This window comes from Homo sapiens, chromosome 18, assembly GCF_000001405.40.
Source record: "Homo sapiens chromosome 18, GRCh38.p14 Primary Assembly".
NCBI classification, from domain to species: Eukaryota; Metazoa; Chordata; class Mammalia; order Primates; family Hominidae; genus Homo; species Homo sapiens.
Genome location: NC_000018.10, coordinates 3,379,271 through 3,490,314, shown reverse-complemented (window position 1 = coordinate 3,490,314; position 111,044 = coordinate 3,379,271). Strand labels below are relative to the sequence as shown.

Here is a 111,044-nt window from a genome sequence, read left to right as displayed (position 1 = left end):
CGTGCAATCTTTTCTATAATTCCCAGAATATAGAACTGAAGGAGGATGTAAGCATAGTCTTCGCCCTATGTGAATGCATCTGGGAATTGGGTCTATTTGCGCACACCTCAGATGCTAGCATAAGAACCCTCTACTGAACAAGGCAGGTGCTCAACATGCGGGACCAGTCAGGAAGCAGACAGAGCAGAAGCACTTGAGTGGTGAGGTTTATGCCACAGGACACCAACTCTTAGGCTTGGCAGTCCGTCTTTCTTTCCTCTTCTTCTTCTTCTTCTTCTTCTTCTTCTTCTTCTTCTTCTTCTTCTTCTTCTTCTTCTTCTTCTTCTTCTTTCTTCTTTCTTCTTCTTCTTCGCAGTCCTTCTTTCTTTCTTCTTCACAGTCCTTTCTTTCTTCTTCTTCTTCAATTCTATTTCTAAAAAGACTTTAAAATGCTTTACAGAATTAAAGCATAAAACACACAGCCACAAAACAGAACAAAACACGTCCTTTTCAGGAACATGGGTGCAGCTGGTGGCCATTGTCCTAAGAGAATTAACACAGAAATAGAAAACCAAATGCTGCATGTTTTCACTTATAAGTGGGAGCTAAATGTTGAGTACATATGAACACAAAGATGGTGACAATAGACAATGGGATTTCAAAAGGAGGAAGTGGGGAATGGGGCAAGGGTTGAAAAACTACCTGTCAGATACCGTGTTCACTACTTGAGTGATGGCATCATTAGAAACCCAAACCTCAGCACCATGCACTATAACCACGTAACAAATCTGCCATGTACCCCTAAAATCTAAAATTTAAAAATAATAATAAGAAATAAGAAATAGGGCCGGGTGCGGTGGCTCACGCCTGTAATCCCGGCACTTTGGGAGGCCGAGGTGGGCGGATCACGAGGTCAGGATTTCAAGAGACGGCCAACATAGTGAAACCCCGTCTCTCCTAAAAATACAAAAAATTAGCCAGGCATAGTGGAGGGTGCCTGTAATCCTAGCTACTCAGGAGGCTGAGGCAGGAGAATCACTTGAACCCAGGAGGTGGAGGTTGCAGTGAGCCGAGATCATGCCACTGCACTCCAGCCTGGGTGACAGTGTGAGATTCTGTCAAAAAAAAAAAAAAAAAAAGAAAGAAAGAAAAAGAAGAAAGAAAAGAAAGAAAGAAAGAAAAAGGAAAGAAAGAAAAGAAAGAAAAAGGAAAAAAGAAAAGAAAGAAAGAAAGAAAGAAAAAGAAAGAAAGGAAGGAAGGAAGGAAGGAAGAAAGAAAGAAGAAAGAAAGAAAGAAAGAAAGAAAGAAAGAAAGAAAGAAAGAAAGAAAGAAAGAAAGAAAGAAAGAGAGAGAGAGGCCGGGCACGGTGACTCACCCCTGTAATCCCAGCAACTTGGGAGGCCAAGTGGGGTGGATCACCTGAGGTCAGGAATTTAAGACCAGCCTGACCAATATGGTGAAACCCCGTCTCTATTAAAAATATAAAAAAACTAGCCAGGCATGGTAGTGGACGCCTGTAATCCCAGTTACTCGGAAGCCTGGGCAGAATTGCTTGAACCCAGGAGGCGGAGGTTGCAGTGAGTCGCGACTGAGCCATTGCACTCCAGCCTGGGCAACAAGAGTGACATTCCATCTCAAAAAAAAAAAAGTAATAAGAAATAAATAAAGCATATGGCCAGGTGCGGTGGCTCACGCCTGTAATCTCAGCACTTTGGGAGGCCGAGGCGGGTGGATCACGAGGTCAGGAATTCGAGAACAGCCTGGCCAACATGGTAAAACTTCATCTCTACTAAAAATACAAAAATTAGCCGGCGTGGTGGCGGGCACCTGTAATCCCAGCTACTTGGGAGGCTGAGGCAGAAGAATAGTTTGAACTCGGGAGGTGGAAGTTGCAGTGAGCTGAGATTGTGCCATTGCACTCCAGCCTGGGTGACAGAGTGAGACTCCGAATCAAAAAAAAAAAGCATAAAAAAACCGAACAACTTTTTAAATGAAAACAAACAGACAAACAAACAAAAAGCACTGAAAGACAGTAAAAGAAATTGGTAAATAACATCTTCAAACTCCCAGGTCCCCAGGGTCCCTGAGTTGTGGCCAATGAAAATGAAATGTCTCTCTAGGCTTCCTGGTAGCCAGGGCAAAGTGGACAGCATTTTAAAAAGTTAGTCTCTGGAGTACAGGCCGTTATTCTAAGTAAAGTAACTCGTATGTTCTCACTTAAATTGGGAGCGAAGCTATGGGTACACAAAGGCATCCAGCTTGGTATAATAGACACAGGAAACACAGAAGGGAGAAATAAAAAAACTATATATCAGGTGTAGTGTACCTATTTGGGTGGCTGGTGCACTAAAACCTCAGACTTCATCACTACGTAATTCATCCATGTAGCCAAAAACAACCTGTACCCCTAAAGCTATCGAAATAAATAAACAGAAAGAAAAAAAAGGTACTTGAAGTGCATTTAGCCCCCAAAATTTTAACCTGATAGAAATGAAACAAGTAAAGAAAATGACCATGCAAAGTCCTCTTCTTTCAACTCTAGAATAAAAACTGAGCAGAAAAATAGATTGTGGCAACTCCTGCCACCTAAATTTTCTGAACATAGAATCAGTTTCACAGTTAATTAACATTCTACAATAATATCGTAGTTAATGGCCATCAATTTATTAACATTTTATAATTATATTAATTATGGGATATAATTATAAATAATATAATTAATATTCTGTAACTAATTAATATTCAAACAGGAAACAGGAAAATATTTCCAAAAGCCTATTATGAATACTTAGAAAATCTCATAGCAGGCAATTGGAAATGCTGTATTTTTTTAATCTTTATAAGAAGAAAAAGATACGTTCACAACTTCTCAGATTTCATTCTATAATTCCTAGCTACGCTAGAAAACAAAGATGATTGACTGATTTTCCTAAAAGCCTTTTATTAGGTAGTGGGCATTATGCATACATTATTACCTTATTTAATAAAATGTCTGTTGTTCTGTTAGAAATTTTCTACTTGTTATGATGTTATGATGTTGATATATGCCATTTGGAAATGTGAATTTATTTTTCTCCAAGAAATAAAAAGACATTTTCATGTTTGGAAATTTTTAAGAAAAGAGTCTCATTCACTTTGCAGACACCAAAACTTTCAACACCTCTTCTCTTTCAGAAAGCTACCAAATGATTTTGCATACATTGCAAACCTAATGTGTGAGCTCACAGGAGCACAACTTGCTAATCACAACACTGATAAATGACCACATAGAATGAAGTACAGCCATGGCATCTTTAAAATCAACTCTCTTTTATTTAACTGGTTTAAGTGACTTTTAGTTCTTAGCAAGCAAGTGGTCCCAGAATATGGTGGGGTTAGTTCTGACATCCTTGTTAAGTTCAACATCCTTTGGGGTTCAATCCAAGAATGTGTCCTTCTCTCTAGGAAGTAAGCAATATTTCAGTCAGTATTTTTTTTTCTTTTCTTTTCTTCTAAAGCAGACCTGACAGATGAGATGTCCTGGTTTTCCTGTTCAGACAAGGCCCATATCAGAGCCCGTGACTTTCGAGACCTGCTCGTCTGTGAGCAGGAACTCTTCATTTCCCAGATGTATCCCTTTGTCACGCTTGAGGGTGCCACCCTTTCCGCCCTGCAGCCTCAGCCACTCCTCACTGGGCAAAAGACTTATCACTGGTGTCTGTGCTGTGACCCTGGACAGTAGTTTCAGCTGCGTTTAAGCCAACAGCTCTGTGCCTTTTAACACACATTAGGACGACTCTTCCTCAGTGTGAAAGAGCTCACAGAGGACTTCACACAGAAGCTGCCATTTTCTAAGGTCTGTTTAATATCTCTGGCCCAGACCTGGAAAGACTATGCTTTGGCACTGAATTTATTCGGCAATTTCTTTTCTTTCTTTCTTTTTTTTTTTTTTTTAAGATGGATTTTTTGCTCTTGTCACCCAAGCTGGAGTGCAATGGTATGATCTTGGCTCACTACAACCTCCACCTCCTGGGTTCAAGCAATTCTCCTGACTCAGCCTGCCAAGTAACTGGGATTACAGGTGCGCGCCACCATGCGCAGCTAATTTTTGTGTTTTTAGTAGACACGGGGTTTCACCATGTCAGTCAGGCTGGTGTGGAGCTCCTGACCTCAGGTGATCCACCCGCCTTGGCCTCCCAAAGTGCTGGGATTACAGGCGTAAGCCACTGTGCCTGGCCGATTTCTTTATTAAATATAAAACAATGGACTAAGCTGTCCCACCCCCTCGTAGCCACATTCTACTGCTTGAAAGGTGAGAAAGAGGGAAAAGGTTGCACACTGCAAATGCAATAGAAGCAAACCCAACAAAAACTGGAAAGTGGCCAAAGCATTCTACCTCTTACAAAATACACTCATGGACACACAAAGTGATGAATTGGAGTGGAGATAGGCAAAGATTTATGGAAGAAGTGGAGTTTGACTTGCAGGCTTTTGACAGCCTTCAGAGCAATGATTCTCAAACATCTGTGTTCCTAAGAATCGCTTGGGGCCCCCAAGCAGATCCTAACTTTGTAAGTCTATTCTGACAATCTGCCTGGATTTCTCACAATTCACCCAGTTGAGGCTAATGCCAGAGTTCATGGGCCAGCCTCCAAGACTCTGCTGTCCAGCAGTGCTTTTCAACCTGGGAAGCTTTGAGAAACCTGCACAGCAAACCAATTATATTAGACAAATGCACCTATGTTTTGCATGTTTTTGTGCCGCTGAGGTTGAGAATCCCTACTGCAGAGGTATTTGAAGCAAAAGAAGTAGGCTGAGCCAAGGCCGTGAGGAAGGTGGGAGCAGTGAGTGTTTGAAAACTCAGTCACAGGGAAGTATCATGGCTAGAATGACCCACTCATCACGGGAGTTGTATTTTAACTCATATTACAGGGCAAAGACAAGTAAGAACTAGTGGACTGTGTACCAGAAAAAAAAAAAATCTATCCTCACCTAAAGCATTACTAGGAAATGTATGACCCACTTACTAGTGGGACACAAACAATTTCTTGATTTGTATCTAAGGGGCATTTGTCTGGGGCATAAATGAGTATATCAGTCCGGTGTGAGGTTTCCCGTTGAGGTTAAACTTCTTGGTCAGCCTGGCTCTTTGGCAGTCATTCTGAGAATTAGAATGCAGCAGGCAGAAAGCTCAACAATGTACAGCACATTCTGATATAGTGACTAGCTTTTATCGGCTTATTTTCCAAAATATACTTTGCAATAATATGTGAATCAATTACTACGAAATGAGACTTTTCTGCATAGATACCTAGCACAGAGAATCAGCATCTTATAAGGAATGACCTAAAATGACAGTTTTCTTTTTTTTTAGAGACAAGTTCTCACTATGTTGCCCAGGCTGGTCTCAAAGTCCTGGCCTCAAGTGATCCTCCTGCCTCAGCCTCCAGGGTGGCTAGGATTACAGGAACAGCCACTGTACCCCGCGACAATTTTCTTATCTACCACTTTCCTGCTTTTATATAACCCCAGAATGGAGACTAATTGGTCACTTGTAGTCCATTTTTAACATAGTAACTAGTACTATTAATTCTCAGTTAGGAGCCCGGTGCAGTTGCTCACACCTGTAATCCCAGCACTTTGGGAGGCCAAGGTGGTCGGATCTCTTGAGGTCAGGAGTTCAAGACTAGCCTGATCAACATGGTGAAACCTTGTCTCTACTAAAAATACAGAAAATTAGCCAGGCGTGGTGGTGCATGCCTGTAATCCCAGCTATTCAGGAGGCTGAGGCAGGAGAATCACTTGAACCCAGGAGGCAGAGGTGGAGGTTGTGGTGAGTCGAGATCGCACTGTTGCACCCCAGCCTGGGCAACAGAGTAAGACTCTGTTAAAAAAAAAAAAAAAAAAAAGCCGGGCACAGTGGCTCATGCCTGTAATCCTAGTACTTTGGGAGGCCAAAGCAGGTGGATCACTTGAGGTCAGAAGTTCAAGACCAGCCTGGCCAACATGGCGAAACCCCTCCTCTACTAAAAATACAAAAATTTGCCAGGCGTGGTGGCACGTACCTGTAATTCCAGCTACTTGGGAGGCTGAGGCAGGAAAATCTCTTGAACCCAAGAGGCGGAGGTTGCAGTGAGCCAAGATTGCGCCACTGCACTCCAGCCTGGGAGACAGAGTGAGATTCTGTCTTAAAAAAAAAAAAATTCTCAGTTATGGTCTTAAAGTCTGAGAGGCCAATTCCTATACAAGAAAAAGATAGTGATAGTCTGTGTCATGAAAAGATCCTCAGGCACACTGGCCCGTGGACAGACACCTTGCTGCAATCAACCTTTACAGCAATGAATTTCCTCTACAACCAAGCTCAAGATTTCTCTCTAGATACTTGATACAAGAATGAGATTTGAACAATAAGGAAGGAAACTGCAGATCCTGAATTTTCCAAGACAATTTAGATGTTAATCAATTTTGTCTATAGGTATCGATATTGGTACACATACAACCCAGAAAAAAAAAAAAGTCCTTTGTCAGACCAAGCGTCCTGGTTTTTAGTTCAGAAGCATCGTGTTCTTCCTTCCCTCAAATCACTGCTGCTTCCTCTTCTCTCACCTGGAAATCTATGTGGATTTTCCTACAGATTATAATTTGCTGATCTAACTAGTCTCCAGATTCATCTCTCCTGCTCCTCCCTGCTTTAAAATAGCTCATAGGACTGCTAATCGTATTTATGTATGTATATGTAGACTTAGGCGTGCATAAATATCAGAGATTACATAGGCTTTCTGTGGCCCAAGAGGTGAAATTATTTTGAGCTACCCACTCCATCTTCCCTTCTCTCCCCACACCAGTTCTCTATCTGTGGAAGCCCAAAGTGATTGCATAGGATTTCTATTAATTCTCCAGCAGAGACTTAAAGCCTGGGGTCTTGTTAGCCTTTGGGTTCCTGCTTCCAGATATGATGCTTCTATTCTGTATCATGTTGATTTGGACCTAAACCCAGTCCCTCCTTCCATGTACACACGCACACACTCACACTCACACATGCACGGAGTCCAAATGACTCCATACATTCAGGATGTGGGGTACAAGGAGAAGAGTAGATGTCAAAAGCACCCAAAAGCAGTCTGCATAAAATGGTTCTTAAACTGGCCGGGCACAGTGACTCACGCCTTTAATCCTAGCACTTTGGGAGACCAAGGCAGGTGGATCACCTGAGGTTGGCAGTCAAAGACCAAACTAGCCAACATGGCAAAACCCCGTCTCTACTAAAAATACAAAAATTAGCCAGGCATGGTAGTGGGCACCTGTAATCCCAGCTATTTGGGAGGCTGAGGAAAGGAGAATTGCTTGAACCTGGGAGGCAGAGGTTGCAGTGAGCAGAGATCGCACTACTGTACTCCAGCCTGGGCGACAAAGCGAGACTCTGTCTCAAAAAAAAAAAAAAAAAAAAAAAAGAATAAGTAAATAGATAAGAAAGAAACTAACTTTACACATTACAATTCTCTCTCTCCATGTGTATATATATGTGTATACATACATCTATACACATATATATGTATAGATATGTATGGTGGTGGGAGGAAAGGAGACATTAACTGCAGAAGATGAGGTGACACTTTGGCAAAACTGAAAATTCGGAGTAGAAGATGTCAATAAGAATGTAAGCTCCTGGATCCCTCCCCTAAAATTCTCAGCAATATTGGTGGTTGGAGGGAAGTACTAAATTCTCCCCATCCGGTAAGATGAGGGCTACAGTACATTTAGACAATTTTTTAAAGAAAGGGTGGTTGAACCAGAGGCTGAAAAACTGGAAATTTGAAACCTCAAATTCCAAAAATACACAAAAAGGAAGACACAACCACAGCGACCCAGAGCTGATGCAATGAGAATTCATGGGATAATAGAAATATCAGAAGCCAGAAAGCCAACTTTTCCGTATCTGAAATGTTACTACATGCTCTCTGGAGCAATTTGCCTCAAGTTGAATTTGGGTGAGAGGTTTATAATCCAGGAAAATCCTACATGTAGTTATATTGCCAATACTTTAGAAATTTTAAAGCACCCCTACATGTTTATCTTATTTGATTCTCCCAACATCTTCCTAAGTACCCCTCACACTGCACATAGCCACTGAGCCATGCCGCCCTAGTTCGGGAGCTGGGGCTTTGCTTCCTCCACCACTGAGCCGCTAGTGTCAGTTATCCTGCCCCGTTTTGGGTGTCCATGTGGGGAAAGTCTGGGGCTTTATCTATAGAATGAACCATGGGCAGTAGGCAGGCAGCTGGAGGAACAGCTGCCTTGACTCAAATAGCACAGAAGGCGATACTCTCTAAAACAGAGCTTGCCACCAGGGGTGCTGTAGGGGAGAAAATATTCTTTTCCTTACCCATTGCTAGGTCCATGGCTGAGGCACCTATAGCAAAAGACAGATTAACAAGAGCATACCAATTTATTTAAATTTCATGTAACACAAGAGCCTTTGGAAACCAAGGCTCAAAGAAACAGGGAAACGTGTTTTTATGTTAAACTTGATGAAGAGGGGACAGTGGAGGAGAAGTGTGATGAGACAAAGGGAGTGTGATGTAATAGTAATAAACTAGAGGGAACTTAGCAAGGCCAGTTTACTCAGATTCTTCTCTGTGTTCCTGGGTGTTCATTGATAAGGACTGTTCAGCCCAGCGTGGTGGCTCACGTCTATAATCCCAGCACTTTGGGAGGCCCAGGTGAGCGGATCCCTGGAGCCTAGGAGTTCGAGATCAGCCTGGGCAACACAGGGAGACCACTGTCTCTACAAAAAAATGTAAAAATTAGCCTGCAGTCTCAGCTACCTGGGAGGCTGAGAGGTGGGAGGATCGCTTGAGCCCAGCAGGTCAAGGCTGCAGTGATTGTGCCACTGCGCTCCAGCCTGGGCGACAAGAGTGAGACAGCGAGGACTTACCTCAAAAAAAAAGAAAAAGAATGCTCCTTTTCTCTGGGTATACAAAGGGCACCTCTCACATGAGGATCTTATGATCCACTCCAGAGGCAGGTCAGAGAATTCTTTTATGGCCTTCTTCAGGGGACAATGGCAGAGAAGATTAGAGAGTGAACTTCTTGCTTCTTCAGTTCTCTCAAATATAAGGTGTCATATTTTGGGGTAGTGAAGTCCCAAGCTCCCAAACTGCACACAGCACCTAGCATGGGCTTGGTTTGGAAGACTTTCATTTGCCTGACTCTTTTGCTGTCTCCCTTTGTATCAGCACCTCTCATCACCAGCCCCGACTATCTCCAAGGCCAGGATGCCCCATCTTTCTCTTCCTCACCCCTGCAGCACTGGTCATCTTTTGTGGTGACCTTGGCCTCATCACCCTCATCCCCTCACCTCACTTCCCTGCTGGGGTGAGTCTGCCAACTCCTCACTTCTCTTTTCATCCTATATTTACAGCATAAACCCTATGGCTTGCTGCTCCATTCCCTCTTTTGATTTCAAAAGTATACTTTGAGGCCAGGTGCAATGGCTCACATCTGTATTCCAAGGACTTTGGGAGGCTGAGGCAGGAGGATCGCTTGAGGTCAGGAGTTTGAGACCTGCCTGGGCAACATGGTGAGACCTCATCTCTATAAAAAACAAAAAAATTCACCAAACATGGTGGTACATACCTGTAGTTCCAGCTACTTAGGAGGCTGGGGCAGGAGGATCCCTTGAGCCAAAGAGTTTGAGGCTGCAGGGAATTATGACCTTCCTGTTGTGCTCCAGCCTGGGCAAGAGCAAGACCTTGTCTCTCAAAAAAAAAAAAAAAAAACCCTACTTTGAAAGCAAAACCAATGAGCAAGATGTATGTCTCTTTCCCTGCCCTTTTGCCATACACTCCTTGTGATCCTCAAGGCCTGTGAGCATCTCTGTCTGAACCTGGAAGAGGATGTACAAAGAGGTGAGGAGGAGGAAAGCACACAGCATCACGGTCTTTCTCCATACAGGTGAGATTTATTACCTGCATTTGCATATGAAGACATTGGGGTGAAGATCTGTAAGTGACTTATGCAAGTTCAGTCAGGCCAGCAGCAGCAGCACCGCTGGAAACAGAACTTCTGACCCATGCAGGCAGGCAGGGAGGGAGGTTTTACTGTATTGGGTGGCTGCTCAGAAGCCCACAGGGATTGGCTAACATATTCTAGACGTATAACCCTAACTTTATCGTCAACTTTATGACATGTCAATAAGATTAAAGCAGCAGGCAGGCTGGGTGCAGTGGCTCATGCCTGTAACCCCAGCACTTTGGGAGGCCAAGGCGGGAGGGTTACTTGAGCTCAGGAGTTTGAGACCAAGCATGGTGGTGCACACCTGTAGTCCCAGATACTTGTGGCTGAGGTAGGAGGATCACTTAAGCCCAGCAGGTGGAAGCTGCAGTGAGCTGTGATCATGCCATGGCACTCCAACCTGGATGACAGAGCAAGACCCTGCCTCAAAAACAAAAAACAAAAAAAAGCTCTACAAATAATTCACCATGTTTGTATAATATTTATGCTTTACCAAGCACATCACCATCCATCACCTCATTTATCCTTATGAAATCTCCATAACACAGATGTTATTCACATTTTATATGTGAAGAAATTAAGGCTCAGACAAGGTCATAATACTGGGAATTTGCATAATCAAGAATTAAAGGCTGTTCTTGTCTTTGAAAGTGGAGGTCATTCTCCTGCACTTGGCTGCTCTGAAATCCTTTTATGTTGTTGTGGACAAAGAGTTTCACTCTGTCACCCAGGCTGGAGTGCAGTGGGGCAATCTCAGCCCACTGTAGCCTCAACCTCTCAGGCTCAAGTGATCCTTCCACCTCGGCCTCTCAATTAGCTGGAACTACAGGCGTGCCCCACCAGGCCTGGCTAATTTTTGTATTTTTTTGTAGAGACGGGTTTTTGTCATGTTGTCCAGGCTGGTCTTGAACTCCTGGGCTCAAGTGATCCTCCCACCTTGGCTTCCTAAAGTGCTAGGATTACCGGCCTGAGCCACCGTGCCTGACCTGCTCTGAAATCCTTCATGACTGACCATCCCTACATCTCTTGGGGTTGTGGGTCATTGTGGCACAAGTAGCTTTAACTCAATTGCTCCATGAGTCTCAACAACTAAACAGTGTTGTAGGTTTGCTTTCTGTACGCCCCAGTTCACTTTATTGCACCTCACAGTCAGAGACCATTTGTCTAACCCAGGCCAAACATCTTTCAAATGGGTGTTTGTTCTTAATGACAATTCTATGTGCGTGAAAAATTGGGATAGATTGTTCCCTAGTGCTACTGGAAAAGCGCTTGCCATGGATGCCTTAGTATTAGACATGGCACGAGAGCCTGTGTCAGTTAGGATATAGACAGTCACAACTAAGAGGAAAGGTAACTAGACCCGGTTGAAACTATAACATGATTTTATTGGTTCTTCTAAGTGCCAAGTTTACAAACCACATAATCCTCAGGTATGGAATTATCTGGACATTTATGGCACAATCAGGGCTCTTGGACTCCATTCATTATCTCTACCCTCTTCCAAGTATTTGGTTTCTTCATTGTTCTGGCCTCTGTCCTAGTGGTGTAATGGACACATCAGTTCCTGTTTCCACATCTGTGCATACCCTGTCAGAAGGAAATGAGATCAGTTTTGTCCCAGAGGTCTAGGCTAAGCCATGAGTTTTATTCTTAATGGACTGGTGGAGTGCCGTGCTGGAACCAGTCATCAAGGCCAAGGCCATGGATGCACCAATTGACTTAGCCCAAGTCCGCATTCACCCTTTGAAGCCAGGGCGAGTATCACCTTTTCCTGTACCATATGGTCCCCCAAATGGAAAACATACACTGTTGGAAAGGAGAAAGGGGGAATGGCTATTGGGGAGGGAACACCAAGTGTCTACGCCTGCAGAGCTTCCCACCCCGCATGCCAGGGCATGTGGAGTGACTAGATTAAGATATGCTGAGATCACAGCAGGCCTTGGAGCTCACATAAGGCTGGAACAGCCAGAGTACCCAGTGAGATCTCCATCCTTGAGCCATTGTATACGCTGTACAAATGTGTCTACTTTCTAAGCTTGCCGTGATAAGAAAGAATTGCCAAGTACTGTGCTACCGAGCCATTTTGATGATTCTTATGCCATGAAAATAATTTCACAGTAATAGCCTCAGGCAATCTTCTCCTGACGGTAGTACTTTTATGAACTATCTTAAATTTCCATTTCTAGAAAAGGTTGTGGAAAAACTAGTTTGGATAGCACCTAATCTCTGAGTCTGAACATAAAGTATAGCTTTGATATCAAGAATCGATTGAGTGCTCTTCCCCAACCTTCCCCATAAGTGGGTTTGGGATTTATCCAGCTAGGTTTGATTGGAGATGATACTAGACTTTAGCCCTCTAGCTCCCCTAGACCAGGGTTTCTTATTTGGGGGCCTCAGAGATAAACACTCTGCCCTCAACCTGGCTTCCATCACAGAGCTTTGGTTCCTAAGGTCTGAAAACAAAATGTAGGGTGAGAAGGAAGGGTATATCCCTCCCCAATGCCTCAAGCTGGTCCAACTCTTAAAGTTACAAAAATAATCTATCCAGAGTTTTTCCAGGGCTGACCTGAAGCTTGGTGGTAGTGAACTCTTGAACTTACACTGAAAATGAGGACATAGGAGGAAAGGGAAAGAAGGGGCTAGCCAGAGTCCTTTCCTTTCCATCCTTTCACCCAGGCCTTTAGCAAGTGATTGGGGCCTGGCTCTTTCTTACTTTCCCCTCACCCTGCCTTCGTTCTAGAGACCCTCAGTGCAAAATATAGAGAATATACCAGTCTGAAGTAAGATGTGTGTTGAGAAATGCTGAGGTGGGGCCAGGGCCACTCATGAGCATGCAACCGCTGGAGTCACAAAGGGCTCCTTGCTCAGAGGGCCCTGCACTCAGACCAGCACTTTGCTATCCCCATCCTAAAGTAAGACGACAATGAAGTTTGCCACATCGATTGACTCTGCCTTTCATGAAAGACTTTTCTGTAGCATGTGATGCTGTTTGGTGGCATTTTACCCACAGTAGGACTACTTTCAAAATTGGAGTCTGATAAGGTTTGGCTTTGTCCTCACCCAAATCTCATTTTTTTTTTTTTTTTTTTGAGATGGAGTCTCGCTCTCTTGCCAGGCTGGAGTGCAGTGGCACAATCTCGGCTCACTGCAACCTTTGCCTCCCGGATTCAAGCAATTCTCCCGCCTCAGCCTGCCGAGTAGCTGGGACTACAGCCACCCGCCAGCACGCCTGGCCAATTTTTGTATTTTTAGTAGAGACGGGGTTTCACCATGTTGGCCAGGATGGTCTCAATCTCCTGACCTCGTAATCCGCCCGCCTCGGCCTCCCAAAGTGCTGGGATTACAGGTGTGAGCCACTGCGCCGGCCTTAACACTTCTTTTTTTTAAAAAAAATCAAGTGGTCTTTGGTATTTTTCTATTGATTGAATGTTTCATAAAATGAGACTATACAGTAGTATATGGATAGAACTTATAAATAAACATATATAGGTAGTACGCCCCCAATTTTTTTTAATTGAGAGTACTTGATCATAAAAGTGCTGGAATTACAGGCACGAGCCGCTGCGCCCGGCCAAATCTCATCTTGAATTGTAGCTCCCATAATTCCCACGTGTTGTGGGAGGGACCCGGAGGGAGATAAGTGAATCATGGGGGTGGTTTCCCCCATACTGTTCTCGTGGTAGTGAATAAGTCTCACGAGATCTGATGGTTTTATAAGAAGTTTCTTTCCCCTTTTTGCTCGGCTCTCATGCTCTCTTGTCTGCTGCCATATAAGACGTGCCTTTCGCCATGATTTTGTGGCCTCCCCAGCCATGTGGAACTGTGAGTCCATTAAACCTCTTTTTATTAGGCTGGGTGCAGTGGCTCATGCCTGTAATCCCAGCACTTTGGGAGGCAGAGGCAGGTGGATCACCTGAGGTCAGGAGGTAGAGACCAGCCTGGCCAACATGGTGAAACCCCATCTCTAATAGAAATATAAAAAGTTAGCCGGGTGTGGTGGCACATGCCTGTAATCCCAGCTACTCGGGAGGCTGAGGCAGGAGAATTGCTTCAATCCGGGATGTGGAGGTTGCAGTGAGCCAAGATCGTGCCATTGCACACAGCCTGAGCAACAAGAGCAAGACTCCATCTCAAACAAACAAACAAACAAAAACCGGCCGGGCGCGGTGGCTCACGCCTGTAATCCCAGCATTTTGGGAGGCCAAGGCGGGCGGATCACCTGAGGTCAGGAGTTCAAGACCAGCCTGGCCAACATGGTGAAACCCCGTTTCTACTAAAAATATAAAAACTAGCCGGGCATGGTGGTGGACGCCTGTTATCCCAGCTACTCGGGTGGCTGAGGCAGGAGAATTGCTTGAACCCAGGAGACAGAGGTTGCAGTGAGCCGACACAGTGCCGCTGCACTCCAGCCTCAGCAACAGACTGAGACTCTGTCTCCAAAAAAAAAAAAAAATTCTTTTTATTTATAAATTACCCAGTCTCGCGTATGTCTTTATCAGCAGTGTGAAATTGACTAATACAGAGTCAATTCTTTCAAACCCTGCCACTGTTTTATCAATCAACTAAGCTTCCAGAATATTCTAAATCCTTTGTTTTTTGGTGTTTTTTTTTTTTGAGACGGAGTTTCACTCTTGTCACCCACGCTGGAGTGCAGTGGTGTGATCTCAGCTCACTGCAACCTCCACCTTCCTGGTTCAAGCGATTCTCCTGCCTCAGCCTTCCGAGTAGCTGGGATTACAAGCGCCTGCCACCACAGCCAGCTAATTTTTGTATTTTTAGTAGAGATGGGGTTTCATAAAATGAGACTATACAGCAGTATATGGATAGAACTTATAAATAAACATATATAGGTAGTACGCCCCCAGTTTGGCCCCATGTTGGCCAGGCTGGTCTCAAACTCCTGACCTCAGGTGATCCACCCGCCTTGGCCTCCCAAAGTGCTGAGATTACTGGAGTGAGCCACCATGCCCAGCCTTTTGTTGTCAACAGCATTCACAGCATCTTCATCAGGAGTAGATTCCATCTCAAGAAACCACTTTCTTTGCTCATCCTTAAGAAACAGCTCCTGATCCATTCACATGTGATCATGAGATTGCAGCAATTCCACCACATGTTCAGGCTCCACTTCGAATTCTAATTATCTTGCTATTTGCAGCACATCTGCAGTGACTTCCTCCATTGAAGTCTTGAGCCCCTCAAAGTTACCCATGAGAATTGGAATCTTCCAAATTCCTGTTAATGTTGATATCTTGACCTCCTCCCATGAATCATAAATGTTCCTAATGGCATCTAGAGTGGTGAATTCTTTCCAGAAGGTTTTCAGTTGACTTTGCCCAGATCCATCAGAGGAATCACTATGGTAGCTCTAACCTTACAAATTGTGTTTCTCAAATAATAAGACTTGCAAGTTGAAATGACTCCTTGACCCATGAGCTGCCAAATGGATATTATGTTTGTAGGCATGAAAACAACATTCATCTTCTTGTACATCTCCATCAGAGCTCTTGGGCGACTAGCTTCATTGCCAATAAGCAGTAATATTTTGGAAGGAATTTTTTTTTCTGAGCAGTAGATCTCAACAGTGGGCTTAAAATATTCAGCTCACGCCTGTAATCCCAGCACTTTGGGAGGCCGAGGCGGGCGGATCACAAGGTCAGGAGATTGAGACCATCCTGGCTAACACAGTGAAATCCCGTCTCCACTAAAAACGCAAAAATTTAGCCAGGCGTGGTGGCAGACACCTGTAGTCCCAGCTGTAGGAGGCTGAGGCAAAAGAATGGCGTGAACCCAGGAGGAGGAGGTTGCAGCGAGCCGAGATTGTGCCACTGCACTCCAGCCTGGGTGACAGAGTGAGACTCCGTCTCAAAAAAAAAAAAAAAATTCAGCAAACCATGATGTAAACAGATATGCTGTCATCCAGGCTGTATTGTTCCATCTGTAGAGCACAGGAAGAGTAGATTCAACATAATTCTTAAGGACTCAAGGATTTTTAGAATAGTAAGTGAGCATTGGTTTCAACTTAAAATCACCTGCTGCAGTAGCCCCTAATAAGAGAGTCAACCTGTCTCTTAAAGCTTAAAGCCAGACATTGACTTCTCTTCTCCAGCTATTAAAGGTCTAGATGGCATCTTCTACTAGTAGAAAGCTGTTTTGTCTACATTGAAAATCTGTTATTGAATGTAGCCACCTTCATCAATTACCTTAGCAAGATCTTCTGGATGACTTGCTGCAGCTTCCCCATCAGCACTTGCTGCTTCACCTTGCACTTTTATGTTATGGAGATGGCTTCTTTCCTTAAACCTCTGGATCAAGCTCTGCTAACTTCCAGGTTTTCTTCTGCAGCTTCCTCACCTCTTTCACCTTTTTCTTCTGCAGCTTCCTTCACAGAACTGAAGAGAATTAAGACCTTGCTCTGGATTAGGCTTTGGCATAAGGGAATGCTGTGGCTGGTTTGATCTTTATCCAAACCATTCAAACTTTCTCCATATCAGCAATAGGGCTGTTTTGCTTTCTTACCACTTGTATGTTCATTGGAGTAGCACTTTTAATTTCTTTCAAGAACATTTGGCCAGGCACAGTGGCTCACGCCTGTAATCCCAGCACTTTGGGAGGCGGAGGCAGGCGGATCGCCTGAGGTCAGGATTTCGAGACCAGCCTGGCCAATGTGGCGAAATCCCATCTCTACTAAAAATAGAAAAAATTAGCTGGGCTTGGTGGCGAGGGCCTGTAATTCCAGCTACTTGGGAGGCTGAGGCAGGGAGAATTGCTTGAACCACGGGAGACAGAGGTTGCAGTGAGCTGAGATCATGCCATTGCACTCCAGCCTGGGCAACAGAGTGAGACTCCGTCTCAAAAACAAACAAACAAACAAAATAAAACCATTTCCTTTGCATTCACAACTTGGCTAACTAGTTGGCACAAGAGACCCAGCTTTTGGTCTGTCTCAGCTTTCAGCATGTCTTCCTCACTAAGCTTAATCATTTCTTGCTTTTGACTGAAAGTGAAAGACCTCTGACTTCCTTTCACTTGAACTCTTCTGGGTGATTATAGTTATAAATTGGCCTAATTCCAATATCATTTTATCCCCCGGAATAGGGAGACCCGAGGAGAGGGACAGAGATGAGGGAACAGCCAGTCAGTGGAGCAATCAGAACACACACGTTTATTGATTAAGTTCATTGTCTTATATGTGTGCGGTTCGTGGTGACCCCAAACAATTACAATAGTAACATGAAAGATACTGGTCAGCCGGGCACGGTGGCTCACGCCTGTAATCGCAGCACTTTGGGAAGACAAGGTGGGTGGATCACGAGGTCAGGAGTTCAAGACCAGCCTGGCCAAGATGGTGAAACCCTGGCTCTACTAAAACTACAAAAATTAGTCAGGCGTGGTGGCAGGTGCCTGTAATCCCAGATACTCAAGAAGCTGAGGCAGGAGAATCGCTTGAATCCTGGGCGGCAGAGGTTGCATTGAGCCGAGATCGCATCCCTGCATTCCAGCCTGGGCGACAGAGTGAGACTCCGTTAAAAAAATAATAATAATAAATAAATAAAATTACTGGTCACAGATTACCCTAACAGGTATAAAAGTCATGAAAAAGTTTGAAATACTGTGACAGTTACCAAAAATGTGACAGAGACCAGAAGTGAGCATATGCTACTGGAAAAACGGTGCCGACAGACTTGCTTGACACAGGGTTGCCACCAACCTTCATTTGTAAAATATGTGGTATCTGGAAAGTGCAGTAACACAAAGCACAATACAAGGCTAGTACAAGGTGCACTTGTATTAGCCAAACACTGATGCTGAAAACAATGACATACAAAGACAGGGAAAGAGAAGGTACCCCTCAGTTCCTTTTCCTTTCAGTCCTTCCTTACTAAGCCAAAGGTAGAGTGATGGTAGGATACGAGCATATTAAGAAGTGAAAAAAAAGCCAGTGCAGTGGCTCACACCTGTAATCCCAGCACCCTGGGAAGCCGAGTTGGGAGGATCACCTGAGCCCAGGAATTTGAGACCAGCCTGGGCAACATAGCGAGACCCCATCTCTACAAAAATTACAAAAAATTAGTGGGGCTTGATGGAGCATGCCTGTGGTCCTAGCTACTCAAGAGGCTGAGGCAGAAGGATCACTTGAGTCCAAGAGTTCAAGGCTGCAGTGAGCTATGATGGCACCACTGCACTAGGCAACAGAGCAAGACCCCATCTCATAAGAGAAGAAGTGAAGAGGCCCTGCACAGTTGCTCACGCTTGTAATCCTAGCAGTTTGGGAGGCCGAGGTGGGCAGATACCTTGAGTTCAGGAGTTCAAGACCAGCCTGGCCAGATGGCGAAACCCCATCTGTACTAAACGTACAAAATTAGCCAGGCTTGGTGGCACACATCAGTAATCCCAGCTACTCAGGAGGTTGAGGCAGGAGAATCACTTGAACCTGGGAGACGGAGGTTGCAGTGAGCCCATATCCCACCACTACACTCCAGCCTGGATGACAGAGCAAGACTCCATCTCAAAAAAAAAAAAAGTAAAGGAAAAAAATCTTAGTTACTTGTATGTAGTGTTTCCCCTGTTCTAGTAAAAATAAAACATATATCTATGCATAAGCAATGAAATAGAAAGTGTGTAACTTAGGTGATTCTAAGTTAAATGCGCTTATCTTTCCCATTGAAAACTGCTACTGCACAATGTAAAGCCAAGTGGTAAAAATTCATGTGAATAATTTTAAATTGTAGTTTATCTCTACTTAAAACAATTTTAAATAGCAAACAGAAAACACCAAGACAAGTTGGCAGAGAGGAAAAAGACATTTGAGTACCTTTAATGATACTGTTTTTTGTGTTTTTGGGAGGGGCTATATATATGTACTTTGCCCTGGGCCCTGTGAATTCCAGAGCTGGCCCAGGGCTGAGCTTAGACACCTGCATTGGAAAACCACTGCCAGAAGATTCAGGTGCACAACCAGAGCTGGGGATCTTGGGTCTATTTCAAAGGCTTCGGAGTCCTCTACTCATACCTGCCCGCTTCACTGCACACCTGGTCCCTCTCCACGTTTGCCTAAGGCAGTCCTGAACTCAAAGTATTCTGCCTTGCATAGCTGCAGCTCTCTCTCAAATAAGACTTACCCTATGTGCTTAATTTTTATTTTTTTATTTTTATTTTTTGAGACAGAATCTTGCTCTGTTGCCTAGGCTGGAATGCAGTGGCACAATCTCAGCTCATTGCAACCTCCGCCTCCCGGGTTCAAGCGATTATCCTGCCTCAGCCTCCCAAGTAGCTGGGATTACAGGCACGCATCACGACATACAGCTAATTTTTGTATTTTTAGTAGAGACGGGCTTTCACCATGTTGGTCAGGCTGGTCTCGAACTCCTGGCCTCAAGTGATCTGCCCACCTCTGCTTCCCAAAGTGCTGGGATTACAGATGTGAGCCACTGTGCCTGGCCAAATGTGCTTAATATTAAAGCCAACACTTGCCCAGCTGCTCTGAAAGGACAGCTCAGTTTTAAAAGCACTATGTCCTGACTGCACGTTACACATTTTTATTCCTTGAAGTAACAAGGCTCTTTTCTCTCAGTTTCCAAATGCTCCTTGACTTCTCAACTAAGTGTACATTGATACAATCACAGTCATTTTCCTAATCAATGCCAGGTTTTCCATCCTTGGAGGTCCTTGAGGCTCCCTGAGGTCTTCTCACCTTCTTCTTCCGATGAAGAACATCACCCTTGGTCTTAGCAGGGCTGGCCTGGCTCCACCCACCAGGCCATGATGCCCCCTCTCTTCCTGCCTCTGTCTCCTCCACCCCTTTCTGTTCACCCTCCCTCTTCTGCCCTGTACCACCCTGGTGTTCTGCTCTCCACCATCTGCCCTGGCATCAGGGGATGCTTCCTCTTCACATCAATTCCTATTACTTCGACTAAAACAAACCCTTAGACCAGACTGTTATTTTCTTTTTCTTTTTTTGGGATGGAGTCTCACTCTGTCTCCCAGGCTGGAGTGCAGTGGTGCGATCTCAGCTTACTGTAACCTCTACCTCCCAGGTTCAAGCGATTCTTCTGCCTCGGCCTCCCGAATAGCTGGTATTACAAGCATAGGCCACCAGGCATAGGCCACCATGCTTGGCTAATTTTTGTATGTTTAGTAGAGATGGGGTTTCATCATGTTGGCAAGGCTGGTCTCAAACTCCTAGCATCAAGTGATCCATCGGTCTTGGCCTCCCAAAGTACTGGGATTGCAGGCATGAGCCAAGCCACCGTGCCTGGCTGACTGTCCTTTTCTCTGGACAGAAATGTCATCCCGAAAGTTTCAAATCACCCTATTGATGGTTTTGCCCAAAGAAACCAATCATTTCATCATTCTGAGATGCCCTCTACTGAACTTTTTATTTGCATTTTCTTCTATGGCAAACCTTTCACCTAGGCTTAGGATGAGAGGTATCTTATGGAACTTTCACTGATTTCAAATAGCCTACACTGTTACTAGATCTATATGTATTATTTATGTCCTTAGAAAGTTAGAGATTTCAGAGGCTAAAGATATCATCTAATCCAACTCTATGCTTTACTGACAAGAAAACTAGCTCAAAGAAGTTAGTTTACTCCTAGCCACCCAGCTAGTATTATGCTGGCCTAGTGTCATAGTTAGGTCTTCTGGAGCTAAGCTCAGTTCTCTTCCTTCTGTATCGGGGGCAGCTTGGGTTACTGCATATCGAAATCACAAAAAGCAGATTGAGGCTTCTTCAGAGTGTTCTACTTACGTGAGCCCAGAGGGAGAAGGAGAAAGCAAATTGGAGGCTCTGAGTGGTTAGCCCTTTAGTAATAAAGAACCGGTGTTGGGCCAGGTGCGGTGGCTCACGCCTGTAATCCCAGCACTTTGGGAGGCCGAGGCGGGTGGATCACAAGGTCAGGAGTTTGAGACCAGCCTGGCCAACATGGTGAAACCCCGTCTCTACTAAAGATACAAAACATTAGCTGGGCGTGGTGGCACACGCCTGTAATCCCAGCTACTCGGGAGGCTGAGGCAGGAGAATCACTTGAACCCAGGAGGTGGAGGTTGCAGTGAGCCGAGATTGCGCCATTGCACTCCAGCCTGGGTGACAGGGAGAGACTCGGTCTCAAAAAAAAAAAAAAAAAAAAAAGACCTGGTGTTGTTTTCTGCATTATAGGAATGATGCCAGTGGTAAAAAAAAAAATCACGCAGCTTGGTTTCAGGGATGATGATGACCTCATCAGCACTACAACAGCCACCACTATCTCCAGCCTACAGCCCCCGCCTGAAGCCCTCACACTACTTCCTTGTATAACATCATAGGAGAGAAGTAAAGACAGCATTAAGGATCGGGGGAAGGGAACTTTACTGCTGCTGTTGTAAGAAACTGGAGAAAGGCAGACGAGAGGTGTGGGAAATAGGCGAGGCCAGGACCCAGCAGGACCACCTCAGAGGCGGACTTGGGGACAGTCACCTCCCAGGCGGCAAGTGGAAACCGGAGTCAGAACCTGAGCCAGGTAGATTTGCTCATCTAAGATCCAACAATAACATGGATTTGTAGGTCAATCAGCTTTGCTCTAAAACTCTAAAGAGGTTCTACATTGTTACCTCATTTAATCCTCAACAACCTTGAAATTTAGGTATCTGTTTTTTTATATAACGAGAGATGAAGAAGCCCAGATTTAGAGATGCCAAATGACTTGAGCAGCTACAGAAGTTCAATTCTCTTTCCCCTGTTTCCTTAGTGTTTTTTTTTTGAGACAAAGTCTCACTGTTGTGCAGGCTGGAGTGCCATGGCACAAATTCAGCTCGCTGCAACCTCCGCCTCCCAGGTACAAGTGATTCTCATTCCTCAGCCTCCTACTGATGCGTAGCTGGAACTACAGGCATGCGATACCATGCCTGGCTAATTTTTGTATTTTTAGTAGAGACAGGGTTTCGCTATGTTGGCCAGGCTGGTCTTGAACTCCTGACCTCAAGTAATCCACCAGCATCAGCCTCCTAGAGTGCTGGAATTACAGATGTCAGTCACCGCGCCCAGCTCCCCAGTGGTTCTAAAATATCTCCCAATGCAATGTAAAAAATGCATCAATTTTTTAAAATTCCAAACATGGGAGTGTAAGACTCTGGAGCAGAGTTAAGGGAAATGTGCCTGGAAAGGGAAATAAAGCCCAAGGGCAAGTATGAACCTGTCATTGAGAGTAAAAAGGATGAGAGGCCAAGGGCAATGGCTCATGCCTATAATCCCAGCACTTTGGGAGGCTGAGGCGGGAGGATCACTTGAGCCCAGGAGTTTGAGACTAGCCCCGGCAACATAGAGAGACCCTGTCTGTACAAAAATTTTTTTTTTGAGACGGAGTTTCGCTTTTGTTGCCCAGGCTGGAGTGCATGATGCGATATCGGCTCACTGCAACCTCTGCCTTCCGGGTTCAAGCAATTCTCCTGCCTCAGTCTCCCGAGTAGCTGAGATCACAGGCACGCACCACCACACCTGGCTGATTTTGTATTTTTAGTAGAGATGGGGTTTCTCTATGTTGGTCAGGCTGGTCTTGAACTCCCGACCTCAGGTGATCCCCATGCCTTGGCCTCCCAAAGTGCTGGGATAACAAGCGTGAGCCACTGCGCCCAGCCTGTACATTTTTTTTTTTTTAAATTAGCCAAGTGTGGTGGTGTGCACCTGTAGTCCCAGCTACTCAGGAGGCTGAGGTGGGAGGATCACTTGAGCCTGGGATGGTGAGGCTGCTGTGAACTATGATTGTCCAGCCTGGACAAGTGAAACCTTGTCTCAAAAAAAAAAAAGGGTAAGAGCTCAACTTTTCGAAAAAATACCCATGCTATCTGACCTACCACCCTGGCTTAGTAAAGGGTACTGCCATTATGTTTCTAGCTCAGAGTTCTCAATCCACTGCCAAAGCCTCAGTTACTATCACCCAAACCTGTTATCCAGGTGTCAACTTCATGGACAGAATATGTTGCACTTAGCAGCTGCATTACGACAACAGAGTTCCCCGGAACTGAATTGTTGTTACTTCCAGCATTAGACGCAGGCATTAATTTACATATACCTGCATACACATCACTGTAAACGTGCCTGAGTCCAGCTTCTCCTTTTGCAGAGAGATTTGATAGCCCCTGGATGTGGATGCAGGGCTTCACACCTGATGCCTGGGATGATCATCCATAACGCACAATGTGGAAAATGCCCTTCCAGGAAACCAGGCTGCTGTGTGTGAACCTAGTGAGCAAGCATAGAAACAGGAAGGCTGAGATTAGAGCCTGCTCTACAGCGTTTTGATGTTTCCTGAGCCACTGCTGAGGCTCTGAGAGCTGATCAAAGGTACCTCTGCAGGCTCAAATTAACACAGAGTTGGTGAATCAGGCCAGCACCTGCCTGCAAATAGCAGCATATTTCACCAAATCAGGTTAATCTTTTCATCAAGGCAGGAGGTGGCAATCCTTTCATAAAACCTTCACAAGTTAAGTTTATTCCTGTTGTACCTTAGCTTTCTGAAGGAAAAGTAATGAATGGCCTGTTCAATTTTCTTCCCTTGGAGGTACGTATTTATTTTAAAGCTGATCTTTACCTCATGGTGTATACCATTGAAGACCTCCAGCCCTAAAGAACTTGCCTTGTTTCAAAAATGGTGGAGGTTTTGGGGTTGAAAGAGAAGAATGGGAAGGCATTGTCATAAATCTTCACTTTCCTTTTAATGCAGGTGGGATTTATAACTTCAAGTATTTGTATAAGAGCAGTACCTCACCTCTGTTTGGGGAAATATAGCTAAAAAGCCATAATTTTTGCAGAGAGAAAGCAGAAAGGCGCAGCACAGAGTAAACTATAGCCACTGGATAGATCTAAAGATTCTAACAGAGCTCAAATAAAAAACAGAAACTAACTTAAAAAAAAAAAAAAAGGTACTAGCCTAAGGCTGCAGGCTCAGAAAACCGATACCTACAAAGGGAAATGAAATGCATCGAATAATAGATTAAGTGTTAATACTTACGCAGAGAAGCTTCAAAACAGATTTCTTGCCTTGGAGGAGTTCATTATTTCAGGCATTGGCTAGTCATAAGACTTAGGAAACCAAGAGGATGTGTCAGATCCTGCAAGTCTCTCCAAGAAGCAGATGTGGTCACAAGGAAATGGAATGGGGGAGGGGAGGGAGGAATTCGAGAGAGCAGAAAAATAAGTTGAGATATTTGGAAAATAGAGCTTGCATATGATTATCTGCCAAAGCAACCCCCAAATTTTTATTGAACAGTATAATAAAAATGGAGACAGTTCCAAGTTGTTTCATTTCGGGGATAGGGTGTGGAAAGAGTGTGAGCAAACAGAATCACCCCATGACTGGGGGCCCCATTACAGCTGGTAACCACAGACAAGCTGAACTTTGAAGAGTGTCAGTTTCCTCAGCTACACAATGGGAATAACACGTCCCATTAGGGTTGTGAGGACTAAATATGTATATGTGGTATTCAACAAATACAATAATAATATAATAGATAATAATTTAATATAAGGTGTTTGATAAGTACATCTTTTCCTTCTCAAATTAATCCAACACTTTCACTTCAATACTGGGTTTACAGATGATACCAGAAAATAACACTATAATGGAAAGAGCTATTGTTATTTATCTATTTGTTTTTGAGATGGAGTCTCATTCTTGCCCAGGCTGGAATGCAGTGGCGTGATCTCCTCTCACTGCAACCTCCGCCTCCCAAGTCCAGGCGATCCTCCTGCTTCAGCCTCCCAAGTAGCTGGGATTACAGGCATGCACCACCATGCTCTGCTAATCTTTGTATTTTTAGTAGAGATGGGGTTTCACCATGTTGGCCAGGCTGGTCTCGAACTCCTAGCCTCAAGTGATCTGCCCACCTTGGCCTCTCAAAGCCCTGGGATTACAGATGTGAGCCATCACGCCTGGCTGGGCTATTTTTTTGTTTAAGTTTCTTACTTTTATTTTTTCAATTAACAAAAGTATATATTTATGGTATACAACATGGTGTTTTGATATGTGTATACATTGTGAAATGACTGAATCAAGCTGTTAATTAGAGAATTTAAAATAAATGATGTTCTAGATTGTGTAGATTTATTGTACAAGCAGGCTAGGGGAAAAAATGTTTTGTTCGTTTTGTTTTGTTTTGTTTTGTTTTGAGACAGAGTCTCGCTCTGTCGCCCAGGCTGGAGTGCAGTGGCGCGATCTCGGCTCACTGCAAGCTCTGCCTCCCAGGTTCACGCCATTCTCCTGCCTCAGCCTCCCGAGTAGCTGGGACTACAGGTGCCCGCTACCACGCCCGGCTAATTTTTTGTATTTTTAGTAGAGATGGGGTTTCACCGTGTTAACCAGGATGGTCTCGATCTCCTGACCTCGTGATCCGCTGGCCTCGGCCTCCCCAAGTGCTGGGATTACAGGCGTGAGCCACAGCACCCGGCCAATGTTTTGGTTTTTTTTTTGAGACAGTGCCTTGCTCTGTTGCCCATGCTGGAGTGCAGTGGCGCAACCACGGCTCACTGCAGCCTCAAACTCCTGGGCTCTAGCAATCCTCCTGCCTCAGCCTCCCAAGTAGTTGGGACTAAAGGTGCACACCACCATGCCTGGCTAATTTTTAATTTTTTTGTAGAGACAAGATCTCGCTATGCTGCCCAGACTGGTAAGCCCCCACGCTCAGCTGGGAAAAGATGTTGACTAATGTAATACACTTGGGCTTTTCACAGAATCATTCAAGTAAATCAAATTTCAAAATGAAAATCAGGCTAGGCACAGTGGCTCACACTTGTAATCCCAGCACTTTGGGAAGCCGAGGCAGAAGGATTGCTTGAGCTCAGGAGTTTGGGACCAGCCTGAGCAACACAGCGAGACTTCATCTCTATAAAATTTTAAAAGCTAGGCCTGGTGGAGCTCACCTGTAGTCCTAGGTACTCAGGAGGCTGAGGCAGGAGGATCATTTGAGCCCAGGAGTTCAAGACTGCAATGAGCTATGACCACATCACTGCATTCCAGCCTGGGTGGCACAGCAAGATCCATTCTCAAAACAATAACCACCACCACCAAAAAATCCCTGAAAATCATTGGAAAGAAATTAAAAGCAATAAAACATTAATAATCAGACTAGGTAACAGTCAAAAAGTTGTTTTGACTTGTTAAACAGGATAATTTTTTAAAAGAGGCATATGTAAAAATTTAAATGTGTACCTTTTGTTGCATTTCAACCTATTTACAGTCTCTGAAAGCCTTATCCTCACATTACAATTTATATGGAGATAATTTATGCCTTTAGAGTATTAAAATATATATTAGCAAAAATTTGAGACAAGATAGGAGAATTGAATTTGTCCTAAGATCATAAGTTAGAATGATCTGATCAAATAAGAATATGTTCAAGTTTCAGTAATTTTCTTTATAAAGAAAATAATTTGGAGGCTGGGCACGGTGGCTCACGCCTGTAATCCCAACACTTTGGGAGGCCAAGGCGGGTGGATCATTTGAGGTCAGGAGGAGTTCAAGACCAGACTAGCCAACATGGTGAAACCCTGTGTCTACTAAAAATACAAAAAAAGAGTGGGACGTGGTGGCACACGCCTGTAATTCCAGCTACTTGGGAGGCTGAGGCAGGAAAGTCACTTGAACCTGGGAGGTGGAGGTTGCAGTGAGCCGAGATTGAGCCACTGCACTCCAGCCTGGGTGACAGAATGAGACCCTGTCTCAGGAAAAAAAAAAAGGAAAATAGTTTGGAATATTTTTAAAAAACAAAACAAGCTGACACTTCCTAGAGTAACAATTTATCTTCTGAAATCCCTCCATGGTTTTATTTTCCTTACCTCTATGTTAAATATTTGTCTATAAATATGTTCCTTCTAAACCTGAGTAAATTTCCATCATTGGATTTGGTTTCCTTTCTAAGTCACCCACAGTGTGCTTCAAAGGTTGCACATTCTATTGATGTCTATAACACATTTCATTCAAAAACCCCGTTTCCTTGATATTTAGTTAAATCTCTGTACTACTTATTATTTTTATTCATTGATTTCTCATGCTTCCTTTCTTTGCCAGCTGTGCTATTGTAACCATCAACCCTAAGTTACTGCTCTTCTTTCAGCCACAAAGCATTTGTTGAATGTCTCTCTTTTCAGCCTCTGAATCATAAAACTCAGCCCAGAACATAGCCTGTTTTTAATTAGAGGTCACGATTTTTGGAGGTTAAGACTTGACACATTCTCCTGTTAATGAGCTGAATGAGACCTAAAACTGATCTCTAAACATTGCTTTTTGCTCTCTGGCCAGTTTCCAGAGATAAATTTTACTTTTTGATTGAATACAAATGAATATTTTGTATTCCTGCAGTAAGTTTTGGGGTCTATCACTCAGAGGCTTAGCTTTACATATGGTATGAGCTATGTGTATATAGTACCAAATATCAAATTTATGCTAAACTCTAATTGAACAAGCTGACCTGGGTGACAAAATAATTCTACAGCAAATTATATTTCTGTAAGACAAATTACATTTCTGTAAGACTCTAATTTTCAGTCCTTCTGTCCAAACAAAAAAGACTACAGAAACAATTTTTGTTTTGTTTTGTTTTTAGGTCTGGAAAAAGAACGGTCAACTCCCCATGTTCTGGATAAGGACAGAAACAATGGCTGATTTAAAGAATTATTTAAGGCAATGGTTCTCAATCTTGTCTATGCATTGGAATCACTAAGAGATCTTCTAAAAATTCCCAACTCGAGGCCACAGTTTTTTTTGTTTGTTTTGTTTTGTTTTTTGTTTGTTTTTTTTTAGCTTTCTAGGTGATTCCAGTGTTCAGTTAAGTTTGAGAACCACTGATTTGGAGTTTCAAAGTAACTATAGTAAAATTCTAGTTTCTAGTAATAGTGGATTTTTTTTTTCCTTTTTCAGACTAATTCCCTCCAGGTTAACAATCATGAAGTGTGAATGAACAAAAAGTTAAACAAACAAAAAGCTAGTTGAAGGCCTGAAGAGTAACCAAAAGCATAAACTGGAGGGTCGTCTTCCCCTAAAAGAAGAGAACTTCAAGATGTACAAGTTTGCACCTTTTGCCTGAAGGCAGTCCTCATTCTTCAGAAGGTTAGGGGTGGCAGAAAGCTGCATCTTCAGTGGCTTGAGATGTCAAGGACAGAAATGGGGTGGGCAGAGCAGAGCAAAAGTTAAGAAAGTTAGGAGAAGAATTCTGGAAAGAGGGGAACTGAAGAAGGAGCAAATCTCAACCTCTGAACAGAAATTTTGTTCAAATCCCTAGTTGGTTTGTGCAGCAGGGGAGACGCCAGTGGGCCCATTGAAAGGCAGCAGCCGGAAGCTGAAAACTAATCAGAGACTTCGGCTGCTATCCATTACAGGATGGTTTGAAGTTTCAGTTCAGGCGAATGAGCTGCTTGAGGACAAAAGTTAACTATTCTGAGGAATGTAGCCAAATCCGTAGTCTTTATTAATGTACCATCCATACTGTCCAGCATGTAATAAAAAATCACTAGACAAGCAAAAAAAAAAAATGACCCCATACAGAAGTGAAATATAATCAATGGAAACTGATTCTGATTAGGACATGTTACAATTAGCAAACAAGTATTTAAGGCAGCTATTATAAATGCTTATAAGGATATATATTCATAATTAGTAATGAGGAATCTCAGAGAATTAGGAATACTAAAGAACCAAGTGGAAATTTTACATGTGAAAAATACTAGTACTATAATGAAAGTCCACTGGATACGTTCATGAGCAGACTGAAGACAGCAGAAGAGTTAGTGAATTGCAAATAAATTATACAAATTATTCAATCTAAAACAGAAACAAGACTGAAGAAAAGAGCTTCAGAGACATACAGGACAACCTCAAGTGATCTAATGTAAATTTGCTGGAGTTCTGAGACAGGAAAGCAAGAAATAAATGGAAAAAATGGCCAAAATTTCCCCAAGTTTGATTTTAAAATAAATAAAAAAAATAGATTTACAGATCCAAAAGTTCAATGAACCCCCAGCTAAATAAGTACAAACAAACCATACCTAGGCATATTTTAGTGACACTGCTGAAATTCAAAAATAAGACAGCCAGAGAAAGACATTATATTTATGAGAATGATACAAATGACAGCTGATGTCTCATCAGAAACAATGGAGGCCAAAAGACAATAAATGCCTGCCAAGTGCTGTAAGAAAAAAAGCTATCAACCCAGAATTCCCCATCAGTGAAATGATCCTTCAAAGATTAAAGTGAAATAAAGTCATTTTCCATGAACTCATTTTCAAAGCGTTTCAATGAGCCTAAACTTGTCACTGGACTACAGTTCTCAAAGAAATCATTCAAGCTGAAAAGGAAAGACCTCAGATGTCACTCAAATCTATAGGAGACAATGAAGAACATCAGAAATGGTCAATGTTTGGCAAATATAAAAGATACATTCTTTTTTCTCTTAATCATTTAAATGACGCTTGTTTTAAGTGAAAATGATAGCATCGTACTGTTGCGTTTATTATGTATGTAGCTGTAATATATGTGAAAAACCAAGGAAGAGAGGAGAGGGTGAATGGAACTATACTGTTCCAAGGTTCTGTATTTTATGAAGCTGTATCATATTAACCCTAAGTGGATGGTAGTAGGTCAAAGATGTATGCTGTAATACCTAGAAGAACCATTTTAAAAATATGGTGTATAGTTTATAAACCAATAGAAAAATTAAAACACAAAACTGTACTTGTACCCCCTAAATCTATAAAAATAGGCCAGGCTTGGTGGCTCACATCTGTAACCCCAGCACTTTGGGAGTCTGAGGAGGGCAATTCACTTGAGGCCAGGAGTTCAAGACCAACCTGGGCAACATGGCGAAATCCCATCTCTACTAAAAATACAAAAAAATTAGCCTGGCATGGTGGTGCATGCCTGTAATCTCAGCTACTTGGGAGGCTGAGTCACAAGAATCCCTTGAACCCAGGAGGTGGAGGTTGCAGTGAGCCAAGATCACGCCACTGCACTCCAGCCTGGGTGACAGAGCGAGACCCCGTCTCAAAAAAAAAAAAAAAAAAAGAATACTTTTTTAAAAAGAGAAATTAAAACAAAATCAGAGAAAAAGACATTATATATATGAGAATGCTGATATTCTCATATATCTTAATATATGATATATAATATATAATAATAATGATATAATGATATATAATAAAAATATTCAACCTGAAAGAAGGCAGGAAAAGAGGAGCAAAGAAAAAAGCCAAATGGTAAACTCAATCTAAACATATCAATAATTACAGTAAATGTAAATTGACAAATGCTAAGTAAAAGGCAGAGATCATTAGACTAAATAAAAAAGCAAGACCCAAACTATATGCTATGGGATGAACTTCAAAAACACAAATAGGTGAAAAGTAAACAAATTAAAAAGATATATTGCACCATGTAAATTATAAGCATAAAAATCATTTCTATTTGGCTTTGATATGAACAGCTTTTTACATTTATCTTTTCACTTAAATGTACCTGTTTTTAAATAATGGATTACATTCATTCAACACCAACTATTATCAACCATGACCTGTAACAACCTCAATAGGGAAAAAATGAAGTAAAACATAGGGAATTTAAGGTGACTTACAGTTTTTCTTTTAAATGAGTCATATGGCTCCTTTCCTTCTCCTTCCAGTATGAGTGATGAAACACCGTAACAGGGCAAACCTTTTAGGACTTGCTCATTTCCCTCATCTATACTAAAGCAAAATGTTCAGCCTTTGATCTAGCTGTTGGAGCAAGTAATGATTCTGGATCACCTTTGCGTCATTCATTTTTATTAATGTTTATTTTGTTCCTTGTATTTACTTTACTAGTACTTTTTGGGTTTTTGTCTATTTCTGTGACTCTCTGAGGTGAGGCCAGACCATTCTAAGCTGATGTGCCCTACGAAGCTGCACCCCACAGGCTAGAGCACAACATTCCCTCACCTAATTTTCTTACGCCTCTTGGTAATCATCAGCAGTTTTTTTCTTTCACTTACAAGGAAAGTCTTTGAGTTTAGCTCTTTCTACAGTAGGGACTTTCTAAAATAGTTTCAAAATTAGACAAATTTGTATTTTTCTACATTCTTTAAACAATACTGAAGCTCTGATGCTCCCTCACACTTAGACAATTCATAGCTGGGGCAGGGCTGGAAAGAACATGACCGTAACAACAAAGCAAGCTCATACTAAGCATGACTACAAAGAATGGTTTTGTGGCATGTGACAAATCTGCTCAACCATACAAGTGAAAGGAGCAACACCAATTCCCTTCTGGCCATCTGGGCTTTGTAAGTGATTGTCTATCCCAACAAACTCCACTTGTACATAGCACCATTTTTTCACAAACTGAGACCTTGGAAAATACTCACCTAATAAACTGACAATCCCACCATAGACAGAACCCCACCGTTTATTTCATCATTTTAGAAAACACTTTTGAGATGTTTTAAAAGGTAATTTCTCTGCAAATACTATGCTACATTTGAATACAAATGCCTTAACTAAATGTACCACTGAACAAAGGTTATTTTAAAGGGTAACGTGGAAAAAGGGCAAGAGATTGCTTGCGTTGTTTTCTTCTGAAAACTCAGCAATAACCGGATGCTTCAAGACTTTTCTTTATAACATGGCCACGTTTTAAACTACGCAGGACAGATCAGCAAGGGATTTAGTGGCTAGCTAAACACTAAAATGATTCATTTCAATTTGCCATGCAGTTTAAGTAAAGCTCTAAGGGCCTGCTATGCCTCCTATCAAGAGTAAATATCACACATCCTGTTTATGCAAACTGGCTTGTTGTCCACAGGTTTTCAAAGAGCTGGTGACACCCCCTAACACTGCACCCTACCCCCCCAGCTTCCTGCTCACTGGGGTGCTATATTCCTACTTATTTTTAAGAAGCACCTCCCTCAACAGAAATACTCTGAATTACAACAATTTTTAAAGAAAATACTTTATTATGTCATGAAAAAAAAGGCATCAACCAACTAGATTCATACTTGTTTGAAAAAAAATGGAAAATTTATTAATTAGACAGTATGTGGGCATCCTGTTCCACATGGGAATGAGAAGATGCTATAGGTTCTCTAAGTATTGCACAGTCTGAAAAAATAACAAAAAAAGGGAAGGGGAGGAAAAAAAAAATCACATGATATTGGGAACCATCTCACATTATGAATAATCTACCAAGAAACATTTAAAAAAGAAAACCCTTTGTTTCTACAGTAGCTTTAAGTTTATAGTTCTTGGAATGACTGTATTCCATTGAAGACATCTCAGTAACAGGAAGCTGTTTTAGCAATCCCATGTGCAAATATTAATAAAAAATATATAAAATAATGCAATTCATCTCTTGCCTTCACCCCGGCAATCATGACATTTCTGAGAACTGTTTTGCTTGAAAATGGGTTAAGCTGTAAGTTTTGCCTGAAGCTCCATCTCTGCAGCCCGTTTGAGTGCAACATCCACTAGAAGCTGAAATCCACTGAAGTCCTGGTTGAGGTCCGGTGGAGTAGGGGGAGGAGTGTTGAAAAGACCACTCTGTGTATTCGTACTTGGTCCAGATTTACAAGTGTCCTCTGGGTACATGAGAGAGGTGTCTGTGAAGTTTTTGGCCGCTATCTGCTGTATATCTGTGTTTTGTCCCACACCGACCGACTGGCAGAGAGAGAAAGGGACATCTTTCAATGCAGTCACAGTGGTATGGCAGATCACTGATGGACGAGCCAAAACTGATCCCGGGGATGACGGCTTAGGAGACAGTGGCCTCCCTAGGGTTGGGTTTGGCCCAGCTGTACAGGAATGAAATGGGGTCTCCTCTAGAGCTGGCATGAAGTTTTTGATGCCCATCACGGACTCCACAGAGCTCGTTTCAGAAATCTTGGCCCCACGGCGGGAAATTGTGAACTGATTTGGATCTTTGCCATCCTTTCTCAGCATGTCAGGGAGGAGCCTGCGGCGGGCGTTGATGAACCAGTTACAGACCTGAAATCATATCGGTACGCTTTAACATTTTCCTCATTCACTCAGCCAACGGGTTCTGAGAATGTTCTATGGGGTACCTAATTGATCTTGCTCTCTGAATTAAAGAAAGCATGAAAAGCCTTATCTGAATTTACAATGTTATTTCAAGGTATCTGAGCTCCGCCAAGAAAGCAAGCTACCACCTGTCATAAGCCTTCTAGTTTCTAATACAAATTTCCTTTTTTGTCTCTTCATACTTAAACCTTTTCAGGACGAAGAAAAAGACATACAATCTCAAATGCTTAAAAATGATTTGAGAGAGAGGTTTACTTTTTAACTCTCCCCATTTTAACCTATCACCTACTGCCCCAACATTTAAGTTAATCAACTACAGGAAAACCTCTCCTTATGAAAAGGGCCACTCCTCCCAGTAACTGATTTTTCCCAGTTCAAATGACTGTGTCAACAGACATAACATGAATTACCTCACTGAAGTCGTCCTTGTTTAAATATCAAACCAGTTTCCTGGACAATAGAGTAAGGTTTAACCTCCTTTTAATGTCTGTTGCATAAAGGAAGGTTCTTTTAGGCATTAAAGGAAATGCTATCTGATAGATGACTGTCAAGTGTTTCTGTGTTCTCTAAATAGCTAGTTATTAGCTTTTAACACTATCAAGTTTACAATAAAAAGATATTCCTTCTGTCTTTGAGTGGCAAGGAGCTTAATGACTTGACACACAGGAATGCCATAAAATGACTTTGAAACTAAAAATGCATCCATAAACCTCACGCTCTCTTTCTTTACCTGTAGCGTAGACAGGTGTGTTTGCTGGGACAGCAACGCTTTTTCTTGCTCTGAAGGATAGGCATTGTAACGGTGCTCATACAGCCAATCCCGAAGAATCTGCACAGACTCCTTGGGTAGGTTGCCCCTTCTCCTTCTCTTGCCTGAGCCAGCGGATGAAGAAAGGTCCAAGGGAATGTCCATGCTGTCCTCATCCTCAGTCTCACTGCCAGATGCTGCAACAATACCTAGGAAAGGACAAGGGCCAGTTGTCAGTTGCTTTATAAGCACAGCAACTATTGCAAAGCTCACTTAACGCTGACCATTCAATGTAACCATGCTTTCCCAACAACTGAGAGCGAGGAGAAGGAGCAGTGTTTTCTGTCCTGAATTCAGGGTCCAAGTAAAAGTAGTTTGACTAGCACCACATAGGAGGCTCTCAACCAAATGCCAGATGCCTTTTCTCAGCCGCTTTCCTCTAGGATTCATTAACTTCTCACATTCCTTTTGAATGATGGTCAGAAAACTCTTTCGTCTAATCATTGGAGGAGACAAACTGCACCCAAAATGAATAACCTGCCACATTTGAAACAGGAAGGGTGCTGTGGCAGTTGGAATATGCCTACCAACCTTCTTTCTAAGATCAGTGCTAACTAGGAAAAGCAACCTAACCAGTCCTAATGTACATTTTAAATGCTACTCTTCCTCCTTCCTCTACTGAAGGTTTGAAATGAAAGGGAGCACTCGTACATTTTTTTTCATGGATATAAGGAAGGAAAATTACATACTACGCTGAACCCAGTTAGTATTCTAAAGGTAAAACACATGTTAAAATTTTCTGCTAACACCATGCATGGTCATTTCTTATTCATTGCTATCCACATTTATTCAAAGTTAGACACCTACTTTAAATGGGCAGTACTAGTCACCTTTTATTAAATACGACCACTGATGTTTTCAGTTTCATCACACAAAAATATTTTTCTACTACTGGTACTTTAGTAAGGTCAAAAGATGCCTAATACTAAATGAATTAAAAATGTCTCCTAAATTTCAGCTACCAGTTTGAGCTCAACCTAGAATAGAATACTACATATCAATAAGCAGAGTTCAGTCTTAAATGATTACATGACAAAGGAAACTGAATATGCAAGCCCCAGAGGAAGCTCTTTTGGCTGTAAGTACTTTAATCCTGCCAGAAATTTTAAGAATTCACAAGCCATAGAGAATATTTAAATCACAGATGGACGGGGTTCAATAAAGCTCCAGAACTGGCCTTTACAGATATTTAAACATCATTCTGAACTTAAAAAAAATTAAATAACAAACGCTATTAATTCCACCTTTCAAAAACTACAGCAGGCTACTCCGAATGACTAAAGAAATACATTCTTTTGCTTGTAGACAATCTAGAATCTTAAAAACAGAAATGAATTACAAACAATGGCATGCTTGAAAAAAATCAGTACTTCTATATTAGGGGAAGTAATTAAAATAACAAAAATGTAAAGGTAAGCATTTTTAGCTTTGTATGCTTTCTTTCCTCTGTAGTATGTAATTTTGGTTGAAAATATGACTTGACCTTAATTGAGCCAGTTCCCCTTGACAGGAAATAAACACGGAATATTCCTCTTAAGCTAAACACCGTGTTTTTTAAAGGAATTTTTCCCACCCTTTTAATGACTCTGACTTGGTGACACATTTTTAGTTTTGGACTGCAGGGGGCAGAAGGTGCTGCAGGGTATTCCTACAAAAGGCAGAACTCTCCAAAGACAAAGTAAAGTTCTAACAAAGAGGTGGATGATCTTGCAAATTCACTTTAGCTCACAGCTTAACAAACAGCTACAAATAAACTGCACAAGAATCCTAAGTTTTAACTGCCATGTATTTGAAATTCCCCTCCCCTGATGATTTAAGTTTTTAAAAAGGTTTTTAAAAGTGCCCATTTAAAACTGAAACTACTTTCACTATTGGCAAGATGAGACTTTCAAAACCTATATTGAAATTTGGGTGAAGAACTATTAATAAAATAGCTTAAAGAAATTATAGCTGAGTTCCTGTCTCACATTGGCTTTAATAATTAAAGAAATCGAACTTTTAAAAAAAGTGTTAAGTTAATTAAATGACTAAAGCAAATTTGAATAAAGCAATTTGTTTAAACTCTCCAACGTCTGAAAAGCCAGACATTCTTCTCAAGGCTATTATCTCCTTCCTTTTTTTAATCTAGAAAAAGTGTGAAAATTTGCTCATTGAACAGTGAATTCCCAACTGTAAGTTGGTAATCACAAAGAGTTTGAAACAAAAAAAGCCCCTGAAGGCTGCCCTTTGATCTGCTTGCCTAGTTTGACAAGAAGCCTGATCTTTCAGAATAGGTTAGTGACACACAAAAGCAGGTTTCAGTTAAGCAACACCAAACTGCAGCGCGACTTTACTCTGTTCTCAGTTCATTTAAATAAATGAATGCCAGACCTCTGGAACTCTTAACAAATATTTCCAATATGTGCACAAAAGCTGAAGTAACAGGAAGTTAAGACTTCAGTGCCTTGGCTACGCCAGCTGATATTTCACTGCAGTAAAACCACGTTTGCTGCTGTCAGGACTGTTTTCATTAAAACTCTCCCTCCTAGTTGTGGCTCAGCTTGGAAAAACAAAGACTTTTTTCCTCCTTACTCATTTCCTATTGTAACAGCGCTTTTGAAAAGTTTCCCGGTTAAGACTTGTTTCCAAACGTCTTGCTTTGCTTACACTTTAAAAAATGTGGCGGTGGGGAGGGTGGGGGCAGGATCACAAGCTTCTTTCACGCTATCCACATACAAGGAAATGTTGTGGAGAAAGCCACAACATGGCCTGAGGATCCCACCGCCCTAAGCAGCGACCTTGTTCCTGCACGTTCTTTTTTTTTTTTTTTTTTTTTTGAGACAGAGTTTCGCTCTTGTCACCCAGGCTGGAGTGCAATGCCGCAACCTCGGCTCACCGCAGCCTCCGCCTCCAGGGTTCAAGCGATTCTCTTGCCTCAGCCTCCCGAATAGCTGGGATTACAGGCAAAAGCCACCACGCCCGGCTAATTTTGTGTTTTTAGGAGAGACGGGGTTTCTCCATGTTGGTCAGGCTGGTCTCGAACTCCCGACCTCAGATGATCTGCTCGCCTAGGCCTCCCAAAGTGCTGGGATTACAGGCGTGAACCACCGCGCCCAGCCCTGCACTTTCTTTTCTGAATAGCTCGGTAACATCATGAGACAGGGAGGCAGGGAGACACCGGTTGTGAAGAGACTCTAGAAATAAGATTGATGGGAAAAGTCGAGATGCACAATTAGGAAAAAGCAAATTTAACTCAACAAGTTTCCTGACCAGAAGTTCTCCTTTGAGCTGGGAGCAATGTCTCTTGCCTGTAATCCCAGAACTTTGGGAGGCCAAGGCGAGAGGATTTCTTGAGCCCAGGAGTTCGAGACCAGCCTGGGCAACATAGCCAGACCCGGTCTCCAGGAACAAAAGAAAAAAAAAATCAGTATCTCCTTGGGAGAAGCAACAGGCATTGAACACTCAAGCCACCAAATCCAAGGTATGGTTGGCTACCCCAGCCAAAGAGCAATCCCAAAGCAGGAATTCAACAGTTAAAAACTGGGAGCAAAAAGACTTAGTGGATTTTCCTTATCGATCCTTCTCATTGTTTTTAAGTCATTTTAGGAGATCTTTTGGCGTCACTCTCAGCTTTCTGGGAGGACACACTATTATCACAAACCAAGCTTACCCCGGGCTCAGGAATGGAGCTGAAAGTGCACTTGTTTTAAGAAAACTTGAAAAGATTTGCAGACTTTTATAAGACAAGACAGTAAGGAGGGCCCGACTTCCTCAGGAGTCTTTCCAGAGCCGACGGGGAAGGCTCCCCCCTCCCAGGTAGTTTTAGAGGAGGACGGCGGAGGAGCACGGGGAGAGGGAGGGGCCCAAGGAGGAAAAGCAAGTAGCTTTTGTTCTTGAGAGTTCCTCGGCCTCAAGTGAAACAGGCCGGCCCGCACACTGCACGAGTTAGCACAAGCAAAGGAACTCCAGGACCCAAGAAACTAGAAATGAGGCCGTGAATCCCACCTTCTCAGAGGCCTGCCCACCCCAGACGACTCGCCAGGGAAACCTAAAAGGGGAAAGAAACCCGGGTAACCTCGGCAGCCTCGGCTCCCCCAAAGAGCCCTGAACCAGTCGCAAAGTTTCCCCTTCAGCCCGTCACCTTTCATTGTTTCCAGGAGTCGGCGCCGAGGAGCTGGACCCTGTGCGCCCTGGGATGGGGACCGCGGAAGTTCCCACCGATGCGGCCGGCGGGGCCCAGCCTTGGTCCCCAGCTCCGGGGAGAGGGCACGCGGCTGTGGGCAGCGCGCCGGTGGAGGAGGGGGGGCGCAGGAGGACCCCAGGAGCGCAGAGGGGGTCGCCAGGGAGGACCACGGCGCTGGGGGAAGGTAGGCCAAAGTGCCGCGGGAGAGTCGGGGGGACGCCAGAAAAGCCGTGGAAAAGGAGCACTGGGGATTCCCGGGGTGGGAGGCGGGCCATGGAAAGGAATCAGAGCCGCCCCCGCCGGAGCCCGAACAATGCGGGGAGCCCACCCCGGCAGACACCCGGCTCTGCGCTAGAACCATCCTCGAAACACAGAGCCCCTCACTTATTCCCGGGAGGCCCACCACAACAGACAGCGCGTGTCTCTAGACCTGTCAGTCCTCCCAAGGGTCGGCACGGCTTTCACGGGGCGTCTCGGACGCCCCCCGCGCGTTTTCTCCCAGGGCCAATTCCCTGTCCCGAGTCCTCCCTCCGTCCCGCGGGGAGGGGTCCTTAGGGCGTTCTACCAACAACGACTGCCAGTTGATCCGAGTTTCAAGTTTAATTTCACTCTCGCTGGGAAAGCCTGGAGGCAGAGGGAAGCTCCGCGCGTTTCAGGGCCTCCCACAGAAACGCAGCCGAAGGAACCCCGCTGGCCTTGAGGCTACCCCCCAGGAACGCCCCGCAGCGGGCCGGGTCTGAAAGAATGTGGAGTTCCAAACTCCAGGCGGCTCCCGGGCATGCGCAGTAGCGCCGCCCCTCCCGTCCGCTTCCCGAGTGATTAACTTCTGTTTTGAACCACTCCACATAAATCACGACAGAAACGCCACCTCCAGCCCACAGCGGAACACTCGGGGGACCTCCCAGCCAGGGACTCAATTTTTGTTAACTTCAAAAGGGACTTCACACTCTGACCTTTCGGGGTGTTTTGTGTGGTTTCTCCACCCCCCGTCCCCCTCCGGTGTATTTTGTTTTTAAACCAAACTGACGGCAAGTTTTAGTTGTAAAGCTTCCAGAACACTTCGTGGAAACAATGACAGCCTTGCTCTTTGCACTTACAACCAAGCCTGCTTGTCACATTTGGACGCATTTTGACTGCATGCCGCTTGAAGCTGCTGGCCCTGGGTGCTAACTCTTCCTCCTGCCCCAAAATTCATCGTGGGAAAACTTTTAGAGACTGGGGATTTGTAAAAGTCTAGCTTTCCAAAGCTGTTTACACCCGAGGGCGATGAGGGGGTCCAGAATCGCATTCCTTCGATCGTAAAAACACCACATCCCTAAAGAACAGTGCTAGGGCCCGGCTGGGAGTAGGGGGGCGGCGGGGGCGGGGGCGGGGGGAGCCTAGGAGTGGAACTTTCAGACAAAGCCGCGGCGGTCCCGCGGCCCCGGCCGCCTGGGTCCGGATCGGGAAAAACGAGGGGCTGGGTCCTCCCTACTCGGACCCCATATCCCCAGCACGCGAGAAAGAGCGAGAAGCCACGCGGCGGCTGGGCCGAGCGTGGGGTGTCGGCGGAGACAATGAAACTTGCAGGCGCACAAACAAGGCGCTGAGCGTGTTTCTTGACAACGTGCCAGCAGCGTGGAGAGGCTCGCCCCACAACAGCCCCTCGTGTTGTGTCTAGCAGGAAAACAGCCGCTGCCGTTTCAGACGCAGCCTCAACAAAGAGCACGGCCGCCACTCCAGCATGAGAGCCCCTGGGCGGAAAAGTCCACCAAGTGACTCCGCGCGGCGCGGCCCGGCCAGCACGTTTCCCCGGACTCGCGTCTTCTGGTGCGCGCAGCCCGCGGCCGCCTTACCTTTCTTGCCTTTCATTCTGGATCTCCCCTCCCAGCGCGAGGCAAGGCGGGGGTCTGGAGGGGCCAGGAGCGGGGACACAGGGGATAAGCGAACGTCTCCTTCACAGCCGACTCTCCCGTAACTTGTAGGACGTGCTCCAGCCGTTATTGCTAAACAGGACGCTCTGATCCCAGGCGCCCGCTCCTTGGGTGGAATTCAAGTGACACTTGGGCTTCCTCCCGCCGGGATCTTCTGGCAGCCGGCCGGGGGCTCTCCCTCGCCCAACTCTCTCCCCTCCCCTCTCCGCTCCTTTGTTCCCTGCTCCTGCTCGGCGCACCTCGGCGCTGTCAGAGTGAGAGAGGCGAGGAGGGAAGGTACAGGAGGTCCTGCCTCCGCCCCCAGCCGCCCGCCCCGTCCCCCTCCCGCCCCGCCGCTCCTCCGCCCCTCCCCCGCACCTTCCAGCCGGGAAGACTGGACCGAGCGCGGCGGCCGCTGTCACTCGTCCCTCGGGGGCGGCGGTGCGGACGCGGGGGGTGGCCGGGTCCAGAAACACGATCCTTTCCGCCTGCCGCGCACGGACCGCCCGCATCCCTCGCCCGGCGGTGGGGGCACCAGCCGAGCGCCCCAGGTTTCTCCCTTGGGCCTTTCTTCCCGGGGCTGGCGAGGGTGCGTTTGGTTCGGAAACTGCAACAGATGGAAAAAAGGACACCTCCCTCCTTCCCTCCTCCACCCCCGGGAAGAAAAGCCTCCCCGTCTCGTTTTTGACAGCTGCCCCGAACTCTACTGGCCCTGCTCTAGCCGCACGAGACAGCCGCCTCTGATTCAAGGGGCGGGGCACGGGAGGAAAAGTATTCGAGACAAGAACCAACTTCTTCCAGAATGCGCGGCTGCCATTGACACGCGGGCGCGGCGCGGCGCACCCTTCTCCTCCCGGGGCTCTTCCTCCAGCAGCGACAGTGGGAGGTCGGCGGGGGTGGGGCGGGGGGGAATGATGAGACACAGCCTAAACGAACGTCTGTTCCCCCGGGCTAAAGCTGCGAGTTCCGGACTGGATTGCAAGGCAGTTTCGAAATCTGACACGTTGCGGACAGACACTTGTCACGCTCACATGCTCTTTAAACGTCTCTGCCCGGGGACGGCCGGGCGCGCGCCTGCCTCACCAAGACTCCGCCTGACACCCCGAGTCGCCGAACCCCGGCAGCGGCCACTTTTATAGCTAAGGGGTGACCACGCCGTGCCTGCTCGTCTGTTTCGGTCAACAGTGTCTACTCTTCGGATTGGAACCCTGCTAGGGGATCCCTCCTCCCATTTCAAACAGAAACTAGCCATTAAGTAAACACCCGTTCCTGTTGGCTTATTTTGGTCCACAGTTAGGAGGGATCCAACAGGAGTTTCTTGATGAAATTGCGCTTTCAAAGACCAGATGCTGTTTGGCTGACTTGAAGAAACGCATGCCCCCTCCTCTGGTTCTAGTTTTCGCGTGGTTACGTCCTGTTGTTTTGAAGCAAACGAACTGTCACATGCCACACAATGAGACTTCCCCCATCACTTTAAAAAAAGGAAAGAAAAGCCCTAAACGTAAATAAGCCTAGCAGAGACAGCGCCCGGGTCTGCCTCCAGTCTGGGCTCTGTGCTGTTTTTGTTCGGTAACCTCGGTGGAGATCCCGGCAGAAGAAACTCTGTGGAAATAAGATTAAACCCGAGGAGTACTAAGACGGCCAAGGGATAACTAACTCGACTTCGGAGCGTCTGTTTCAGGAACTAGAGCTAGCCTGCCACCCTCCCTCAAAAAAAAAAAAAAAAAAAAAGACACCCCCGCCCCTAGAATGCGTGGAGGCCAGAGTTTAAAAAGCCTGGGTGGTTTTTCCAATTACAGGACTAAAATGAATCAACAGGGAAAAAAAGCGTCTCTCTAAGAAGGCAGCAACCTTACGATTTTTTTCTTCTGTGGTTTGCTGACTGCTCGGGACAGAAGAGAACACACACCTAAAACGGCTCGGGGGGAGCGCGGTCCTGGGGACAAGCCACCCGCCCGGACGCTGCCCTGCAACTGCCGGGAGCACAGTTCCTTCCCGGACCTGGCTGCAGATGAATCAGCTGCTGCGCCCGGTGCGGGACAGATGTGGCGCAGGGAGGGGGCCAGCGCCCCCGCCGCCCGTTAGAGGGGGCCGCCTCGCTATTTCGTTTGAAGGGTTGTCTGTGGCTGGGATTGGTGGCTCCTATCCGCTGGGGAGCCGGGAGCGGAGGGAGGAGAGACGCAGGGAGGAGGAGCCGGGGGCTGGGCGACGCTGCGACTCCGCGGCCTGAGTGGCAGGAGCCTCGTCTGGAACCGGGCGGTTACTGGGGAGACGCTTTGTTTGCTAACTTCGAAAGCGGCTTCGGCTGCCTCGGCCGCTTTCGAAGCCACTCCACAAAACACGCCTTCGGTCGGTTTAACCCTACCTCCCCCCCCGCCCGCTTTAGCCAGCTCGAGACAAAAATGTTTCCCTCTTCCCCGTGGTTCTCCTTGGCCACGCGGTGGCTCTCATTATGTACACAAAGGTAGCTTTGCTTTCGTCCAAGTGGACTTGGCTAATGACTGCGATTCTCAGGCAACCGAGATGGGAACCGAGAATTGGAAAGGGTTTATAGCTTGAAAACAAACTTTCCAGGAGAAGGGGGGAGGGGCGGAGACAATTGAAAGCCTCTTTCGAATTAGGGGGAGGAAAAAACGGAGATGTGAACTCACCTTGGCTAGAAGTCAGGCTTGATCGGGCCAATGCACAACTTTTGCCCGAGCAAGTCATATCCAAACGGTTGTTAAAGCTGGCGAGGCACTCCAAAGAGAAACACTGGCACAATTCTGTGATGTAGCGAAAGCTTACAGCCCAACCGCTCCCGTAGATGCACCCCCACTGCCTCCCCCCAGCCAACGCTGATCTCAAACTTGTTTGGAGTTTCGGATTCTTGGTGCATTCTGGGAAGAAAGTGCCTAGGGTCAGCGCAACGTAACAAAGGGAACAGCCTCAAAAAAGTGGGCTTCAGATACCAGCAATTGCTTAGGGTATTTTTTGTTGATTCGTTTTTCTCGAGGTGGAAAAACAAGTTTCATTTCTAGCTCTGTCAGTCCCTTCCAGTCTCGGGGCCTTGCTATAAAACGGATTCAATGACTTTTAAGATTCTTTCCAGTGCTTTTTTTTTTTTTTTAAAGTATATAGATTCAAATTTGCTACATATTATTTGCTGATTCATATGAATGTTACTTGAATTGGGAAATTGCTTGAGTAAAATTGAGGCGTTGCTTGGTGCTGGCGGAGGCTACTGATAAACGTTTTTCACCATTATTTTTTTTCTCTCCAGGCACACATAGTTCCTTTTGGCGTCTTATCTTCTGAAGCTGCCTCAAGGCCAAGCAAAGAAAGTTGTTAAAAAGTTAAGTTACTTTTCACAGCCTGCAAACCCTTCAAAGGCAAGAACTCAAATAGAAACTTGGAAAGGCAGATAAGCCAGAAAAGTGTACTAATAAACGCACTTAATATGATTATTTTTTGATGCCAGGTCCACCAAGTGAAGATTGGAGGATGTATTTGTTTCTTCTACTCAACAACAATTGATAAAGCATGAGTTCCATCAAGGACTGTGTTCTAGGTGGAGAAAGGGTGACTCACCCAGTCATTGGATCTCTTTCACTTCCAGTCTCTGGAAGGCAGATATCTTTATAAAATATGCAGACAGCTAGGCTCTAAACACTGGACAAGAGGTCTGTAATCATCCAGTCACATCTCAGGTCAGAGGGTCTTGGACTGCTTAAGAAAGAGCTGACCATTGTCTTAAGAACCTGGGGTGGCCTAGAGCCATCTTGAGGTGATTTTATCAGCCCCATCAGGATAATTCTCCTCAGCTTCCTTGCATGAATAGTGTAACTGGTGCTACTACTTTTGTTTTTAGTCACTTTTCCTAGCCTGCACTTCCCTTCCCGGCCCTCCTTTTTCCTCTGTAGCCAAGTCATCACTTCTCTTTACCTAAATGAGTTTTGGAATCCAGGGGATAAAACGAAAAGATAGGCAGGGCGCTGTGGCTCACACCTGTAATCCCACCACTTTGGGAGGCCGAGGTGGGTGGATCACCTGAGGTCAGGAGTTTGAGACCAGCCTGACCAATATGGTGAAACCCCATCTCTACTAAAAATACAAAAATTAGCCGGGCGTGGTGGCGTGTGACTGTAGTCCCAGCTACTTGGGAGGCTGAGACAGGAGGGTTGCTTGAACCTGGGAGACAGAGGTTGCAGAAAGCTGAGATCGTGCCATTGCACTCCAGCCTGGGTGACAGAGCAAGACTCTGTCTCAAAAACAAAAACAAAAAAACGGAAAGATAATTCCTTGAGCACAAGCTTCACTCTCCTTATTCTCAACATCTGTGTCTGTATTATTCTTTACAGTTTATGAAACACTTATTTAATCTCACTTAATGCCCAAACTAGTGATGTTAGTTATTTTTTTTAAAAAGTCAAGATCACTTAACACATCCAAATATAACAAAGTTAAAAGGCATAAAACTGGGTACCCAACATAAATTATCTGATTATAAATCAAGTGGTCTCTGGGAAATCTTGTCATTTCAGAAGGTCAGATGGATGTGGAGGGCAGAAACTAACCTCAGATTATGCCAGGGACGCCAGGGCCTCCTGAACACTGTGGGGGGTTGTGCTCTGAAATCTACCTCCAGTTTTACAAGAAGCTCTCTTCCAATCTGTCTGCGCTTTTTTTTTTTTTTTTTTTTTTGCTTTTCTTCTCTTTTTTTTTTTTTTTTTTTTTTTTTTTTTTGAGACAGAGTCTTGCTCTGTCACCCAGGCTGGAGTGCAGTGGCGCAATCTCGGCTCACTGCAAGCTCTGCCTCCTGGGTTCACGCCATTCTCCTGCCTCAGCCTCCCGAGTAGCTGGGACCACAGGCACCTGCCACCACGCCCGTCTAATTTTTTGTGTTTTTAGTAGAGACAGGGTTTCACCATGTTAGCCAGGATGGTCTCGATATCCTGACCTCATGATCCGCCCGCCTCAGCCTCCCAAAGTGCTGGGATTACAGGCGTGAGCCACTACGCCCGGCCTTCTTCTCATTTTTTAACTACAAAAAAAGTTCTGAAAATTCAAGCAAGAGAGAATATACTAAGTGAGACATGGCCGACCTGGTAACTGCCCCCTTCCATTCTTCATTTAGGCATTTGTATATTATGCACAAAGGCAATGGGTTTTCCATTGTTACTTGTTCCCAAGTCCCCTCTGCCCGGGATGTTCCTTCACCACTTGTTGATCCTCTGGCAGTTTCTCACCAGTCAAGGCTAGGCCTAAATGTTACTTCTTAGAGGAGTCTTCGCTGATCACCTGACCTAAATTAGGTAGCCCCGCTGCCATCGTGTGGCTCAGGAGTTCTCAACCACAGCCCTATTGACGTTTGGGGCTGGATCATTCTTTCTTGTGGGGCTGTCCTGTGCATTGTAGGATATTTAGTGACATCCCTGGACACTAACCAGTGTGTGCCAGTGGCATCCTTCCCCCAAGCTGTGACAAACACAGATGTCTCCATATGTTGGCAGATGTTCCATGGGGATAGAAATCCCCATGGGGAGGAGGATCACCCCTGGTTCAGAACCACAAATCTAGCTCAATCCTTTATTTCTTCCATAACATCACAGTTTTCAATTATTTTGCTTACTTGACTGTTGGCTTGGTTTTTTCCCTCTGACCTCCCACTCAAATGTATGTTCATTATTAAATCTTTTTTTAAATTTGTTTTGTTTTTTTATTTTTAAAAAATTTTCATTATTAAATATTTATGCACTTAAGTGAACCGAGATCGCACCACTGTACTCAAGCCTGGGTGACAGAGTGAGACTCCGTCTCAAAAACAACAACAACAAAAAACAAAAACAAACAAAACCTTTATGTACTTAATACAGTGCCTAACACATCATAGGTACCCAATATTTATCAAATGAATAATGCATGAAAGTGAGACTATATGGGAGCTAAATGATAAGAACTTACGAACACAAAGAAGGAAACATCAGACACTGGGGTTTACTTGAGTGAGGAGGGTGGGAGGAGGGAGAGGAGCAGAAATTTTGGGTACTGGGCTTATCTGGATGATGAAATAATATGTACAACAAACCCTGTGACATGTTTTCTTATTTAAGAAACCTTCACATGTACCACCAAATGTAAATTAAAGTTAAAAAATTTTAAAAAGACAAAAAAAAAAAAAAAGAAAAGAAAGTGAGACTATAAGAATAATTTAAAATAAGAATACAGGCCGGGTGCAATGGTTCATGCCTGTAATCCCAGCATTTTGGGAGGCTGAGGCAGGTGGATCATGAGGTCAGGACCTCGAGACCAGCCTGGCCCATATGGTGAAACCCGTCTGTACTAAAAATACAAAAATTAGCTGGGCATGGTGGCACAGTGGTGGCACGCGCCTGTAGTCCCAGCTGCTCGGTAGGCTGAGGCAGGAGAATCGTTTGAACCCGGGAGGTGGAGGTTGCAGTGAGCCGAGATCGTGCCACTGCAGTCCAGCCTGGGTGAAAGAGCTAGACTCCGTCTCAAAAAAAAAAAAAAAAGAAAGAATACAATCATTTATTGTATACAGCATGCCAGGCAGTATGCAAATACTTTCCTTCTTTTATTTTATTTACTACTTAAAACAACCCTAAGAAGTACTCATGGCCAGGTACAGTGGCTCATGTCTGTAATCCCAGCACTTTGGGAGGCCAAGGCGGGCAGATCATCTGAGGTCAGGAGTTCGAGACCAGCCTGGCCAACATGGTGAAACCCCATGGTGAATTCAAGTGAATTTCAAGTGAATTCGTGAGGCACGAGAATTCACTTGAACCTGGGAGGTGGAGTGAGCCGAGATTGCGCCATTGCACTCCAGCCTGGGTAACAGAACGAAATTACATCTCAAAAAAAAAGTTCTCATTATTATTATTTTCATATTATATTGGCTGGGCTTCGTGGTATACACCTGTAGTGCACAGAGTTAGAGCCTGCAGAGCCTGGAAGTTCAAGGCTGCAGTGAGCTATATTGCACCACTGTTGTCCAGTCTGGGAGACAAGAGCGAAACCCTATCTGGAAAAAAAAAAAAAGTATTATTATCCCCACCTTACAGATGAAGAAGTTGTAGTCTGTGGGAGTTAATTAATTTATCCTGCCAGTATAACCCATGAGCCAATAATCTAAACAATACTAATATTCTGCAATTTGCTTTTTCATTTATTTTCTTAGTAATGAGCATTTAATTGTTTCCAATGTGTAACTCAGCACAAAAAGATAGTGCAATTACATTTGAAATATTTAACAACTGATAGAATACGCGCATCAGCCAATTAGAAGAGCCCCTTCTGATTGTGTACTGGGGCATACTGATAATGAACCGGCTGGGCCCAACAGAATGTTAGTTTGTATGCAGATCTTTTGGGGCTTCTGTGAGCATATCTGTAGGAGTTTCTGGGAGGTGGAATAGCTGCATCAAAACGTGTTTCATTCAGAATTTTGATAGATATTGCCAAATTGCCTCCAAATGATCTTACCTATTTAAAATCTCACCAAAGTTATGTGAGATCTCTTTCTTTGTGCCCTCACTAACGCTGAATATTATCAATCAATTTCCTATTTGTCTATCTCCCAGGTAAGTAAATGGAACCAAATGTTTTTATTGTTCACATTTCTTTGAGAGGGTGAGCCCATTTTTGTGTATGTATTAGTCATTTTTATTTCTTCTTCTTGCTTATTCATAACATTATTTTTTAAAGATTTTTTATTTATTTAATAAAAGTAGAGATGCGGTCTCACTATGTTGCCCAGGCTGGTCTTGAACTCCTTGGTTTCAAGGGATCCTCCCATCTCAGTCTCCCAAAGTGCTTGGATTACAAGTTGAGCTACTGCACAATCCTGTTCATAACTTTTGCCAACTTTTCTATTGTATTGATTTTTTTTGTATATTCTTTTTTCTTTTCTTTTTAAAATGATAAGTAAGGGACAGCCTATTTTTGTATTAGCTTAAAAGCTCATCTGACAAAGAGCAAAAAGCAGTGAACTAATATTATAAATGCAAGAAGGCAATGTGTCCCCATTTGTTTAAAAAAAAATCATTGGACTAAGTACTATATTTATATTATAAAAGACCTTCAGAATACTGTACCAGTTTTTAACTTATTCCTTTTCTTTCCATTAAAGGGCTAATTCATCCACATTTCCATTTATCACAGTTACTTCTTCCCAAAGCTCTAGAGTAGCCATTTATAATAGCAATAAAATGATGAAATATCTAGGAATAAAATTGACAGAAATTTCTGCAAGTTTTATAAAGAAAACTTTAAAACCCTACTGAGAGACATAAAGGAAGACAAGTAAAATAAAAGACAACTTATTCTTTCTAGCAAGATCCAATAGTGAAAGTTATATAAAGATGTTTATTCTCCCCAAATCAGTCTTTAAATTCAAAGTGATTTTCATTAAAATACCAACAGGGCTTTCTTTTTCTTTTTAATTGATGAAACAATGCCACAGTTCATTGAAATTAAAACCTCACAGCAGCTGGGGAAATTCTGAAAGAGAAGAGCTGGTATAGGGGAACACTGGGGAAGCCTTCCAAATATTAAAGCATATTTTGAAGTCTATAATTTAAATGTAAAAGTTTTATGCTGGAGAAATAATAAAGAAGAAACAATAAGGAGGCAGATTAGAATATAATGGGGATTTAGATTTTGGCAAAGGTGGCTTTTCATATCAGAGATAAATTGAATTGGGATAATTGACTACCTTCGGTTAAAAAAATAAAGCTAAATCTCCATTTCACTCCCTTAACATAAGTACAATTCATCTGAATGAAATGTAAAAGTAATTTAAAATGCACCTATGTATATTCTAGAATAGTGGTTCTCAAAGCAGGGTGTGTATGTGGCAATTTTTCCTTCCAGGGAACATTTGACAATGTCGGGAGACATGTTTGGTGACTGCAGCTGGAGAGGAGGTGTTGCTACTGGCATCTAGTGGATAGAGACCAGGGATGCTGCCCAACATTCTACCACGCACACCACAGCCCCCACACCAAGAATTCTCCTGTTCAAAATGTCAGTAGTGCCAAGGGTGAAACACACACTTCTAGAAGAAAGCATGAGTAAATGTATGATCTTGGAGTGGGGAAGGCCTTTCTAACCAGAGCACAAAATCAAGAAATGATGAGATATAAATGTTTATAAGTACTTTGTTTCTTAGAAAGAATTTATGTTTAAGGAAAAATTGTATAAAATTTTCAAAAGCTAAGAAACTTGGAAAAATAGTTGTAGCACATTCAGGCATAAGCCCAATTGACTTAATTCATGAAGGGCTTATACAAACCGTAGAAAAGAAAAACTCTGTGTTTAAAAAGTTGGACAGCCTGTAGATTTGTATTTTACCTAAAAAGGAATCCAGATAACCAAAAAACATGGAGGGGGGGACATGAAAACTTTGTTTTTCTGTCATTACAACAATAAAGTAAATCAGACTGAACTGACATGGAAAGATTATTAATAGATGTTAAGTTGTTTTATTTAAAAGCCAGGTATAGAACTCTACAATATTATCCCTTTTGCATAAAATTTTTGTATGCCTGTATTTTTCTGGAAGGATAAGTGTAGAAAGATTAACAGTTACTACCTTTGGAGTGATGTAAGTGTGGAGAGGAAGACACCAGCCCAATCTTAGACTGACTCAGGGAGCCTACATCCGTTTTTAACAACTAAATAATAGTCCATTGTAACTATGGATATAATTTATGTACCAATGCCCAATTATCGGACATTTACGTTTCGTTCTCATTTGTGTTAAAGGAGATTTTTCACAAATCTTGTATAAAAACCTGAGCAGGCATCTGAAATGGGACACAGTTGTGTTTAGACTGGGGAAGGCCTTTCTAATCGGGGCGGAAAGTGGTAAGTTGAAGTCAGTGTCTGGAGTCCAAGAGCCATTAGTGGTTAATCATCAGCAAATGTGAATAACCCCTAATGACACTCTGGGAGCCAACTATTCATTGCCTTTTACAAGAAATAAGAACAAATACTGTCAAACCATTTACCAACCCAAATGGCTTTGGATTTGGATGACCAAATCTGCAAAACTGGAAATGTTAATCCTAATGCAGGTAATTTTTTTTTTTTTTTTGGAGAAAGAGTCTTGCTCTGTCACCCAGGTTGGAGTGCAGTGGCACGATATCGGCTCACTTGCAACCTCTGCCTCCCAGGTTCAAGCGATTCTCCTGCCTCAGCCTCCCAAGTAATGAGGAATACAGGCATGAACCACCATGTTTGGCTAATTTTTGTATTTTTAGTAGAGACCGGGTTTTGCCATGTTGGCCAGCCTGGTCTCAAACTTCTGACCTCAAGGGATCTGCTCTCCTCAGCCTCCCAAAGTGCGGGGTTACAGAGTAGACTAGTAGAGCTCCTTTTCAAGGGTGAAATAAATGTCTAAATCAGTACTTTTTTTTTTTTTTCTTTGAGACAGGGTCTTCCTCTGTTGCCCAAGCTGGAGTGCAGTGGTTCGATCTTGGCTCACTGCAACCTCCACCTCCTGGGCTCAGGTGATTCTCTCACCTCAGCCTCCCTAATAGCTGGGACCAAAGGCGCCCACGACAACGCCTGGCTGATTTTTGTATTTTTTTTAGAGACCGGGTTTCACTACGTTGCCCAGTCTGGTCTTGAACTCCTGGGCTCAATCTATCCGCCCACCTTGGCTTCCCCAAGTGCTGGGATTACAGGCATGAGGTGCCACGCCTGGCCCCATTCCTATTTTTCTTTTCTCCTTTCCCTGAGACAGGCAACAATTCACACACGTCTACTAGTCCTGAATAAATTTTATTTTAAAAAAATCTTTAGAGCTGGGCACGATGGCTCATGCCTGTAATCCCAGCACTTTGGGAGGCTGAGGCGGGCGAATCACCTGAGGTTGGGAGTTCAAGGCCAGCCTGACCAAAATGGAGAAATCCCATCTCTACTAAAAATACAAAATTAGCCAAGCATGGTGGAGCATGCCAGTAATCCCAGCTAATCGGGTGGCTGAGGCAGGAGAATCGCTTGAACCTGGGAGGAGGTTGCGGTGAGCCGAGATCTGCCACTGTACTCCAACCTGGGCAATAGAGCAAGACTCCGTCTCAAAAAAAAAAAAAAATTAAAATAGTGAGGTGACTTCAGAAACAAGGACTCTGTTGTGTCCAGAGTGTTTTTGTTTGTTTTGCTTTTTTTACTTTTGATTATGGAAAATTTTAAATATATCCAATAGTGAGGAGATCCTAGTGTAATAAATCCCCAAAGAACCATCACCCAGCTTCAACAATGATCAATTCATGACCCATCTAGTGTCACCTTCTCCCTTACACACTTCGTCTTCACCTATATTACTTTAAAGCAAATTCCAGACATCATATGTCTTCTGGATAAGCTCTCATAGTGAATGATCCTGCTTGCCTGATCAGTAACTCCTTATTCCTCGGTCTAAATGATTTGTTTACTAATGGGGCCAAGTAGTCCCAGAATTATGCTCTATTGTCTTTTTCTTTCTAGCTATTTATATTCCTATGTTTATACAATTTCTTCTTGTCAGAGAGAACAATTCCATTTTATTTTTAGATGGAACTTTAATGCTTTTAGTTCTACTAGCTTATTTTAGACCAATCACAGAAGGAAAACTTCTCTTCTGGATAGTCCTACTCTCAAATATTTATTTCCACTTCTGTTTGCACCGGTCAGACTACGCGCCTTGATTTTTTTTGGTTCAGGAAACATGTTCACCAAATCAGTATCTCACTTTGAGATCTCCAGGAACATTGTTTTACTTTATTGACTAGACAAAATTAACTTTTAGAAAAAGTAATGGCTAATGATTTCCTTCTCGTGTGTGTGTGTGTGTGTGTGTGTGTGTGTGTTTGTGTGTATGAAATGATGGGAATGGAAGATGGGGGGTGAAGTCTAGAAGGACTTGATACATCCAACATGGAGCTGTTTTTAGCCAGCACAGCCAGATGGTGACATAGAAACACAAACAGCCATATTACAAAGTTTTAAAACATAACATTCTGACCTTTAGGTTTGAAAAAAGTAGGAGAATTTCAGGTAACTTATCTGCATGCTTGTCCTCCCTCCCTCACCTTCTCTCTCTTCTCCCATCTCTCATAACTCTTGCACACATGACCCTTCACTGCAAGTCACACATCTGTAATTTGTGACTAAATATTTTTTGCTTCACGAGAATCCCATTTGGTTTTAAAAACTAAACCAACTTTTTCAAAAGCAGGGTCTAGATTGCTTGACTTAGGTTCACTGCGCTTTCAACTAATAAAATGATATATTGATTCTATCAGCTTCTTTATGGAAAAAAAATACAACAACAACCTACACTAACTTCTATTTAATTAGTCACTTGTCACTTTTTTTTTTTGAGACGGACTTTCGCTCTTGTCACCCAGGTTGGAGTTCAATGGCGTGATCTCGGCTCACTGCAACCTCTGCCTCCCGGGTTCAAGCGATTCTCCTGCCTCAGTCTCCCAAGTGGCTGGGATTACAAGCGTGCACCACCACACCTGGCTAATTTTTGTATTTTTAGTAGAGATGGGGTTTCACCATGTTGGCCAGGCTGGTCTCGAACTCCCGACCTCAGGTGATCCGCCTGCCTTGGCCTCCCAAAGTGCTGGGATTACAGGCATGAGCCACCGTGCCCGGCCACTTGTCACTTCTTGTCTGATCACAAAATGCATTTTCCAAGGGGATTAGTGATTCTATAACCATATGTGCTTTGACTTCTGTCATCATTTTGCTGAGTTTCCAAGAAGCATCTCTTTGAACCACCACCCCCAGCCAGAAATACAAGCCCTTCCGTGTAGCTTTGAAATACAATTAACAAATAACCTCTGTTTTTCATACGAAAATTGCTGTTTAGAAAAAAGCTTTCTCTCTAATATAACTTCAATATACACTTTCTGTTCCCATTTCTCCCTCACCCACTCCCAAAATACATCACTTATTATTTTGCAAATGGTAATCATTAAAAATGCAAAATAAATTTTAGTCCAGGAGAAAAATAATATAAATTATGTATTGTTGGACTTCAAGATAGGTAAAGGTTTAATTAATTTACTGCTAGGAAATCCTTATCTGGTAACAGGTGGCCTAAGCTAGAAACAAGAAAACGTATACAGGAATGGAACGTTTACACTCATTCCTCATTGATTATCTGCAGGATAAGAATGCAGATCCCCCATGCTCGCACACCTCCACACACAGAGAAGTCATGTCAACTATCGATTGTTCTTGAAAAATACAGTTGAGAAGGTTTGGAGGATGTGCAAAAAGAGTTGGCACTCTTTTTTCTGGGTAAATAAAATTGAGGGTTTATTTTATTTTATTATTATTATTATTTTTGAGATGGAGTCCTGCGCTGTCACCCAGGTTGGAGTGCAGTGGCGCAATCTCGGCTCACTGCAACTTCTGCCTCCTGGGGTCAGGCCATTCTCGTGCCTCAGCCTCCCGAGTAGCTGGGATTACAGGCATGAGCCACCAGGCCTGGCTAATTTTTGTATTTTTAGTAGAGATGGAGTTTCACCATGTTGGCCAGGCTGGTCTTGAACTCCTGACCTGGAATGATCCACCCACCTCGGCCTCCCAGAGTGCTGGAATTACAGGTGTGAGCCACCAAACCCAGCCCTCTTTTTTTGAGTCTCCCTCTATCTCCCAGGCTGGAGTGCAGTGGCACCATCTTGGCTCACTGGAACCTCCACTTCCCGGGTTCAAGAGATTCTCCTGCCTCAGCCTCCTGGGTAGCTGGGACTACAGGAGTGCGACACCACAACCGGCTAATTTTTGTATTTTTAGTAGAGACGGGCTTTCACCACGTTGGCCAGGCTGGTCTCGAACTCCTGACCTCAGGTGATCCACCTGCCTCAGCCTCCCAAAGTGCTGGAATTACAGGCATGAGCCACCATGCCCGGCTACATTCAGGGCTTCTTTTATTTAATCTGGGGCCTATAGATTTACATTCTAACCTACATCCACTCCAGACATTATTTGAATGTTCACAGAAACAAAGCAAAACACAAATTAAAATTTTGTGCCTCTCTTCTGGGATTCAGCTTCATCTGCTGGATAAAGTTTGACTATTTGTCAGCCAAAATGTAAATAATGCTTATGCCCAAGTTGTGGGATTATGGCTCTTCACTGTTTTTAGCCTTTTGCAAGTTTTCTGCAATTAGCTGGTACTGTCTTACTTTTATCATCATAAAAAGCAATAGGCATTATTTTTTAAGTTAATAAAAAAAGTTGCTGAAATAGTGATATTCTCACTTGACAAATATTGACAAATATTCCTGAGGGCTCACTATGTGTGAAGTATTAACCTTGCTGGTGTGAAAATAAGTAAACAAAGAATAAAAGAGGAACGTGCTCAGGCGTTCAGAGGAAGAGAAAAAATGAGTAGCTTGGGAATTTCAAAAATCGAAGGAAGGCCAGGTGCACTGGCTCACGCCTGTAATCCCAGAAACTCAGGTGGCAGAGAGACAGGAAGATCGTTTGAGCCCAGGAGTTCGAGACTGTTATGAACTATGATCATGCCACTGCACTCCAGCCTGGGTGACAGAGTGAGACCTTGTCCCTAAATATATATACATATATATTTAGTCCTCCTTTATCACAAACCCTTACCAACTAGTTTGGGGAAAAGGAGACCTTTTGTTCACAGCTAGTGAGAGAGCAACTCATCAATGCATATGCAAAGTTTTGAAAATGCGTACATTCTGTGGCCGAGCAATTATTGGGGATTTATTCTAAAGTTTGGGAGTCTAACTTGACAGCTACAGAAGGAATAGCAAAAGGGAAACCTCAAAAGATACACTGAGGTCAAGTTACTAGATTGAGATGGGATCAGTGCCTTATTCTATAAGAAATGATGACTATGTGGCAACAGTTGAGGAAGATGAAGTTTGCAATTTTCTCCAGAATCAATTAGAGACAGAGTCTGGTTAATAGGGTTTTAAGGCCGGGAGCGGTGGCTCACACCTGTAATCCTAGCACTTTGGGAGGCCGAGGCAGGCGGATTGCCTGAGCTCAGGAGTTCGAGACCAGCCTGGGCAACACCGGTGAAACCCCATCTCTACTAAAATACAAAAAATTAGCCGGACGTGGCAGCATGCGCCTGCAGTCCCAGCTACTTGGGAGGCTGAGGCAGGAAGGAGAATCGCTTGAACCTGGGAGGCGGAGGTTGCAGTGAGCCGAGATCACACCACTGCACTCCAGCCTGGGCAAGAGAGCAAGACTCCATCTCAAAAAAAAAAATATATATAGGGTTTTAAAAGATTAAAAGCCTGAAATTTAATTGTGCCTTTGAAAATGGAAATGAGTTTTTCACTTGGTACTTTAAGTTTTTAAAAATAAGACAAGATTGACTGTGCCTTGGTATTTGACACTTACATACAAATTACTACAGACACTTAAAGCATGAAAGACACTTTACCATTGCTTATACTGTAAAAAAGCAATGAGTAACCTTAATGAGAAGTGAACCCACTTCAGGCCAGGTCCATGCCAGAATGAAGACTGTATAAGTCAGCTATTTTACTTGGCTTTATTTTTCCTGTTCACATTGCAGAGGTCAAAGGGTGTGAAAGGGAAGAACTTGCAAAATGCTTGGTTCCTGAGGGTCACGGGTCACCAAACATGCTTGGGAAGTGTTATCATGAAGTCTTCGATGTTGTCTAATTACTGTAGTGTTTACCTCCTGAGCCTGCTCATAACTATATTTACTTATTTATTTTCGTTTTCTGAGACAGTCTCACTCTGTCGCCCAGACTGGAGTGCAGTGGTGCAATCTCAGCTCACTGCAGCCTGCGCTTCTTGGGTTCAAGCGATTCTCCTGCCTCAGCCTCCCGAGTAGCTGGGATTACAGGCGCATGCCACCACGCCTGGCTAATTTTTTTTATTTTTTTATTTTTATTTTTTGAGATGCAGTTTAGCTCTTGTTGCCCAGGCTGGAGTGCAATGGCATGATCTTGCCTCACCGCAACCTCTGTCTCCTGGGTTTAAGCGATTCTCCTGCCTCAGCCTCCCAAGTAGCTGGGATTACAGGCATGCACCACCACGCCCGGGTAATTTTGTATTTTTAGTAGAGACGGGGTTTCTACGTGTTGGTCAGGCTGGTCTCGAACTCCTGACCTCAGGTGATCCACCCATCTCAGCCTCCCAGTGTGCTGAGATTACAGGCATAAGCCACCGCACCCGGCCCAAGGCCCAGCTAATTTTTGTATTTTTAGTAGAGATGTGGTTTCACCATGTTGGCCAGGGTGGTCTCAAACTTCTGACTTCAAGTGCTCCACCTGCCTCAGCCTCCCAAAGTGCTGAGATTATAGGCATGAGCCAGCGCACCTGGCCCATAGCTATTATTTAAATGGGCTGTTTCTCACTTCGACTGGCAAGATGGTACAAGATCTCTGGTAGGGAAGGAGGCTGTTCCTTAAATGTTTTTATAGAATGAAACTGCATTTTGTAATCAGTTCTGGGGAAGACATGCTGATATTGTAGTTAAAGTATAAACCTGGGACTGTGAACCCTCATTTACTTTTTTTGTATATGTGGTACAATATACTACACAACGTAAAATATACCATTTTGACCAATTTTAAATATACAGTTCAGTGGCATTAAGTATATTCACTTGGCTGTGCAACCATCATGACTATCCATTTTCAGAACTCTTTTCATCTGGCAAAACTTAAATTCTTCAAGGTTACATTGAGCTATTATTAAACCAGAGCACTCCAGACTGGGTGATGGAGCAAGACCCTGTCTCTAAAATAAAAAATAACCTCTTTACCCATTAAACACTAAGTCATCGTTCTCTCCTCCCCACAGTCCCTAGTAACTTCTCTTCTGTATTCTAGTTCATTCTAACATGGAGGCTTTCCGTCTTAACCTCCATGAATTTGACTATTCTAGGTTTTTCATAAAAGTAGAATCACAATATTTGTCCTTCTGTGTCTGGCTTATTTCACTTAGCATAGTGTCTTCAACCTTCGGCCATGTTATAGAATATATCAGAATTGTATTACTTTCGTCTTGTAATTTTTAATCTTAAAGTGATTTTAGCCTTATAGAAAATTCATAAGGGCCAGGCGTGGTGGCTGACGCCTGTAATCCTAGCACTTTGGGAGGCTGAGGCGGGCGGATCACGTGAGGCCAGGAGTTGGAGACCAGCCTGGCCAACATGGGGAAATCCCGTCTCTACCAAAAATACAAAAATCAGCCCAGCGTGGTGGCATGTGCCTGTAATCCTAGCTACTTGGGAGGCTGAAGCAAAAGGAGTGCTTGAGCCCAGAAGGTGGAGGCTGCAGTGAGCTGAGATTGCTCCACTGCACTCAAACCTGGGTGACAGAGTGAGAATCAGAATCAGTCTCAAAAAAAAAAAAGAAGAAGAAGAAGAAGGCCAGGCGCAGTGGCTCACGCCAGTAATCCCAGCTCTTTGGGAGGCCAAGCCGGGCGGATGACCTGAGGTCGGGAGTTCGAGACCAGCCTGACCAACGTGGAGAAACCCCGTCTCTACTAAAAATACAAAATTAGCCGGGCTTGGTGGCGCATGCCTGTAATCCCAGCTACTCGGGAGGCTGAGGCAGGAGAATTGCTTGAACCCAGGCGGCGGAGGTTGTGGTGAGCCGAGATCACACCACTGCACTCCAGCCTGGGAAACAAGTGTGAAACTCCATCTCAAAAAAAAAAACAAACAAAAAAAGAAAAGTCTGAAGAATGGTATAAAGAAATCTCATATACTCTTCACCATCCAGATTCCCCAGATTTGATCCATTATTTTCCATATAGACAAACACAGGCGCACACACTACATATAATCGTTTCCCATATATGTCTTTTATTCCTGAATCATTTGAGAGTAAACTGCAGATATGTTGCCCTTTGTGCCCTAAATACTTCAGTGTGTACTTCCTGAGAACAAGGACATTCTCTTATACACCAGAGAATGTATTACAATTATCAAAATTAGGAAATTAACATTGATATAATGCTATTACCTAGTATACTGACCATACTCATATTTTTTGTTGTCAAATAATGTCCTTTATAAGAAAGCAAAAATTTTCAGACTAAGATCCGATGTAGGATCACGCACTGTATTGAGTAAGCATATCTCTTTAGTCTCCTTTAATGTAGAATGGTCTGTATTTGTCGTTCAGGACCTTGGCATTTTTGAAAGTAAAGTCCTGTTAGTTTATAGCACATCCCTCACTTTGGCAGTCCCATGTTTCCTCATGATTAGATTGAGGCTGTGCATTTTGGACAGATATATCACAAAATTGATATTTCGCCTTCCTTAGCTTTCTTAGTGTTTTTTTTTTTTTTTTTTTTTGACAGTTTTGTTCTGTTGCCCAGGTTGGAGTGCAATGGCACAATCTCGGCTCACTGTAATCTCCGCCTCCTGGGTTCAAGCCATTCTCCTGCCTCAGCCTCCCAAGTAGCTGGGACTACAGGTGTGTACCACCATGCCCAGCTAATTTTTGTATTTTAGTAGAGATGGGGTTTCACCAGGTTGGCCAGGATAGTCTCGATCTCTTGACCTCATCATCTGCCTGCCTCAGCCTCCCAAAGAGCTGGGATTACAGGCGTGAGCCACAGCACCCGGCCCTTAGTACATTTTATTAGGTGGCACGTGATTTTAATGTGGGCTTGTCCCCTTACTGGTAATGTTAACTTTGATGATTAACTTTGATGACTTGGTTAAGGTGGTGTCAGCCAGGCCTCTCCATCTGAAATAATAATAAAGTTAATATTTCTCCCTATTTTGAAACAAGATAGATGTCCTATTCCTCAAACTTTTACCCTTTAGTTTTATCATCCATCGTTTCTTCTACATTTATTTGTTGGTTTTCTACTCTGTGGAAAAGCTTTTCCTTCTCCATTTGTTTGTTTGCTTATTTGTATCAGTATGGATTTGTGGAGCCCTACTTTATTCACTAGGTTAAAAATCCATTACTATTATTTATTTATTTATTTATGATTTAATTATTTTATTTTAGTTTTAGTTTTTATTTTTTTTGAGACACAGTCTCGCTCCTGTCGCCCAGACTGGAGTGCAATGGCACAATCTCTGCTCACTACGACCTCCACCTCCCGGGTTCAAGCCTTAGCCTCATGAACAGTTGGGATCACCGGCACCCACCACTACACCCGACTAATTCTTATATTTTTACTAGAGACGGAGTTTCACTATGTTGGTCAGGCTGGTCTTGAACTCCTGACCTCAGGTTATCCGCCTGCCTCGGCCTCCCGAAGTGCTGGGATTAAAGGTGCGAGCCACCACGCCAGACCTGCTATTATTATTTATTTCTGTGCTCAGATTATCTTGGATTTGGCCAGTGGGAGCTCCTCAAATTGGGTGCCTTATCCTTTCGACTTACCTCCATCACTCCTTCAGGGTTTTTTTATTTTCTGGCATAACAAAATGTTCCAGGTTCATATCGTATTCTCCCTGCCCCAGCCCTGGAATCGGTCATTTCAGATCATACAGACATGTGTATATTTGTTATTATACAATAAGTAGTAAGTCTCAGATTGTTTTAGGCTCAGGACTTCTTCACCCTATTAAAAGCTACTGAAGAGCCAAAAAGCTTTTGTTTATGTGGACTATATCTATTATATTTACTGCATTAGACACTAAAACTAGCCGGGTGCAGTGGCTTGTGCCTATAATCCCAGCATTTTGGGAGGCTGAGGCAGGAGGATAAGCTGAGCTCAGAAGTTTGATAACAGCCTGGGCAACATGGCAAGACCCTATCTCTACCAAAAAAAAAAAAAAAAAAAATTAGCCGGGTGTGGTGGCATGGGCCTGTAGTCCCAGCTACTCAGGAGGCTGAGGTGGGAGGATTGCTTGAGCCTGTGTCAGGTGGAGGCTGCAGTGAACTAATATCACACCACTGCACCCCAGCCTGGGTGACAGAGCAAGACTTCGTCTCAAAAAAAGAAAAAACAAAACAAAACTAAACCAAAACTGAGAAATTGTAAAAATACGCATTTATTAAATACATGTAAAATAATAATATAAATTCATGACACGTTAATATAAGTAACATTTCACATTTTTATTAATAAAAACTCCATTTTATCAAATAAAAATATAGAAAGAAGGATAGCATTGTTTTATATTTCTGCAAATCTCTTTAATGCCTGGTTTAATAGAAGACAGTTGGATTCTCATATCTGATTCCTCTAGTAATCTCTTGAAATACATTGTTTTGGTAAAAGCATCTAAAGAAAACTTGGCATCAAACAGATATGTAGTTGGAAAAAGGATGAGTATTTTCACAGTCTTTTCTCTTTTGTTGAGACAGTCTTACTCTGTCACCCAGCTGGAGTGCAATGTTGCGATCTCAGCTCACTGCAACCCCTGCCTCCCAATTTCAAGCAATTCTCCTGCCTCAGCCTCCCGAGTATCTGGGATTACAGGTGCCCACCACCACGCCTGGCTAATTTTTTGTATTTTTAGTAGAGAAGGGGTTTTGCCATGTTGGCTAGGCTGGTCTCCAACTCCTGACCGCAGGTGATCCACCCACCTTGGCCTCCCAAAGTGTTGGGATTACAGGCACAAGCCACTGTGCCCAGCCTCAGCCTTTTCAGGTAATTGTGTTTGTTCCTCTTTGACAACACTAAAACACAATAGTGATTGTTTCTCAGAAGTTAGTTGCAATGTGGATTCTGAAATCACATTCACAAACTTTTTTGTGGTGTTAACATTAAAATGCATTGCCCTATCTTGTACTTTGATTGTGTTTTTTAACCATGCGTGATTTTGTAACATCATGCTTTGGTCACTTGGAAAATAATGGTTCACTGAAGTATATACATCTTCCAAATGTTGACACATTTCATTGTACATAAAAGAAGTTACTTCATTTACTATCTTCTCTGACTCGATTCGGTAAAGCCCATGGTAGCGGATGAGAGATTTTCCAAATTAAATTTAAATTTAAATTTTGAATCTTTCCATTAGCAACATTTACTATCCATTTTTTTTTTTGCTTGGAATGTTAGGCTTACTTCACTCATAGTTGAGAAAATAACTGTGAAATCCCATGTCCAACTAGCAGTAGTTTGCCTTTCCGGTTTCACCTTGAAATGGTGTTCCACAGGCTGAGCATGGTGGCTCATGCCTGTAATTCCAATGCTTTGGGAGGATTGTTTGAGCAAGAAGTTCAAGACCAGCCTGGACAAACAAAGCGAGACTCCAGTCTCTACAAAAAAAAAATTACAAAATTAGCTGGGCCTGGTGGCACGTGCCTGTAGTCTCAAATACTCAGGAGGCTGAGGCACAAGAATTGATTGAGCCCAGAAGTTTGAGGCTGCAGTGAGCTATAATCCTACCACTACACTCTACACTGGGCAACAGAGCAAGGCCCGTCTCTATAAAATAATTTTTTTTTTTTGGAGACGGAGTCTGGCTCTGTCACCCAGGCTGGAGTGCAGTGGCGCGATCTCGGCTCACTCTAACCTCCGCCTCCTGGGTTCAAGCACTTCTCCTGCTTCAGCCTCCTGAGTAGCTGGGACTACAGGGGCACGCCGCCATGCTCGGCTTATTTTATTTTTTATTTCTGTATTTTAGTAGAGACAGGGTTTCACCGTGTTGCCCAGGCTGTTCTCGAACTCCTGAGCTCAGGCAATCTGCCCACCTTGGCCTCCCAAAGTGCTAGGATCTCAGGCGTGAGCCACTGCGCCTGACCTATAAAATAACATTTTTTTTTTTGAGATGAAGTCTTGCTCTGTCGCCCAAACTGGAGTGCAGTGGTGCGATTTTGGCTCACTGCAACCTCCACCTCCTGAATTCAAGTGATTCTCCCGCCTCAGCCTCCTAAACAGCTGGGACTACAGGCGCGTGCCACCATGCCCGGATAATCTTTTTGTATTTTAGTGGAGATGGGGTTTCGCTATGTTGGTCAGGATGGTGTCGATCTCCCGACCTCATGATCTGCCCGCCTCAGCCTCCTAAAGTGCTGGGATTACAGGCATGAGCCGCCACCATACCCGGCCAAAATAATTTTTAAAAATAAAAAAAAAATTTTAATTAAAAAATTAAAAATGATGTTCATGAAAAAATGGCTACCTCATCTTGCAACTCAAACAACTGCAGAAACACTGTTGCACAAGATCACCATCATATGCCATGCACGTCGGAAGTGCTCCTGTGAACCTCCCATTTGGTCACACAGAATAGTAAAAAGATGTGAACTCAGGGTCAAGTTCTGACAAAATTACCAATTTTTATTGCTTCATCAAGGAAATTCTTAAGTAAAACTGTCTCTCCCTCCCCCCAGCCCCCAGAGTGTGTGGCAGTGGAGAGAGCTTGCCATGGCCTTGATTTGTGAAGGGCTAGCAGTTTTATCTGCATCCGTTCCACATCAACAATGCAAATGTCAGCACAGTGAAAAAGGCAAACAATGCATTATTTGGAAAATAGTTTTAACCTCATGGGCCACCTGAAAGTGCCTCAGGTACCCCCAGGGGTGTGGCCACCACGTTTTGAGAACGGCAGCCATAGATTGTTTTTGGCATTTTCCTTTATTCAGTTAAGAATATATTCTGAGGCCGGGTGTGGTGGTTCACGCCTATAATCCCATCCCTTTGGGAGGCCCAGGCAGGCGGATCACCTGCAGTCAAGAGTTCGAGACCATCCTGGCCAACATGTCGAAATCCTGTCTCCACTAAAAATATAAAAATTAGCCAGGTGTGGTGGCAGTTGCCTGTAATCCCAGTTACTCGGGTGGCTGAGGCAGGAGAATTGCTTGAACCCGGGAGGTGGAGGTTGCAGTAAACTGAGAGCCCGTCACTGCACTCCAGCCTGGGTGACAGAGGGAAACCCCGTCTCAAAAAAAAAAAAAAAGAATATATTCTGGCTCAGGCACAGTGGCTCACGCCTGTAATCCTAGCACTCTGGGAGGCTGAGGCAGGCGGATCACTTGAGATCAAGAGTTGGAGACCAGCCTAGCCAACCTGGGAAACCCCGTCTCTACTAAAAATACAAAAATTAGCCACGTGTGGTGGCGCACACCTGTAGTCCCAGCTACTCGGGAGGCTGAGGAAGAGAATCACTTGAACCTAGTGGGGTGGAGGTTGCAGTGTCCCGAAATTGTGCCTCTGCACTCTAGCCTGGGCAACAGAGTGAGGCTTCATCTCAAAGAAAAAAAAAAAAAGGGAGAATGTATTCTGGAAATCACTCCGTATCAGTTTATAGAGATCATTGGCTGGGCGCGGTGGCTCACGCCTGTAATCCCAGCACTTTGAGAGGCCGAGGCGGGTGGATTGCCTGAGGTCAGGAGTTCGAGGCTAGCCTGGCCAACATGGTGAAACCCCGTCTGTACTAAAAATACAAAAATTAGCCGGGCATGGTGGCGCAAGCCTGTAATCCCAGCTATTTGGGAGGCTGAGGCAGGAGAATCGCTTGAACCCGGGAGGTGGAGGTTGAACCCGGGAGGCGGAGGTTGCAGTGAGCCGAGATCATGCCATTGCACTCCAGCCTAGGCTACAAGAGTGAAACTCCGTCTCCAAAAAAAAAAAAAAAAAAAAAAAGAGATCATCCTTATTACTTTTTTACCGCTGCATAGTACCCCACTGCTTGGCTGTACCATGGTTTAATTACTTTCTCATGTTTGGCATTTGGACTGCAATTCTAAATAGTGCTGCAAAGAACAATCTTGTTCACATGTATTTTCATATTATTGAAGCTATATCCTCAGAACAACTTCCTAAAAGTGTGATTCTTATGTCAAAAAATAAACGTGTGGCTTTGTTAGATATTGCCAAATTCTACTTCACAAGGGTTGTACCAATTTGCATTTCCACTAGCAATGAATGGGAATTCCTGCTTCTTTCTCCACAGTATTAGCAAACAAAATACAAATATGGAAGACAGACATATATTAGGCCCATAGGTTATCTGTACAGCTAACACCAGTCTTTTCTGAGAACATTCTCCATTATCAGTCTATGGGTTGACTGAATAAGTGGACCCTAGCTGGGCCAGGGGCAGTGACTCATGCCTGTAATGCCAGCACTTTGGGAGGCAGAGGCAGGCGGATCGCTGGAGGTCAGGAGTTTGAGACCAGCCTAGACAACACAGTGAAACCCTGTCTCTATACAAAACACAAAAATCAGCTAGGTGTGGTGATGTGCATCTGTAGTCCCAGCAACTTGGGAGGCTGAGGTGTGAGAATCACTTGAGCCCAGGAGGAGGACGTTGCAGTGAGCCAAGATTGTGTCACTGCACTCCAGCCTGGGCAACAGAGCAAGACCCTGTCTCAAAAAAAAAAAAAAAAAAAAGGACCCTAGCCAGAACTGGGCCTGAGATTAGGGCTAAAGTCTTAGTGTGTCTCAGGAAATTCGAAGTTGGGGGACTGCTCACTTATACATGGCCATATACCAAACAAAATAGATAAAAGGATACATGTAAAAACACTTTCTCCTACTATACTCTCACAACGTAGGATGCTGCTGTGACCAAATATGGGGCGGGGGCAGGGCAGGGCAGGGGGATGGTGCGGGTTTCCTGACACACCAAGCAAGCAATCAATTCCGCAAGAGATTCTCCAGCACACACCAGTTGGATGTCCTCGTAACTGCCTGATGGGTTCTTCCCGCACAGGCCCAATCCACTGAGCCCATGGCATTGCAGTCAAGAAAGAGTTCAGTTGACACGATGCTGGCACCACGCAGGAGACAGTCATCACCCAAATCAATATCCCAGCATGCCTGGAGGTTAGGGGTTTTTCAAGGATAGTTTGGTAGGCAGGAGGCTAGGGACGGGGCCATGCGGATTGGCTGGGGATGCAATCATAGGGGTGTGGAAAACAGTCCTTGTATGCTGAGTTGGCTTCTGGGTGGGGCCCACCAGAGGAGTCACTGGTCTGGGTGGGGCCATCCAGTACTTAGAAATGCAAAAGCCTGAAAAGACGTCCCAAAAGGCCAATCTTAAACTCTACAATAGTGATGTTATTTACAGGATTAATTGGGGAAGTTGCAAATCTTATGACTTTCGGAATAATGGCTGGTAATTATTTAACTACACCCACATCTTAGTAGAATTCAGGCCCCTCTCATCCTCCTAACTTCATGATGTTCATCAGTTTTACAAGGGTAGTTTAGTTTTTGGAAAGGGCTATCATCACGTAAACTATAAACTAAATTTCTCCCGTGGTTAGCTTGGCCTATGCCCAGGTATGAGCAAGGACAGCCAGTCTGTGAGGATAGAAGCAAGATGGAGTTAGCCATGTCACATTTCTCTTGCTGTCATAATTTTGCAAAGGCAGTTTCATCCTCTAGAATTCAGTTCAATTCTGACACTATCTACCTGAAGGTAGCATCAAACCTCACGGGTTGAGAGTTCAGTCCCACAAGACTGCCCCACTTTAGACATCATAAGTAGTAGGTTGTCACCAATACTTCTGACCAACTGGCTATACATCAGGGTTCCCATGGCCCTTCCACAGGTTTGATTAATTTGCTAGAGCAGCTCACAGACCTTTGGGAAACACTTACTTATGTTTACCTGTTTATTATAAAGGATATTAGAAAGGATACAGATGAACAGCCAGATGGAAGAGATGCATAGGGCAAGGTATGGGGAAGGGGTGCAGAGCTTCTGTGCCCGCTCCAGGCATATCACCCTCCCAGCACCTCCAAGGGTTAAGCAACTCAGAAGCTCTCCAACTTCTATCCTTTGGGGGTTTTATGGAGGGGTCATTAAGTAGGCATGATTGATTACATCATTGGCCATTGGTGAATAACTCAAACTTCAGCTACTCTCTCCTCCCCGAGGCTGGGGGTGGGGCTGAAAGTTCCTACCCTCTAATCCAGTGGCAACCACTATCCTGGGGCTATCCAGTAGCCCCTACCCACCCACCCAAAGGTCAATTCATTAGCACACAAGGAGATTCCAAGGATTTTAGAAGTTGCTTGCCAGGAAATGGGTAGAAGACCAAGTAGTATTTCACAATATCACAGGAGAGAAATCTGGTTTGCAGAAGCTGATATGAGAATGACCTCAGTTACTGATGGCTTCTCTATTTCCTGTTTCAGATCCTGCAAGGTGTGGCTGAACTTCCCACCCATGGATTACAGTAAAAACTTGACTGCATGTGATCCTTTGTAGTTAATAACATGATGATTGTGTTTTCACACTCTCGTGTGAGATATGCCTCCCTCAAATCTTGGCACATTACCCATCTGACATTAAAAAAAAACAACAAAAAAAACTTACTTTGCTGATATTATTACTGATGATTACTTATAATAAAATAATCATAATTAGAGAAATAGCTACAATACAATGAGATATGTACTTGATCATAAACCTACATTAATTAGGTCGCAGCTTGAGTTGCTCTCACATAGACCCAAATAAACATGAAAGAATTTGACTTGTCTCTGTGTCACAGTGTGAACATAAGCACTCCAGGGCTGCGGAAGCGCCACAATGTTGGTGACGCAGACCCCTTCTGTATTGTCACTCCATCGTGGCTGCCCTCTTTAGTTTAAGATAGCTGCTTTAATTCTCTCTACCTCTCAACATTTAGGCCACTGGAAAGAGAGGAAGAAACGAGGGCAGGTGTGCCTTTTTTTGTTTTGTTGTTTTTGAGACAGAGCACTGCTCTGTCACCCAGGCTGGAGTGCAGTGGTGTGATCATAGCTCACTGCAGCCTTGACCTCCTGGGCTCCAGTGATCCTCCTGCCTTAGTCTCCCGAGTAGCTGGGATTGCAAGTGTGCACCACCACACCCGGCTAATTTTTAAAACTCTTTTTTTTTTGAGATGGGAGTCTCGCTCTGTTGTGCAGGCTGGAGGGCAGTGGCGCGATCTCTGCTCACTGCAAGCTCCGCCTCCTGGGTTCACGACATTCTCCTGCCTCAGTAGCTCCTGAGTAGCTGGGATCACAGGCGCCCGACACCAAGCCCGGCTAATTTTTTGTATTTTTTTAGTAGAGACGGGGTTTCGCCGTGTTAGCCAGGAAGGTCTCGATGTCCTGACCTCGTGATCTGCCCGCCCTGGCCTCCCAAAGTGCTGGGATTACAAGCGTGAGCCACTGCGCTCAGCCTTAAAACTTTTTTTTGTAGAGACGGGGTCTCACTATGTTGCCCAGGCTGGTTGAGAACTCTGGGCTCAAGGGACCCTCCTGCCACAGCTTCCCAAAGTGTTGGGATTAGAGGCCTGAGCCACCACGCCCAGCCATGCCTATTTTTTCAATAGTACAATATGTGATATACTGTCATGCATCAACGACGGGGAGACATTCTGAGAAATGTGTCTTCAGGTGTTAGGCGTGTACTCAGACAAACTTAGAGCCGACTACATGCATTAGGCTTATGGTATGGCCTATTGCTTCTATGCTACTAGGAGTGATGTAACCATATGAGTACTGCAGGTGATTGCAACACAATGGTAAGTATTGATCTATCTAAACCTAGAACATGTATAGTAAAAATATGGCATAAAAGACAAAAAAAGCCTGGGCGCGGTGGCTCACGCCTACAATCCCAGCGCTTTGGGAGGCCGAGGCAGGTGGATCATGAGGTCAGGAGATAGAGACCATCCTGGATAACACGGTGAAACCCCGTCTCTACTAAAATACAAAAAATTAGCTGGGCGTGGTGGCGGGTGCCTGTAGTCCCAGCTACTCAGGAGGCTGAGGCAGGAGAATGGTGTGAACCCAGGAGGTGGAGCTTGCAGTGAGCGGAGATCACGCCACTGCACTCCAGACTGGGCGACAGAGCCAGACTCTGTCTCAAAAAAAAAAAAAAAAAAAAAAAAAAAAAAAAAAAGGCCACCTATATAGGGCACTTAACATTAATGGAGCCTGCAGGACTGAATGTTGCTTTCAGTGAGTCGGTGAGTGAGTGGTGAGTGAATGGGAAGGCCTACAAAATATTACTGTACACTATTGTAGACTTTATAAATGATATACACTTTGGCTACATTTTATTTTTTAAAATTTCTTTCTTCAATAATAAATTAACTTTACCTTACTATAACTTTTTTATTTTATAAAGTTTTAAATTTTTAAAAACTTTTTGACTTTGTCACAACACTAAGCCTAAAAACAAGCACACTGTACAGCTCTATGAAAATGTATTCGTTCTTCATGTCCATATTCTATAAGCTTTTTCTATCAAATTTTTTTTTTTTTTTTTTTTTTTTTACTTTTTAAACTTTTTGTTAAAAACTGAAACACAAACACACACATTAGCCTAGGCCTACACAGGGTCAGGATCATCAACATCACTGTCTTTTTTTTTTTTTTTTTTACGGTGTCTCACTCTGTCGCCCAGGCTGGAGTGCAGTGGCGCCATCTCTGCTCACTGCAATCTCCGCCTCCCAGGTTCAAGCGATTCTCCTGCCTCAGCCTCCTGAGTAGCTAGGATTACAGGTGACCACCTCCACGCCCAATTAATTTTTGTATTTTTAGTAGAGACGGGGTTTCACCATGTTGGCCAGGCTAGTCTCGAACTCCTGACCTCAAGTGATCTGCTCACCTCAGCCTCGCAAAGTGCTGGGATTACAGGCGTGAGCCACTGTGCCCGGCCAATATCCCTGTCTTTCACCTGTATATCTTTCCCACTGAGAGGTCTTTGGGGCAATAACACTTATGGAGTGTTCAGCTTCCATGGTAACAATGCCGTCTTTTGCAATACCTCCTGAAGGACCTGCCTGAGGTTGCTTTACAGTTAATTTTTTTATTAAACAGAAAGAGTACACTCTAAAATAACAATTAAAAATATAGTATAGATGGGCGCGGTGGCTCACGCCTGTAATCCCAACACTTTAGGCGGCCGAGATGGGTGGATCACCTGAGGTCGGGAGTTCGAGATCAGCCTGGCCAGTATGGAGAAACCCTGTCTCTACTAAAAATACAAAATTAGCTGGGTTTGGTGGTGCATGCCTGTAATCCCAGCTACTCAGGAGGCTGAGGCAGGAGAATCACCTGAACCTGGGAGGTGGAAGTTGCGGTGAGCCAAGATCAAGCCATTGCACTCCAGCTTGGGGCAACAAGATGCAAACTCCATCTCAAATATGTGTGTATATATATATTTTATATACTATATATATATAAATGTATATATATAGTATAGTAAGACGCAAACTCCATCTCAAATATATATATATTTTATATACTATATATAAATGTATATATATAGTATAGTAAGACGCAAACTCCATCTCAAATATATATATATTTTATATACTATATATAAATGTATATATATAGTATAGTAAACTCATAAACAGGTAACTTGGTCATTTATTATCAAGTGCTAGTACCATCAAATACAGTAGATTTGTTTACACCAGCATCAGCATCACCACAAACATGTGAATAATGTGTTGCACCACAAAGTTAGGACAGCTTTGACGTCACAAGGCAACAGGAATTTTTCAGCTCCCTTATAATCTTATGGGACCACCATCATATACGTAGTCTGTCTTTGACCAAAATGTTATGAGGTACATGACTGTATATAATTTCTCCTCACATCCCATTGATTAGAACCAAGTCACACTGTCAAACTCCTCCTGTGAGGAAATGTATTCCATTCTAGTCTGCTTTCTAACTGGCTAATTCTTGCTTTGGTTCATCAGTCTTACAGAACTTGGCTAAAAGCAGCAAAAAGCAGTCAAAATACATAAATATTGATATTTCTTAAACACCCCTCCTAGAACTAAGGGCTAAGGGCCTGACATGTGAACTGTCTTCCAAGATATTGCAGGAGATAATTTGTCTGAAATTAACATAGCTACCATAGCTTTCTTTTGATTAGTGTTAGTGTGGCATCTCTGTATTCATCCTTTTACTTTTCACCTGTGCCTGCATATTTAAAGTGAGTTTCTTGTAAACAACGTATAGTTGGGTGATGTTATTTTATCCACTCTGATAGTCTCTGTCTTTTAATTAATGTATTTAGATCATTCACATTTAAAGTGATCATTGATATAGTTGGATTAACATGTACCTTAATTGTAGTTTATTTTATTTCATTGCTCTTATTCTTTGTTTCCTTTTTGTTTTCCACTCTTTTTCTTTCTTGTTTGGTTTTATTAATATTATTTTTTTTTTGAGAGGGAGTCTCACTCTGTTGCCCAGGCTGGAGTGCAGTGGCGCGATCTTGGCTCACTGCAAACTCCACCTCCTGGATTCAAGTGATTCTTCTGCCTCAGCCTCCTCTGAGTAGCTGGGATGACAGGCACCCACCATCAAGCATGACTAATTTTTGTATGTTTAGTAGAGATAGGGTTTCATCATGTTGGCCAGGATGGTCTCAAACTCTGCCTGACCTCAAGTGATCCACCCACCTTGTCCTCCCAAAGTGCTTTAATTATAGGCTTGAGCCACCATGCCTGGCCACTTGTTTGATTTTAATTGAGCATTTACATGATTACAAACCCGTGTTTAAATCAGGTTATTTTCCTTTTTTCTTTTTCCTTTTTTTTTTTGAGACGGAGTCTTGCCCCGTTACCCAGGTTGGAGTGCAATGGCACGATCTCAGTTCAGTGCAACCTCTGCCTCCCGGGTTCAAGTGATTCTCCTGCCTCAGCCTCCTGAGTAGCTGGGATTACAGGCAGGCACCACCATGCCCAGCTAATTTTTGTATTTTTAGTAGAGGAGGGGTTTTGCTATGTTGGCCAGGCTGGTCTTGAACACCTGACCTCAGGTGATCCACTCGCCTTGGCCTCCCACAGTGCTGGGATTACAGGCGTGAGCCACCGTGCCCAGCCTGCTTTTTTCTTGTTGAGTTGGAGACTAATTTTTATATGGAGCATATAGAATCAGATACACACCAAGGGTAGTCCAGTGATGGAAATTAGAAGTCATTATGTGGATTATTAGTTTTGTACATTTTATCTATCAATAAAGAAGATCAACAAAAAGAAGATCAACATAAAAAAGACTGCTTCAAAAGAAAGGATAGAAAAAACCAACTAACCAACCAACTAACCAACAAACACACAAAAATAAAAAGCATTCTCCTGACCTAATACAAGCGTGGTGTCTTCTATATGTGGTGTATGGTTTGCAGTTCTGGTTGCTGAAGGTCAAGGAAAAGATAATTATTCTCAATAAGGTCCAGAAATCTGTCGAATGGGGGACCAACTAAAGCAGGGGTCATAATCTGGTTGCCATTTTCATCTATATTTCCCTACAGAAAGTTAAGTTTTTATGTGGAATGAATTTTGTCATTTAATCTAACTTTGTTTTTTCCAAATGGTTTTCCAATTCTCTCAACATTATTGAGTTTATTTTCCTCCATCTTAACTTATATGCTTTAATCTTATATGAATTCCAGTGTATTTATGGTTGTCCTAATCTTTTTATTTATTCCTGTGCCAGAATCACAGTATTATAACTATTGTACATTTTTATTTATTTTTAAATTTTTTTTGAGATGGAGTTTTGCTCTTGTCACCCAAGCTGGAGTGTAATGGCACGATCTCGGCTCAATGCAACCTTGGCCTCCCAGGTTCAAGAGATTCTCCTGCCTCAGCCTCCTGAGTAGATGGGATTACAGGCACCTGCCATCACGCCCATCTAATTGTTGTATTTTTAGTAGAGATGGTTTTTCACCATGTTGGCCAGGCTGGTCTCAAACTCCTGACCTCAGGTGATCCGCCCACCTTGGCGTCCCAAAGTACTGGGATTACAGGCGTGAGCCACCACGCCCAGCCTAGATTTTTAATATCTAAATAAGAGTCCAATGAGTCCATCTCTCACTATTCCTACTCATCTTTAGTAATAATCCTTTCCCCCTAAATTTTAGCTGAATACACACACACACACACAGTTGGCCCTGGGTTTCCATGGGTTCTGTATGTGCAGATTCAACCAACTGTGGATAGAAAATGTAGTTAGGCCTACTATAGTTGCATCTGTACTGAATAATACAGTATAACAACTATTTATATAGCATTCACATTGTATTAGATATTATAAGTAATCTAAAGATGATTACAAGTATGCAGGTGGGTATGCACAGGTTATATGCAAATACTATGCCATTTTATATAATGAACTTGAGCATTTGCACATTTTAATTTCTGAGGTAGCATCCTGGAACCAATCCCCCATGGATACCAAGGGACAACTGTACATGGCTGACAGCTGGAGACTATAGATCGCAGCCTGCCTTCTTGACTGATGTGGTCACATGACTAGGTTCAAGCCAATGGTGAGTGAAAATGAAGTGTGCAACTTCCAGGTCATCCCCCTTAAAGAAATATCTACTTACCTTGGACTTTCCCTTGGGCTGGAATGTGGAAGTGGAGGTTAGCCAGCTTCTACCACGTGGAAAAGACACCAACCTAGATAACAGCAGCACAAAATCAGGACCCCTGAGTAACTTTGTGGAGTACAGCTTCATTGTAACACTGGGCCCTTCACCGATAGACAATTTGGGGAGAGGAAAAAAAAAAACCAACTTCGATCATATGTAAGCCCTATATTTTTTGTATCTCTGCTTTTAGCTTAACTAACAAAAAGCTGTTAAGAATAACTCCCCACTTTTTTTTGTAGAGATGGGGTCTTGCTATGTTGCCCAGGCTGGTCTTGAACTCCTGGGCTCAAGGGATCTTCCTACCTTGGTCTCCCAAAGTGCTAGGGTTACAGGCATGAGCCACTGCACCCGGCCAGAATAACCGTTTTACTATTCCAAAAGTGATATATGTCAATTGTAGAAAATTCAGAAAACAGTGAACAGAAAGAAGAAATATAACATATTTCTTAATAATTCCATTTTTAAGAAATGAATATTTGGAAATATCTATTTTTGTTTTGTGTGATCTCAATGATAGATATATACACGAATAGGTAGCTAAATTTACAATAACAGTTATATAGACAAAAATAGATATAGTTATATAAATACAAATGGGATTATACTTTACATGTTGAGTTGTGATATACTTTTTTAATCTAACAGTGTATCATGAACGTTTCCATGTAATGAAATATTTCTCTGGATGTAGTAGAATTTATTTAACAAACAGGGTAGGCACGGTGGCTCATGCCTGTAATCCCAGCACTTTGGGAGGCTGAGGCAGGTGGATGACCTGAGGTCAGGAGTTTGAGATCAGCCTGCCCAACATGGTGAAACCCCATCTCTACTAAAAATACAAAAATTAGCCGGACGCGGTGGCTCATGCCTGTAGTCCCAGCTACTCGGGAGGCTGAGGCTGGAGAATAGCTTGAACCTGGGAAGTGGAGGTTGCAGTGAGCTAAGATTGCACCACTGCACTCCAGACCAGGCCACAGCATGAGACTCCATCTCAAAACAAACAAACAACGAACAACAACAACAACAAAAAACAAATAAAACCTTGCTGGACGTCTAGAGTGCTACAAAATTTTAACCACTATAAATAGTATTTAAATAAACATCTTTATAAAAATATATTTTTGCTTATCCATAATGATTTACTTATGATAAATTCCGAGTGAGATTTCTTTTTTTAAAAAGAGTATCAAATTTTATTTGATTTTATTATAAATCTTTTTTTTGTTGTTGTTGTTGTTTTGATACAAAGTCTTGCTTTGTTACCCAGGCTGGAGTGCAATGGGATGATCTTGGCTCACTGTAGCGTCCGCTTCCTGGGTTCAAGCGATTCTCCTGCCTCAGCCTCCTGAGTAGTTGGATTACAGGGGTGCGCCAACACGCCCGGCTAATTTTTGTATTTTTAGTAGAGATGGGGATTCACCATGTTGGCCAGGCTGGTCTTGAACTCCTGACCTCAGGTTATCTGCCCCCTCTTGGCCTCCCAAAGTGCTGGGATTACAGGTGTGAGCCACCCAGCCCGGCCTTATTATAAATCTCGCTTTTCTTAAAAATTACAAACATGAGAATAAACTAAACACACCCCAGACTCACTAGCCCTTGCAGGACAGGAAGAGGCCCTAGACAGAGAGCCTGCAAATGCTTTTCTTTGTTTTTTTGAGACAGAATCTTGCTCTGTGGCCCAGGCTGGAGTGCAGTGGCGTGATCTCGGCTCACTGCAACCTCTGCCTCCTGGGTTCAAGTGATTCTCCTGCCTCAGCCTCTGTAGCTGGGATTACAGGCGCGTGCCATAACACCCTGCTGATTTTTGTATTTTTAGCTGAGATGGAGTTTCATCATGTTGTCCAGCTGGTCTCAAACTCCTGACCTCAGGCAATCCACCTACCTTGGCCTCCCAAAGTGCTGGGATCACAGGCATGAGCCACTGTGCCCAGCTGCAAATGTTTTTCTTTATACCTAACGTCCAAGCTTCCTCACACATTTTAGGGTTCCATGTTTTGTTACCTCTTACAAGGGAAAGGAAACTGGCTAGAAGATTCATGTACAAGAAGGTCATAACAACTTTCTAGATATCTGATGCTAGTGGTTTCTACATTCCAGTTTGCAACTCTGAGAAACAATATCAAATAAGCACCATCAAATACCTACTCCCAGCCACCCTTTATATTGTTATTGTTCTTTGAAATTATCTTTGGGACTGGTTACTTTCTCTCAAACTGTAGCTTTGGTATATTCCAGAGCACAAACTCTAAAGTCCACACAGAGACTCCACGTTCAAGTATAAAAGTCTGTTTTAGGACAATCCCAAGTTACTATAGTGTTTCTTTATCTCTCTGTAGTGTCTACCGGGTGTTGTATCCTTGGACAGGCTGACCAAATGGCAGCACAATGCAGGGGACAAATTGGTCAACATCCCCACTGCCAAACTTGCCCCCCATTCAAACTTGGACACTGCCCACAGTCAAGGCCGAAATCTTGAAATCAGTGAGACCTTGGCCTATCTTCATTCTGAAGTTGCACTCTTATGTAACCAAAGTCACTTCTTCACCGATAATTAAATAGAGCTTTCAAAAGGCGTTGGGCATGTTCCTGAGAACCGCCCTAGGCTGGAGCTGGAGGGTCCTGGTCTGCGGGCTCTAAAGGGGGTGCTGGCACCATTGCTGTCTTCTGGGCACCCAGGAACTCATGACTTGCTCCTTCCGTTGGTGGCCTGAGGATGTGGTTTAATTTTGGATCCTCTGCCTGAGAAATAACCCTGTCTACTCCAGCTTCCAATGTCCCTGACTGAATCTCACTCTGCCTCTGACCATTTCGCAATAGGCTTTTGCGCATCATAAGATTCCAGTTCTGCTCATCCAGGTGTGTGGACACCGAACCCTCAGCTTTCTGCCTCTGGTTTTGGTAAGCTGGCTTGGTGTCCACAGGGGCCAGGCAGCATCGACAGAAGCTGCCAAACGGGCCTGGCTCTTGAGCCACTCCAGGATGAGAGCAATGAGCTCCGGGTCGCCGGAAGGCAGAGCCGGGATCATGGTGCCTGCGTTGCCTCTGTCTCAGCCATTGAGGGAGACCAAATATGGCTTCTTCTCCAGGACAGAGGTGGTGACAGGGGTGGAGGAGAAGGAGGCCAATAAGTAAGATTTCTGAGTCAAGGAATATGCAAAATTTTTTACATGCATTGTCAAATTGCCCTTTAGAAAGAATTTAGAAGTGTAGTGTAGAAAAGTATCACTTTCTCCTTGATCTTTCTGACATTGGACATTGGGTCTTTCAATATTTTTATTTTTTAGAGACATGGGGAGGAGAGGTCTCTTTACTTTTCCCAGGCTGGCCTTGAACTCCTGGTTCAAGTGATCCTCTGATCTCAGCCTCAGAGTAGCTTGGACTACAGCTGTGCACCACCATGCTGGCATAGAATATTATGGGGTTTTGATGAAAAAAAATTCTTGAAATTCCTTATTTTCTGTTTTCAAAGATATTTGAAAGGAATGTTGAGAGAGACTTCATCTGTTGGTAAAAGGAAACTGGACTTAAATAGGATGGGGTTCTGAGGTCTAGAGAGGACACAGATGGGTCACCTCTTTAAGTTCACTGGGTAGAGCCAAGGGACCGTTACTAGAAGTATGTCATAAGAAAGTACAAGATTAGATTCACGGTAAACAGGATCACCAACCCAACTGGGGCTAGACTTAGAGATGAACTCTGGCTACAAAGCCAGAAAACTGAAGGGAGGTGGTGGAGAAGGTTTGAAACATGTGGATCATGCTAGAGTGGCCTGGAACATGCTATAATAAGGTGCAGTAGCTCTTGAATTAGTTGTGTAAATGAGAATATCAATTCTAGACTCAGACTGCCTGGGTTCACAGTAAGTGTTAGGGATTATTGTGATCATTATTTCCATTGACTGCAGCATCATATACTCATATCCACTGAATGGAAAAGGGTTTAGAAGTATTTAAGTGAGAATAATTACTTAACATTGTAATATAATTATGACCAGTTCAGTAAAGTGTAGAACAAAAATTGGACACACAGCCTTGGGAAGAGGAGACAAAACTGTCATTTTGTATAAATGATACGATTGTGTATCTAGAAAACCTAAGAGAATTAATTAGTGCTTAGTAATGAACTCTGTGACCTTAGGCAAATTATGTCATCTCACTGGGTTTGTTTTTTCATCTACACATTAGGATAATAACTATAATTAATTTATAGGATTATTGTGAAGATTTGCTGAGAAAATACATTTAAAACCCACGACATAGTGCCTGCCATTTGGCAACTGCTCAATACTTTAAGATACAACTGTACTTTTTGTATCACTCTTGTTATTTTTATTACGGCAGCCATAGAATGAATTTGTAAAAATAATTCCCTTGACGATATATCTTCTATAAACAGTTAAAACCATGAAGGAGAGAAAAGTCTCATTTGTAATCAGAAAAAAATTTTTTTTTAATTGAAAAAATTATAGAGACGAGGTCTCCCTGTGTTGCCCACGCTGGTCTTGAACTCCCGAGTTCAAGTGATCCTCCCGCCTTGGCATCCCAAAGTGCTAGGATTACAGGCGTTGGCCACCGTCCAGGCCAAAAAAAAACCTTATAAAATTCTCAAGAATAATCTTTATAAAGAATACTAGACTCTATGAAGAGAACTCCAAAATCTACTCAGAGAAAAATAACAACTCGAATAAGCAAAGGAAACTATCATTTTCCTGAAAGTTTCAATATTATAAAGATGTCAGGTTTAATAAAATTCGAATCAAATCTCAACCTGATTTTGGGGTGAGAAACTTTAATGATTCTAAATAAATCTCTCTGGATTAATGAGTGGCAAATGAGATAATGGTAGTTAGCAAACTTTATTGTACAAGGGCAGGGCCAAGAAGAATAAAAATATTCATAAGCCATGTTCCCATCCTTTAACATAAAAACAGTTCCGTGAATTTAATTTTTTAAAAATCCTCATTCTTTTTTACTCTATTAAATAAAAGAATGCTAGCGAGACAATGAGCATTTCTTTGTAGACATTACACTATTAATAATCCGGATGTATTTGAGATTTACATATATTTTATCCCCAGCATTTCTGAATTCACCAAGGGACATTCAATATATTATCTCATACCTGGAAGAGCCTTGTGAGGTTTTTGGTGTTTGGGGACAGAGCCTCGTTTTGTCGCCCAGGCTGGAGTGCAGTGACGCCATCACAGCTCACTGCAGTCTTGAACTCCTGAGCTCAAGAGATCCTCCTGTCTCAGCCTCCCAAGTAGATAGGACTACAGGCGTGTGACGCCACACTCGGCTAATATTTTATTTTCTTATTTTTTGTAGAGACAGGGTCTCCCTGTGTTGCCCTGGCTAGGTAAGTCTGTTTTATCATCAGCTCTAACGAGAAGGGGAAAAACCGACTCAGGCTAGGAAACTTGACAAGGGCAAAGAATGAGTCAACGGCAAAGGCCGGAATGCAGTCATGCCACTCGATATAAGGAACCACAGCCTGTGCCAGGTCCTGGGGGCCCACTTAATCTTAAATGCAGTCTTTCACTTCATACAACACACAGGAGATAGGATGCAGCAAGTTAGAAAAATTACTCATACCACCTCCCAGATGTGCAAAGAATTTAGAGTGCATTTTCCCTATGCGTGCTCGTTTAGAAGCGCACCTGCTCCTCTTCACCTCCCAGGTAGCAGGGGAAAGGCTAGATTTAATCTTGTTACAATATTTCCATTTCTTCTCATTGATACAGGCTTGTTTCAGTGTAAACATGTGGTCCATTTGAAGTTCAGCTTCCCACTAGTGCTAATGAAAATAATGAAAATCTTTACCTGGTTGAGTAAATGTTTTCAGGTAAAATACTCTATCTCTCAAATTTAGTCTCCTCTTCCTCTTCCTTGACCTGGTAGAAGGGGCAGGACTTACCTGGGTTTCTCGATGAGGAGCTCCTGCGGTAAGGAGGGAGCCCCGCGCAGCACCGAGCATGCGCAGGCCTCGGGATCGCGGCGGGGCCGGAACCGCGGCGGGGCTGGAACCGCAGGCTCGAGTCTCTGGCTCCCTGCGGCCCTCGGCGAAGGCTGGGCTCTTCCGTCAGGCCTGGCCTTTGCCCCGCTGAGGCAAATCACTGTTGTCCTGGAGGTGTCTTTCCCCCTTGTAACAGATGTGTTTTTGAAAGATTCCCGACCAGGCTTCCTTAAGATAAGCTGGTCTGTGTTTCCTGAACCCTTCCCACCCCGAGATGCGGGCGGGAGTCACTCCCGGAAGGAGGAGCGTAGGACAGATGCTCTTCCAGGCTGGAAGAGGGCAGGCAACTCCCGCCCCTGCTGCTGGGGTCACTGCAGGTAGCCAAAAAGAGCGGGGGAACGGGATGGATGGTCAGATGTTCCCAATGTCTGTTTTTGGGCTGAGATGAGGTCATGCAGCGTGGCTGGGGCGGAGTAGGATGGTCTTGGTCCCCAGCAAGTGTCACCAGGCTCAGAAGCTCCTGCAGGTCTTTTGGATGGAGGAAGACACAGAGGTGGCTGACTTGAGGACCAGGGGCCTTTTGGGTCCCCAGAGGGCAAGAGCGAGAGGGCTTGACAGCAGGAGCTTGTGTGGCTCCAACGGGGGAGAGTTTTGGTGGGGGTTGTGGCATAGGCTCAGAGGGAGTGACTTTACTGAAGACAGCCCACTGGGCACTGACCAAGCCACGAATGATCCCAGCAGCAAATTTCACCCCCCAACAGCAGCAGAGCAAACAGTAATCAGGCAGGCATGGGGCATTGCCTCTGAGACCAGAGGAGGCCTGAGACAACATACCACTCAGGAACCCTTTTATCCTACAGGCATCACAAGGATATAGTAAGTCCTGCCCTTTCTACCAGGTCAAGGAAGAGGAAGAGGAGACTAAATTTGAGAGATAGAGTATTTTACCTGAAAACATTTACTCAACCAGGTAAAGATTTTCATTAGCACTAGTGGGAAGTTGAACTTCAAATGGACCAAATGTTTACACTGAAACAAGCCTGTATCAATGAGAAGAAATGGAAATATTGTAACAAGATTAAATCTAGCCTTTCCCCTGCTACCTGGGAGGTGAAGAGGAGCAGATGTGCTTCTAAATGAGCACGCATAGGGAAAATGCACTCTAAATTCTTTGCACATCTGGGAGGTGGTATGAGTAATTTTTCTAACTTGCTGCATCCTATCTCCTGTGTGTTGTATGAAGTGAAAGACTGCATTTAAGATTAAGTGGGCTGGCCAGGCACGGAGGCTCACACCTGTAATCCCAGCAATTTGGGAGGCCGAGGTGGGCAGATCACTTGAGGTCAGGAGTTCCAGACCAGACTGGCCAACATGGCAAAACCCCATCTCTACTAAAAATACAGAAAAAAAACAAAATTAGCTGGGCATGGTGGCGGACACCTGTAATCCCAGCTACTCAGGAGGCTGACACATGAGAGTTGCTTGAACCTAGGAGGTGGAGGTTGCAGGGAGCCGAGATCGTGCCACTGCACTCCAGCCTGGGCAACAGAGTGAGCCTCTGTCTCAAAAAAAAAAAAAAAAAAAAAATGAGCTACTCTGATTCAAGTGAGGTAAGATCCAGGGTCCGGACCAATCCCTGGGACATTTCAATGAAAGTATCTTTGTAGCACACCAAAGCGCCACCGGAAATGATCTGAAAGCTATTACCTTACATGTCACTCCACTCCCAAACCACTTCAACCTCCCCCATTTCCACCCATAATTACTTGGTGTTGAAAGCAGAGAGTCTGACATCAGCTTTTGGGTACAGAGTAAATCACAAACAGGACAGTATGGTAGGAGGAAACATACCAGCTAAATGTAAAGACATAGACATGGTTTAACTGATCTTCTTACAACATACTAACTACTATTACTGTTTGAACAAGTGCTTTGGGGCCAATGATTGTTGAAATATTATGACTTTCCATGTTGTGAACATTCAGCCTCCTGGTCAGAACTGAGAGGCTAATGAGGAGGATTCTCCAGGTGAAAACATCCATTACCCATTAAGGCTGTGTGTTGGACATCTGAACGAGAGAGCAGGGTGGTCGAGAGGAAATTCTACAAGAGGTGACAGCAGCAAGCCTGCCAACAGACTGCTCTGAGCGGTTCCCATTCACCCGGTACAGCTGTCTAAAGGATTATGCCAATGAGGAGAGGGCCTTTTGTCAGAGACCCTGTCCCATCCGACCATTTGTAAAGCTGCCTCATGAGACAGGGCTGGCGGAGGCTCTGCAAACATTCTGGTGACCCCCTCCTGGACAAAGCAGACCTTCACAAAGAGACTCTCAGAGCGGGAGGACTCTGTCCCACCTTGTGTATAGCCCCTCTGAAAGCATAATTTTTCAATGGTTCATTATAAGCATATATGCCCTAGGTTAAAAAAAAATTAAATAGTACAGAAGGATTTATAATGAAAATCAATAGCTCTCCTCTCACAGTCCCCATCCCAAAGGGAAAATTCTTTTTAACTAGTTGAATCGTCTCTGTTTTTATTCTTATGGTGATTGCCTCATATCCTTAAACAATATGCTAACGCAGGTATTATTTTGCTTTGGTTTTGGTTTTTGTGAGACAGGGTCTTGCTCTATCACCCAGGCTGGAGTGAAGTGGCACCATCTTGGCTCACTGCAGCCTCGGCCTCCCTGGCTCAAACAATCTTCCCACCTCAGCCTCCTGAGTAGCTGGGACTACAGCTGCATGCCTCCATGCCCGGCTAATTTTTGTATTTTTTTGTAGAGATCAGGTTTCATCATGTTGCCCAGGCTGGTCTCAAACTCCTGAGCTCGAGTGATCCACCTGCTTTGGCCTCCCAGAATGCTGGGATTACAGGCATGAGTCACCGTGCCTGGCAGTTGTTTCTTGATACAGTATTTTATAGCTTTGTTTGTTTTGTTTTGTTTTTAGAGACAGGATCTTATTCTGTCACGCAGGCTAGAGTGCACAATCAGAGCTCACTGTGACTTTGAGATTCTTGAGCTCAATCCATCTTCCCACCTAAGCCTGATGAGAGGTTACAAGCGTCCATCATCACGCCTGGTTAATTTAAAAAATAATAATAATTTTTTTGGCTGGGCCCGGTGGCTCACGCCTGTAATCCCAGCACTTTGGGAGGCTGAGGTGGGCGGATAACCTGAGGTCAGGAGTTCGAGACCAACTTGGCCAACATGGTGAAACCCCATCTCTACTGAAAAAAATACAAAAAAATTAGCCAGGCCTGGTGACGCATGCCTGTAATCCCAGCTACCTGGGAGGCTGAGGCAGTAGAATTGCTTGAACCCGGGAGGGGGAGGTTGCCGTGAGCTGATACTGTGCCACTACACTCCAGCCTGGGCGACAGAGTAAGACTCCATCTCAAAATAATTAATTCATTAATTTTTTTTTTGGTAGAAATGGTGGTCTCATTATGTTGCCTCCAGGCCTCAAACCTCCCACAGCCTTGGGATTAGAGGCATGCACCACCTTGTTTGGCCTTAATATAGTATTTTCGGGAACTATCTATTGACTTTCTTTTTATGCAAAATGAAGATTTAATGCACATTTACCCAGCCCCTTCTAATAATAGAATTATGTTCTTATTTTGAATTCCTCTTTCCTTGCATTTATGATTTTAAATTAGCACCTTCATTTCTCATGATGTCGCCTATTGACTTTATCTCTTCCCATTTTCTTACATCTCTTCTCTTTTTAAGTTTCTTTTTTCTTTTCTTTTATTTATTTATTTTGAGACAGGGTCTCACTTTGTTTCAAACAAAACAAACAAAACAAAAAACAGGTTGCTGGGATCCATTCACAGACATTCCAATTCAGTAGGTCTGGGGCAAGACCCAAGAATGTACATTTCCAACAAGTTCCTGGGTGATGCTGGTGCTCTCAGTATGGTAATCATACTTTGAGAACCATTGGTCTAAGGGAAGCATGGCCACTGCAGTAATCGGGATATTGCTTTGGCTACTTTAGGAAGTTTCTGGGTTTTTTTGTTGTTTTGTTTTGTTTCGTTTTGTTTTTTGAGACAGAGTTTCACTCTGTTGCCTAGGTTGGAGTGCAGTGGCGCAATCTTGGCTCACTGCAACCTCCGCCTCCTGGATTCAAGCAATTCTCATGCCTCAGCCTCCCAAGTAGCTGGGATTACAGGTGCCTGCCACCATACCTGGCTAATTTTTGTATTTTTAGTAGAGACAGGATTTCACCATGTTGGCCAGGCTGGTCTCGAACTCCCGACCTCAGGTGATCCACCCGCCTTGGCCTCCCAAATTGATGGGATTACAGACATAAGCCACAGCACCCGCCACTACTTTATTTATTTATTTGTTTATTTATGAGACAGAGTCTCACTGTGTCACCTAAGATGGAGTGCAATGGCACAATCTTGGCTCACTGCAACCTTTATCTCTCAGGTTCAAGCGATTCTCATGTCTCAGCTTCTTGAGAGCTGGGATTACAGGCGCCTGTCACCACACCTGGCTAATTTTTGTATTTTTAGTAGAGATGGGGTTTCACCATGTTGACCAGGCTGGTCTCAAACTCCTGACCTCAAGTGATCTGCCTGCTTCAGCCTCCCAAAGTGCTGAGATTACAGGCATGAGCCCACGCCTGGCCCCTGCCACTACTTTAATAGTCACCAAAATAAATAGAGTGGACCTCTCTGTCAGATAGAATTCCTAGCTAGCCTACAGTGTAAGAGGATAGAGAGGCTGAGCATCAAGAAAATGTCCTGGGTCCCCAGGCTCCTTCTACCCATGGCTCTGTCATCTCCTTGGGAGCTGCCCTCATCTTCATGTTTGAAGCTGACCTACTACCACCAAATCTTCATATTAGCCAGAATGGAGGAATTGAGCCAGTGGAGAGCACACAACTTCTTTTAAAGAAAAATTTACAAATTGCCCACATCATTTCCACTCATATCCTATTGGCCAGAACGTAGTAACATGACCACACCTAGGTGCAAGGGAGGATGGGAAAAGTTGCTTCTAGCTTGGTGATTACGTGTGGAGATACAATTCAGAGAAGTTCTATCATAGAAAGGAAGGAGGGGGAGATGGATATTGAGGGGCAATTAACAATCCCTGCTGCAGTGGTTCCATTTTCTTTTCCAGTAGTTGTTCAGATGTGCACAGGATACAATTTTAGCCAATGAGATGGGAGAAAATGCCTACTAGGGGCTTCTGGAAAGTTTTCCTTTCTCTAAGGGAGATAGAGTATTTTTCTTGGGATTCTGCCATGTTGGATATGAACCCTAAAAGAGCATGTACATCTTGTCACCGTGAGGGGAGCCTGCCTTTGGATGAGTGAAGATGGCAGAAAGAAAGATGTAGCCTTTTGGCCGGAATCGCCATCTTCCAGTAATTTGTCAAAATGACAAACACAAAAGGAAAGAGGAGAGGCACCCGATATATGTTCTCTGGGCCTTTTAGAAAACATGGAGTTGTTCCTTTGGCCACGTATATGCAAATCTATAAGAAAGGTGACATTGTAGACATCAAGGGAATGGGTACTGTCCAAAAAGGAATGCCCCACAAGTGTTACCTTGGCAAAACTGGAAGAGTCTACAATGTTCCCCAGCATGCTGTTGGCATTGCATAAACAAACAAGGGCAAGATTCTTGCCAAAAGAATTAATGTGCGTATTGAGCATATTAAGCACTCTAAGAGCTGAGATAGCTTCCTGAGACGCGTGAAGGAAAATGGTCAGAAAAATAAAGAAGCCAAAGAGAAAGGCACCTGGGTTCAACTGAAGCCCCAGCCTGCTCCACCCAGAGAAGCACACTGTGTGAGAACCAATGGGAAGCAGCCTGAGCTGCTGGAACCTATTCCCCATGAATTCATGGCATCATAGGTGTTAAAAAGATAAAAGATCTCTGGACTGTCAAAAGAAAAAGAAAAAGAAAAAACAAAAGAGAAATGTAAAGAACCTATGCACTTGAAGAATCAGATACTGAATTAACCAGTCAACTGAAGCTTCCCTGCCTATGAAGCTCTTGTTATGTCAGATAGTAAATGTCTTATTTTTAAGCGTTTTGGGTTTGGTTTTCCTGCTGCTTGCAGTCAAATTATCCTAATAAGGTGGCTTTCTACTTGTTCTCCTATCTTTCTTTTTATTTGTGTATTGTTGGTATCTTTCTATTATTACAAAATCTCAAAGTTAGTGTAAGATTTTGAAAAATACTCAACTCTCTTTTTTCCTCAAGATAACTTCCTCCTAAGGCCTTTGTTGCTTGCTGCCTTGATCTGCTACACAGCTATCACCCAGGGACTTCCCTTAATTACTTACCTCATTTGAAACCACTGTTTCCTGGATCCTCGTGTCTTTTCCTTGCTTTACTCTTTTGTATTGTTGAGGCACATTGCCAATTAATTTGCAAAGAAAAGATAATGCGGGAAGTGAATTTTCTGAGCCCGTGCACATTGGGTCCTGCAGGCAGATTGGCTTCCTTCACAGATATGGTCTCTCCATGCATCCTTCTGGCTGAAATTCCCTTTATAGAGGAAGCAAAATTTTTATCTCTACCCTTTTAGGGTTTTTTGGCTGAGCCTGATACTTAAATTGACATAAGCTATAGCAGTGGAAGAAAAGCATGCACATTTATTTAATGCAAGTTTTACATGGCATGGGAGCCTTCAAAAAGGAATGGAGACTCAAGGAGGCAGTTAGAGATAAACACAGAGATACTGAAGTAGACAACGCAAAGTAAATTGTGAAAATGTGACAAGGCAAAGGAGCTTGAGCTAGGGTGGTTCATTGGACAGAGAAGTGGCTGGGAGGATAAGGATTAGTCTAACATGGTTTGTTGGTACAGATTTTCCTTGGCCTCAACTTCTTGTCCTTGATGATGATAAGAGTGATATTTTCCTTCCGGTACAGGGAGAACATTTGTCACACAGGAATTTAATCATCTGCTTTTAATAAGCAGTAGGAAGGTCAGAGTGATCTTGTTCTTGCTGTTTTTTTCAAGACCCTTAACTCAAAATAGTCTATTTGCCAGAGTGGCATATTTATTTATTTATTTATATTTTTTGAGATGGAGTCTCACTCTGTCGCCCAGGCTGGAGTGCAGTGGTGTGATCTCAGCTCACTGCAACCTCTGCCTCCCGGGTTCAAGCGATTCTCCTGCCTCAGCCTCCAGAGTAGCTGGGATTACAGGCATGCGCCACCATGCCCAGCTAATTTTGTATTTTTAGTAGAGACGGGGTTTTGTCCATGTTGGTCAGGCTGGTCTTGAACTCCCAACCTCAGGTGATCCACCTGCCTCTGCCTCCCAAAGTGCTGGGATTACAGGTGTGAGCCACTGTGCCCAGCCTGAGTGGCATATTTTGAGTTCCTTTACCTCCACTGTGTTTCTCTAGTTATCACTTCCTGCTCTGTCTTCTAGAAGTTTATTGAAAGATTTAGATCACTGATGATGATCGGTGATCATCATTAGATCTTTCTTTTCTCTTAATTGACCTTTGCCCTTAGATTCTGCCTCTTTTAATTTCTTTTTTCTTTTTTTTTTTTTGAGACGGAATCTCGCTCTGTTGCCCAGGCTGGAGTGCAGTGGTGCGATCTTGGCTCATTGCAAGCTCCGCCTCCTGGGTTCATGCCATTCTCCTGCCTCAGCCTCCCGAGTAGCTGGGACTACAGGCACCCACCACCACGCCCAGCTAATTTTATTTTGTATTTTTAGTAGAGACAGGGTTTCACCGTGTTAGCCAGGATGGTCTCGATCTCCTGACCTCGTGATCCACCCGCCTAGGCCTCCCAAAGTGCTGGGATTACAGGCATGAGCCACCATGCCCAGCCTAATTTCTTTACTATTATTTTAATGGGATCTCAGAAGGATGATCACATAAATAATATGTCATTCCCCCATACTGAATGACAAATTTTATCCCTTTCTAGTGAGACTAATACATAATTCAGACTTTTAAACTGAGTCATTAGGTTGGATAATTCACATTACAGTACTCTTGGAAAGACTATCATTTTACTATTTCTAAAAATATATATTTTTAGCATATAATTAAAGGGATAAACTTTTTATAGGGAGTTTTCATCCACCACATCTCTTGTGTGGGACACTTCCTTTCCAGAGTGTTCTTTAAACCAGGGGACTAGAGTTTCTTTGACTGAACAGAACTGTAGAGCACATAAATAAAATGGTTGTCTATTTCCCATTAACTATGAATAATTCATTTTTTTATCATTACTGACAAAAATGTTACTGAACATCCAGGTCACTAGAAGTTCAGATTTATAGATACTATTTTTTTTTTAATTATTGAAAAGAAAAAAAAGCTTTTAATTTCCTTGACCACATAAAATAATATTAACGGACTACTTAAATGAGCTCATATATACAGGTTGTAAATTAGTATTTTTTGAGAAACTATGTGTCCCATAACTTTCATATATTCACCAATCACCAATTGATGCCTTCAACAATCTTTTTTTTTTTTTTTTTTTTTTTTGAGATGGAGTCTTGCTATGTTGCTCAGGTTGGTCTCTAACTCATGGGCTCAAATTATCCTCCTGCCTCAGCCTCCTGAATAGCTGGGATTACAGGCATGCACCACCATGCCTGTATCTTATGAAGATCTTATTTCTATCATGTTGCTGAGGAAATCGGCTACCCTAATTACCCTGTGTAAAGTCACATAGGAAAGAATTGACTGGGTTGGGGTTAATTTCCATTTCTGCTGGACCCCAAAGCCTATGCCCTTTGTACTATGTCATAGACACAAAGACAGGTGGGTACATCTGTTCCCATCTGTTTTTATTCCCCAGGGTTGTGATAGCAAAATATCACAGCTGGGTGGCTTCAGAACACAGGAATTTATCATCTCATACTTCTGGAGGCTGGAAGTCTGAAATTAATGCGTTGGTAGGGCCATGCTCTCTCAAAAGCTCTAGGGAGAATCTGTGCATGCCTTTCTCTTAGTTTCTGGTGTCACAAGCAGTGCTTGGCTTGTAGCTGCATAACTCTAATCACTACCTCTGTGGTCACATGGTCACATGACATTCTTCCTGTGTGTGTCTGTCTTCACATGGTTATCATCCTGTACCAATCATAGTGGATTAGGAGGCCTCCCCATTCCAGTATGATCTCATGTTAACTAATTAGATCTTCAATGATCCTATTTCCAAATAAGGTCACATTCTGAGGTTCTGGAGATTAGGATTTCAACATATGTTTTTTGAGGGGACCCAGTTCAACCACCACACCATCTTAATTGGGTTTCCTTGTCTAAAAGGACTCGATTTCAATCACTTACTGATGAATAAATGTATGATTAGCTAAAAATTCTCAAAATTAACTCATATAAATACCTACACAATTTCCTAAAAGGAGAGTAAAATTCCTTTTGAAGGAAACCTGATGTTTTCATCTTGAATCTGTATTGGAATCATGTCATTGAAATATTTCACACTAGTGGATGGTTTTTATTTTGAGTTAAAATATTGCAAAGATTAAAATGTACCCAGGAGTTACTGTCATCACATTAGAAGTAACAGAATCACATTCATTCCTAAAAAGCATAGTCTCACAGACAAGTAGTTTTAGAGTATTAAAACAATGCATCATGATAAAAACTAGATCTTTTTAGAATGTAAAGATTTCTTTGGAGTACTTCACTCTTTGTAGAATCTGAAGAAAAACAATAACTAAAATCAGTGTGGAGTTCACCTCAGTGCTGAGTTTAATTATTGTCTTGCAAATATTTACAATACTATTGTTTTATTGCAGATGGCTCTTCCAGAAATGTCAAACTGCCCATTATGACTGGATGTACCTACTGTATACTAATATTTTCTTTCTGTTAATAGATAGCAGTTATTTCAAATATACAAACAGGATTATTTCATGTATGTAAATAATTACAGACTGTTTTTTGTTACTCAGATATCTACTGTATTCCTTATAAAAATGAATGTCAATAGAACCTGAATTCCCCGGGTCGAAACAGTGATCTCTCTGGGCTATAGCACAGGGCCCCTCTCAGATGTCTAAAACCATTAGGAGTGACAAAGCTGTACTTTCAAAAAGGCACATATTTACATATGGCTTGAATAAATAATTTTCCCTCTAGTTGCAGTTCTGTTACTTGTATGGTTTCATTTCCCTTCACTTACTATCAATCACTGTCCCCCATCACCCACAAAGACAGTCTGAGTATAAGGTAATATCATTTTCTGGTTATATACATTTCTCTTCTAAGATTCAGGATATATGGTAGTTCATGTATTTAACAAAAGTAACCTGAATGTTCCCCGGGTCCTCCAGCTTTCAACATGCTTGTGGGCATATGTATGAACTTGGGTGTGTGTATGTGGCCAAGGGAACACGTCTATTTAAAGCCTATACAAAGCAGCTGAAACTCCCACCCTACTTGTCTGCAGCAAGTCCAATTTCCTCCACAGCCGTTTCTGAGTCTCCTTCAAGGTAGGTGAGGGTTGCTTCTCTTTTTGACATTTTCTTTTTTTTTTTTTCTTTTTGAGACAGAGTCTCATTCTGTTGCCCAGGCTGGAGTGCAGTAGCATGATCTCAGCTCAGTGCAACCTCCACCTTCCAGGTTCAAGTGATTCTCCTGCCTCAGCCTCCAGAGTAGCTGGGATTACAGGCACCCACCAACACGCCTGGCAAATTTTTGTCTTTTTAGTAGAGATGGGGTTTTGCCATGTTGGCCAGGCTGGTCTTGAACTCCTGATCTCAGGTGATCCACCTGCCTTGGCCTCCCAAGATGCTGGGATTACAGGCGTGAGTCACCATGCCTGGCCATCCTCTTCACACTTTCATTCTGGTTATCTTGTCTCAGATCTTATACTCCCCACACCTCAAGGCTTCTCTGCCATTCACCTCTGGCTGTTTCATAACTATTTTTCAGCCTGCTACCCTTCTCCGTCACCTCTTCCCCTCCTACACTAGGTGCAGAGCCCTGGGCCTTATTTTTCAAAGGATGGAAGGCAAGGCTGCCATGTTTAAGACTTTACATGGGTAGAGATGGACACAAAGGAACTGTTCTGCAGAAAAGGGAACCTTAAATCTGGATATCTATTATCACTGCTAGTGCCACCCGTTGGCCACACTCCTTCAGTTGAAATCCCCTTGGGCCATCTGTTTTCCATCCTCAGCCTACCACTTTGTTGTTCAGGCTCAGTTCCTCCTTTTCATCTCCCTCACTTCTACTACTTTCAGGTATAAGAAGCAAAAATCTTGTAGAAATTATAAAGAAAATCTCTGCTCAAGACAAAGACACTCCCTGCCTTAGTCCATTTTTTGTTGCTTTAACTGAATACCTAAGACTGGTAATTTATAAAGAAAAGAAACTTATTTCTTATAGTTCTAGAGGCTGGAAAGTCCAAGAGCATTGCACCAGCCTCTGATTAAGGGCCTTCTTGCTACATGATAACATGAAAGAGAGCATCACATGGTGAGAGGGCAAGAGGGTGAGTGTCACCTGAGGCTTCTCTTCCTCTTCTCATGTAGCCACCAGTCCTGTTGTGGGTCCCCCACCCTGATGACCTCCTCTAATCCTAATTGCCTCTGAAAGGACTCATCTCCAATCAGCATTTGAATTGGGGGATTAAATTTCCAACATGTGAAGTTTGAGGGGCACATTCAAACCACAACATTCTGTACCTTTACATTATTGAAAGTTATATTAATGACAGCATTATATTATTAAACAACACCTACCATCTCAGTCTGAAATATGTGCATTCAGATTATTCAACCGCTAGCTATCCTTAAGAAAGATGAACTGAAAGGGCTCAGAAAAGTTCCCTTCTAGAACAAAATAAAAATATCTTCCAAGCTTCTACTTCAGAATACAGGCACCACTCCAGTTTTAAACTAGCACTTTAAAATTCTTTCTGCTACTGAAATTTTTTTTTTTTTGAGACAGAGTTTCACTCTTGTCACCCAGACTGCAGTGCAATGGTGTGATCTCAACTCACTGCAACCTCAGCCTCCCAGGTTCAAGCGATTCTCCTGCCTCAGCCTCCCGAGTAGCTGGGGATTACAGGCACCCACCATCATGCCTGGCTAATTTTTCTATTTTTAGTAGAGACGGGGTTTCACCGTGTTGGCCAGGCTGATCTCAAACTTCTGACATCAGTTGATACACCTGCCTCAGCCTCCCAAAGTGCTGGGATTACAGGCGTGAGCCACTGTGCCCAGTCTCTGTTACTGAAATCTTTCAACAATATCTATTTAAGATCTCTTATGGATTCTGTATTACCATATTAGTGACATGAGAGATCCCAAAGAATAGGGACTTTTTCTGGCCTCCAGAGGTTCCATGACATAAGACCACTCATTGAATTTGGATTCTAGTGCTGGCTGTGTTACGTGTTGGCTAAGTGACCTTTGACAAGTCACCTAAGCTCTCAGAACTTTAGTTATCTCACCTGTAGAAGGAGGAGAATAATACCAGCCTCAAAGTGCTTTTGGGGTTTTGTAAGAAATAAGTGAGAACAATTGTTAAAAAAAAGTAAGGACTTACACAACTGTGTGCAAATATACACTGTTACAAGAACTAAATCTTGGTTTATTCTAAGAAGTTCTTGTGATGAGCAGACATCGTGAAAAGTATTTTTTATGGATTCCAGGATGTTTCTTGAAGCTGATTAGAAGCTGGAAAGAAGAAAGGGGGACTTTTTGAAGGCAGAGTCACTCATAATATCTCTGCCCAGTTCCCCAAAGTTATGTCAGACTCCTGAGCAGATTGGGGTACTATAATTGTATTAGTCAGGATTCTCCAGAGAAACAGAACCAATAGGAGGTAGATGCAGATAAAGATGCAGCTATAGATATAGATAGGATACAGAGATTTATTATAAGAAATTGGCTCACATGATTAGGAAGCTGAGAAGTCCCAAGGTCTTGCCATCTGTAAGCTGGAGACCCAGGAAAGTCCAGTCTTAGTCTGAAGGCCTGAGATCCAGGGAAGCCCACGTTGTAAATCCCAGTCCAAGGGCAGGAGAAGACCTCCCCTAACTCAAGTAGCCAGGCTGGAAGCAAAAGGGGGCAAATTCTTCCTTCCTCCACCTTTTGTTCTTTTCAGGCTGGAAATGAATTGGATGGTGCCAACCCACATTGGAGAGAGTAATCTACTTTACCAAGTCCACTGATCCCGATGTTGATCTCAGACAGAAACACCCTCACAGGCACACCCAGAACAATATTTATTTATTTATGTTTTATTTTTTTTTTGAGATGGAATTTTGTTCTTGTTGTCCATGCTGCAGTGCAATGTGCGATCTCAGCTCACCACAACCTCCGCCTCCTGGGTTCAAGCGATTCTCCTGCCTCACTCAGCCTCCCAAGTAGCTGGGATTACAGGCACCCACAACCATGCCTGGCTAATTTTTGTGTTTTGTAGAGACAGAGTTTCACCATGTTGGCCAGGCTGGTCTCGAACTCCTGACCTCAGGGGACCTGCCCAACTGGGCCTCCTAAAGTGCTAGGATTACAGGTGTGAGGCACCATGCCCAGCCCCCCCAGAACAATATTTAATCTGAGCACCCCTGGCACAATTAAGTAACTTTAAGACATGTGAAATTAACTATCACAATAATAAACTAAAAGGGGAGGCCAAATAGCAAGCTTTCAAATGTGTGCATTGTATGAAAACTGGAGCTCCAACTGGGCGCGGTGGCTTACGCCCGCGATCCCAGCACTTTGGGAGGCCGAGGTGGGTGGATCACTTTGAGGCCAGGAGTTCAGGATCAGCCTGGGTAACACAGTGAAATCCGTCTCTACTAAAAATAGAAAAAACTAGCTGGGCATGGTGGCACACACATGTAATCCCAGCTACTCAGGAGGCTGAAGCATGAGAATTGCTTGAACCCAGGAGCTGGAGGCTGCAGTATGCTAAGATCTCACCAGTGCAGTCCAGCCTGGGTGACAGAGCAAGACCCTGTCTAAGAAAAAAAAAATTATATATATATATATATATGAAAGAAAGAAAACTGGAGCTCCAGCCTCCTGGGTAACAGCTGGGTTCCTCGATTAAAAATCTTGTCCTGACAATAGCAGCAAGACCTTGGCTAAGCTACTTAAACTTTATTTATCTCAGTCTCATAATTTGTCAAATGTGCATCCAATCACACCTGTTTCATAGTGTTTCTGTGAGGAGTCAATAAGCTAATACATCTAAGGCTTTGGGAGGGTGCATGACAATGGCATAATGCAACAAATGTTAGCCGCTATTTTATCCGAACAGCTTGAAGGTAGAGCTTATCCCAGACTGGGGGAGACTTTTCCCTTCCCCTTAAGCTCAGAATGCTTGACTTAAACCTTTGAATTTGATCATTGGACCTTATGCTTCTGCCAGCAAATGGTGGGAATTAATCCCCACAATTATTCCCTTCTCACTACCTTGCTATTTCTTTAAATGCAAGCACTCATATATTTATTGATTACTATTGCACTTGTATAAACATCTTAGTTTTTATTCACTCTGTCCTCACAGTTTGTTTTCCCGACTCTCTGCTATCATTGTGGTTCTGTCTGCAACAATACTCGACTTGTGTCTTCACTAGAGAGGGCCAGAGAAAGAAATAGAATTGTCTTACAGACAATGCTTTCATTGAACATCCTCAAACACTGTGTGTGTGCCTGTTTCTGTTGCTTTGTTGACTCATGTCCAGCTTGTGGCCCTGCCTTCTTTCCTAGACTTTCTTCCCTGTTCCATCTAATCAATGGTTTTCCAGTTTGTGTTTATGGAATGTATTCCTTCCTTATCCACAAAAATCTGCCTCCACAACCTCAAAATGTATGTGGGTGTGACAGAAGCAAACAGTAGATGTGTTGTGTCTTGGAGCCAATTTATAAGCGTAGGAGGTCCTGGGACCTGAGCATTTCATTTAGGCCCAAATATGAAAAGCTGGTATCTTTGTGGAATGATCTCAAAACTCTCTGGGGTGAGGAAATGGGAAAGGTCTATAGGCAGTTACAGGTTGAACCTGTTTGGTTTCTTTTTGCTAGAGCAAGGTGAGCACAGTTTAGGGTTTGCTTTCTCTGCTCTGAAGTTTCAGAGCTTCCATGGTGAACTTGGAAGTGAACGAGGTAACTGAGATCGACATTTCACTTTGTCTAAACAGGGGGCTACTTTGTAAGCCAGACGATCAGCCTAGCATTCCAGCCGAGAGAGGAAAGTTCTCCAAAAATCAGAGATACTTGGGAAAGCATTACCTTCCCTATGCCAACATACTTAGTAAGCTTAAAAATCATAAACCCAACAGAGGCAGCTAACTCTGCTACCAAATATTTTTACCAAAATATAAAAATCTATCATGTGTCTGTCTGCTCTGGGATCTCTCTACCTCTGGTTCTTGACACCGATGCCAAGAAGCCTATGTTTTCTTGCCTTTCTTTCCTGTTTCTGGAATTCTTTTGATTATCTCGATTTCCCTTTTTCCTTTTTTCTTTTTAGATAAGGTCTCGCCCTGTTACCCAGGCTGGAGTGCAGTGGCACAATCTTGGCTTACTGCAGCCTCAACCTCCCAGGCTCTAGCCATCCTCCTACCTCAGCCTCCTGAGCAGCTGGGACTATAGACACGTGCCACACACCCAGCTAATTTTGTATTATTTGATAGACATGAGGTTTCGCCATGTTGCCCAGGCTGGTCTCGAACTTCTGGGCTCAAGCCATCCTCCTGCCTTGGCTTCCCACAGTGTTGGGATTACACGTGTGAGCCACTGTGCCCTGACCTTTATCCGCTTTTTAACTTCATATTACCTTCTAATCATTAAAAATGCACATTATGTTCATTTACATATGATGCATTTAGAATTTTACTGTGCTTTTCTTTTTTCTTTTTTTTTTCACTTAGTATATATTTCGGGAATTTCTCCATGTAATCAAAATCTTTTGAAAATATAACTCTTGGCTGGGCGTGGTGGCTCACGCCTGTAATCCCAGCACTTTGGGAGGCCGAGGAGGGCGGATCACCTGAGGTCGGGAGTTTGAGACCAGCCTGACTAACATGGAAAAACCCCATCTCTACTAAAAATACAAAATTAGCTGGGCGTGGTAGCGCATGCCTGTAATCCCAGCTACTCGGGAGGCTGAGGCAGAAGAATTGCTTGAACCTGGGAGGCGGAGGTTGTGGTGAACCCAGATGGCACCATTGCACTCCAGCTTGGGCAACAAGAGTAAAACTCTGTCTCCAAAAAAAAAAAAAAAAAAAGGAAAGAAAGAAAAACAGAAAAGAATATAACTCTTGAAGATTATTTAATATCACAACATATACTCTAATTGCTTAACCACTCTGTTTTTTGACATTTAGATTGTCATTTTTTTAAGAGTTGAAGTCTTTGCCTGCCTGTATCAAAACATTTCATGTACTCCATTAAATATATATACCTACATTTACCCCCAAAAATTAAAAATAAAAATAAAAAAATAGAGTCAGGTCTCACTACGTTGCCCAGGCTGGACTCCAACTCCTGGGCTCAAGCAATCCACCTATCTAGCTTCCTGAGTAGCTGGGACTGCAGGTGCGTGCTGCCAAGCCTGACCTGTCACTTTTTGATATTGATCTCATTCAGATGTTGGCTAGCTTTGTCATCTGCATGAGATGACTCTTGGCAAGTCCTCTGCTGGCTATGACACAAAATCCAATAAAGTCATATTAACAAGTTAATGAAATCATGCATTCAGGTGTATCTGTGTTGAAGGCCAGTGGTCTTCACTAATATTCACATCTTCTTTTTTTTGTTTTGTTTTTGTTTTTCTGTTTGACAATGAGGATACTTATTGAGGGTTTATTGGGTACAGGGAGAAGGGCTGGATGACTTGGGATGGGAGGAGAGACACCTCCCCTGGGATCCTCCAGCTCCAGGCCTCCATGGGTGGGGTGAGGGCCAGGGACCTAAGAACATTCTGTATGGGCCATTGTCTTCTCCAGGGTGCTCCTTTTATGCATGGCCCAGCAGTTGTAGCTGCTGCGGGATCTCCACTGTTCAGGCATCAGGCTCAGGTAGCTGCTGGCCTGTTTCTTGCTCTGTTTGGGAGGCTTAGTGGTCTCCACGTCCTGGGTGATGATGATGCCGTCTGCCTTCCAGGCCACTGTCACGGTGCCCAGGTAGAAGTCATTCATGAGACACACTAGGGTGGCCTTGTTAGCTTGGAACTCCTCAGAGGAGGGCGGGAACAGAGTGACCAAACGGGGAGCCTTGGGCTTACCTAAGACAGTGGGCTGGGTCTTGCTGCCAAACATGTGCGACAGTGAATGATGCTTGGATCGAAACCCTTAGGGCCAGAACCTGGGGCCAGTCCAGGAGCTGGGCTGCAGCAGAAACAATCATGGTGGAAGGGGAAACAAACATGTCCTTCTTCACATGGCAGCAGGAGAGAGAATGAGCATTCACATCCTCTTCTAAGGAGACTTCTGCCTCTAATAAGCTCTCCCACACCACTCACAGCTGATTGGACCAAGGATGGACACCTGACCCAAGACAGGCCAGATACTGTGGTGTCGGCCAGTAGGAAAGGTAAACTGGGTCACAAAGAGGAACCATGAGAGTAGGAGGCAGCTACCCTAGGGAGCCAGAGATGAGAACATGCAAAGAAAAGCTTTGAGGGAGAAATCACAGTTGGAGAAAGACTGGAGATTACAGCTCCCAACCTGGCTCTGCCAGCTGGTTTTGTCCCTCAGCTTTCTTGAGCTGTAATTGACAAAGAAAAGTTGTATGTGTTTAAGGTATAATGCGATGTTTTGATACACATCATGAAATACATCATGAAATGATTGCCGTAATCAAGCTGATTAACAATACAATCTTACCTCACATAGCTACCATTTGTGTGGTGTGATGAGAACATTTAAGATCCACTCTCTTTGCAAATTTCAAGTAGACAATACAGTATTGTCAACCATAGTCAGCAGACTGTACATTAGATCTCCAGAACTTACTCATTTTCTAAGTGAAACTTCACACCTCTTGACCAATATCTCCCATTTTTCCCACTCCCCAGCCCCCGGTAACCACTGTTCTACTTCCCCGGCTCCTAGGAGCTTGACTCTGTTAGATTCCTCATGTAAAGGAGATCATGGGACATTTCTGTGTCTGGCCTACTCTACTTAGCATAATATCCTCCAGATTGTCACAAACGACGGGATTTCTTTCCTTCTTAAAAGTATATATGTGTTTCCAGTACACATATATACCACATTTTCTTCATCCATTTATTCATCCACATTTGTATAGGTTGTTTCTGTATCTTGGCTATTGTGACTTATGCTGCAATAAACATGGGAGTGCAGATATCTCTGCGAAACTGCTTTCATTTCATTCAAATTCTGCCACTTGATCTTGAGGAATCAACATAACTCCTTAAACCTCTGTTCTCAGCTGGGCGCAGTGGCTCACACCTGTAATCCCAGCACTTTGGGAGGCGGAGGCGGGTGGATCACCTGAGGTCTGGAGTTAGAGGCCAGCCTGACGAACATGGAGAAACCCCATCTCTACTAAAAATACAGAATTACCGGGTGTGGTGGTGAATGCCTGTAATCCCAGCTACTCGGGATGCTGAGGCAGGAGAATGTCCTGAACCCGGGAGGTGGAGGTTGCAGTGAGCCGAGATTGCGCCATTGCACTCCAGCCTGGGCAACAAGAGCGAAACTCTGTCAAAAAACAAACAAACAAACAAACAAATGAAAAACAAAACCTGTGTTCTCGTCTGTAGAAGATTAGAGATAGTGTATATAAAATGTATATAACACAACAGGACCTCAATAAATGGTGGCTATATTACACATAAAAGTATTTTTTAAAAAAGAAAAGAAATACTGTGAAATCTTCTAAAAGCATCATTTATAATAAAGAATGGAGTGCACGGAGGAAGTAAAAGATTTATACAACACAAAAGCAAGGTTTCAAGCTCTTAAGACATAGTCTGTTTTAATCACCCATGTTTATACTCAGTACTTAGCTTAGTGCCTAGCAAATCTTCAAGTGCTCAACACGTATGTATTGCTTTCAATGAATAGCTTCAAGGCAAGATTTTTCTTTGACTCAGGTATCTAGCTGATTGGGCATTCTTACCCATGGAATTGCTCTGTCGTAATTCACTGAGCCCCTCGTATGTGAAACCACTGCAGCAACCCCAATTTCTCTCTGAAAGATTGGCATTTATGAGGTCATTTTCCCTTCAGTCTTTTCCCCCATTCTTATTTATTCCACCATATTTCACAGGCAAGCAAAACAAAACCAAACATAAGACCTTTCATAAAAGTAACTTCCCACCGTTAACTCCTCTCCCTGAAATCTACTGGGAAGACAGAAGAAGAAAAAAAGAATCACAAGAGAGATGAAAATGCAAGCCCATGCAAGTTCCCCAAATCTTTAACAGGATATATATATATATATATATATGTGAAAGGCTCTGAAAGGCCCTGAAAATAACTCTTAACTAGAGGCAGGATGATCCAGGGGAAGGAAAGAGAATACAGCTAGGGCACATTTCCATACCAAAGAGTGTGAGGTGTGGTAGACATCTGTTGCTTTTGTCCTCTCAACAAAACACTCCTCTTTACACTGGAGAATTGGTCTTCACAGATCCCATATGATTCCCATGGGCCTGGCTATGGGGTGGGTATACAATCCACCCCCGTCCAACCACACCACCCCAGCCGTGTTTACACAATACAATTGGGCATTGACCCAATCAAGTCCAGTTATATTTCTTTCAAGAAATTTAATATAGGAAATACTGGGAAAGGGAGGGAGTGTCTCGCTTTCATACCATGAATTGTAAGTTTATACACAGGATTGGGACTACCAGCAGCCATCTCTCCTGCCACATGTAATGAACATATTTGTGTCAGGACAGAGTGAGGCCAAATGCAAAAAGAGGCAGAGACAAACATAACCTGAGAGGAAGAGTGGGAAATAGAAGCTTGATGACGTCATTTGAACCCCTGAATGCACCTGTAACTAAAGCCTTCAGTTGAGCAGATTGTAAGGGTAGAAGTGAGTTCTAAGTTCCCCAAGCCCACCCCACTCCCAACTCCAGGCTTGCTAAGTTGGTAAGAAGGTTTTAAGGAAAGAGAGAAGTTACTCTGCACCCACATGGGGGTAGAATTTGGGACTGGGGCCACCGTCTATGAGAGAGGAAACAAGGAACAGAAGGTCACAAACCCTCAAAGCTTAAGGACGCTGGTGTTAGTTGCTTTCTTGGGAAAACCAATTTAAAAAAAAGGTATGTGTTTTATAGCTGTGGGAATATGAAGAGAAACAGAGACAGGATTTAGTTGACATTGTGAGGTCTATGGTTTTTATAGGTCTTGGAGCTGGCTGGGACTTAACCAGTTATCTAGTTCTCAAAGGGCCAAGTGACTTTAGCTAACATCTGAGTCACAGATGTGAAAAGAAGCAAGGAAGATTCAGCACACACATAATACGCATTCCCAGGGAAAAACCAACAAAAATGGAACAGAAAAGTATTCAAAGATTTCATAGGCAATTCTCCTGAAAGAAAAGATCTAAATCTTCAGGTTGAAACAATGTATGCAGGAAAGGCTGATGAGTTCTAACAAGATTAAGACATATCCTGATGAATTAATTTCAAGGATAAGGAAAAGTCTTGCAAGCATCCAGGCGGAAGAAACTTGTCAACTTTAAGGGGAAAGAATATATGTCAGGCAGGCTTTAGACTCCCATCCACAGCAACACTAGCTGAACAAGATAATGGGAAATGTTGAGAAGAAGAAATAGAACACAAGAATTCTTACTTGGCCAGGATATCTTTCAATTTTAAAAGCATGGGAAATACATTCCTAAATATGCAAGAACTGGCCGGGCGCGGTGGCTCACGCCTGTAATCTCAGCACTTCGGGAGGCTGAGGCGGGCAGATGACAAGCTCAGGAGTTCCAGACCAGCCTGGCCAATATGGTGAAACCCCGTCTCTACTAAAAATACAAAAATTAGCTGGGCGTGGTGGCGCGCGCCTGTAATCCCAGCTACTTGGGAGGCTGAGGCAGAAGAATCGCTTGAACCCAGGAGGCAGAGGTTGCAGTGAGCCGAGACTGTGCCACTGCACTCCAGCCTGGGCGACAGAGCGAGACTCTGTCTCAAAAAAAAAAAAAAAAAAATATATATATATATATATATATGTGTATATATATATAGATATGTAAGAACTTTATAAGTTTAGCATTAATAAAATCTTCCTGAAAAAATGTACGTGAAACAACTGCTGTCCAAAAGAAGGACCAAATTAATAATTTACAAATGGAGGCCAGGCATGGTGGCTCATACCTGTAATCCCAGCACCTTGGGAGATTAAGACAGGAAGACCACTAGAACCCAGGAGTTCAAACCCAGCCTGGACAACATAGGGAGACCCCGTTTATATGAAAAATCAAAACATTAGCCAAGTGTGGCAGTACATGCCTATGGTCCCAGCTATTCAGGAGGCTGAGGCGGGAGGATCACTTCACTTGGGCCTGGGAGGTTGAGGCTGCAGTGAGCCGTAATTGGGCCACTGCACTCAAGCCTGGAAAACTGAGTGAGACCCTGTCTCAAAGAAAGATAAATTTTAAAAAAGATGCCAAAGCAATAAAATGGCAGAGTGCTGGAAAGCAAAGAAAGAGAGCAGACTACAAAGCTACAAGTAAATATGCAAGATAGATATAGACAAGTTTTCAGGACCAAAAAGAGGGAAAATACCACAGCCCAAAATATCAGATGGAAGAGAGAATTTTCCTGAAGACGCCTCTGGAGAAGCTCTACAGCCAACAAATTCAAAGCACTGGAGAGGGAGGGGCAGCACCCCAGTTCCAGCCCTGGCCTTGAAGAGGATGGACAGCTTCCACTTCCTTCCTCTGGAAACTCTCAGCCCCAGTTGTCATGCTGTGGAAAGCAGAAGCCACATAGAAGGGCCAAGTGAGGGTCCTCCAGCCAACAGCCAGCATCCCTGCCAGCACTGGAGGGAGCTATCAGAATAGTGTCAACCGGTGGAAAGCCCCAATGAGTTCAGGAGCAGCCCACATCACTGGGGACAGAAAACCGGCCCAACTGAGCCCAGTTAACCCACAGAATCATTGGAGATAGTAAAAATAAATGGGCTTTGCTTTATGCCACTAAGTTTTAGGATTACTACGTAGTATACACAACCAAAACAAGGGCCCTGGGGCAATCATAAGTTATTCAAGAATGTCATGGAATTTTTGGGCCAGTTTAACTCTATCCCCTTTTTTTTCCCCTCCTTTCTCCTTTCCCTTTCCTTCTCTCTTCCCTTCTATGGAGCTTTTGAAGCTAGATTTCTATTTTTAGTCTTATTAGCATCAAAGTGGGAGAAGGCAAAAAGGTTTCTCCTGACGTGTAGGAATTTAAAAACTATGCAACTCGTAATAAGAACTTTACTCCTGTAAAAGGAAAAGGAAAAAAAATTTTCAAATGAGAACAATATGAAATCTTTTAATGCAGTGACAGATTTAAGGAGCTCCAGGAAAAAAGCAGAGACAGGAGAATCTAAAGAACTGTGGTGCTGGAGACAGTTTCCTTTGAGTGGTAGGGAGGGCTTTAGTGTCATAGAATGACAATTTCCTCCCCACAGACCTCCTCTGATTCTGCAGAAAATGTTGAAATGGTTATTACACTAAAAGTGGGATCCTAGAGTTTTTTGAAAATTCAATAAGCAAATAAAAAAATGTTTAAAGGATGACAGCAATATTCTTTTTTTAAAAAAAAGAATGAATAGCAACAAACCAAATAACGAATTAGAAGACTCATTAAATAACTCATTAAATAAGTTCTTGAAACACAACAAAAACAAAACCTATCCTATAAAACAGAATAAATGTAGACTAGCCATGGGGAACATTGTAGAAAGCCTAAATATACAAAGAACCGCAAAGGAGAAAACCCAAATGGACCCCTCCATTCCACTTCATTAGTCTGTGACTCCTGGTGAGAGCACCATGTCTTCAGGTGTCTCATTTGTGAAGTCACAACCCAGGAGACTCTGGCATCAACTCAGACAGAGGTAAATTCTGAGAAGTGAGTCAACCACTAAAACAACAATCATATTAATGTGAAGTCCTCAGGGCAGAGTGTTTCTCTGGTGCAGTTTAAGATTGAGAGACACAGCCGGGCATGGTGGCTCGCTTCTGTAATCTCAGCACTTTGGGAGGTCAAGGTGGGAGGATTGCTTGAGTCCACGAATTCCAGACCAGCCTGGGTAACATAGCAAGACCCCATCTTTACAAAAATAAAAAATAAATTAATTAAAATAAAGAAAAAGATTGAAATTCACACAGCTGTAAACTAATGAAAGTTCACTTAGAGCAACAGGCTTTGTCATGGGGAAAGAGCAAATCCTCATTTGATTTGCCACTGATCAAACACCCTTGCAGGCACCATTGAAAATGGATGTGGAAGCCACAGTTGATGTGATCTCATGGTAACAAGAGGTGTTGACTCAAAACCAAAAACCCTGCCACTTCTTACTGTAGAATATGATGTCAAAATAATATTATCATGTTGGGAAAATATTATTTAATTTAGCCACATCTTGACAAGTTTTTCTTTTATTGAGTCTCTCATCTCTTCTATTTCTTCTTCTTCTTTTTTTTTTTCTGTTTTAAAGGTTAATTTGTTTTTTTTTGTTTTTTTAAAGATGGGGTCTTGCTATGTTGGCCCAGACTGGCTTCAAACTCCTGGCCTCCAGTGATCCTCTTGCCTTGGCCTCCCAAAGTGCTGGGATTATAAGTGTAAGCCACCATGCCCGGCCTTACTTCTCTTTCTTTATAGCTAATAAATTATCTGGTATATATGCCAGATAATTGTTGAAGTGTTTGCTATTTCATTTTTTTCTTTTTTCTCTTACTGATTTCAATGGCCATGATGACAAAGATCAGCAAAAAACAAATCCATTCAAGGAAAATGCCACTTTCTTCCATGAGTAGCATGCCCACTGTACTTTTATACACAACTTCATGTGGTCTATAACTTCATAAGGTTAACAAACAAAATCTATATGCCTTTTTTCACGGGATAAAAATCAATGTTTTTCTTGTATCATTGTAAAACTGAAGCTCAATTCATAATTTTTTATGTACATAAGTCTACGAGAAAAAAATATTTGAAGGAAATTGATTCTAGAATCTAGAAGTTCTTCCTCTATGTAATGCATATTAATGTTTAAATACATTTATAGTTAAAATTCCAAGTATCTTGATTCTTTAGAATTTAAAATTTCATTACTAGTTTTTTGTTTTAGCACATTGTGGTCAGATAATGTGTGCTATATGTTTTCTGCTTTTAAATTTTATCAGTATTTTCTTTGTTGACTAATACATTTCATTTACATCGGGAAAAAAGTATATTCTCCATTGTACAACATAACATGCAGCTATTAAAGTAAGCTTGTTGATTTTACTATAACATCCATAGTCTAGTTTATCTGTTGCTTGTGAAGTTTGTCAGAGACTGAGAATGATATATTAAAATATCCCATACTATAGTCCCAGCTACTTGGGAGGCTGAGGTGGGAGGATTGCTTGAACCCAGGAGATTGGGCCTGTGAATAGCCACTGGACTTCACTCTGGGCAACATAGTGAGACCCCCCCACTCTAAAAATAAATAAATCCTGTAGCATGCTATTCATTTCTTCTTCTGCATTTATATTTGGACACAATAGTATTCACAGTTTCCAAGTACATGAAGTGTAACCTTTATTAACATATGGGACAGTGGTTTCCTTTCAGGAACAGCTGGGTTCATGGGTGTGACAAAAGTAAAATTAAACTTTAAATTTTATAAGGTTCTGTATTATCTCTGCTTCCTAGAGTATGGTTTCTCTCTCTCAAAGATAAATAAGCAAAAAATACAGTGAAATAAAATAGCCATTTGTATCTCATTTGAGGCTTTTGCCTTGATTTCTTCTCTGTATATTAGTATTGTTATCATTGCTTTATGTATTTGCTTTTTGTTTAGGCATGTTTGATAAACCTTTGGCCATCTTTTCTTTTCTTATTTATATCAGAAACTACAGGATAATTCAATAGTAAAAAATGTATTACTGGCATGGTGTGGTACTCACGCCTGTAATCCTAGCACGTTGGGAGGCCGAGGTGGGAGGATCACTTGAGATCAGGAGTTTGAGACCAGCCTGGGCAATATGGCAAAACCCCATCTCTACTAAAAATACAAAAATTAGCCAGCTGTAGTGCCCGTGATCCCAGCTACTTGGGAGGCTGAGGCACAAGAATCACTTGAATCTGGGAGGGGGAGGTTGCGGTGAGCTGAGATTGCACCACTGCACTCCAGCCTGGGTGACAGAGCAGGACTCTGTCTCAAAAATAGAAAAGAAAGAAAGAAAATGCGTTACTATAATGTGTTATATTAATAGTCCAATACAGTTTTTTTTAAAGCAGCATATTTAAGAAAGCATAAAAAAATTCAGCATCTGCACTTTTAAGTTGTTAGAAAACTAGGAAAGAAAGCACTTTTAATGTTTTCTGATTTTTTTTTTTTTTGAGACAGTCTTGCTCTGTTGCCCAGGCTGGAGTACAGTGGCGCAGTCACTGCTCACTGCAACCTCCGCCTCCCGGGCTCAAGTCATCCTCCTGCCTCAGTCTCCTGAGTAGCTGGGATTACAGACATTAACTAGCTAGTTTTTGTATTTTTTGTACAAAAATGCCTTGTCTGCCTTGGCCTCCCAAAGTGCTGAGATTACAGGCTTGGACCACCGCATCTGGCCTCTGATACTTGTTTTTAATGGTAACCCTATAAAATACCATACATTTGGAGTTGGACGCTGTTTTTTTCAAGTCAGTCTGAGAATTTTTGTCTTTTCATAAGGAATTTAATTTATTTATACTCATTGTTATAACTGATAGCTGATCTTTCTTGTGTTATTTTGTCTCATAACTGATTTTTAAATTCTGCCAGTGAGCACCTTTAAGTTTTTCAAATAAATCAGCATTTCTCTAAACGACAAAACCAAAAGTGACATGGTGCTATGCCCAACTCTCTACCCCCATTTAAGATAAGAAACATAATACATGTCTGCATTTCTTAACAGCCAAGTGTTCCTTGGTCTTTGTTACTATAACACATGCGTTTAAATCCAGATCATTGTTACTTTCATATTTTTCTATTATATGTCATTTCCTTCAATATCTCCATGAATACAGCTGTAAATATTAACAAAATATTAACAAATAAAATCCAACTAATAAACAAAAAGGGTAATATATCCTCACTAAGATAATGCAAGCTTGGCCTACTGTTTTTTAAAAAATCAATCAATGCAATTCACCGTATTAGCAACAACGTAACAACACAAAAAGGAGAAATACCATAAGGATATTTCAAAAGGTGCCAAAAAATGGCAAATGATATGAATGATTGATCGTTTGTTATAGTCCCAATAATACCTGAAATCTGAAGCTCTGCTTTTTTTTTCTTTCTCTGTCATTAGGTTAGTCATTTCTTTTGTTCTGTCTTCAAGTTCACTAAATCTTCACTTTGTCACTTCCATTCTGCTATTGAGTCCATCTGTGAGTTTTAAAAAAAGTTTGATTATTGTATATTGCAGTGCTCCCCAGCTAAAATAACAATACAAAATTAAAATATTGAAACTTACAAGAGCAAAGAGAATGGGAAAAGGAGACAGCAAATATCCACAGATATTTGCAAGGTGGTAAACTTATGATGGAATTTCCACTACCTTGGCAGGGAATTTGGATGCGCTCCTAACCCTGGCAGAGCAGGGCACCATGAGAAGTAAGACAATTATCTAGAGAAACTGAGAAGCCCAGGACTCAGAGGCACCAGGAAAGGCTGTATGGAATGTGGGTGTCTTCAAACAGAGCCTGAGAAATGTGCTCCCATGCAGATCGTTGATGTTGGGAAGTGGTTCTAATGGTGGGAAGGACTGGACAGGATGAAATAGGGGAAGGGTGCATTTTCAAACTGTTCATTGCTTTAGGTAACTGGAGTATAATCCTGCTGGAAAGTCTCTGAGAAGCCATGTATAATTCACCCTAGAATTGTCCCCTGGCAGGACAGAAGAGGATACTATTTATCAAGTATCTCCCAATCCCCTCAGATCAAAGGTCATTACCAGGTGGCACATGTGTCAGAATGACCCAGCAGAAACTGAGCCACGTAAGAGCAAAACCATGCTGCATTCATAAGTATTAAATCGGGTTTAGCCCAAAGCAGCTTGCTTACATATTTTAACTTTGGCCTAAAGGTTTCTTTGTACCTAGTGAACCATAACCTAAATGGAAGAGTAAACAGACTGTAACCTACTCTTGTGCCAATCACCAAGTTTTGGCAACTTAAAGGGGGCCAACTGTTCAAACCGTGTTCAGATAAGGCAAACACGGAGCTGTAACCAATCTGACTGTTTCTGTACCTCACTTCCATTTTCTGTTCGTCACTTTCCTTTCTCTATTTACGTCTTTCCAACACGTGGCTGAGCTGGAGTCTCTGAGCCTCCTCTGGCCCGGAAGGCTGTCCAGTTCACGAATTGTTCTTTTCTCAATTAAAGTCTGGTAAATTTAATTTGGCCAAGATTTAAGATCTCTTCCAGCTTTAAAATTTCCTGACCCCAATTTCATCTTCTCATTCACCATCCAGCCATGCAACATGATGGCCCATTATAGCCAAATTCCAACAAGGTAGAATGTTTGCTCTTTACAATTTCCTTAATTTACCAAAAGCATAAACTTCAGGCCAGGGGAATTTAACTGCATTAATTGTCTATTACATGTGGTCCAAAATAATTACTGTGTTTAAAGTACTAGAAAATAACTTACAAGCCTCAACATAAAATTTCACAAGACAAGGTTGAGAAAAGAAAAGCTGGGCTCGGTGGCTCACGCCTGTAATCTCAGCACTTTGGGAGGCTTAGGCGAGTGGATCATGAGGTTAGGAGATTGAGACCACCCTGGCCAACATGGTGAAACCCCTTCTGTACTAAAAATACAAAAATTAGCTGGGTGTGGTGGTACGTGCCTGTAATCCCCGCTACTCCGGAGACTGAGGCACGAGAATCGCTTGAACACGGGAGGCGAAGGTTGCAGTGAGCGGAGATCCTGCCACTGCACTCCAGCATGGCGACAGAGCAAGACTCTGTCTCAAAACAAAACAAAACAACCTTCTTTCTTTCCTCTTTTTTCAAGAGTCGAGGTCTCACTCTGCCACTCAGGCTGAAGTGCAGTGGTTCGATCACGGCTCACTGCAGCCTCAAACTCCTGGATTCAAGGGGTCCTCCTGCCTCAGCTTCCTGAGTAGCTTGGGACTACAGGTGTGAACCACCATGCCTGGCTAATTCTTTACATTTTGGGGTTATGGGGAACAAGCCCTCCCTATATTGCCCAGGCTGCTGTTGAACACAAGTGATCCTTCCACCTCAGCCTCCTGCTTGTCACTGGGATTATAGGATTGAGCCACAATGCCTGGCTTAGAAAACATCTATTATCTAAGGAATGCGAGTCCTTTTAAATTATCAGGACCAGAGAGCCATTGAAATGAGACAGCAATCACGTCCCCCTTAAGCTATGTATTTATCTCTTGAAACTGTTTGCTGTTGTCACAAGTAGCTATAAATTACCCTAATAATGCCACCCTGGACACTATAAGCCACACCCTATAGTTTAGCAGTGTATAGCCAGTCACTAATCCCTGTTATTTCTGTAAACCAAAGAGAATTCCTTACAACAACTTTGTATGAGCTCACTTCCCATCCCTCTTTTTTGCCTTTAAAAACTTGCTTGTAACAAAGGCTGGGCGGAGCTCACATTCAACGTTTCTTGGGTCTAAATCTTCCGGGCAGCTGTCTACACTTTGGCTCAGGTAAACTCTTTAAATCTTATTTTGTGCCACAGCCTCTTCATTTTATGTCGACAACGTAAGACAAAGACAATGTTAAGCAAAAATATGGATAAATTAAACATGCATAGTAAATAACCTTTTACTAGAGTTTTCTTAATGTAATTTTTCCCGTTTTCTTTTGAAAAATTTTGAACCTATAGACATGTTAAAAGAATAGCACAGTGGGGAAGGGGGAGGGATAGCATTAGGAGATATACCTAATGTTAAATGACGAGTTAATGGGTGCAGCATACCAACATGGCACATGTATACATATGTAACAAACATGCGCGTTGTGCACATGTACCGTAAAACTTAAAGTATAAAAAAAAAAAGAATTGCACAAAGAACTTCCCTCATTATGCTATATTCCTATTTAATTCCTAAATCCTAAGAAAAAGGATCTTTTCCTATATAACCGCTTCACCTTGATCATATTCAAGAAATTGACTTTGATATACTATTATCAAAAATTTACTTACTATTGAAATATTTAAAATAACCACCAATAATCAAGTTTCACCAGTTGTCCCAATAATGCTGTTCATAAACTCTTCTTTTTTAAAAAATCAGGGATTCAGTCTAGGATCAAGTATTGCTTTTAACGTCATATAGCTTTCATCTCCTTTAATTTCAAGCGGTTCTGCTGCCTTTTTTTTTTTTTCTTTTGAGATACAACCTGTGAAGTGTCCAGGCCAATTGTTTTGTAGACTGTCTCGGAATTAAATTCAGATTATTCACTTTGGCCTGCCCAGGTGGTAGTGTGCTCTTCTCATACCAGCAGGTGTGTCAAGTCAGTTTGCCCTAACATCAGGGATGTCATATTTGATCATTTGGTTAAGGTATTATGTGCCAGATATCTTCCTCTCCTCTTTGCAATTAATCAATAACCTGTGATATTTGGATTAGTGTATATCCACTGGGTCCCAGCAATTTTTACCTATAGGTTTAGCATCCATTGTTGATACTTGCTGGAATCAGTCATCAAATTGGTGAAGTAATAGTGATTTTGAAATCAGTTATTCCTTCTATATTTCTTAGCTGAGATTCTTCTGTAAATAAGAGCCTCTCCTTACCTCACCTTTTGTTGAAGAATCCTGGACTCCTGTTTTAATTCAATTTGCTTAATCTATAGCCAACACTATTTTTTTTTTCTTGGGATCCTCAAAGTTTTCCAAATTTGGCCAGCAGAAGCCTCTTCTAGTAGACTCCTGTGTCTTTTTTTTTTTTTTTAATTAAATGGACACAAAGTCTTGCTCTGTCACCCAGGCTAGAGTGCGCTGGCTCACTCACTGCAGCCTCCAACTCCTGGTATCAAGGGATCCTCCCATCCCAGGCTCGCAAGTAGCTAGGACAACAGGTGTGGACCACCATGCCCAGCCAATTTCTAAAAAAATTGTATACAAATACAGTCTCACTATGTTGCCCAGGCTGCTTTTGAACTCTTGGCCTCAAGGGATCCTCCCACTTGGACCACTTAAAGTGTTGGGAATACAGGCGTGAGCCACTGTACTTGGCTTCTGTGCCGCTTCTACCGTCTTTGTGTGTTTTTGAACACTTTCTTATCTTCTGGAACAAAAATGATCCAGGCCTAACTTGTTGTACTTTCCCTGCCCCCAAACTGAAATTAGCCATTTTTCCAGACAGCCCTGGTTCCTTTTAGTGGGAATGCTATTTAGATTAATGAGCTTTAATATATAATACTTTTATGTTGTAAAATATTATGTTTGGATAGTTTGCAGAATTATGATAATTTACTTTAGAATCTATCTCTTCCATCATACATCAATTCTATGTACTTGCTAATTATGGAAATAATTTCTGAGAATTTTCTTTCTTTTTTCTTTTTTTAGACAGCCTCACTCATCACCCAGCCTGGAGTACAGTAGCACCATCCCGGCTCACTGCAACCTCTGCCTCCTGGGTTCAAACAATTCTCTTGCCTCAGCCTCCTGAGTAGCTGGGACTACAGGGCTATGTCATCATGCCTGGCTAATTATAATTTTTTAAAAAAATGTTTATCATTAGACAATGGTTTTCCTTAAAGTAGGAATAGTATTTAGTTTTCCCTACAGCAGTCTGTATAACTTTATAAAATAATGGTTCACAGATTTAAAATGTATTATTCAAAGTGATGAGGCTGGGTGTGATGGCTCATGCCTGTAATCCCAATACTTTGCGAGGCTGAGGAAGCAGGATCACTTGAGGTTGGGAGTTCAAGACCAGCCTGTGCAACATAGTGAGACCTCGTCTCTACAAAAAAAAATGTAAAAATTAATGGGGTGTGGTGGTGCATACCCATAGTCCCAGCTACTCAGGAACCTGAGGTGGGAGGATCGCTTGAGCCCAGGAGTTTGAGTTTATAGTGAGACATGATGATGCCAATGCATTCCAGCCGGAGTAACAGAGCAAGACACTTTCTCAAAAAAAAAAAAAAAAAAAAAAAGTGATGAGATAGAGGGGAAGTGTTTAACAATTTTTGGTTTCTGAATGAATAATTTTAGTACATCATCTTAAAGTTTTCTTCTAAAGCAATATGATATGATTTTGAAATGAATGGCAGCGGCCTCTACAGGAAATGATCATGTAATTGCTTATTTAATTGAATGATTCATTGACTATGACACATGAGGGAATTGTTTCTGTCACACTGTGGTATTGTCTGTCTAATGTTTAGCTATAGGCAATGGATGAGAAATCCTTTTTTGAGACGGATTCTCTCTCTGTTGCCGAGGCTGGAGTGCAGTGGCGCCATCTCTGCTCATTGCCATCTCTGCCTCCCAGATTCAAGAGATTCTCCTTCCCTTGCCTCCGGAGCAGCTGGGATTATAGGCACATGCAACCACGCCCAGCTAATTTTTGTAGAGACGGAGTTTCACCATTTTGGCCAGCTGGTCTTGAACTACTGACCTCAAGTGATCCGCCCACCTCAGCCTCCCAAAGTGCTGGGGTTACAGGCGTGAGCCACAGCGCCTGGCCAAGAAATTCTTCTTTGCTGAATTCACAAGAACAGTTGTGCAAAGTCTTGCACATATTTTAATACTTCTAAATATTTAAACATTTAATAATATTTCAGAAATTTGCCCTTTACCCATTTTTCTTTTGTGTGTGTGTGGTGGGGGAGGGTTATTGATTTCTTAATGCAAGAAAAAATGAGGAAAAGATAAAGTATTATCAAGAGAATATCAGTGGACACAATTGCTGGATATACATAATATTGGCATCTTTTCAGTACGAAAACATTTTAAGCTCTTTGGAAAATTTATCTCTGCTAGAGATGTTTATAGATCTAGAGTCCTGCTCTTTTAAGGCCCACTTAAACTTGAAAAATATGTGTTTTTGTTTTGTTGCTGTTATTGCTTTAGTGCGGTAAAATATCATTTTAACCATTTTTAGGTGTGACAGTTCAGTTGCAATAAGCACATTCACATTGTTACGCAAGGAAAAAGGCATGGTTGTAAGTGGCAGGTATTTCCCTATGGAGGTCTATTTTGAGTTATGTCAATCACAAGGGGAAATCTCTCAGAATATTGTTTTATTAAAGTCCATATGGAATGGAAACAGGAGTCAAGGTATATAACATTTCATCTAGTGAGGACAAATACTTCATATGTAAAATAAGAATGCTTTAAGGAGAAATAACTTTTTATTACATAAACCCACTTAAAAATAGACAACTAAAGCCTTTTGAAACTAATATACAGAGGGCAAATGCTATAGACAAGCCACAAAATGTAACAATAATAAAAAGATAGTACTATGGATGACAAAAGAGCAAAAATGTATTATGCTTTATTATAGGTCAAGTGCTGTTTTGGCATAGAAGCATTTGATTCTATTCTGTTACTTAATCCCGGTAACAATCCTATTAGGTAGACGCTGGTACATTGGAGAAGCTGTGCAGTGTTAAGCACATAGTTACTGGCCGGGCATGGGGCCGCACGCCTGTAATCCCAGCACTTTGGGAGGCTGAGGCAGGCAGATCACTTGAGGTCAGGAGTTTGAGACCAGCCTGGCCAACATCAGGAAACCCTGTCTCTACTAAAAATACAAAAATTAACCAGGCATGGTGGCCCGTGCCT

The 111,044-nt window shown here is 43.0% G+C and overlaps 1 protein-coding gene, 3 long non-coding RNA genes and 4 pseudogenes across 17 annotated transcripts, besides 26 other annotated features; 4 read left to right on the top strand and 4 right to left on the bottom strand.

Moving 5' to 3' along the window:
- Positions 4,867-4,916: an enhancer, noted in NCBI's record as "active region_13048". NCBI's record gives its function as "activates an Ori minimal core promoter by ATAC-STARR-seq in GM12878 lymphoblastoid cells {active_cell/tissue: GM12878}" and the evidence as "EXISTENCE:reporter gene assay evidence [ECO:0000049][PMID:35858748]".
- Positions 4,927-5,006: an enhancer, noted in NCBI's record as "active region_13047". NCBI's record gives its function as "activates an Ori minimal core promoter by ATAC-STARR-seq in GM12878 lymphoblastoid cells {active_cell/tissue: GM12878}" and the evidence as "EXISTENCE:reporter gene assay evidence [ECO:0000049][PMID:35858748]".
- On the top strand, positions 8,591-28,471 carry LOC105371965 (uncharacterized). The gene is made up of 3 exons (XR_935106.3): positions 8,591-8,678; positions 9,821-9,912; positions 27,861-28,471. It is a non-coding gene; the product is annotated as an uncharacterized LOC105371965 (long non-coding RNA).
- On the bottom strand, positions 11,337-24,065 carry GAPLINC (gastric adenocarcinoma associated, positive CD44 regulator, long intergenic non-coding RNA). 2 transcript variants are annotated; one of them, NR_110429.1, is made up of 3 exons: positions 23,958-24,065; positions 23,019-23,188; positions 11,337-11,559 (listed from the first exon to the last, which is right to left on the bottom strand). It is a non-coding gene; the product is annotated as a gastric adenocarcinoma associated, positive CD44 regulator, long intergenic non-coding RNA (long non-coding RNA). The 2 variants fall into 2 exon arrangements; NR_110428.1 differs by having other exon boundaries at positions 23,045-23,188.
- Positions 20,387-21,177: an enhancer, noted in NCBI's record as "H3K4me1 hESC enhancer chr18:3469136-3469926 (GRCh37/hg19 assembly coordinates)". NCBI's record gives its function as "activates a minimal SCP1, AML or CMV promoter by ChIP-STARR-seq in naive H9 embryonic stem cells {active_cell/tissue: H9 hESC(naive)}" and the evidence as "EXISTENCE:reporter gene assay evidence [ECO:0000049][PMID:30033119]".
- Positions 22,875-23,562: an enhancer, noted in NCBI's record as "OCT4-NANOG hESC enhancer chr18:3466751-3467438 (GRCh37/hg19 assembly coordinates)". NCBI's record gives its function as "activates a minimal SCP1, AML or CMV promoter by ChIP-STARR-seq in naive H9 embryonic stem cells {active_cell/tissue: H9 hESC(naive)}" and the evidence as "EXISTENCE:reporter gene assay evidence [ECO:0000049][PMID:30033119]".
- TGIF1 (TGFB induced factor homeobox 1) lies at positions 30,337-78,306 on the bottom strand. Of its 13 annotated transcripts, none has more exons than NM_174886.3 (4): positions 78,061-78,306; positions 72,100-72,172; positions 33,735-33,961; positions 30,337-32,950 (listed from the first exon to the last, which is right to left on the bottom strand). In NM_174886.3, the coding sequence occupies exons 3-4, from the start codon at positions 33,915-33,917 to the stop codon at positions 32,375-32,377; spliced, it is 759 nt and encodes a 252-aa protein (NP_777480.1). In that variant the 5' UTR covers positions 33,918-33,961; positions 72,100-72,172; positions 78,061-78,306; the 3' UTR covers positions 30,337-32,374. The 13 variants fall into 13 exon arrangements, with proteins under 13 accessions (NP_777480.1, NP_001265615.1, NP_775300.1 ...); NM_001278686.3 differs by lacking the exon at positions 78,061-78,306 and adding an exon at positions 77,266-77,461; NM_173208.3 differs by lacking the exons at positions 72,100-72,172; positions 78,061-78,306 and adding exons at positions 39,810-39,993; positions 40,245-40,608.
- Positions 32,137-32,697: an enhancer, noted in NCBI's record as "H3K27ac-H3K4me1 hESC enhancer chr18:3457616-3458176 (GRCh37/hg19 assembly coordinates)". NCBI's record gives its function as "activates a minimal SCP1, AML or CMV promoter by ChIP-STARR-seq in naive H9 embryonic stem cells {active_cell/tissue: H9 hESC(naive)}" and the evidence as "EXISTENCE:reporter gene assay evidence [ECO:0000049][PMID:30033119]".
- Positions 34,479-35,098: an enhancer, noted in NCBI's record as "OCT4-NANOG hESC enhancer chr18:3455215-3455834 (GRCh37/hg19 assembly coordinates)". NCBI's record gives its function as "activates a minimal SCP1, AML or CMV promoter by ChIP-STARR-seq in primed H9 embryonic stem cells {active_cell/tissue: H9 hESC(primed)}" and the evidence as "EXISTENCE:reporter gene assay evidence [ECO:0000049][PMID:30033119]".
- Positions 36,963-37,582: an enhancer, noted in NCBI's record as "H3K27ac hESC enhancer chr18:3452731-3453350 (GRCh37/hg19 assembly coordinates)". NCBI's record gives its function as "activates a minimal SCP1, AML or CMV promoter by ChIP-STARR-seq in naive H9 embryonic stem cells {active_cell/tissue: H9 hESC(naive)}" and the evidence as "EXISTENCE:reporter gene assay evidence [ECO:0000049][PMID:30033119]".
- Positions 37,583-38,204: an enhancer, noted in NCBI's record as "NANOG-H3K27ac-H3K4me1 hESC enhancer chr18:3452109-3452730 (GRCh37/hg19 assembly coordinates)". NCBI's record gives its function as "activates a minimal SCP1, AML or CMV promoter by ChIP-STARR-seq in naive H9 embryonic stem cells {active_cell/tissue: H9 hESC(naive)}" and the evidence as "EXISTENCE:reporter gene assay evidence [ECO:0000049][PMID:30033119]".
- Positions 38,205-38,826: an enhancer, noted in NCBI's record as "NANOG-H3K27ac-H3K4me1 hESC enhancer chr18:3451487-3452108 (GRCh37/hg19 assembly coordinates)". NCBI's record gives its function as "activates a minimal SCP1, AML or CMV promoter by ChIP-STARR-seq in primed H9 embryonic stem cells {active_cell/tissue: H9 hESC(primed)}" and the evidence as "EXISTENCE:reporter gene assay evidence [ECO:0000049][PMID:30033119]".
- Positions 39,404-39,453: a silencer, noted in NCBI's record as "silent region_9257". NCBI's record gives its function as "represses an Ori minimal core promoter by ATAC-STARR-seq in GM12878 lymphoblastoid cells {active_cell/tissue: GM12878}" and the evidence as "EXISTENCE:reporter gene assay evidence [ECO:0000049][PMID:35858748]".
- Positions 39,659-43,309, top strand: LOC124904237 (uncharacterized). Its single transcript, XR_007066269.1, has 2 exons — positions 39,659-39,783; positions 43,129-43,309. It is a non-coding gene; the product is annotated as an uncharacterized LOC124904237 (long non-coding RNA).
- Positions 40,094-40,253: a silencer, noted in NCBI's record as "silent region_9256". NCBI's record gives its function as "represses an Ori minimal core promoter by ATAC-STARR-seq in GM12878 lymphoblastoid cells {active_cell/tissue: GM12878}" and the evidence as "EXISTENCE:reporter gene assay evidence [ECO:0000049][PMID:35858748]".
- Positions 40,284-40,393: a silencer, noted in NCBI's record as "silent region_9255". NCBI's record gives its function as "represses an Ori minimal core promoter by ATAC-STARR-seq in GM12878 lymphoblastoid cells {active_cell/tissue: GM12878}" and the evidence as "EXISTENCE:reporter gene assay evidence [ECO:0000049][PMID:35858748]".
- Positions 40,691-41,310: an enhancer, noted in NCBI's record as "H3K27ac hESC enhancer chr18:3449003-3449622 (GRCh37/hg19 assembly coordinates)". NCBI's record gives its function as "activates a minimal SCP1, AML or CMV promoter by ChIP-STARR-seq in naive and primed H9 embryonic stem cells {active_cell/tissue: H9 hESC(naive and primed)}" and the evidence as "EXISTENCE:reporter gene assay evidence [ECO:0000049][PMID:30033119]".
- Positions 40,691-41,343: a biological region, named in NCBI's record as "H3K27ac hESC enhancer GRCh37_chr18:3449003-3449622".
- Positions 40,914-41,103: an enhancer, noted in NCBI's record as "active region_13046". NCBI's record gives its function as "activates an Ori minimal core promoter by ATAC-STARR-seq in GM12878 lymphoblastoid cells {active_cell/tissue: GM12878}" and the evidence as "EXISTENCE:reporter gene assay evidence [ECO:0000049][PMID:35858748]".
- Positions 41,204-41,343: an enhancer, noted in NCBI's record as "active region_13045". NCBI's record gives its function as "activates an Ori minimal core promoter by ATAC-STARR-seq in GM12878 lymphoblastoid cells {active_cell/tissue: GM12878}" and the evidence as "EXISTENCE:reporter gene assay evidence [ECO:0000049][PMID:35858748]".
- Positions 41,311-41,932: an enhancer, noted in NCBI's record as "H3K27ac hESC enhancer chr18:3448381-3449002 (GRCh37/hg19 assembly coordinates)". NCBI's record gives its function as "activates a minimal SCP1, AML or CMV promoter by ChIP-STARR-seq in naive H9 embryonic stem cells {active_cell/tissue: H9 hESC(naive)}" and the evidence as "EXISTENCE:reporter gene assay evidence [ECO:0000049][PMID:30033119]".
- Positions 42,054-42,123: a silencer, noted in NCBI's record as "silent region_9254". NCBI's record gives its function as "represses an Ori minimal core promoter by ATAC-STARR-seq in GM12878 lymphoblastoid cells {active_cell/tissue: GM12878}" and the evidence as "EXISTENCE:reporter gene assay evidence [ECO:0000049][PMID:35858748]".
- Positions 55,396-55,606: a silencer, noted in NCBI's record as "fragment chr18:3434707-3434917 (GRCh37/hg19 assembly coordinates)". NCBI's record gives its function as "represses an EF-1alpha promoter that drives an FKBP-Casp9 reporter gene in an ReSE screen in K562 erythroleukemia cells {active_cell/tissue: K562}" and the evidence as "EXISTENCE:reporter gene assay evidence [ECO:0000049][PMID:32094911]".
- Positions 56,041-56,541: an enhancer, noted in NCBI's record as "H3K4me1 hESC enhancer chr18:3433772-3434272 (GRCh37/hg19 assembly coordinates)". NCBI's record gives its function as "activates a minimal SCP1, AML or CMV promoter by ChIP-STARR-seq in naive H9 embryonic stem cells {active_cell/tissue: H9 hESC(naive)}" and the evidence as "EXISTENCE:reporter gene assay evidence [ECO:0000049][PMID:30033119]".
- Positions 63,606-64,106: an enhancer, noted in NCBI's record as "H3K27ac hESC enhancer chr18:3426207-3426707 (GRCh37/hg19 assembly coordinates)". NCBI's record gives its function as "activates a minimal SCP1, AML or CMV promoter by ChIP-STARR-seq in naive H9 embryonic stem cells {active_cell/tissue: H9 hESC(naive)}" and the evidence as "EXISTENCE:reporter gene assay evidence [ECO:0000049][PMID:30033119]".
- Positions 64,107-64,607: an enhancer, noted in NCBI's record as "H3K27ac hESC enhancer chr18:3425706-3426206 (GRCh37/hg19 assembly coordinates)". NCBI's record gives its function as "activates a minimal SCP1, AML or CMV promoter by ChIP-STARR-seq in naive H9 embryonic stem cells {active_cell/tissue: H9 hESC(naive)}" and the evidence as "EXISTENCE:reporter gene assay evidence [ECO:0000049][PMID:30033119]".
- LOC124904374 (uncharacterized) lies at positions 65,966-66,056 on the top strand (annotated as a pseudogene).
- Positions 74,052-75,191, bottom strand: BOD1P1 (biorientation of chromosomes in cell division 1 pseudogene 1; annotated as a pseudogene).
- RPL21P127 (ribosomal protein L21 pseudogene 127) lies at positions 83,457-84,005 on the top strand (annotated as a pseudogene).
- On the bottom strand, positions 94,998-95,429 carry IGLJCOR18 (immunoglobulin lambda joining-constant/OR18 (pseudogene); annotated as a pseudogene).
- Positions 95,187-95,408: a silencer, noted in NCBI's record as "fragment chr18:3394905-3395126 (GRCh37/hg19 assembly coordinates)". NCBI's record gives its function as "represses an EF-1alpha promoter that drives an FKBP-Casp9 reporter gene in an ReSE screen in both phorbol 12-myristate 13-acetate-treated (for megakaryocytic differentiation) and untreated K562 erythroleukemia cells {active_cell/tissue: K562 | K562(+PMA)}" and the evidence as "EXISTENCE:reporter gene assay evidence [ECO:0000049][PMID:32094911]".
- Positions 104,382-105,581: an enhancer, noted in NCBI's record as "MED14-independent group 3 enhancer chr18:3384732-3385931 (GRCh37/hg19 assembly coordinates)". NCBI's record gives its function as "activates an origin of replication core promoter dependent on BRD2, BRD4, P300/CBP and CDK7 cofactors, and independent of MED14, by STARR-seq in HCT116 cells {active_cell/tissue: HCT116}" and the evidence as "EXISTENCE:reporter gene assay evidence [ECO:0000049][PMID:35650434]".
- Positions 104,382-105,651: a biological region, named in NCBI's record as "MED14-independent group 3 enhancer GRCh37_chr18:3384732-3385931".
- Positions 105,282-105,651: an enhancer, noted in NCBI's record as "active region_13044". NCBI's record gives its function as "activates an Ori minimal core promoter by ATAC-STARR-seq in GM12878 lymphoblastoid cells {active_cell/tissue: GM12878}" and the evidence as "EXISTENCE:reporter gene assay evidence [ECO:0000049][PMID:35858748]".

Excerpts from the sequence above, each read along its gene's own strand:
- TGIF1 (NM_173207.4), bottom strand. The coding sequence starts at position 42,575 with ATGACTTGCTCGGGCAAAAGTTGTGCATTGGCCCGATCAAGCCTGACT. Across the intron at positions 33,962-42,517 it reads AAGCCTGACTTCTAGCCAAG|GTATTGTTGCAGCATCTGGC; the intron begins GTGAGTTCACAT and ends GTCCTTTCCTAG. Across the intron at positions 32,951-33,734 it reads CACACCTGTCTACGCTACAG|GTCTGTAACTGGTTCATCAA; the intron begins GTAAAGAAAGAG and ends ATATGATTTCAG.